The sequence below is a fragment of the Leptinotarsa decemlineata genome, unplaced genomic scaffold (genome assembly GCF_025532065.1).
Source record: "Leptinotarsa decemlineata unplaced genomic scaffold, Ldec_3_MD MMD2_P_RNA_scaffold_9, whole genome shotgun sequence".
Lineage (NCBI taxonomy): Eukaryota > Metazoa > Arthropoda > Insecta > Coleoptera > Chrysomelidae > Leptinotarsa > Leptinotarsa decemlineata.
In genome coordinates, this window is record NW_027412536.1 from 14,845,891 (window position 1) to 14,989,160 (window position 143,270).

Here is a 143,270-nt window from a genome sequence, read left to right on the forward strand (position 1 = left end):
TTTCATTCGTTTTATTAATATATACGGAAATTACAGACGATCATACGTTTTCGATTGTTTTAGAACATATATTGCAAACTTTCAATTTTTTTTTATTTCTCTCTCCTTCAATTATTGCTTTCGTTCATCAATATTTCCTCCACGTCCAAGAGATCAAAGTTCGTTAACTCAAAAAAAAAATTATGTCAAATAAGACTTTTGAAAAATAAAATGTAAATTACAGAGAGATATATAACAATATACCTATAGCTTTCAGTGTGAAATTTCTTGATGGATCAGCATTTATTTCACTTATTTATTAACATTATTGATGCTCATATACAGTGTGACCCATTTTTACTGGAAACACCCCCCTAAAATTTGAAGTTGTGAATCGATGTTAATAATATTTTTTTGAAATGTCAAGTACTAAAAGGTCTACCTTGGAACAAAATTTGAAATGTTTGTTAAAGTTTCAGGGCATAGTACGATATTTTTTCTTAGTCGAAAATCGGGACTTTTCATTAGCGATTTTTTTATTGAAAAAATCACTACGCCACTGTATTCAGACTGCCTCTAAATAGGTGTGACCAAAATTTCATGAAAAAATATTCATTATTAAAAAAGTTATGACAACTCAAAAATTCGAAAACTCACACAGCGAACAGTCACAATATATCATTTTTTTATGATTTCAACAATAAAGTGCCGCCAGATAAAAAAAAACAAATAGCGTAAATATTTTTAATGAAAATAACGGAATTAAATTCACACAATTCAACTAACAATGAAGCAATAAATTTCAATAAACGTAATCAATAACTAATTATTGAAATGTTTCGATTCAGTGCAACAATTAATTCTAACTCATATTCTAGTAGCCTCTACTAATCCACCACGTATTTCGATATATGTGTCGTAGCGCTTACGAATGTTTCTGATTACGTTCCTTAGTTCTTGAGGGCTAATATCTGCACATACCTGTCGAATTCTTGCACAAAGTTCATTTCTATCTCTTGAGCGGTTTTTGTAAACCTTTCGTGTGAGAAGTACCCAGAGAAAAAAGTCCAAAACTGTGAGGTCTGGAGATCTGGGTGGTCACTCTATAAACGGACTACCACGGTCTATCCATCGGTTTGGAAAATGTTCGTTAAGCCATTGCCTCACAGCTCTGGCATAATGAACTGAACACCCATCTAACTGGACAATTAAATTTGATCGTTCATTGATTGGCAGCTCGTGAATAGCATCCCAAAACTCTGTGTTTAAAAATTCTAGAAACCTCTGCGCATTAATGTTTTCCTCAAAAAAAAAGGACCAATAATTCGTTTGTTCAATATCCCACACCAAACGTTGATTTTTTGGGAATACTGGCTTTTACAGTTTATTACCCAGTTAGGATTATCCGCTGCCCAATAGCGAGAATTATGTGAAGACTCTACTCCATTTGTAGTGAAAGTGGCTTCGTCGGTATATAAAATATTTTTTAGGGAATTTCTATATTGTTTAAATATTCCCCTTGGGCCCATAAACAATATTCCAGGCGTCTTGCCTTCTTGAAGTGTGTGTAAAAATTTTGGCTTGAAAGGTTTAATATTCTTCGCCTTGAGACATCTCCGAATAGATTCTCGTGGAATATTCAAATCTAAAGTGGCATTCCTTATACTGGCATTAGGATTATTTCCGAAATAATCTAAAATGATCTGATCATTCCTGTCATTCCTGTTTCGTCTTTGTACAGGATTACTTTTTAACATCATTTCTGATACTGCACCAATTTCATTGAATATTTTATTTATGTTTCCTACTTATTCATCAAACTCAAACACCTGTTCATGCAGCTGCAGTTTCGTAAGAAGGTATCATCTTTCCCTCCAACCGATTTCCTGGAGTCTTTGAAGTCCACTAGATACTCGTTAGGACAACAAAAGGATTGTTCCGAATTCTTGGAGTTCTTGTTGAATACTCTTCGTGAGCAAAACAATAGCAAAATCAATACTCCTGACCGCTCTGGACTGAATGATTCCGTACAGCCCATCTCGTCTTGTGTTTGTAAATCTTTTGCTGGAAAAATCCTCACTTGTTTACTTTGTGGTAAATGTTCAAGAAGTACCGAAAACTTATGTGAATTTCTAGAACTTCATCTAGCTTTTCCTAATATGACTAATAACCAGTCAGTGCAAAGCTTATTGTTAAATCATCTGAAAATGGAATTTTTAACAGGTGATGATCGATTGTATTGTCAAACATGCGCCAAACTAACTGGCTGTTATAAGGAAACAAGTATATCTGAGGCACCAGTCAATCTAATAATAACACTGATGATTTTCAAACAAGACTCAACCTCTAACAGAAGCAAGAAACTCTTTGGAAGGTTCGAAATAGATGAACATTTCAACCTAGCAGACCACTATTATAATATTCATACAGTCATTGTTCACTGTGGTTCTGGCGTTGAATTTGGTCATTATTACGCCTTGGTCAAAGAAGAAACGGACTGGTTTAAGTTAGACGATAGTCGTGTCACAAAGTGTTCTGGCGATGCATTGAATTTATTGGAGCCTCTGGAGACACCCTACATTTTTTTTATAAGAGAGAGGACATTGTTAGATCAAGATCTTCAAATGATGTGGTGCTGCAGGTTTTTCCGGGTTTTCCTGCAGCTGAAAAAGCAAATGCGCCACTGTTATTGTTGTTTTTATTTTATTTTTATCATTGTTTCAATAAAATTTAACAATTTTATTTATTTTATTTACCGTACCGCAGCTAATAATAATTAAATACTCTACAAACCTCTCTAGCACTTCTAACGGCATCTCCCGAAAGGCGTACAATTTCAATTTTCTCTCTTACGCTCAATCTTGCAGCCATGACACAAAATAATTCGAATAACTGTAAGGTGAATATTGTTGACAATAGTACACTTAAATCTTTCACAAGTGTCAAACTGTAATATCATTTCTATGATATTACTAAGATTTAAATTGAAATATTAGGTCTTAGTTTTAGTTAATTTGCGTGAAAACTTGAATGTAATTCCGTTATTTTCATTAAAAATATTTACGCTATTTGTTTTTTTTTCATCTGGCGGCACTTTATTGTTGAAATCATAAAAAAATATTCTCATGGCTATATTTGTTGATATAGGGTGTTTTTTGTAACTGTTAGCTGTGTGAGTTTTCGAATTTTTGAGTTGTCATAACTTTGTTGATAATGAATATTTTTCCATGAAATTTTGGTCACACCTGTTTAGAGGCACTCTGAATCCAGTGGCACAGTGATTTTTTCAATAAAAAAATCGCTAATAAAAAAATCCCGATTTTCGACTAAGAAAAAATATCGTAGTATGCCCTGAAACTTTAATAAACATTTCAAATTTTGTCCCAAGGTAGACCTTGTAGTACTTGACATTTCAAAAAGAAAATTATTAAAATCGGTTTACAACTTCAAATTTTAGGGGAGTGTTTCCATTAAAAATGGGTCACACTGTATAAAAATAATTCCAGGAACATAAAAATTAACAATGATCAGATGTGACCTTCATTTCGAAATGAGAAATATGGGAATCACAAACGCCGTGCTGCTCATAAAGTTTGAATACTCGAATTTTTTAGCAGTAAAAACTGTGAAGTTTCACTGATTCTGCAGTGATTACTCTTGGGATTCGTACATGCATAATCTGTGGTACTGTGACAAGGCACCGTAAAATAAACACAGAACATCAAACTACGAAATTACTGAAGTGTCAATTAAGCAAATAAATGTTTTTGTAAAATTTGATTGATTCTAAGAAATAAATGAAAAAAGAAAATTGTTGATGATTTGTTCAAACTATGTCGGATCTCGTAGCGAAATGCGTTTTGAGAGTGGAAGTCAACGAAGTGACTGATGGATCAGGTAGGATTGATTGAAATAATTTCAAAACACTTCTAAATCTCATTTTCAAGAACCCAAGGGTGCTGAAGCTTTACTAAATACAGATTCCAAACAAAAAAATAGGGGTCAAAGACAACTTCGAGATATAAGTGTAGAAACATTCCCCAGCTCCTTAGAGAGCCCCAAAGATGATTGGGGAATTCTTCCTAAGTACTCCCGGGAAGTTACACCTATTGGGGAAGTGGAAGATGCAATTGAAGGAAAGGTTGAAATAGGTTTTTTCAGTGGCAATCCATTTGTGGAAATTACCAAAGGCATACTGCATCTTTACAAGGAAGAGTAGGTATTATAATTGTAGTAAACTTGTATACTGACATTCACATATGTTTTTTGTAGTGTGTTAAGTAGCAGGAAAGAAGCACTTACCTTATGCTTATTAGGAGTTCCAACAACAATGACATGTCATGACTTGTTGGCATTTACAGCTCCGTGTCATTGTGATATTAGCCACATAAGGGTGTTGCGAGACTCTATGCCAAATCAGTATATGGCACTGTTGACGTAAGTAATTGATAAGTTGATTTTAGATACAGGTTACACATTTAAAAATAATGGTTGCCTGCACTGCTATCACCAGTTTGAAAGATTTACACTATTAGCTGCTCAATATTCACTGAAAATCATTACAGAATTCAGAGATACTGAATTCATTGGGAGAAAGAAAGAAAAGGAAAATTACTACAATAAAAATTCTTCATAAAGATATCTGGGGCATACACAGACGTTTTTTTCAGATATAAACTGGAAGAAAAAACCCTTTTAAAACAACTACTTCCACATTAACATTGAATTACACAAATATAACTTTTACCTATTCAATTTGTACTACCGATAAACATTTGTTATGGAATTGAAACAGATATCATTCATAGGCATGTTATACAATGTGATATATATTTTTTTAATGATGGAGAAGTAGAAAGTAATAAATATATTTCTAAAAAATTTAATCTAAAAATATTCCCTTTTCTATTCAACTGAATAACTGTGACACTGCCTTTCTCCAAAGGTGTCACACAAAATAGGAAGATTACCGAGGTGAAAAAACGTCCATCCACTCCAAATGACAAAATTCCTCTTGAAAATCAAGGGGTGTACAGCATTGCATGTGGGGACTGTAACCAACACACTAAAATATGGAAGACCAGAAAAATCAGCAGTCCCCCATCATATTTTGCAACAAAACCATTCCATAGACTTTAGTTCATTTAGATTAGTTAAACAAGTTAACAAAAACAGATATCATATGAGAGTGTAGAAATAAGTAAACATAATAATATTATGAATAACGATGGTGGACCAATACCTAATAGTATACTATGTAGCTTGTTGAAATGATATTTAATTTATCAGATTTACCTGACTATTAGATAAAATAACATTGTAAGATTAAATGAAACAAATAAGACACAGGTACCTAACAGAGGTATCTATGGTATAAATAAGGACAACATTGTATCTATATTTAGTTTAATCTTCGTCTTAAAGATGATCACTTGGTGATCGAAACACGTGTCGAGGTGTTGAAAATAACAGTTTGGTTTTGCGATAAAACTCCATTAATATTCATTACTACACCAAAGGTTCCGAACAGTGCATCAACTGTTAAATAAGATGTTCAGAATACAATCCACCAGTCTTTTGACAATAAGCAAGTCTACGGACACATCCCTCTTGCACATTATGAGAAACTTATGGAATAATTCTGCTAATTTCGACCCTGATTTGATTTTCCAACTTCTCTGAATTTTACATAGCGTTTCGATTTCAAATAACTACACAGGAAAAAGTGTAATGGCTTCAGATCTGGAGATCTTGGGGGCCAAACAATTGTGTGCCTATCAATCTACTTTCTAGAAAAACAGTTATTTAGAAACTCGAAAATATCATGTGCATAGTATAGGGATACACCATCATGTTGCATCCATATTCCTACTTTCATATGGTAAGTTTGGATTGTTGGTGGTTGGAAATATATTGGCATGCGGCTTGCAAGGCATTCGCAAGCCTTTCTCATTGTTGTAACATTGTACAAATTTGCTCGGGGTAGTCTGGGCTTGCGCTCCTCTCATCATACCTTGAAAGTCAGAAGAGTATCTATATGGACCAATGGTTCCTTTCCGGGTTTGAATAGTTCGTATATCTCATACTTGACTTTTTATACAGTTTTTTCTGTATAATGTATGAAAAACAATCACAAATACTGCGTTAAAAAGTATATATTCTGAGTGAAGAAGGTTTTGAAAGTAAAGTAGGGCTACTTCAAGTGAGACCTTATGGAAATTTTCATTTCTATTGGACAAGGAGATAAAACCAGAACTTAGCAAGAGGCACGTGACTTGCTTAATGCGAAGTATCCACATAGACATATCACTCGTTCAACAATTGGTAAGATTGAAAAAAAAAATAGAAAAGTTGGTCATGTCAAGCATATTCTGGATGATGAACGTCGTAAAAAAGAAAATAATATTAAAAACTATTTAAACAATAGAAAACAGAAAGTCCCTTTTAAAGATGCACTATCAAATGAAAAAGACATTGATGTAGGTGTTCCCCAAGGTAGCGTTCTGGGCCCACTTCTTTTTGTTTTATATTTGAACGATATTGAACTTTTTGTTGAAGCTGAATTCATAAACCTATTTGCTGATGATACGTTGCTTATATGTAGTGATATGAATTTAGATAGAGCTATTCACAAAATGGACAGGATTTTAGGAACGGTAAATGAGTATTTATGCACTAACAAATTAAAGTTAAACTAAACAAAAGCAATGATATTCACCATGAAATATAAATACAGTTCTCTAGATATGAATGGTATAAACTTCAATATCAATAACAAAAAAATTGAAGTTGTGTCATCAGTCAAATACCTTGGTTCTCCATTGGATAATTTTTTAAATTTTGACAATCACTTTGAATATATTCATAAGAGAATATCGAAAAAACTATATTTTTTCAGTAGAATAGCACAAAATTTGTCAATGCAGTCCAAAGTAACAGTTAACAATACCATTATTCAACCACACTTTGATTATTGTGCGTCATTATTATTTTTATTTAACCTCAATAAATTAAATATGCTACATAAACTACAAATTCGAGTGATGAGAGTAATCTTGAAAACAAATCGCCGTACTCCCATAAAAACTATGCTTGATTGTTTGAATTGGTTATCAGTTGAAAGTAGACTACTATTTTATAATGACTCTATACTAAAACCAATGATGATTGAGAGTAGAAGTAAGCCCAGTTGACTGCAAATCGGGGGCGTGCTTATTAATTTTTGAGAGGGTTGAGAATGAAAGAAAAATTCTTAGTACAATTAGTTAAAATATTCATACGCATTTTTTATTTATTTCATTAAAACTTTGCAATATCGTAATTTACCTAATCGTTGTAGTCATTAGGTGGGCCTTATGAAAACGGAGTAATAATCGTGGTAGTTATAGTAGGCACCAAATAAATTAACAATATTAATAAAAAGCACAATATATATATATATATATATATATATATATATATATATATATATATATATATATATATATATATATATATAAACAGAGATATAAATATTAACGAGTGTGTATGATATAAATCAAAAGGGAAAATTCGTGACAGAACACTCGAAAAATAGGGGCAAACTGCGGACACGTGTTTCTGGCTATTGGCCTCATCAGCGCGGTGCAGCCAATTTCAAAGATGGACAACAACTGGTTACCAAAAATGAAAAACTTCACATATGCACGGTGTCACCAACAGGAGCTAACCGCACATTTGTGGTTTCAATTAGAAGACCTAGAATTCCCAGGCATCATCTAACATCACCACGTAGGCAGCTATAGCTACCTGCGTGACTTCCGGGTCCAGGATATAAATACAGAGATATAAATATTAACGAGTGTGTATGATATAAATCAAAAGGGGAAAATTCGTGGACAGAACACTCGAAAAATAGGGGCAAACCGCGGACACGTGTTTCTGGCTATTGGCCTCATCAGCGCGGTGCAGCCAATTGCAAAGATGGACAACAACTGGTTACCAAAAATGAAAAACTTCACATATATATATATATATATATATATATATATATATATATATATATATATATATATATATATATATATATATATATAATATATATATATATATATATATATATATATATATATATATAACTTTTTTTCACTATTGGGTTGCAGCAATTGATAAGTGAACTCTTTATAACTATTCTCAAGCTTTCGAGTAACTTAAACTCATCGTCAGGGGTACTAGAAAATACAAATTACAAATTTTTGATAATAGAATATAATATAAATGTAAATGTACAAATTTTCGTCTAATCTTCAACCTCAGATTCGTCACTGTTGCTACCGCTATCATCAAAGTGAATTATGATTGGTTCAATATTGTGTTCAATACGGTTGTCTACGTCCCACATTTTTTGCTCTTCTTTTAAAACATGCTGCATGCATTTCTTCCAGTCTTCTGCAGAAACAGTTCGAATAGCTTCTTGTAGGTGATGTTGCACGTCCACTAATTTAAATGTTCTGTTTTCTCGTGCCACATATCCTTTTACTTGCGCCCAGATTAATTCTATTGGGTTTGATAGTCGCCTGTTTTCTTAGATTTAAATATTAATTCACCATTTGGTAAAAATCCACTGTCGCTTCCTATATGCATAACTATCAGACGACTACCTTTTCCAGATGGCTGTTTTAACCCAACTGACAAACCTTCATTAAAGGCTTGTCGTGCACTTGTTATATTACCATCCTGCCATACTTTTTTGACCGTATGTCCTTGGTTAACCCATGTCTCGTCCATGAAGTACAATTTTTTTTTGAATTTCCGAAATTCGTCAATTTTTCTCAGATAGTTTCTTCTCCATGCTATTATTTCTTGACGTTCAATGAGAATGCTTTTCCTGTCAACTTTTCCGTACGTAAATTTCATTTCGTGTACAAGTTTCCTAAAAGTTTCTTTATCCATTTTTGGGAACAATTCATGATCGCTAAGTGCCTCCAGAACTGTTTGTAGTGTGGGCAGCTCATTTCTGAAAAAGAAACTGTGAATAGTTCTGCGTATACTGGTTTTGGCTTCTTCATCAACTGTGATTTTTTTTCGTCCGCTACTAGTTTTTGGCGTTTGTACGTCCCCATGAATTTCTGCTTCTCTTAGTATTTTGTAAATCAATGATTTTGGTACACACCGTATAATCAGAGCACATATCAACTAATTTATCTTTTGTAATTGTGGAACTTAATGATGTAGAAATACCCGGTTGGTTATTCGGAGGTACACACGTACAATTACAGCACATATGCACAAAGTCATCTTTTGGTGGCTGATGATCTCTTTCAAGACAGTGAAATACTCGCAGTACAATTTGTTTTTCTCTTACTGACCGAGACTCCGACCGTTTTACCTTTTTCGACGTGGAAGGCCCGACCATGTCTCCCATTTTTTGAGTAGTTTGAGAACGGTGTAGAAATATAATTATGTAACGCTTAAACAGTTATTAGCACTATTATTTTCACCAATTGTTATCACAACACGTCGATTGCTGACTAACTTAACTGTAAAACGTACAATTCACGCTGTATAATTCACAAACCAATGATACGCTCATGGCTGCAAGTACATTAGTGAGGACTGCAACGATGAGATGGAAGTTACGGTAAAGTGACAAAGACAGAAATATCCTTGCGTACAGCGTTGCCACTAGTTGTAATAAATATCTAACACTATACAGAAAATAATGAATTTTAACTGATCAGTAATCAGGAAATGTATAAGTATTACTTATTACAAGCTCATTACTGATTTTTGTCATAAATAATACCTTTTAATCGTACTAGTATTGTGTATTATCAATAATTTGCCACAACCTACAACTCTACTGCTTACTATATTTTGATTCTGCTATAAACTGGTAACGTAAAATTTAGATATGACAACGCGCTTTACTCTCAATCATTATTGGTTTTACTATAGTATACAAAATTGTAAATGGAATAGCACCAGAATATTTTAAAGACTAAATCAAATTCAATAAAAACATTCATAATTATAATACAAGAAATTTCAATAGTATACATATAAACAGACCGGCATTCGGAAGTACCATGAATTCGTTATTTTCTAAAGGCTTCCACGAGTTCAATGAATTTTTTAAGGGCTTCAATGAATTACCGGAAGAAATAAAAAAATATTCATTTTAAACGATTTCAAAAGAGTACTTAAAGAATGTTCAACATATGATACTGAAATCTTTATATGTAATGTTCATTATCTGGATACATGCTAGTTTAAATCTCAAATTGTTTAAATTTAAAATTTGTTGCATACATTTTTTTTATATTGCATTGTGCTAGTGTATTACATTCATAGATATGTATATTAGGTTTTCTGTTTCAATAAAGATTATTATTATTGATGTTTTAGTGTAGAGGATAATCACCACATTAATTAATGACAATTTGTATCAGATAATGGCATATCTGTATTACCTATTCTGAAACTAGATGAGTATCATCTGTACAAAGTACAACTGAATGAAGATGATTTTAATCGCCGTATGGCATTCTGCCAAATGAAATTGGTAGAATTACCCCAGTAGTTATTCGCAATGTGCAAGAGGAATGTATCCGTAAATTTGCTTATTGTCATGAGACTGGTGGATAACAGTTTGAACATCTCATTCAACTGTTGTATTTTATTGGATATAAAGTTATTCTCCCACTGAAATAAAATAAATTTTTGGTTACCCAGTACAAAGTCATCAAATTAATGATCATCACTGAATGCAGTATTGAAAGACCTTTCTGATGAAGTATCACAAGACTTATATTTAGATTTAAAAAATCACCAATGACGTTACTATGCCAAAACCAGTGACATAATATCTTAGAATATACACTTAAAAATCGGCATTCAAAAATAAAAATCGACCTATTTCATAATTTTTATCAAAAGTACAATGCTTTGCAATTAACGATTTTGTTGCATAATTCAGCCACTCACTTATGTGCAAAATGCCATCTTAAATTTTGCCTAAATTGTAATACATAAAACCTTTCGTTTGTGATTACACCTATATGAAATATTTCAGATTCAGGAACCATGATGCTGCAATGGAGTTTTATTTAACTTTTAACGGAGCACCTTTCAGTAGTCTTGAACCAGACAGTATATGTCGAATAGTATGGGTGTCCAATGTTGAATGGGCCCATGATGGTTTGCCACCACCAGGCCACACAGAATTGCCAATTTGTCCAGTTTGTCTTGGTAAACATGTAGTTTATTAGCTATTTTTCTTTCCTAAGTCTGTAATATGTGGACTGTTCAAAAAATAAAGTGAATGTTCAAATTTCGCGGGCTACGTACATTCGATTAGCGTTTTTTCAATTGTTTTATGTTGGTACATTCTTCTCGAACATATGATCACAGATTCAGCTGTTTAGCAGGTTTAGTTCATTGATGAGAGGCATAAAAGTTAGAAGTGTTTTGTGTGTTTGTGGATTTTCTGATATCTAAAAAATGGATCAAAGAATTTGCATCATTTTGTGTAAAAAATGAAATCAATTGATCAAAAACACTTGGAATGTTGACAGTGGCATACGGTGATTGTACTCAGAGTTATAAAAATGTATACAAGTAGTACAAGCTTTTCCCAGAAGATCGAGAAGATGTAAATGACGACACTCGTATCCATTTTTCTCTATATTTTGAATTGTATAGTCTATAAGTATGTTTATCTCAGTGCTTTTACTCATTTTCATGTGCTTGAACAGGGCCGTAGCGAAAAGAAATACCGGGGGGGGGAATCCAAATTTTCCCAACTCCACCAGCAAAATTTCCCAACTTTCGAAAAAATGAAAGCCGAGGGATTAGTTACTACTATAATATATTAATTTTCTTATTTAGCTATCCAAAGATTGGCTGAATGCTTATGCCCGTTAGGGTATGCACAAACAAAAATAAATTTTGTTAATTATAAAAATAATAATGGGAATGTTTCTTCTTTGGACCAAGGTCCTTGGTCTTCCACCAAATCCACCATGCATAGAAATATTCAATACACATGAAAGGAAACAACACTTAAATAATATTGTGCTTATTGTTTTCTACTATTATTTTTTCTATCTTCACGGCCCGAAATTTCCCAACTTTTCCAAGTCGAAAAAACAGCGAAAAGTTGGGAATTTTGTAGAATTGTCACTTCAAAATTTGTGGACTCTTCAGGACTGTTCTCTTACTTGGGAGAAGTTAAACTTTTTTGAAGTTTTCAAACTCAGAATTTCAAAGTAGGTATGGTATCTCCAAGTTATGCATGTTGAGAAATCAAAACCTTCTCCCTTATTTTTTCAATTTTCATTAGTTTTTTTAATATTTTTTTCTATCTTCACGGCCCAAAATTTCCCAACTTTCTCCCAAGTCGAAAAAGCAGGGGGGGAGGCTCCCCCCATTCCTCCCCATGGCGACGGCCCTGTGCTTGAATTCACTTTGAGTCGCAATGTGAATTAGTTTATACCAGATGATATAAAATAGCACTTGACTTTTATTGCTCCCCATATAGACCTTTTCATCATAAGACGAGCGCAAGCTTTGCCGTCATATTGAAATGGCGGTAATTCAAAACATTCATACTGATTTAATCAACAATGGCTGGGCAAAGAATATTATCTCTACAAACAATAAATGATTGCAAAAAAACCATTGATGGTGCTTCACTTGTTTATAATTCAGTTGAGGCTCATAATTGTGAACAATTAAAAAGGTGGTTAAAAAGTCATGGGCGTCCGCAAAAAGGAAAAAAAGTGAACTGATTGAGAGGTTAGGTATCAGCATTTGTTTACTACCTAAAAACATATAAAAAAATAGTATTTACGGTTTTATTCTTATGAATAATGCAAATTTATTTGATGTAATTGAAAATATATTTCAGTTGACAAGAGTATTACTTATGGAACTAATAAATAAATCAAGCCATTAATATTTTGAGGCTGTACAAATGACATTATTAATTAGACAAATATGTAAAAACTGAATTGAATATGTTTAGTCATTTTTATTAGTGGGAAATATTTAATACAACATAATATATATGAAATTTACAGTAAAAAATGCAATAAGGAATAATGTACGTATGTTGAAATTCCTGATAGCTTAAAGGATCAGGGTTTTGTTCAGTTGGACCACTTTCTCCAAAGAAATGTAGTGAGCAAATATATACATATAAGTATCTTTGGTAACATAATCAATAGATTTAACTTCGGTCACTCCTGCCACATTTTTTCATCCATAATTCACATTTCGCACATGCTTTAATATGTAATTTGCTTGATGATTTGATTATTTTTTTTGCGATGTTCAAGACAAGGCTTTGGAAAATTTAATAGTATGTGTTGGTATTGAATGATTTGTATCGTGTATCACTTTTACATACTCCATAACAACACCGTTTTGTTGTTCCTTTTCGTACAAATAACATAATTATAATGGAGTATAAACATTTTTTTCTGATTATTTTGACTTACTACTTTATTTTTTTCTCTTTTTTGCAATTAATAAACGTCAATTTATATTTTAATTTTCAAAACATGAGTTGCGGGCTCTTTAACATGGTTGTTTACAAAAAACAGTACGAAAAAGATGGCTGATACTGACGCATGCGCACAAAAAATTGTGATGAAAAGGCCTATAGGCAACTTTTGTCTAATTTAAACAAACTTGTCTTATGATAGAGCAATAGAGGAATAGTGTATATAGTCATTTACTTTGTGAGTAGATGAAAATCTGAGATTCAGTATAAATATAATTGATGGAATTTGAATGGTATAGATATGGTTCCCAAAGTGTTCAGATAAGTTGTTTAAAAGAAAATATAAAAATAAAATAAAAAAAATTAAAATCAGTTCAAAATATATTTTAATAAATGTATTTTTATTAGTGATATTTTCTTTATATATTTGTTCAAGTTATAGTCTATTTCAAAAGAGTGTAGAGTAATAAAATCTCATTAAGTATTCAAAAGCGCTACAGGGTGATCCGTCAATAAATTCTGTCACTTCCCTAGTCCGCATTGCAAAATTATGTCGTTTCATAAAGAGCAGGTAGGTATCACCCTGTTTTAAGGGATTTGTCCATTGTTATCGACGGATAAATACTGAGCCAGAGGCGCGCTAGTGGGATAATTGCCAAAAGAATATGCATTCATAAAAATTATATTAAAGGAAATAAAAATTTAATACAGCAGAACAGTGTTATTAAAAAAATATAAAATGTAACAATAAAATATATACGAACTGAAATCGGGAAATACTCACAAACACACACGAACGAACTTTACGTATTGAAACACTTGTGGGAACTTTAAATCAATTTATTCACAAAAACGACAAGAACTTTACTGGATACGTTATTACAATTTGACACTTGAACAATACTAAAACTGTGAACTTCCCTTAACGTTTAACAACACTCTATTTATACCCTAATTGAATGTTCTAGAGATTACTAGGTACAATTTTCGAGAACCTTCCGAGAAAATAATTATTCAGACTACCCTTAATTCTAAACCCTAACCTAAGCAAAAGTGTCACTGTCACTGATACACTGGTCTCTGTCCAGATTGCTTATCCCGCTACAGTATATTTACAATTCAATTAAATTATTCTACATCAGTATAGTCTTCATCCGAAGAACTGTCATCATATCCTTTAACTTGTGCCCATATAAGTTCTATAGGATTTAATTCGCAATGATATGGCGGTAGGCGCAGCACAGTTACTTTATACTTTTCTGCTACATCTTCTACGGCATATTTCATGAAGCGAGATTTATGTTGTTTTACTATGGCTAGTAGTTCCTTCTTTACTGAATTCGTCTCAAACTGAATACCTTTATTTGACAGCCAGTTAATAATTTATTGCTTTCTCCAAGCTGAAGTTGGTACCTTCTCTAAGCGCCTTGAATGGTAGCTTGCATTATCCATAACCACGACCGAATCAGCTGAAAGAAATTTTAACATTTCCCCGAAGTAGTCTTCGAAGACATCCGAATTCATGTCCTCATGATAATCTCCCGTCCGGCACGACTCAAAGCTTAACAAACCTTCTTTTAAAAATCCGTCTTCGCTTCCAATGTGAGCAATTATAAGCCTCTTCCCTTTTCCCGAAGGCACTTTAATACCCGTCGAAAGGCCTTCTATGAAAGCTTGGCGAGAACTTGTTATATTTTTATCTTGCCACATTTTTTTGACTATATAACCTTCGTTTATCCACGTCTCATCAAGATAAAAAATTTTCTTTTGCTCTCTGCGGTACTGCTTTATAGTTGTCAAATATTTTCGTCTCCAGCAAACAATTTCATCACTTTCCAGTAATAGTGCCTTTCGATTGTGCTTTTTCCAGGCAAAATTCATACTTTTTAAAGTTTTCCATAAAAGTTTTCTGGATATCAAAGGAATATCGTTATCTTGGCTTATCTCGATAAATATTTTTTCAAGAGTGGGTATTTCCTTTTTAAAATAAAACGAATGAACTTTTCTTCGAATGTCACATTTGGTGTCTTCATCTAAGATTTTTATTGGTCTTCCTGATTTTCTCTTGCATGGACTTACCTGGCCTGATATCTTTCTTTCTCGCAATAATTTAAAAATCGTGGACTGTCCAATTCCAGTCATTCGGGCACATCGCTCAACACTTTCTTGCACAGACAAACTAGGGTGATCGTGTTTTATGCAATCATATACATTTAAAATTATAACTTTTTCGCAAACAGATAGCGGAGAATTTTTTACACTTCTTTTCTTTGGAGTAAATGTCCCCATTTTATAACTTTTTCACTATTTCTATATCACAATATCACTGTACGTTTAATTGGTGTAGTAACAATTACTATTATAACTCGAATGTTTAAGACACCATTACAATATATTTAAACCTTTTTTCTTAATTACCTGGGTTTAATAGGTATTGCATGATTGGTGGGCAGGGTCAAAAAGGGATTATTATAATGACATGGCACCTCGGAACTAAGTGTTAACCCTTTTTTGAGAAATCATGCTCAAGTATATGAACCCAAATTGCATATTAAATAAGTTTACAAGAACCACTAAAATTAATCTTAATCTTTTTTAAGAAATTTTACTTACCTAAATACATGTAGGTACTTAGTTTTAGACCAAATTACTTCCCAAAAATGGCCTTTTATTATTATCTATGTCTGTAATTTTTAATTTACTTTAATTATTAAGTTTAATAATCCTAAGATTTGCCTACGCCCATGGACGACAACGAAATTCAGGCAAATTTTATGACACTTCATGATTTATTACTCTACACTCTTTTGAAATAGACTATAAATACTGAAAATATTGAAAAGTTCAGTATGGAAAAGTCAGATTACATATTTTTTGAAAATAACATTATTATTGAAATGTAATAAAAATCAAAAAAGTTGAATCTGGAAAGAGAGAAAAGTGAAATATGTATTTTTTTCTTCTCTTCAATAAAATCAATCAATCATTTCAGTATCAAACTACTTTCACTTGACTTTTTTCTTTTCTAGAATTCAAATTTTGAAATTTTCAAACAAATGAAACTGAACTCTTCAATATTCACCATAAGAAAGGATTTTCTAGGTTATTGTGAAGTTATTGGGATTCAACTAATTTGATGAAATGTTGTCTCATTTATTAGAGTGTTTTTAAACAAATGAAATGATTGGAAAAACATGTTTCAGAACGAATGGATGAATCAGTTGATGGTGTATTGACTATTCTTTGTAATCATGCGTTTCATGCCAGCTGCTTGGAAAAATGGGGCGATTTGACTTGCCCCGTCTGCCGATGTGTTCAAAGCCCAGAACAGGCTGCAACCTCTGAATGTGAACAATGCGGATCTACAGCTCCCTCACCTGATTCTCTTTGGATTTGTCTCATTTGTGGGCATGTTGGTTGTGGAAGGTAATACATTATTTTTTCAATAGTCAACATGACCTTGTCGTATTTTTCAAAATTTCAATATACTCGTAATAATGGTTTTATTGCAGATATCAAGGTGGCCATGCCGCTTCACATTATAGGGAATCTGGGCATTGCTATGCTCTTCAATTGGGCTCTCATAGAGTTTGGGATTATAAAGGTACTTTTTCTTTGATTGGTTTGAGTAATATGATAAATATATCCGTATTAATCCGTACACTAATATAATTACTCAAAAATACAATATAATTTTTCTCTATTAGAACTATTAATGGCAAGTTTGACACCTCATAAACATGTTAGGCAGCCAGCTATCACAATCCAAATGTGAAAACTCCTGTAAAACTTGTAAAGTCCAAAGTGGAGTTTTTTCCCAACACCAAATCGTTATTTTTAACACCTCGATACGTGTTTCGATCACCAAGTGATCATCTTCAAAGAGGAAAATTGAACTAGTAACTAACACGAAGCTAACTCTATGCTATAGATATCCCATACAGGTAAACCATCCAGGTATACCCACCTAAAATAATTTTTACAATTTTGCCTGATCTATTATTTTACAATATATGTTTAACTGTTATAGCTGTATATAAAACAATTTTCAACTATATAAAAAATTTATTTTTTATATTTTATTTTTGCAAAGTGTCCTTATGTAGTAATCAGTAAACCCAGTAACATTATTTTAACAAGATGTATAGTATGTTCTTTGGTATAGGTCCGTCGTCGTTATTCATAATATTATTGTGTTTACTTATTTCTACACTCTCATAGGCATCTAGTTGCCTGTTGTTGTTAACTTGTCTAACTAATCTTAATGAACAGAAGTGTATGGAGTGGTTTTGTTGCAAAATATGCAAAATATGATGGGCGACTGCTGATTTTTCAGGTCTTCCATATTTTAAGTGTGCTATGTGTTCCTTATATCTTACTTTAATAGATCTTTTTGTCTGTCCATAATATTTTGCATCGCAGTCCTTACATTCAATTTCGTAAATTCCAGACTTTTCCGAATTCTCGACTTTGTCTTTTGGACTTCCCAAAAGGCTCTATAGTGTATGACTTGTTTTGAAAACCACCTTCATACCTAGTTCCTTGAAAATCTTTCCAAAGTTCTTCGTATATTGGTGGTATGGAACTGAGATGTATTTATCTTGGTTTTTGTCCTTTCTGAAAGTCGAGATTTCGTTCATTCTTAACCTAAACTTCTTCCTTATTATGTCATCTACAATACCCCCTGAGAAACCGTTAGTGGCTGCTATTCCTGTCTTTCTTTTGTGAACCTATCATGTGTTAGAGGGAAAGTCAAAAGACGATGCACCAAAAAATTCAACCCAGCACGTTTGTGCTGTCCACAGTGATGTGAACTGTCAGGAATATACCTGTACGTGCTTGTTTCTTTTCTAAATATATCGTATTCTAACCCTCCATCTTTGCTCCTCATTACCAAAACGTCAAGAAATGGTAGTTGTCCCTTACTTTCTAACTCGTACGTGAATTTTATTGATTTTTATTTGATTGATTTGGTTTGATTGATTTTTTATTAAAAAAAAAGTTAACTAGTTTAGTAATTCCATAATTTTTCTGAAGAAAGGTTGGTCGGGTAGTTTAGGTCCAAAGTGAGTGGGTCTATTCGACCCTTCACCGCAACCCGCAAGGGTTGCATCGATGTACGCCATTGAGGTGTTTCATATAAGTAAAATTTTATCCTTTTCATTTACTATTGGGTTGTTTCGAAAGTTTTTCCGTTTTTATGAATCTACTGTTAAATTTTAGTGAATACTCATTTGATTTAATCGAAATAAGCGCCATTTGAGTCAGTGCACTTTTGCCAACACAACATAAAAATTTGTACTCGATGAATGCCGTTTTTGCCTGATCCTGATTGGCGAATGTCCTACCAGTGAGAAAGTTATCGAAGTGCTTGAAAAAATGATACTCTGTTGGCGAGAGGCCTGAGGCAGAACTTCGACGCTCAATTCAATTAATTTTTGGACGCTGATTTGTGAAACCAGCAGATGGGCGTTATCGTGGAGTAGGATCGGACCTCTTCTGCCCACCATTATAGTAGTAGTAGAAGTACTTTATTTATTTAGGTTACCTCAATGTACAAACGTTCTTTAAAATATAATACATAATGTAAGTGTAAGTACAAAGTAATAATACAAAATATATAGTTACTTTAAAAAATCAATATGATAACATCAATGATTTATGAAAGTTGAATAAATGAACATGAGAAGTAGAAATGGAAAAAATAATAAGGATGTCACAAAAAATAAATAAATAGATAAAACTTTAATGAGTATAGATACAGATGCACTCATACACATATATTAAAATTTATTATGTTTTTGATATGCTGCAATAATGCTTGTTTGAAAGTGTGAATATTTTTGTTGTTTCTCAAAAAAAAACAGTTTATTAAATTCCCCCAGTCCTCTCAAAAACAGTGTCTGCTGCTGCTGATGCAATTTTCGGTACATTCGGATGTTTGGCCTGGTTGCAGAAAGTTATAGTGACCATGGTCTTTTTTTGGTGGGTTTTCGCCTTTGGGAAGTGCTTGGGTGTCCTCGGTGTCCAGCCACTGTCTTGAACGTCTCCTGTTGTCATAGAGGATCCACTTTTCATCACACGTGATGATCCGATCCAATATAATATAATCCAATGTAATATAAGAAATAAGTTTGTAAACACATTCAGTTCATTATTGCCATGGTAAACATTTTAGATATTTACTGGAATAAACTGGAGTGAGTTATAAATACTTTTTTTCTTAAAATCATGATATTTATTGTTTGGCAGATTATTAAAACAAATTAAAAATTGTTGAGTACTTAGGAATAGCTGAACCAATTTTCAAAAATATAACAGTGAAGCATAGAGAAATCAATTACCGATCACCACAAGACACCGTTGTTGTTTGAAATAATATGCTAGGGGCGACCTCTCCACTACAAGTGAAGCAAACACTATTGTCTTTCATCAAAAAGTAGTAAAAATAATGTCATTTTCTATAAATTTTGACCAACTTTGATTTCTTGTCCCGTTCTAAAGTTGAAGGGGACTGTTTACGATGCATCTTGAACGAATAAACTGAACAAGCCATACATATCACTGTAAAGAATTAAACAAGTATTTCACCTTATGGAATCGCTTCCATATCGCCTTTTTAGGTTAATTCACAGTGGATGAAGAACAGGAATATTATAAGGGAAAGCGCTGCTAGAAATATTCACTGTTTTTCTACTTCGTAACTGGTGTTTGACTCTTTTGAAATAGTTCTAAACGTTTGGAGATTATAACCAAAGAAGACCACGGCAAAACCTGGAAACCAACCAAAACACGACAGTTCTAAACTAATATCAAATGGATGTATATATACGGATCAAGATTTTTAAAATTTGTGTCCATATTGTTGGTCTATTATTTCAAAATTGCAACTTCAGAATTATTCAAGAGATATGTGAGCTGAAAAATTGCGGGGTTCTTACTTTTATAACTTGTAATCCCAAGCATTTCCTCATATTTAACCCTTAACTGGTAACGTGCCATCTGTGAGACTGCAGCCATTTTTATTTTCGAGGTATTTCTAAAATGGTCTCGCTCTTCTGCGAATCACGCCACCTAATCTATTAGCTATTGGTGCCCCATCTATCATTCAACTGGGAGTAAATTTGGGTAAACGACGTCTGAGAAATATTTAGTATTCAGTTGAGCACAGTCCGTGAGACGGCACGTTTCAGTAAGCATTTCTCGCGACTCAAAGTAATGGCGGGTCCGTCAAAACGGGTACGTTATGAGGATGAAGATTATGATGACACTCTTTTGTGTTGGTATAACGAGACAAATAGTGACTGCCGTGAAATAGATAATGTTTCGGAGGATGAATTTGAAATTTCCGATCATGGCAGTCACAGTGAGTTATCTCAAGGTAGTGATAGTGATGAAAACGCGGAGGAAGAAGAAAATCAAGAAACAACAGGGGGAAAGAATTATTTGTATGGAAAAAATCGCTACAGGTGGTGCACAAATATCTGTGTGTGGAGTGTGTGAAGCCAGTAGGCCTGCAGTGTTCCAAGCCGAAATGCAACAATTGTTCAAACAAGCCTAAAATTCATGACTTGTTTTTTCTTTATAGATACTGCGTTTTGTTCATTGTCAATCATACTATGCATGAAATTAATTTCTTTTGAATGATTTTTAACTTTTTTGTGGATCTTTCCAAAATCACTACCAATTTCCGTTATAGTTGAAAAAGATTATTGGGAAATTATTTTTGATCAAGTTTTTGTTCGTTATTTTATGCAAAAATATTTCAAAAGAATATGTACCTAAGTGTTCATAATATATATTTTGAAAAAAATATTGGAGATTTTTTTTTGCTTCCAAAAAGTGCCAGTCTCACAGGCTGCACGTTACCAGTTGTGTTTCAGAATTTCACGTTACCAGTTAAGGGTTAAAAATGACTTTAATCTTGCTTATGAATTAAGGAAATAGAAATAAATACTGATAATATTAGAGAAAATGGCATTTTGGAACGGTAAATGACATAATTGAGGTAGTAACTTAAATAAAAACATTACTAGGCTATGTGATTATGTTTTCCATAGTTCTTGAGAATATATTTCCAGTTCATATTAACAATTATTAAGTTAAATGTCTTTTTTGCAGGCGATAATTTTGTCCACAGACTTCTGCAAAACAAGGCTGATGGTAAACTTGTGGCATCAGAAGGTCCACCCTCTGAATCGGAATGCGCCCAAGAGAAAGTAGATTCTGTTCAACTAGAGTTCACTTACCTCTTGACATCTCAATTAGAAGAACAGCGTCTTTATTTTGAGGACAAATTATTGAAGTAAGCTTTTTATATTTTTGGATGTCTTCAGACTAATTCAAATACTATTATTACTACAACATTAGGGAAAAATGAAATGATACCGATATCATATATTCAAGATTAAGAACTGTGAAATGCATTATATTTGTTTGAACATCATCCAATACCTTGTACGGGTGTTGTTTTTTACTGACACAACTGTTGTTTACTTGAGAACTTATTTTATAAATTTACATATAATTTAATGAACAAATTCAATCAGTAGTCAAATTGAAAATAGTTCTTTAAAATGTTTGACAAAACTGAATATAACTATCGATGACTTCATTTTCACTCCTTCAAAATATACATCTATTGAATGTTTAAAATGATTTTCAGTTTAGAAAGCCAAATGTTGGAGGAAACCAAACACCTGAGGGATAATGTATACAGCATATCTGAAGAAAATAAACAGCTAAGATCAAAGCTAGTTGCTATTACAAAAGAAAAACAGGCATTGGAGAAGAAAGTAGAGCAGCAGCAAACAAAGTTGAAATTTAGAAATTTACAGTAGGACTCTTGATTTAATGAATTATTTTTCAGACTGACTACAACTCTAAATGATCTAAATGAAGAAAGGCAGTTGGGCAAAGCCCTGAGAAACAATCAACAACAATGGCAATCTAAAATAACTAAATTGGAAGAAAAATATAATGAGTTGAAAGCACACAAGGAGGGAGAAATTAGAGAACTGAAAGAGCAAGTTAGAGATCTGATGTTTTTCATTGATGCTCAAAGGGTGAATATATTTGGTCACTAATTAGTTTTCACAATTTTTATAATTATTTGGAAGATTTGCCTTAGTTTAATGAAAATATATTTGTTATCTAAGGGAAGTAATGGAGTATATAGAAATGTAATTTCTGAAAATTTTGTGAAATGGTTTTATATAAAAATTGAAACTTTTACAAAATATATTTGAAAAATTGCCAACAGGATATATTTAACTTTCTGTTCCAGGTAATTGAGAAATCCGATGAAAGAGAAGATATAGCTGGTGGTACTGTAACTATTGGTGAAGCTCCCCAAACTTCTAAACGCAAAAAAGGAAAAAAGAAATTATAATTATGCTATTAATTTTAACCATTTAGTTTATATTTTCTACTAAAATAAAGGATTTTATCTGTGTCTGTATTATTTCACATTTGTAAATAATATTAACAATGATTATATTTTTAATTCAAATAGATATATTTGAACAATGTTGATTCATGAATCCAATAATTTTGAAGTATAAATGTAGTAATAAAGGAATTTAAATGAAAATAAAGAATCAGTTGAGTTGAAGTGAAGAATAACATTACTTTCAAATGAAATGAGATATCAATTCAAAATATTCACACAGGAAATGATTAGTATGAGTAAGTCTAGAGTGTATAGGGATGAAGTATGCGGATTTTAATCAAGTATCGGCCAGAGTTCTATTCAAGAATTCATTGTCCAATGATACTGAATCATGAAATATAAACAAAAAGTGATAAATGTGAGCCCTTGTTGGATTTATCAGTTATCGAAAGGAAGATTACTGTACTTTTCGAGTTTCCAGTATATGGTGAAGAAATTGAATATATCAGAATCATACATACCATCGCCAGGGGACACGATACTGCCTGCATCATCAAATAATAATGTTGAATTGGATAGCAATATGTTTTGGCACAATTACATTACTGGTAAAACAAAAGCAGTTTCTCATAAACTTGAAATGAGATTTCAAACTAGAAAGTTGAATAGACCTCGTTCAACACTTTGTGAAGTTTTCTTCTTCTCCTGAAGACGCCAACTTGATTGGTTAAACGTGCGTCGAGAAGAGTATCGCATTTCTGGTGATTGGGAAAAGTGTTGTTTTCGCAGTGTGTGCCTGAAAGGAACTTTTGTATGTGAATGATCCATTCATCTTTGTGAAGGTTATTTTGAATTTGATCACTTAAGGGGTACCCAATTATCGAAATTGTGGCGAAAATTTATCCACTGCTGTCTTACAGGAAAATCTGTGAAAACTCAAACAGGGGCTCCATTCATGTCCTGGTATCTTTGTATATAGACTAACCCTGATATTATTAAAACATTACATACTAATAATACATACTATACTATAAATAAAATAAACTGTAAAACACTTATTAACGACGAAATGTTTACCATAGAAACATTAGGGGAAAATTCATAAAATGTTTTAATTTTAAAATTCAGTAACGTCAAAATTGCTGTCACTATGTCACTGATGCCAACCTTGTTTGCAAGCACACTTTCCATTCCAAAGTCGATTCTATTTGGGAACTGTAATGTACTATTTTACAAAGAAAAACTATAGGTTATAACATTGTGAGTATACAGACAATTATGCATTACAATAGTATAGGAACCCCCTCTAAATAGTAACCCTGGGGACGCCTTAGTCCATTTACTTATCATTTTTGTTATTTAAAAAGAAATGAAATGCTGCGAAGTCCATAAGAAAACACGTGTCGTTCAAAACTAGTGAAATCGAATAATAAGGAATAGTACAATTCGAATGTTATTTCATTTTAGAAATACTTATTTTTCAATATTTCATTTACGTACACTATTTGTAATTAGTATTAGAAATTAGCATACAACGAGGAATTTCATATACAATATAACTATGCAAAAAACGGGAAATTCACAAAAAAACGACGAAATGTCATGCTTTTAGAAATCTTTGTTTTTTCTTAAGTTTTGTACTGCCACCCTGCGTCTATGTTCCTCTAGATCTATTTATTGGTAAGGCGAGTTCTTGAATCCACTATAAAAATTTCAATTGATTGCTTTAAGTATAGAAACGCCCCAATGTTTCGAATGGACCAATAAATGAATCTGTCAGATCTACCGATGAATTAGATTGAGAGCTAGCCTAATGGAGAACTCTCAAAAAACAAGTGTCAAATATGTAAAATATGTCATTTTTTACGAAAGATGAAATTGATAAACAATAATTTAAATATTTAAAACCCAGTAATATCCACCAATGTCAGGATATAAACGAGTCAGTTTTTATGAACTTTGCAGATTGTGCGCCTCTAACATCCAGAAAGAAAAAACACATATTTTCCAGGAGGAAGGAAAAAAAATTCAACTACAGAATAAAATTCAAGTTTGCCTGGCTATTACTGTATCTCAATTCGTTGTGTTGATTTCACGAATAACACTAAATAGTTATATTTTAGGTCAACGAAAATGATTTTTTACCAAAAGTTGTGTGTTCAAAGTGTCTGCGAACTTTGGAAACATGCTTTGATTTTCGTCAAGAATGCGTTAGATCAGAATCAATGCTTTCTGCATATTTCAAGAATTTCAGATACACAGATGATTTCAAGAGATCTGGAAAAGTTTATATAAAAGATATTAAACCACCCCCTCCTGTGGTAATTCAACAGAATCCTGAAATATCAACTTCTGCAAATATAGCAAATACAGTGCCAGTTTCTACTGCTACGAGTGGATCTCAGAATATTATCAGTGTAAATAAGAACCAACAAAATGTTGAACAAGTACCATTTTATACCTTACAGCTTCCTACTATAGTATCTAATCCCAATGTTAATAGAAATCAAAAAGAGTTGATTGACAATAAGACAACACAATTGTCGCAGAATCAGTTTGCATACAACTTAAATTTAATCAATACAGCTAATATAAAAACAAATTTATCTGCACCAAAAAGTGAAATTCTCAGTAACGTTGTTGTGAATTCGAATGGAGAAGTTATAAATATAGCTCACATGGGTGATTTCGAAACTATTCTGAATCAAGGCAGTATTATCAAACCAAAACACAAACCTAATAGGAACTGCAGAGATATACATTCTCTTCACGATAATGTTGTACATATAGATTTGACTGAAGATAATTCTCCTATGTATGAATTAGATGATAATGACCCTAAGTGTAATAAACTTCCACATATAAAAAGTACTCAGACTCAAAACAAATATTCATATTCGGTAAAAGTTGATGATAAGAATCATAATCAAACAGTTATATTTCCCATATCAGAATATAATCAAAGTTTCAATAACTTCACTTCTCCTAATACTATATACACACAATCGAATTTGAATTTAGTAAACTCGACCAACCCCATAGCTGGAACTACCAATGTTATTTGTAATACCTCAACAAATCTGGAAAATACCACATTAAATATGAATGTTTTGAATCCGAATATTCAAGATATCAACCAAGCTGCTTATACCAATGTTATTTCAACTATATCTTCTTCGAATACTAACAGTGAACAAGAAAATTCCAAGGTTGTTGTTCAAGTACCATTGGAAGACAGTAGTAATGTAAATAGTTCACCTAATCTATCGACAACAAGTAATTCAAGTTCGTTGCCCCCTAAAATTCACTCGTGCGAAGTTTGTTCACGGGCTTTCAAAAGAAAGGAGCACTTATATCAACATGTAAAACTGCACACTGGCTTTCGTCCGTATGTCTGTGAACATTGCAATAAAGCCTTTATGAGAAAGGAACATCTAATTCGTCATAGCACGCTACATTCAGGTCAGAAGAACTATACTTGTAATGTTTGTGATAAGAGTTTTTCTAGGAATGATAATCTTCTGAAACACAAAAAAACACATGAAAAACAAGCAAGTTATACTTGTGACATATGTCAGAAACAATTTGTTATGAAACATTATTATAATGCTCATAAATTGACTCATGGGGATAAGTGCTATGTTTCTGCTGTGTGGGGAATGCTTAAAACTTAGTAGAATTGGGTTTAAAGTATGCTGTACCAGATAGCAAATAGAAAGATTTTGACTTATTTGTAATTTTTGTTGAAATAGTTTTCTATCTGGTTGAACATAAGTTTCAAAACATTTATTTATATATTTATTTCATTAGTACAAAGTATTTATTATTTTATTTGAATTTAAAATATGTGCTGAAAAAGTTAGTGATGTATGACTAGTGTAGAAGGCCTTTTGTGTGTTCTACATTGTCAAACACATGTTTTTTAGTATATTATATATCTGTACTACAATTTTCACGGTACGTCTAGACTTTTTCATTGTATGAATAGCTTTAAGTGGTATACCAGAAAAAGCCCAACTAGATCTTCAATTGTTTTACCTTTCAAGTATTGAATTTTAATTATTCAAACCATAAATAATTAAGTAAAAGACACAGTTGTGTAATCTATTTTTCTAATATCAAGCTTCCTCCATTGAATCATTTATTTATTTTCTGGTATACTCTTGGAAAAATTGTTAAAATCTCACACAAATATAAATAGGGTACATTCATTGCTTCAGACAAGAAAATTGTGTAGTCTTTTTTCTTTGGAATTGTGATTTATAATGTACCCACTATTGCATGAATTACATTTTTTGAATATTGTTTTTGAATAGATGTTTTTATTTAAGTGAAACTACTGTTATGGCAACATTATTTTTATGCTTTTTTACTTTTGAGTGAAAACGTATATAAATTATAGATGTCCTATTTTACCAAAAATCTGTATTATGATTATCTAGTCTGAGAAAAATTCTCTTCCAAGTTGTATTTATTTTTAAAATAAAATTGTATTAAATTGTTTTTTCAATTCTATCCCATCAAATACACAGTGCATTCCATTTAAAACGAGCCACCCTGAATAACTTTTGGTACAATGATTTTCAGGAAAAATAAAAAAACACGTCAACAATAGTATACAGGGGGACACAGTTTGACATATTCATATTTGATGTTACTTCCCCTATCACATCCCCGCATGTCACCAATTTTTTAAATGGATCACCCTATTTTGTTTCGCATTAACAGATGCTCCACGATGAGCAAATTTCAACAAAGTGTAAAACATATGGTCTGAAGCTCATGGTTCGGCAGCTACAAATTATCTGAATTGAAAACGAGCCACCCTGAATTACTTTAGGGACAATAATTGTCAGGAAAAATAAAAAAACAGGTTTCGAGGTATTACCTCATCAGTGCATACCTCGAAACAGATCTGTAGGTGATATACTCGACTGATTTCAGCATGGTGCTGGATGAACAAGAAACATCTGCGAAACTAGCCTCTGTGAGGTATCTTGCATAAATGTCTGTTCAATATAATTTCATATCCAGCGTGGTATTAGCCGGGGAAGTAGTTGTTTTTTGCAGGCATTCACCAAAACCTACCGTGTAGGTACGTTGGGAAAGATGAATGTTTCGAAATTCCATTTCGAAATATTTATTTTGTTATACGTATGTATTTCTCCTCGATATAGATTTCAGACTCATTTGATTTCTGTTGAGTATCGGTACATGGGATGTTTCTTTCCCGCTTGGAGCTTTGTTCACGAGAAGGAGCTGTTACTAGTTAACAAAAGGTTTCATACATGCAGTCGAGCCGCGTTGAAATTAATCACCGGAGCGATTTTCTTAGGCGTTTGACAGAGTCTGGCATGACGGCAAAATGATCAACTTTGGCTACACGAAACCAATGGTAAGATTAAGCGAGTCTTTTTAAGCTGACAGGCGATGCCGCTGCAGAGTAGGACAAGAACTTTCAACGATGCGATTACTGGAAGCAGGGATCCCACAAGGTGCAGTCCTTTCGCCACACCTCTTCTCGGTATACACAGCAGACGTGTCCAAGCCGGAGAACAACTTCAACAAGTTAGCGCTCTACGCGAACGACACAGATCTACTGGCGAGATCAACAAGCCTAGCTCTCGTCATTAGATACTTGCAGCAACAGGCAGATAAATTAGAGGAATGGGCCAACCTGTGGAAGATCATGACAAGAGTCAGGCAATACTTTTCACCCGGAGGAGGGTACACCCGGAAAGAAATGACATCTTCAACGGACAAGAGATTCCGTGTACCAACGAAGCTAGATACTTGGGGGTCAACCTAGACAAAGGAAGCTGCTGATGATAAAGACTGTAATACTATCGGTAATCCTGTATGCCTCCACTGCCTGGGGCTAGTGCGCAGCGACATACAGAAGACAGATCCAGTCGTTTATGAACGCGTGCGTAAGGACCGCCGTAAACGCTCCAAGATATGTACCGAATAGGTAAATATCCGGGATCTAGACCTGAATATATACTACGTGGAGGCATACATGAGGAAACACCCAGAGTATGTTCGACAGAATTCGAGCGCACGACAACCCAGCGCTAAGCGACCTACATAACGTACTAAACAGGGATGACCCCAGATTTCGAGAGAGGGATAAACACAGGAGGCCAATGAAACATAACCAAAGACCACCCTCGAGAGTCGCCGCCTGGCGGCTCCGGTAAGTATAGAAATTTCTCAACCAGACTTTAAATTAATGTCATTTTCAGATTCACTGAGAACCATCATCACTTGCTCGCGATTAAAAAGACACTCGTCTCCGGTTAGTTTTTGGGGACCCCATGCAATACTTAATTTAGGAAAGTCATGATAAAACAATTCAACAGATCAGAAAGTTAAAGCACCTATAGAGGCTGACTTTCGACCAAAGAAGGTCAGTTTTTGGGGACCCCATGCAATAATTAATTTAGGAAAGTCATGATAAAACAATTCAACAGATCAGAAAGTAAAAGCACCTAGAGGCTGACTTTCGACCAAAGAAGGTTAGATGTCATCAGTAAGTTGAGGCCCGTTCCGGAGGAGCGGGGGTTGAAAGACGAGATGAGATGTTCTGCACATATTAACCGTGTGGGGAAGATTTCAACTCAGGGCACTCAACCTGGGAGGGGGCATAAGGGTTGAAATTAATCGAGTCCCAAGCACACTGCTGTTTGGTTTCGGATCTCTCCTTGATAATAATGTTTTTAGCATTTCTTGCATCTCATTTTCACCTCTAAAATTTTTAACTTTTCTGACAATGAATGTTTGTTCCTACCCAATTGGTACCTTCAATTCTGTTGCATTGTCTTGCTTTGTATATCCTATTATCATGTACTTCGTCTTTTCCTGGTTGATTTCCATTCTAAATACCTTCGCTTTTTCAGTTATTTTCCTTACGATTCGTGTCAGTTCTTTTTTTAGTTTTTGCTAATATTGTAACGTAATCAACAAATGCAATGAATTGATGCTCATTTTTTTAAATTGTTTCTTCCATCCTCATCTGGCTCCTAAACATTTTCTCTAGAATCAAAATGCGGGATCCCCTAACTGAGTTCCTTTGTTATTTAAAAATCAACTGATCTTGATTCTTCCATCTTATTTCTTGAAGGTCATTCCACTAATAAACTTGTCAGCTTTCAGATACTTTCAGTACTTTCATCGTCTGCTGATCCATTTGCTGTATATCAATTATGTCATATATGCTTGCTTGATATCCACACAAAGCGTTTAAAGTGCGCACTTACATTCATAAAAGGTTGAATATTACTGGAGTTTTTTCCCAACACCAAATTGTTATTTTTAACACCTCGACACCTGTTTCGATCACCAAGTGATCATCTTCAAAGAGGAAGATTAACATTTCTCTTTGAAGAGGAAGATTAATCTTCCTCTTTGAAGATGATCACTTGGTGATCGAAACACGTGTCGAGGTGTTAAAAATAACGATTTGGGTGTTGGGAAAAAACTCCAGTAATATTCATTACTACACCAAAGGTTCCAAACAGTGCATCATAAGTTCATAAAAGGTTGCTTGAATTTCTTTCAATGAAAATATCTGCTATATCGCTGATCGGTTTCGCTCTAAACCTGCTCCGTATTCTCCGGTTGTATTTTTCTTATACTTGCAAAGGGTGCTTCGTAAGCATTGTATCAGTACTTTGAAGCATGTTTCTAACAATGCAATGCCTCTATAATTTTCACAGACTTTTGTTTGTCTCATTTTTTATGGGAGATATTGTCGCCATTTTCAAGTCTTCCGGAATATATTTCTCAGCTGCACTCTTCCACTTTCCATAATAATTTTATGTACCTACATTTTTTTCCTTGTCCATGAATATTTTCATTGCCTCAGTCCTGGTATTATATCTGAACATTTTTGCATCCTCATGAGTTGATTTTCATGTTATTCCATTTCTTCTCTGTTATATTTACTATCAATGTTCCTCTTTTGCGATTCTTTTTATCTCTCTGTATCTTCCCTACCATTTTGTTCATATCATCATTGTTTGGTTGATCTGTTTCAATAAATTTTCATTTTCCATTTTTTTCCCTTTATCTATTCTATTATTCAGCTCTACCAAACTTCAATTTCTAACCTTGTCGCTCCTTTAATTTTCTCTGCCAGTTACACATAGTTTTCTGAAATGTATCTTCTACTCTGTTTCCTCCACTACGCTCAACTTCTGTCTCAGGCTCATGTTTTCATTTTTCAGCTTTTCATTCTCTCATTTCTTTTCTATATTGTCTTTGTTCATCTGTCATTTTTTGAAGGTAGGTAGGTATGATGTTATTTTGCTCCAATATTTTATATTAGATTATCTAACAATAATTTAAAAAATTATTCGTATTTTTATTCAAAACTGGAATGATTTACAATACTACTTGCCATTTCCCTACATGAATTCCAGCTCGTCACAAATTACCCCTTTCAGCCTCGGAGGGCAAGGAGAAGGGGTTTAAGTTGCCAAGTCATAATTTGAAATTCACTTCAAGGGGTCATTGTAGAACATGCAACACCCCACACCATCGATTGTCACGAATTTCTCTACCGTAACCGCAGCCGTCTGTTTATTCTTGCTTGACCACTGTGATTGAATAGATCAGCGCGTGAAAAGTATTATAAGTGTAATTTAGGAAAAAAAGCGTGCGAGTGTAAATATTTACTTAATATATATTTACGAATGGACAATACAAATGCATGATAATTTTTTGGAAGTGGTTTTAATTGGCCGGTGTCGTGTTTTTGAAGTTATTGAAAAGTGAGAGCAATACAAAAATACTTTTTCCGCTGTTGTTGGAGAGTAATGTAAGTTCTTTCAATTCAAACGGATATATATATATATATAGGAATGTTTTGTCTTTATCAATTTCTACCACACTATTTTTCTATATAAGCAAATATACAGCGTATTGCGAAAGTAACGCATATAATTCATAATTCCGAAACCTGAGACAGGTCGATTGTATTTTCCAACAATATAATCGTACTTATTATTTGAACCTTCTTCTCACTAATCCCCAAACATCCAATTTTTTTTATTCAAATGGAAATCAAATTTTTTGTTAGGCTCATTTGAACATCATGGATATCTCTATAAAAATGAAGAATAATTAAAATATCATAATGATGTATATGTCACCAATACTGTTTTTCATATCATTTAACATTTTGTAGTACCAATATACCAATACTTGCGTGAAGTTAGCGTCGGACGCCAGCGTCCAAATCTAGCGCCCGCCCCCCACTCCTGAGTCCGATTTACACCACACAACTAGTAGAATGTTGATTCATAAAGATCGCTTATTTGGCAACCAATAATTTAACATGATTATTTCCTCTTAGAATCGACTTCAAACTTGAAAATATCATTATACTGCATGCAGCTTTCATAATCTGTATTATAATGACGAGGAAACATTGACGTGAATGTGATAGATATAAAACACTTTTGGGTCACAACTGGTGGAATTTATGACCAAGTGAAAAATTCATCAGAAGAATGATTCATTGAATGGGTAATTTTCAGAAAAAGTGTCATAGAAAAATGAACTCCCATCACTTGAGTGAAATAGTTCGCTTTCCAAACTGTGAATTGTCATCAATTATGTCCGAGTGATAACTGTTATCAGAGAAATGATATACTGAACACTGAATTTTCAGTCCTTCAAAATAGTGGGGTCATAAAAAAAATACCCCTTCCACATTAGATGTTTAATTTTTGCCTTCTTAAACTGGCTTGTGTCCCCGAATACGACTCAATGAAAAAATGTTAATGAAGAGATGGCATACTGGACTCTGAATTTCCAGCCCTCCAAAATACCGGGAACCAACAAAAAAAAACACCCCTTCCACATTAGATGTTTATTTTTCCCTCTTAAACTGGCTCGTGTCCCCGAACTAACTGGAAAATGTTAATGAAGAGATGACGTACTGAACTCAGAATTTTCAGCCGTCCAAAATACCGGGAACATAAAAAAAATCACCCCTTCCACCTTAGACGTTTAATTTTTTTCTTCTCAAACTGGCTTGTGTCCCCGAATACGACTACCTGGAAAATGTTGATAAAGATATGATATACTGAACTATGAATTTCCAGCCGTCCAAAATACCGGGAACATACAAAAAAACCACCCCTTCCACTTTAGATGTTTAATTTTTTCCTTCTCAAACTGTCTTGGGTCCCCGAATACAACTACCTGGAAAATGTTGATGAAGATATGATATACTGAACTCTGAATTTTCAGCCCTCCAAAATACCGGGAACATACAAAAAAACCACCCCTTCCACATAAGATGTTTAATTTTTTCCTTCTCAAACTGGCTTTTGTCCCCGAATACGACTAACTGAAAAATGTTGATGAAGATATGATATACTGAACTCTGAATTTTCAGCCCTCCAAAATACCGGGAACATACAAAAAAACCACCCTTTCCACATAAGATGTTTAATTTTTTCCTTCCCAAACTGGCTTGTGTCCCCGAATACGACTACCTGGAAAATGTTGATGAAGATATGATATACTGAACTATGAATTTTTAGCCCACCAAAATACCGGGAACATACAAAAAAAACCACCCCTTCAACATTAGACGTTTAATTTTTTCCTTCTCAAACTGGCTTGTGTCCCCGAATACGACTACCTGGAAAATGTTGATAAAGATATGATATACTGAACTATGAATTTACAGCCGTCCAAAATACCGGGAACATACAAAAAAAACACCCCTTCCACATAAGATGTTTAATTTTTTCCTTCTCAAACTGACTTTTGTCCCCGAATACGACTAACTGAAAAATGTTGATGAAGATATGATATACTGAACTATGAATTTCCAGCCGTCCAAAATACCGGAACATACAAAAAAACCACCCCTTCCACTTTAGATGTTTAATTTTTTCCTTCCCAAACTGTTTTGTGTCCCCGAATACGACTACCTGGAAAATGTTGATGAAGATATGATATACTGAACTATGAATTTACAGCCGTCCAAAATACCGGGAACATAGAAAAAAACCACCCCTTCCATATAAGATCTTTAATTTTTTCCTTCTCAAACTGGCTTGTGTCCCCAAATACGACCAACTGAAAAATGTTGATGAAAATATAATATACTGAACTCTGAATTTTCAGCCCTCCAAAATACCGGGAACATACAAAAAATTACCCCTTCCATATAAGATGTTTAATTTTTTCCTTCTCAAACTGGCTTTTGTCCCCGAATACGAATAACTGGAAAATGTTGATGAAGATATGATATACTGAACTTTGAATTTTCAGCCCACCAAAATACCGGGAATATACAAAAAAAAACCACCCCTTCAACATTAGACGTTTAATTTTTTCCTTCTCAAACTGGCTTGTGTCCCCGAATACGACTACCTGGAAAATGTTGATAAAGATATGAGATACTGAACTATGTATTTACAGCCGTCCGAAATACCGGGAACATACAAAAAAAACACCCCTTCAACATTAGACGTTTAATTTTTTCCTTCTCAAACTGGCTTGTGTCCCCGAATACGACTACCTGGAAAATATTGATGAAGATATGATATACTGAACTATGAATTTACAGCCGTCCAAAATACCGGGAACATACAAAAAACTACCCCTTCCACTTTAGATGTTTAATTTTTTCCTACCCAAACTGTCTTGTGTCCCCGAATACGACTACCTGGAAAATGTTGATGAAGATATGATATACTGAACTATGAATTTTCAGCCGTCCAAAATACCGGGAACATACAAAAAAACTACCCCTTCCACTTTAGATGTTTAATTTTTTCCTTCTCAAACTGGCTTGTGTCCCCGAATACGACTACCTGAAAAATGTTGATGAAGATATGATATACTGAACTATGAATTTACAGCCGTCCAAAATACCGGGAACATACAAAAAAACTACCCCTTCCACTTTAGATGTTTAATTTTTTCCTTCCCGAACTGTCTTGTGTCCCCGAATACGACTACCTGGAAAATGTTGATGAAGATATGATATACTGAACTATGAATTTACAGCCGTCCAAAATACCGGGAACATACAAAAAAACTACCCCTTCCACTTTAGATGTTTAATTTTTTCCTTCTCAAACTGTCTTGTGTCCCCGAATACGACTACCTGGAAAATGTTGATAAAGATATGATATACTGAACTATGAATTAACAGCCGTCCAAAATACCGGGAACATACAAAAAAACCACCCCTTCAACATTAGACGTTTAATTTTTTCCTTCTCAAACTGGCTTGTGTCCCCGAATACGACTAACTGGAAAATGTTGATGAAGATATGATATACTGAACTATGAATTTACAGCCGTCCAAAATACCGGGAACATACAAAAAACTACCCCTTCCACTTTAGATGTTTAATTTTTTCCTACCCAAACTGTCTTGTGTCCCCGAATACGACTACCTGGAAAATGTTGATGAAGATATGATATACTGAACTATGAATTTTCAGCCGTTCAAAATACCGGGAACATACAAAAAAACTACCCCTTCCACTTTAGATGTTTAATTTTTTCCTTCTCAAACTGGCTTGTGTCCCCGAATACGACTACCTGAAAAATGTTGATGAAGATATGATATACTGAACTATGAATTTACAGCCGTCCAAAATACCGGGAACATACAAAAAAACTACCCCTTCCACTTTAGATGTTTAATTTTTTCCTTCCCGAACTGTCTTGTGTCCCCGAATACGACTACCTGGAAAATGTTGATGAAGATATGATATACTGAACTATGAATTTACAGCCGTCCAAAATACCGGGAACATACAAAAAAACTACCCCTTCCACTTTAGATGTTTAATTTTTTCCTTCTCAAACTGTCTTGTGTCCCCGAATACGACTACCTGGAAAATGTTGATAAAGATATGATATACTGAACTATGAATTAACAGCCGTCCAAAATACCGGGAACATACAAAAAAACCACCCCTTCAACATTAGACGTTTAATTTTTTCCTTCTCAAACTGGCTTGTGTCCCCGAATACGACTAACTGGAAAATGTTGATGAAAATATGATAAGATACAGTTTTGAACAGAGATTGCGCAGATTATAGTGATTGTATAGTTTATTTCTGAGTTAAATCTATTCACTCCACTCCTCTTCAATTCACATTTCATCATTCTTTTCTGCAGACATACATAAAGGACAACATTCATCAAACTCATAGTATAATCGGAAACATTTCGGTTCTAAAACCCTATTACACGTTTTGCATTGAAAGCATTTTTCTGTTTCATCCACGTATCGACCACATATCAAACAATACGGAATCATTTTTTCTGATTTCGTCAATAGGTATTTTTTAAGTTCTAAACGGTAATGATCGGGGTCAAAACTTCTTTCTAACTCAATCTTATTGAGAATACAATTGATGAAGTGCAAAATAAATATTCCACAATTGTAAGAGTCGGATTGTTTGGGATGACTTTCGTTTTTTATTTCGAATTCAGTCAAGTTGTAAGGATTTATTACATGACCATTTAACATGGTAATGAATTTCCTGAATTTCTCGAACATATTGTACTGATCTGTTTTCGTTGCTCCGTTTGGATCGATGTAAGAGAATGTATTATCTGTGAAATTGACGACCATAAGCGTAAAGTGTCTGTTATGCAAGATAGGTATCAGATTAATTTTTCCATGAAGGTCTTTGAAAATATCATCTCCGAAAAACTCTGTATCTAGTGAGTTGAGTTTGAAAAACATTAGTTCTGTTTTATATATGTTCCATATTTTTACATTATGATTTTGGGAATCAGCTTGCAAAAGATCAGCGATTATGAAGAAGACAGTGTTGGAAATATACGAAAATTTGTCCAAAGTAGAATAATCTTCAATTGTTAAATCATAAGTACACTTATACCGCGCAACAACATAATTGCCCAAATAAATATTAGACCTGTAATAGTCAATTTTTTTCATGAGATCATTTGATTTGATATCCTGATGCTCTAATTTAAAATACGACTTCACATTGAAATTACTGGTGCAAATAGGGCAATAATATATAACCCCTGGAGTATCTAAAGGCTCACTGAAAGTGAATTGACTTGTATCGCACTTCAAATGAATCCATCTTCTACAAAGATCACAGTTTACCCAATTCATATTTTCTGCACCTTCGAATTTACCACATATTGGGCACAAGTTAGAAACATTCGATGAAAATTGTAATAGTAAGAGTTGTAAATCGTTACAATATTTCTTTATATCAAAAGGTTCAGAGAGTAGCTGGCTACTAAAAATTCTAGAAGTGAGTATATCCAAAGTGTATAAAGGTAGAATATTTGCTTCAAAAGTCATTTGTACCGACTGACACTTTGAACTGATGATCTTCCAATCTTTCTCTTCGATTTTTTTATATGTAGCTCTTTTCTCGTTGTAGAGTTGCAAGAATCTGATGAAGTTTTTGAGGAACTCCTCATTTTCTATGTTTGTATTACCATATGGATTGAATATTTCCAAAGATTTATCAACAAAATTTATTTTGACTAAAAGCCACTTCTCTTCGTGTAGGTGAAAAGGAATTAATGTAGTTTTTTTAAAGGGGGATATTTTACCGAAAACGAGTCTTTTTTCTAAATCGAAAAAAGTATTTGTAGCTATCCATAGCTTTGGGACATGCTATTGGCATTCAATTTGTTGAAATCCTAAGAAGTTACAAATTTATCACCTGTAACATAATCATAATGACCGATATAATATAACCAGTTTCGGAATTTTTTATAATACGTAACATCGTTCACCAGGCCGTTTTCCAAAATATTCAATATGATTTTTTGTTCTTTCGAAGAATTCAGCAAAACCGATTCTACAGATTTATACTTAGGCAAATCTTTCAGATATTTTCCGGAGAAATATGTAAATTTTGATTTACGCTTTCTATTTCATTTTTCTTCAGCTTTTGTAACACTTTCATCTGAATTCTCATCTGATAAATATAATTCCTTCGGAACTGTAGATAAGCTATGCTTTGATATGCCTAAATCAATTTCATTATAAATTTTCATTACGTGTCCTCTAACTTTTCTTATGAATGTTGTCGGTTTTAGATCCCTTGATCCATTCAGAATGTCGGTTTTGAGAAAACCAAACCATCTCTCAATCAGAGCATTACTCAGTCTACTTTTTGTGATGACTACCGACCACAGTGGAAACAATCCCATATATATTTCCAACACAGCTTCTATTAAAGAAGGAAAGAAAAACTCGTTTCTCTCACCTCCTTTCTTTTCTAATACTTTATTATGTTTATATATATATCTGAAAAAAACTTATAAAACGGAGAATTGGTACGCAAACTTCTTCTCTTCAAAATATTATCGTGATCATCGCCTATTTCTGAAATCACTTGCTTCTCTGTAAAACTCGAAAGATTCAATTTCAACAGAGCGTTTTCAACACTATCATTTCGGAATTCCGAAGTAAGAATTATTGTTACATTTTTGAACCAATCTGCAGCCTCTTCTAAATTATTTAAATTGAAAGCTACTGCAAATATTGTTTTAATGCATCTTTTTATTTTTTTGTCTTCAACAGTTTTGGTGTGGTCTTCAATTAACTGAACCAAATTTTTCATGAAATGACCACAACATAAAAATAAAACAATTTTTTTCTTTGGAATATTTGACTTTTTTTTTGCAAATGTTCAAAACAATATTGCAAATATTTTTCAAGATCTATATTATTAAATGCCTTAGATGCTACGTTCAAACTTGCAAAACTAAAGTCACTCACGAAAATTTTAAATACAGGCCACGACTTCTGTTCTTCGCAAAATTTTTTAAATTTATAAAATAAATCAAATATAGCCAGAGTGTCGTGTTCACACGAAATCATCTCCATTAAGGGCAAAGTCTTCTTTCGGGTAAAGTAAGAACACCAGCGTAATAAAGAATTCTCTTTTCGTCTTTTCCTGTATTACAAACAACTGCGCCTGTAGCATCAAAATGCAAAACTTTAACCGAAGAAGTTTTCGCAACTTCTAACTGTTCGGTACTGAATATTTTCACATTTAGTGGCGAACAAACTTGTCGTATAAATGTAGGGTGATCTTTTTTGTACAAAAACATGTCGACCATGGAGTCTTCATGTCGTTTCAAAGCATTTTTTGCCTGGCTGCGGAGTTTTCTTAGCATCTCTTCCGATTTTATATCTTGTAAGTGGCCTCTCTTGATAGCAGCTTTATCCGCTTTTAAAATGCTTTTTTTTCTATATTCCGAAGGTTTCATATTTTTCAACACATTTTTTTTATGTCTCTTTCCATACCTCTCACTTGGTCGGTTATTTTGTAAAGATGACAGTAATCGCGAGACGTGGAATAAACCCGCACCATTTTGCCATATCGTGAATCAATGGAAATATAGATTTTGAAGTTTTTACATTTTCTATAATTATTTCGGCAATAGGCTAGGAGTATTATGTTGTTTTTTAAATATTTTAGTCTGTAGAATGCAACTGAACAACTATTATTTACGAACTTTTTTATATTATTTCGAAAGAAAAATGGATAATATTTATTTGACAACTTCTCGTCAACAGTTATTGTATTCCACTCTTTTTCACTAATGTGAAATTTGCCTTCTAGAAATGTACATTTTGAATAATCCGTTCTTTTAATTTTCAGATGTTGGGAAGGATCAATATTTTTGCTTCTAATTGGAAGTACTTGGCGTTTAGATAATGCTTCATGGAATATTGTAGCATTAGGAATTGAAATTGATGAATCTGTTATACTGTTATTTATAACCGACTTTGACGAGTCAGAGAAGATGACGTCTGAATCGATTAAAGAGCTTCCATATATACATTCATCTTTTTTTTTCGTGAAACCATTCAACATCAACTCTTCATTTCCTTGACTCTGCATCATATTCTTGGAATGAATATCTTTATTGGCAATATCTAAAAAGTCGGAGTCTGCACTCATGGCGGATGAATTGAATTCGTCAACCTTAATTTTAGCATCATCTTTTTTTTTGAAACTCTCTGGCAATGTGTTGAATATTTCGCATATTCCCCTCTCAAGTTACTTAATAGTTTTGCATCGGAAAGAGCACTAACTTTGGAGTTTGAGAAATTTCCGGAATAAATGGTGACAAGTTCATCATCAGATTTATTTAAGAATGTTTCTTGTTCGTCGTGGAGAAAAACTTTAACCAACTCAGATTCTTTCTGTAGGTTGAATTCATATATCGGGTTGTCGTATAAGTGACAAGAATTCAAACCTTCCTTAAACTGATTTTCACTTTCAATCAACTGAGCAGAATATTCTTTAAGCGATTTGCTTTTATTTGCTTCGATACCATCCACATCCAAAGAAGATTTTTTTATGTTTGTTTTTTTTTCGAACATTGTTTTTATATTACCAGAATTTCGTTGAATCGTCTGATATATCCATCTCTTTTTATTTTTCTGTTGATGAGTTGATGTTTATTGTGAACATGCGCAACTAAATGCTCATAAAATACATCATTGTAATCAATTACGACTAGTTCATCGTAAGTAATATTACTAGCAAAATATTTTATTCGATTAACAAGATTTTCGATTTTGTCTCCCATGTTCCTCTTAATCGTATATATATTCGTAACGTAATGAAATAATTTCCCCCAAGAAAATAAAACTAAATCTCGACGGTTTTACACCACAAAATAATAAAATAAAAGAAATAATAATTGGAAATAACTAATGAAATCAATCAACTCAACATTAATTTAAAACGACAAAGGGATATTTTCACAACCAATGCGTAAAATAAATAAAATCAATTCACTACTACTCCTAAATATTTCAACTTTGGTCGCCGCCAAATAGGTACTAGTCAAGAGCATAAAAGCAAATCATGCAGCAGAACTGTCATTGCGCGTTAAAACAATATTTACTAAGGTGCGTTCGGTCGAAGTGAGATTACATTGAAATATATATAACTCAGTAATTACGCTACATATCAAAATGTTTTTTTGTTGAAATGTAGAAAATTGTATTGCCTTTCAATTATGTCTCTTGAGTTTTTCTCACAATATTACGATTCTCATGTAAATGACAAAATAAAAAAATATTCTTGATAATTTTACTGTTGAACGATTCCAAATAGTAACATTTTTTATAATGTAGGCAAAAAATATGTGTGAAAAATATTTTCATTCTTTTCAAATCATGACTTCACCAGAATTTTTCAGAGTTTTTAGTTTACAGAGAAAAAAATATTCTGCTGACGTAAGATTTTTTTCTATGACACCATCATTTTGGAGAACTGAAAATTCGGAGGTCAGTATATCATCTCTTCATTAACATTTTCCAGTTAGTCGTATTCGGGGACACAAGCCAGTTTGAGAAGGAAAAAATTAAACATCTAAAGTGGAAGGGGTGGTTTTTTTGTATGTTCCCGGTATTTTGGACGGCTGGAAATTCATAGTTCAGTATATCATATCTTCATCAACATTTTCCAGGTAGTCGTATTCGGGGACACAAAACAGTTTAGGAAGGAAAAAATTAAACATCTAAAGTGGAAGGGGTGGTTTTTTGTATGTTCCCGGTATTTTGGACGGCTGGAAATTCATAGTTCAGTATATCATATCTTCATCAACATTTTCCAGGTAGTCGCATTCGGGGACACAAGCCAGTTTGAGAAGGAAAAAATTAAACATCTAAAGTGGAAGGGGTGGTTTTTTTGTATGTTCCCGGTATTTTGGTGGGCTGAAAATTCAGAGTTCAGTATATCATATCTTCATCAACATTTTCCAGTTAGTCGTATTCGGGTACACAAGCCAGTTTGAGAAGGAAAAAATTAAACGTCTAATGTTGAAGGGGTGGTTTTTTGTATGTTCCCGGTATTTTGGACGGCTGTAAATTCATAGTTCAGTATATCATATCTTCATCAACATTTTCCAGGTAGTCGTATTCGGGGACACAAAACAGTTTGGTAAGGAAAAAATTAAACATCTTATGTGGAAAGGGTGTTTTTTTTATATGTTCCCGGTATTTTGGAGGGCTGAAAATTCAGAGTTCAGTATATCATATCTTCATCAACATTTTTCAGTTAGTCGTATTCGGGGACAAAAGCCAGTTTGAGAAGGAAAAAATTAAACATCTTATGTGGAAGGGGTGGTTTTTTTGTATGTTCCCGATATTATGGACGGCTGTAAATTCATAGTTCGGTATATCATATCTTTATCAACATTTTTCAGTTAGTCGTATTCGGGGACAAAAGCCAGTTTGAGAAGGAAAAAATTAAACATCTTATGTGGAAGGGGTGGTTTTTTTGTATGTTCCCGATATTATGGACGACTGTAAATTCATAGTTCGGTATATCATATCTTTATCAACATTTTCCAGGTAGTCGTATTCGGGGACACAAGACAGTTTGAGAAGGAAAAAATTAAACATCTAAAGTGGAAGGGGTGGTTTTTTTGTATATTCCCGGTATTTTGGACGGCTGGAAATTCATAGTTCAGTATATCATATCTTCATCAATATTTTCCAGGTAGTCGTATTCGGGGACACAAGCCAGTTTGAGAAGAAAAAAATTAAACGTCTAAGGTGGAAGGGGTGATTTTTTTTATGTTCCCGGTATTTTGGACGGCTGAAAATTCTGAGTTCAGTACGTCATCTCTTCATTAACATTTTCCAGTTAGTTCGGGGACACGAGCCAGTTTAAGAGGGAAAAATAAACATCTAATGTGGAAGGGGTGTTTTTTTTTGTTGGTTCCCGGTATTTTGGAGGGCTGGAAATTCAGAGTCCAGTATGCCATCTCTTCATTAACATTTTTCATTGAGTCGTATTCGGGGACACAAGCCAGTTTAAGAAGGAAAAAATTAAACATCTAATGTGGAAGGGGTATTTTTTTTATGACCCCACTATTTTGAAGGACTGAAAATTCAGTGTTCAGTATATAATTTCTCTGATAACAGTTTTCACTCGGACATAATTGATGACAATTCACAGTTTGGAAAGCGAACTATTCCACTCAAGTGATGGGAGTTCATTTTTCTATGACACTTTTTCTGAAAATTACCCATTCAATGAATCATTCTTCTGATGAATTTTTCACTTGGTCATAAATTCCACCAGTTGTGACCCAAAAGTGTTTTATATCTATCACATTCACGTCAATGTTTCCTCGTCATTATAATACAGATTATGAAAGCTGCATGCAGTATAATGATATTTTCAAGTTTGAAGTCGATTCTAAGAGGAAATAATCATGTTAAAAATATTGGTTGCCAAATAAGCGATCTTTATGAATCAACATTCTACTAGTTGTGTGGTGTAAATCGGACTCAGGAGTGGGGGGCGGGCGCTAGATTTGGACGCTGGCGTCCGACGCTAACTTCACGCAAGTTATACCAATTGGCATCAGTTTAAACTGTAAATTTTGTGATCAAAGGAAATAAGCTATTTCGAAGAAAAATGCCTTTAAGCGCTCTTGACTTGTGGAGTAAGCTGGTGAATGCGTGACCAGAGGGTTACGAAAAGTGTGATCTGGCGAGGCGAACGGGAGTTGAGAGGGAGTTGTAAGTTAGTGAAGATATAAAGAGAGAGAGAGCAACAACCAACCTAGCTAATGCCGCACAGAGAGTTGAAGTGAAACCTTCAGACAGTTGTGCAACGTCTTCGATTTGAAAGATGACAAGCAGAAATTAATTTCATTTGGTCGATACGACCAACCGATAGACCGGTTTCGGGGTACTCGCCCCATCATCAGTACCGGGCATGGTATCTTCAGAACGATGTGAACCGTCTGAGTATCACGACCAAACCTGCACGTCGTCTTGAGATAGGATAAAAATCATAAGAAATAAAAATGAATTCAAAAAGCAAATTGAAAACTGGTTGAGAAACTGTAATGATGATATATCACGTGAAACCATCAACTAGTAAAATTAGAACACCACTATACTTGCCTCTTAACTCGCCAATTATTTTCAAAACTGACAACTTGAAATTTTCAGCACAATGTTATTTGTCTATTTTCTTTTTTTTCTTTCTCTATTCAACTGTCTATGGATGAGTTGATTCAATATTACACTTTGTTTTATGTTTACATCACCAAGAATGAATTGAATTAATTTTGTATATTCAATTCCATTCAATTCAATAGGTTGGCTATACCACACACAAGATACTCTTTTGATGTTTCTTCCGTGGTACCTTGTTTATTTTTTTTCTCAGTAATGTATATATCAGTAATAGGTTACTTGAAATTATCAAAGCGCCTGACGTTCGCTTTTCTCAGGTCGAGTGGGCTGAAGTCGGAAACTGAGGGGTTCATCATGGCTTGCCAGGATGGTGTCTTCAACACCTTAGTCTACCGCAGTCGCGTGATGGGTATAGAGGTTCCTGACACAAGGTGCAGGGCCTGCCGCGAGGCGCCCGAGACCCTAATGCACTTGCTATCAGCATGTCCAGCATATGCGGTCTCGGCCTATATCCATCGACATAACGCGGCCCTAAGAGTGCTATATTACCATCTACGGCACTCTTACGGTATTGACGAGACACCGGTGTTGCCCTACGCTCCGGGGGATATTGAATCCGTTGTGGGGAACGAGAAGTGCCGAATTTATTGGAACTATTCGTTCCCCACCTCTTCGAACTCCGCAGACTCTATCCAGATCACTCTGTCAAGATGGTTGTTCTGATTATTGGAGTCCTTGGTGGAATGATGTCTTCTCTACTCTCGAATCTCAAAATCATACCGGCTTGCCGCACTAAGGCAGAAATCTTAGCCGCACAGATGCAGAAGGCTATCATTCTTGGCTCACTGCGTTTGCTCAGGGCACATGATTCTCGGACCCAATGATCACTTACCCCACGGTGTGGGGAGTGGTCATTGGTTGATTATGCTGGCGCGCCCTCCCGAATGTATCGGGGCTTCGGGGGATAGGGCCTGACCAGCGCACACTACGGTGAATAAAATAAACTTTATTATTATTATTATTATTATTATTATTATTATTATTATTATTATTATTATTATTATTATTTTTTTTTTTTTCACCGTAGTGTGCGCTGGTCAGGCCCTATCCCCGAAGCCCCGATACATTCGGGAGGGCGCGCCAGCATAATCAACCAATGACCACTCCCCACACCGTGGGGTAAGTGATCATTGGGTCCGAGAATCATGTGCCCTGAGCAAACGCAGTGAGCCAAGAATGACAGCCTTCTGCATCTGTGCGGCTAAGATTTCTGCCTTAGTGCGGCAAGCCGGTATGATTTTGAGATTCGAGAGTAGAGAAGACATCATTCCACCAAGGACTCCAATAATCAGAACGACCATCTTGACAGAGTGATCTGGATAGAGTCTGCGGAGTTCGAAGAGAAAATCTCGATATTTTATCCGTTTTTCCTCCTCTTTTCTGACGATATTCGTCTCGCCAGGAGCTGAAAACTCCACGACAAATATCGTTTTGGTCTGGTGGTCGAGAAGGACTACATCAGGCTTATTAGCTTGTATGAGCCTGAGGGTGGGGAACGAATAGTTCCAATAAATTCGGCACTTCTCGTTCCCCACAACGGATTCAATATCCCCCGGAGCGTAGGGCAACATCGGTGTCTCGTCAATACCGTAAGAGTGCCGTAGATGGTAATATAGCACTCTTAGGGCCGCGTTATGTCGATGGATATAGGCCGAGACCGCATATGCTGGACATGCTGATAGCAAGTGCATTAGGGTCTCGGGCGCCTCGCGGCAGGCCCTGCATCTTGTGTCAGGAACCTCTATACCCATCACGCGACTGCGGTAGACTAAGGTGTTGAAGACACCATCCTGGCAAGCCATGATGAACCCCTCAGTTTCCGACTTCAGCCCACTCGACCTGAGAAAAGCGAACGTCAGGCGCTTTGATAAGCCAAGGTCTTCAATGTTATTGAAGAAGACCCATGCATCGGCTTATCCCTGTGTCTCCGCAGAAGTAAAGTGATCTCTGCGGCTTTTATCTGAGCTTTTTGCTGAACGGGTTCCAACTCGGTGACAGAGTTGTAGTCACCTCGTTCAGAGTCGAAAACTATACCGAGTTCATCAGTTGCTCGAGCAGCTGCCCTAAGGAGAAATGCTCCAATTCCTGCTCTCTCATGGTCACGAACCATGCAGAGAAGGGGATCCGAACTCCTGACGACTTTACAGGCTGTATCCAGTACCATTCTGTCATGTAGACACTCCAAACTCAAAAGTCCACGACCTCCCTGTTGTCGGGGGAAGTACAACCGTGGAACGGACGATTTGGGATGCAAACTCCTATAGAGATGCATCATTTTTCGGGTCCTTACGTCGAGTTGATACAGCTCCTCCCGAGTCCACTTCACTACTCCAAAGGAGTAGAGTAAGATTGGAACGGCAAGCATATTTGTTGCAGCTACTTTGTTCTTCCCCGACAGTTCCGATGACCAGATCTGTCGAAGTTTGTGCTGATACTTGCCGCGGAGAGAGTTTTTCACTGCAGTTACCTCTTGTGAGTGGCGTTGTTCCACCCCGAGGTAAGTATACGTCTCTCCGGCATCCAGATGGTGTAGGATGCTTCCATCTACGAGCTGCACATCCTCTCCGTAGTCCCCGTAGTCCTCTTTTGAGATGAACCATTGCACATTTGTCTATCCCGAATTTCATACCGATAGCATGCGTGTACTCTTCCACCGTCCTCAAGGACTGATAGAGATCCTTCTCTCCAGAGGCATAAAGTTTAAGATCATCCATATAAAACAGATGGGTGACCTTGTGCCTCCGGTTTCCGGGGGTGCCACAGTTATACCCTCGAGTTTTTCTGAGCGCAACGGATAATGGCAATAGTGAGATGCAGAATAGAAGGGGGCTGAGGGAATCACCCTGAAATACACCCCTTCTGAAAGTGACCCACCCTGTTTGAACTCTTGCTTGACCAGATGTTATGGTGAAGCGAGTTCGCCAAAGTGGTGTCAGTTGTTCAATGCATCTCACTATGTTGTCGGGTACCGCAAGGCATCTGAGCAAATGCAAGATGAGCTCATGCGAAATTGTATCAAATGCCTTACGGTAATCGATCCAGGCCATAGAGAGGTTACGCTTATATTGTATCGAGTCCTGCGTTACACATCTATCGATGAGCAGGTTCTCTTTACATCCAGCGACTCCTCTCTTCGACCCTCTCTGCTCATATATCCGTTCGAACACTCGGTCAACTGCGGTGAGTATTCGTGTGTATAAGATGCTTGTAAACAACTTATAACACGAATTCAAGCATGTTATCGGTCTGTAATTCTTAGGAATCGACAAATCTCCGCTTTTGGGGATAAGAACGGTCCGCCCCTCGACAAACCAATCCGGAATCGGCTGCTCTCCATCGAGCCATGAGTTGAAAACTCTGGCCAGATGGTGGTGGGTACTTGGTAGTTTTTTCCACCAATAAGTGTTCAGCCCATCTGGGCCTGGAGCAGCAAAGTTCTTGGAACCAACGAGGGCCCTTCGAACGTCATCCGGGGTTATCGGGTTGCGCAGTTCATTGGGCTCAGGCTGTCGAAGCTCTCTGTTGAAAGCTTCGAACTGCGCTAGGGCTGGAGTGTCTAAGTTGAGTGGCTGCGGGTGTTCATAGATATCCTTCCAGAAGGATTCCACCTGATCAGCGGTCGGCGGATTATCCACAACACGTGGAGGCTCTTGGAATAAGCGAGAAGGTTTCTCGCGGAACCTAAGGTTTTCCGCGATACTTCTCGCTCGCCTCACTAGTGACTTCTTAGCAGCCACTAGCATTCGTATCCTATCAAGGCAGTGCTGTTTGGTGGTCAGCAGCACGCCTTGGCTCAAAAGTGTGATGGATACGTCGTAGATTGGCGGCTGTTCGCCGCACTGCGGGCGTGAAAGGCCTGTTGGCTGCCCTGTAATCCATCACACATTGGATACGAGACGCGTGTTGTCTCGCCGACGTGATTTTAGCCTCCATCTTGTGTACACGCCGTTCAATCTTCCGAACCGCAAGGCCGGGATTTCGTCCTTCCGATTCGGAAAGCGATTGGACGACGTTATACACGGCGGTGTTGATTTGCCAGATGTCAGCCTCTTCTGTTAGAACACTATGAACCTCCGCATCCAAACGAGCCAGTTCTTGTGGCTTCAGGGGCTTAATCCTGTGGAGCGCCCTGCGTGTTCTGATTGTCGACTCCATTGGTGGTATGGTGCTGGTCTCCTCTCCAGCCGTGCCAACGGGTGGTAGAACTGCCACTTCCACCACTTCGTTAGCAGGCTGGAAAGGAGCTATATAGCCCTGCCGCCGAAGATAGGATACGTAATCCCTAAGGTTTTGGGCGGAAAAGGCGGCATGCTCCGGATGTGTTTCACACCACAGAGCATGCAATCTCGCCATGTACCCTCTTCGCGCGGGCTCACTACTCTCGTAGCAATGCATAAGGCTATCTCTTAGTTCATGCGTCCACTCAAAACGTCCGTTTTCATTGCCAGGGTTGTCATCAGTAGGCAAATCATCGTTTTGGGCCCCACCACCTTGCCTCTGAGCCCTCCGAGCGGGTCGATTGTGGGGGCCCCTTCCTTGATTATTGGGAACCAAGTGTTGGGTCCACCGGGTGGTTAGCCCTGTGGACCCACGGCCGGCACCGGAGGAAGAATAGAGTTCTCCTTCCCGGGTGCGCCTGGGCTGCCGGTCCGGTTTTGCACCAGTTGCTCGGGTAAGTGGTGTCGCAACTCACCAAAGGCCAAGGGTGTTAGTGGCCATCCCTGCTTATGGGATCCAAATCGCTATTTTTAAATAGCGATTTGGTGTTGGGAAAAAACTCCAGTAATATTCATTACTACACCAAAGGTTCCAAACAGTGCATCATAAGGAAAGTGAAAACCTGAAAACACCTTGAAATTGAAAGGAAACACTTTAAAAACACATTAAAAATATTACCAAAAAGCACTGCTATAATAGAATTCTGCCTGTTTTATACACAAATACCAAATATTATCAAGAAACACTAAAACGATTTACCGAAATATTTTTCAGTCCCGGTCCGTCACGGCATCCCGTCTGAATAATTAAATAAAAAACAAACGCAGTCGTACACTAACGGAGACCAACTGGGGGCTAGCCTCCTCTAACGCTATAATTTCTGTAACAAAAATTACAAATCGAGACGTATGTCGCTGGTTGGATCGGTCTGGTGGAGCCTGTGTTTATTAAAGTGGTCGGAGGCTTGGCTCCCTTGCAACGTATGGCATTTATTATTTCGGGTTGATGATTTATTAGGTGCGTTTGAGTTTTGTTGATGCAGGATACAGTGTGGTACGTACTACGTAGTGAGTGATAGTGTTTTTTCGGGCATATTATGTATTTATAATAAAAATTAATGGTAAAGTAATGATACCCAAGCATTTTTAGAGAAAAATAATCATAACTATTTGTCAATATCTCTTAATTTATTCCGATGAATAGCCTCAAATTTTATGGGGAGGCCAAGCGTCCCTTGCCTCCTCTGACGAGCCGCCGCTGAATGTGATATAAGTTATTCGTCCGTTTGGAGAATTCTTCACAAATATAATTATCGATCATTCAAGTACCAACTACAACAACATCTTTACGATAACGATCACAACGAAGATTGACATATTGCAACTGGTTTTTGACTAAATACAGAGAAGATGTACGTTTTCCATTTAGGATTATTTATTCAGATGAAACCCGATTCACCAACTTGGGTATGTTCAATAAGAAAAATAGAAGGTACTGGTCTCAAAACAAATTTACATCTGATATAAGAAGGAAATTTTCAAGAGCGATTTGGTTTCAATTGCTCGATGGGTATTATCGGAGAAAAACTATTGGGGGCAATAATTTTCGACGGACAACAGTAGATATCTACAGTTCCTTAAAAATCGAATTAATGATTTCATAGAAGATTTATCAGTGGCTAACCAAGTTGATATCTATTTTCAACAAGATGGAGCGCCACCTCACAATTCTCAAGTCGTAAGAGAACATCTGAATGACACCTTCCCAGAAAAGTGGATTGGCACTTATGGACCTATTCAGTGGCCTGCGACGTACATTCTTGAGTTGTCATATTTTTACATGAATGTATTATTTCTTTTTCTATATCACCAGATTTTACTCCGGTATTTTTTTTTTTCTGGAGAACAATTAAAAATCAGGTTCACAATACAACATCGGCTACTCGTGAAGAACTAGAACTAGAGCATAAAGTAAGGGTGGCATTCCAGAACATCACTGAGGAACAGCTAATCAATGTGATGCGCGCAACAATTGAAAAAGTTGAACTTTGCTGTGATCAAGGAGAAGGCCATTTTGAAAATTCATAACCCGTGTTAGGAATCACACGTTAAAAGGCAAGACCTCGTTAGTCCTTAACTCGCACAAGTTTCTCAACTTTTGAGAGTTGTCGTTTGTCGTTCGTATGGGGGCGACAGCTGATTAACGGAAAAAACAGATTTTGAACAGATTTTTTCAATGGACTAATTTGTGACTTTCTTGCAAATATTCAGAAAAATAGAGAAAATAAAGTGAAAGTGTGTGGCATCAAATTATTCATAAGAAAATGATCTTTCACAAAAAGCCGACTAGTTAACTGAAAAAATTCATATTTGCGACTGTGAAATAATTCTTAAAACGACTGTGAAGTGATAAGCCTCAAAGTGGTAGTTGATCAAGAATGAAGCGATTTACACGGTCCATGACATTTTAGATCAAAAAATAAAAATTGGAATAAAAATTATTTTATTTATCAAATATTGACAAGTGATGTATTGTTGGAATTAGAATGTCATTCTCCATCGAAATAAGTAAAAATATATAGGATGTCTCATTTAAAAATCGAAAGTAGGGGTCATTTCCGGTCAAACCGGAAGTACGGCGAAGCAAGTAAATATACCAAAAAATGTAAATGGAACTATAATACACAACCCCTAAATTTTGTTTTTCTATCTCCAATGATAAAAAAGTTATAGGGGTGAGCCACCGTAGAGAATCATCCGGTATGATTATTGAAATATCATAGAATAAAATGTTACTCAATTTTACAATATTTTCTAAATTCATTTTCTTTTAGTATTACTCACATAAATGTTTTTGAAAGGAATAATACGGAATAATTGATTTTAATGATTATTTCTGAATACGTTCATTTCAAAGATATACTCCAGAAGAAAAAAAAAATTATATTGCATTCACGTTTATTGTCATTTCATTAATTTTTCATTCAGTGACTAACTATAAACATGAAAATTGTACAACTGACTGGTATTTCCGGTAAATTATTCAACCATGATGGTAACTGAATAAATATCAAAGGATGGAATAATTATAAAATACCATAACATCCAGTTGAAAAAGTTCCACTTTTAACTCGAGCTCAATCGGGAAAATTCTAAAAGGAGTTCCGCAAAGCTCAACCATTAAACCATGTGTTTCTACTTACAAAATCTGAATAACAACTCACAGTAAATTCTTGTTGATATATTTTTTTTTTTAATATACTTTATTGTCTGAAGAATAAATTCTTATTGACAAAGCCTTGTGCGAAATATAAATAACATATACATGAAATCACAAAAGTAAAATCACTAAAAGTAGGTTATAACATGAACTGAAAAGAGACATGTAAATAATAACAAACGTTCAGGATGTAAGAACATGGTCAACAAAATGTAAATAAATCAATTTAAACTAAATTGAATGAAATGAAATCAATAAAATACCGTAGATATTACAGTTAGTCTTCTCAATTAAAATTATCATCATAGAATTCTGCTAAGCTATAATAAGGTCTCCCAGAGAGCAAGTCTTTCAACTCTTTCTTAAGAGCTCTAAGGTCATTTATGGTTCTTATAGCTTGAGGAAGGTGATTGAACATTTTAAGACCGTTGTAAATAATGGAATCTTTAACTAGCGACGAAGAAGGCAGCGGTAATTTAAAGCTGAATCTTTGCCTGGTTTGATACATTGGCGCGTCCAAGTTGTTAAACAATACCCTATTTTTGAAGACAAGGCAGATTGTCTCGTATATAAATAGGGAGACCACAGTTAGGATTTTGTTAGAGGCAAAAAGAGGTCGACAAGAGTCCCTAGGCTTGGCTTTGCATATGCATCGTATTGCACGTTTTTGTATTAGTAATACTGATTGAAGGCATGCGGTAGAACACACACCCCAAAAGCAAATACCATAACGGAGGTGTGGTTCAAAAAGGGAATGATAAACCATTCTAGCTTCTGCAGATCCGAGCTCAAATGCAGTTACTCGTATGGCATAACATCAAGAGGAGAGCTTCGATTTCAAAGTATCTACATGATTGTTGAATTTTAAACTATTGTCAATGAACAAGCCAAGGAATTTAGAAGCTGGTACGTTATCTATTTGAATATTATTTAGATGTACGGCTGGAATCTGGCAACGATAGGACACTACTTTTGTTTTTGATAAATTCAAGCTCAAGAGATTTGAGTCAAACCAGTCCTTCACTATCGTGATGTCATTCTCAATAACTTCATACAACGTATGGTTGTTAGGAGCATGCCATAAAATTGTAGTATCATCAGCAAATAAAGTGAATTTTCCTTGGATGTTTATAGACGAGAGGTCATTAATGTAAATTAAAAATAAAAGTGGGCCCAGTACCGAACCTTGTGGGACGCCGCAAGTAATTTTACCTTCATTTGAGTATGAAGTGGTTTTGACCATCTGGGTGCGATCTGCTAAGTATGACTCAAACCATTTAAGACTTATTCCAGTTATACCGTATCTACTGAGTTTCCGCAAAAGAATTTTATGATTCACACAATCAAATGCTTTGGCTATATCACAGAAGACGGCAGCTACTATTTCTTTGTCATTTATGTTGGAATAAACATTGTAAAGAAATGAAAATATGGCATCGGAAGTGTATTTTTGCTTTTGGAAACCAAACTGGCAATCACTTATTATTTTGTTTCCATTCAGAAAGCACAGGAGTCTTGTTTTTCTTGTTATTCTAGAACCCCTTGAAGTTAAACAAAAGGTGTGTTTTATACCTATTGAGAATTTGAATAAAATTATGGAAAATCAATATTGTGGTTATATTTTCTCAATGCTGGACGTGAGTCATTGCCATTCTCGCGTGTTGTAAAACGAAGGACCCTAGATTTAACCTTGGATACATATTAAGATACTCTTTTTATACTGTGACTGCCGCACGGGATTTTTACGAATATGGTCATTAGTTATTCGGTCTTTTCAAGCACTTATTTGCATATATTTTTCTTATTCTAGATGGATGTTTTATTCCTCAATTCAAAAAGTCTCAGTGAATGTATCATCAATTTTACAAAATCTTTGAAAATTTGGCTAATATATGATGAAATTGGCCGGTACTTGATGAAAATCCATAACGCAATCAAGTTTCACTGGACAGTTTACAAAACAGCAAAATGTGTTCCTCAAGCGTTTTTCTACTCACTAAAGTCCATCCATTAATTGTTTTATATAATAACAATTTGAATCATATGCCCTTTCACTTACTTTATAAATAATATTTACCCTAGTTTAGATGAAAACTGATTGTAAATTTCAGGCATCAAAAAAAAATTACCAACTTATTAAATGGACAGATATCTTAACAGAATAATTCCACGTGACATTCAGAACGGTACATGCAAGATTATGTGAAACTGGGAGTTTTGATAAAAATGCAGGTGTGTGGAAGACCTGAAACTGTAACAACGCTTGAACTAGAAGAAGCTATGACTGACTATTTGATGCGCTGCAGCTGGAAGTCAGTTCAAAAACCATGTGGACAGTTCTAAAAAGAAACCTGCTATACCTATATCACATTCAGCGGGTCCAAGCTTTCTGCCTCGGGATTTTAACCCAAGATAAATGTTTTGCAGGTGGTTCATTCAAACGATGGCACACAATAATAATTTTTTACCAAAAATTTTATATACGGACGAAGCAAATTTTTCACGAGATTCTATTATGAACTTTCACAATGACCATTTTTGGGCCGACGAAAATACCCACGTTATTGGAGCAACAGCAACAGCAACAAATTTCGCGGGTATAAATGGCCCATTTTGTCTACCAACAAGATCAACGGGTGAATACTGCACGAACTTTTTGCGAGATCATTCAACAATTTTGTTAGAAGGAGTGCCGGTACTTGTAAGAGACAACATGTAGCTTATGCACGACGGGGCTCCAGCTCATTTTAGTGTTCTTGCTCGTCAGCATTTAGACATTACCTTCTCTAATCGCTGGATAGGATGTGCAGGACCTCAAAATTGGTCTGCTCGCAATTCTGATACGTATCCTCTAGATTTCTATTTATGGGGTCATCTGAAGGATCTTGTTTATAAAACTCCTGTACTAGATGTTGTATTTTTGAACGTGTCGACTGCAAATCGACTGCATTTGTGTATCAGAAGCTAGATATTTTGCTCATTCACTTTCAAGTCGAAATTGTTTATTATTTACTTTTGGTTTTTATTTCATGTTGTCCACGGATAATTTTTAGAAGTGATTTTTTTTCTCGAAAACGAAGCTTGTTATGAAGTTAACACAAGCAACGAAAAAGTTATATTTTCAGTACCTTAATCTAAAAAAAAATTAAAATTTACAAAAAAGTTGGTGGCGTTCTTTTTTTTCTCAATATTGTTGGCTGTCACTGAGACGCCACTGGACCTACTAATTTTAATCTCGTTCGGGCTAAACAAGCGCCTTATCACTTCAAACAACTGTAGCAAATTTCAGCCAAATCGGCGTAAGGATATTCATGATATTTTATAAATACCGTTTTTTTTAAATTTCAACAATACAAATCTGATTTTCTGTTTAAAATCTGTTTTTCCGTTATCCAGCTTCTATTCATGCTTCAGAAGGTTTCTGATTTCGAAATATATAAAACAAAACAAACATTTGAAAAAAAGCATCAAAATGAAAGTTATTTCTGAGGACTTCTGAAGATTATTGTTTCACAAATTTCTTGACGCATGCTTGCAGTATAAATATATTTTTGCCGAAACGGAATCTTGTATAAATGTTGAAATTTTCTAAGGTTTTTGTTAACGAACTTGAATATCTGTCAACAAATGAGATGCGAAATAAAAGTGTATAGTATAAATTGTGATCATAAATTATCTGTTGACTATGTAGAAATTTAATCTTATACAGCGTGACTCACGATCGATGGTAGGTTAGACGTTTCTGGAAAACGCAAAGCATGATTTTTCTGAAAATTTCACCTCTCACACTTACTCTGGTATTTTAATACTTTTTTGTTAATAATTTTCTATACCTATCTCTATCTGTTTTCGAGATAAAAAATAAATTGTGCTAAATATGGTCCAAAACATAGCCTTAATTGAAATTAAGTACATCAGTACTCTCAATTCATAAAAAATTGATATTTTGATGATAGTTTGGACAAACTCGAAATATTCAAATAACACCAAGAAATCGACTCCATATCATACAGGGCGTGCTAAAATTACTATTATTTCCATTGTGCATAAAAGTAGTCGAAAGTAAATTTTTTCAAATAAAACCCCTGTATATTACTCGATAAATTGAAAGATGGTGAAAAATGCTTCAAGATGATATACATGTCCCTATACCTAAATTGTCAAGTTTTCTTAATAAAGATTTAAAGATTTGGGTGTATCACATTCTTCAGTACAACGAATTTTGAAAAATCACGGAATGCATCCGTATAAATTTACCAAAGTTCGAGCTCTAAAAGCAGAAGACTTCAAACGTAGAATGCATTTTTGTGAATCCCTTTTGATTCATACACAGGAAGATCGGGAATTTTTCTCAAAAATAATTTGGAGCGACGAATCAAAATTTACGAGGGATGGTATTTTCAATAGAAGAAATAAACATTTTTGGGCTGATCATAATCCTCATGTTACAAAAGGAATGGGTTTTCAAGAAAAATTTGACCTGAATGTTTTCTGTATTCAGAAGAACAATAAAATTAGTTTTTTTATTTATGAAGACACACTGAATGCAGAGAGATATCTACAAATATTAAGGACGACTGTAATCGATTTTCTTGAAAATTTGCCTTTAGAGGAATATAGGAATTTGTGGTTTCAACTGGACGGAGCGCCAGCTCATTCCACCCAGGAAGTTTCCAGGAAACTTGACGAACTCTTCGACGATCGTTGGTTTAGGCGTTTAGGGCCGTGGGATTGGCCACCGAAATCACCCGATCTCACGCCACTTGCCTTTTTTTTATGGGGTGTTTTAAAAGAAAGGGTATACAGTACTCCAGTGCCTACCAAACAAGAATTGCGACGGCGAATAGTGCGGAGTATTGAAGATCTGGATCCCCAGGAAATTGAAAAAGCAACCACAAGTCGCGTACAAAAAAACATTTTGAAGTGTTTAGAATGTAATGGACAACATTTTCAGCATTTATTGTGAAAATGTGATATTTTGTTTACAATTTTGTTATTTTGAATCATCCTATTCTGTTATTGTCTGTACTTTCACAAAATCTTACTTTTTACCCAGAAATGACTGATTTTTGGTACAGTTGTTCCCTGGAAACTTTGAGCCATAGTTAAGGAAATTATTTTGTGACCTTACAAACTTCCTCTCGTTCATTGGTGTTAATTCAGGATACATTTGGTTGAATTTTTTACACGTTCTGACAATGATTTGATCACTTTGTTCATGTGTATAATAAATAATTTCATAAGAACTTCGTTTGAATAATCGATATTTGCATTCATTTTGGAAGATGATTCGAAATATACAGGGTAATATACAGGGGGTTTCATTTGAAAAAATGAACTTTTGACTACTTTTATGCACAATGGAAATAATGGTAATTTTAGCACGCCCTGTATGATATGGAGTCGATTTCTTGGTGTTACTTGAATATTTGGAGTTTGTCTAAACTGTCATCAAAATATCAACTTTTCATGAATTGAGAGTACTGACGTACTTAATTTCAATTAAGGCTATGTTTTGGACCATATTTAGCACAATTTATTTTTTATCTCGAAAACAGATAGAGATAGGTATAGGAAATTATTAACACAAAAGTATTAAAATACCAGAGCGATTCCAAAAATGTATTAATATACGGGGTATTCCATTTAAAAAGATAAAGTTGCTAGGACTTTTTGATGGAAGTGGTAATGCCGCAATGTTGAAAATATTTTAGATCGATAGAACAGGTAAGGAAATGTGAGAGGTGAAATTTTCAGAAAAATCATGCTTTGCGTTTTCCAGAAACGTCTAACCTACCGTCGACCGTGAGTCACGCTGTATACCCGAAATGAAACCATAGTTCATGTCGTTTGATAAAAATAACAAAAAAGGAAATATGACATAAGGTGAAAAAAGAAGGCAAGAAAACAACAAATGATGCTAGTAAATAAAGAACGAAATACATATGTTTCTAAAGAATAAATAAAAGAAGGCAAGGAAATGAAAATTCAATTTAAATTTCTGTCACACATTCATTTGGTCCTTCAGAGTCATCTTCGATAACATTTTTAGTCTCATGAATTAAGCTTTTTTGGTGAAGGTGTCGGGACATATCTATAACAAATCCCATGAAAAACGATTGTCAAATATTCTGATTTTGCATTTCCGAGTAATGAAAAATCATTAATTTGTCTGGTCAAACAAACACAGTAGGCACCTGTGACATATTTCTGTTTTCATTGACAATAGAATATCTAATTAACAACAAGTTAATATTGTCTATTCGTTCGTTTGTTGTATTCAAAAAATAATGTTCTTTTGTTCGAGAGACCACAACGGAAACTGCGAAAGCGATGATTTCCTGGTGGTAGCCTCGGCGGAACGATGTTAGCTAACACCGATGAAAATATTAAAATATTAGTTTATGGAGAACGGATTGAAACTTACCTTATGAAAAATTGCATTGGCGAGAAAGTTGTGTACGAATTAAAAATTTGGTATGTATGAGTGAATTATAAAATATTTATATAGCTTCATTGATGTTGACACGACTGTCTCAAGGATACAATAGTGAGATATACAGTGTGAGATATACATTTTTGAATGATGATGGTAGATGGACATTTTAACGAAATATCAACATTGAAAGTTGGTTGATTATTGATTATTATATACATCATACAGTGTGCGAAATTTGAAAATTCCCACCAAGAATTTCTTGCAAAATACTAGGTTTCAAAAGTTTTGTCCGTTTTGAATTCATGGGTTTTTGTAGTTTCATATCTCAATAAATATTCATTTTACTGTGTCGTAATATATACTGATCGATAAAGAATTTTATAAACTATACAGTTATGCTGTTCATTTTTATTAACTATACAGTTATGCTGTTCATTTTTATTATTACACGCTTTATATTAGTTTCACCTGTACCTATGTATGTATGTTTGTTTGTAACTCTTCTTTCCCGTTTGAATGCTCGGGATCTGTATTTGACAGAATTATCGACATTATTGCTTCATATATTCGCGGGCAGATGGCGCTATACGTAACCTCCTTGATATAATTCGAACTCACTTTACATGTATTTCTTCATTTGAAAAAAGTATTCCTTTATTAACACGCGCGCTTGCTGCCTTCCTTAGGCTTGGTATCTGATTTTTAGGCTCCCTCTCCGGAATCGGAAAATATCAATGGTCATTTTTCTAAACAATATACGGCTGATTGTTCCCAAAGTTTAGATAAAATAAATATAGTTTAAAAATACTAAAAAACACGCTTTCATAGCATACAAAACTAAAAAATAAATATCGTTTGAAAAACTAAAAAACACGATTTTAAAGAACACCGAACTAAAAAGTTGAAAATATTTTTTTTAAATAAACTAAATACTAGTAGGAATTATTGTGAATAAAGCGTGGTCGCTTTATGCCATATTTTTTGTATATCAAGCGTCCGTCTTTTTTTTCACAATAATACTAGTATTTTTCGTTCGTTATTGTTTTAAGCTTATTTGAAAAATATATCTTCAACTTTTTCTTTAAAAGCGTGTTTTTTAGTTTTTCAAAGTATATTAATTTTCCATACGAATTCAAATTGAAACAGTCCGAAAAATCAACCAGGAATTTGACAATGATAGTGGTAATGAACGCACTGTTCGAAGTTGGTTTGAGACATTTCGTTCCGGAGATTTTAGCCTCGAAGATGAGACCCAAAGTGGTCGACCTACAGTCACCCAGGACGAGGATTTGAGGACCCTGGTGGAGACTGACCCAACACAAACGGTGCGTCTAATTTTTTGATGGTTTGAAACGTATTGGAGAGGTTAAAAATCTCGAAAAGTCGATTGAAACAATCGACAGAAATTGTCTCGTTTCGAGGTCTTTTCTTCTTTACTTTTGCGCAACCAATTGGTTTGTCACGTGTTATGAAAAGTGAATCCTCTACGACAACAGGTGACGTTAAGGACAGTGGTTGGATATCGATGAGCTACTCAGGCACTTGCCAAAAGCAAAAACCCACCAAAAAAATACTATGGTTAATGTATGTTGGTCAGCGGCAGGTGTGGTTCACTATAACTTTCTGCAACAGGACCAAATCATCACAGCAGATTCCTATTGTGTCCGATCTTGCTCCACGGCAACGCCCGTCCGTACGTTTCATAAATCATTGCCCGAAAATTGAACGAATTAAGCGTCAAAGGTCTGCCTCACCTTCCATACTCCTCAGATCGCTTGCCTACCGACTACCATCTTTTCACTTTCTCACCGGTAGAACCATCGCCAATTAAGACCAGTCAAAAACAACTTTCGTCGACTTCATCGAATCCCGAGCACACGATTTTTATGCTGACTCAATTAACGACTTGTGTTACATTGTTGAAAGTGCACTGATTCAAATGGCGCTAATTTCGATTAAATTCAATAAGTATTAACTGAGATATTATAGCTCATAGTAAACTCAGAAAAAAGGCAAAAACTTTTGAAACAACCTAATATGTCACGACATAGCAAACCCACTTCGAGAGACTGTCGAAGAACGAATACAAAATAGGAACCTCAATAGTCGTACTCCCTCAATCCCATCAATAATCACTTCGAACTCCCCGTGTGTGGACCAACACTGAATTTTTTTTTGAGGACAAAACACAAGCACGGTGCTTTGTTGCCATTCTATACAGAATTCTTCGATTCATTCAGTACAAATGAGTGTATTCAGCTTCCCAAATTTATTCATTAAGGATATATTTCTTATAATAATAATAATAATAATAATAATAGCCTTTATTGTCCAACAGTTTCCTATTTACAGGACAATATTAAAGAATAACAAAACATAAAATGGTGTATATGAGTAAATTAATAATAATATTTAGTAGATTAAACAATAATTAAAATAACATCAAAAATTAACGAAATACCGATATAACAAAGCTGTTTAATTTTTCATCACCGAGATGAGTTCCTTGATGGAACACGAATGAATGTCAATTCGATTGCTAATTTTATTGAATTCGCTACACATTATATAAAGTGGAGATTTCAATTGCATATTTGTTCTTATTCTTGGAAGTTTGAAAGTTGCATGATTTCGAGAAAAATATGAAGGAACATTGATATTATTCAGACTGAGCAGACTGGGAGAGTCAATAAGGCCATTCAAGATTTTGTACAAAAATATAAAAAATGCACAATTTCTTCTGCACTCTAAGCTGTCAATATTGACCCTCATGCATAATTCCTCCTTCTTATGTTTTAATTGTGTAGCATTCCGATGAATAATGTCTGTTTCATTTCCATAACGAATGTTTCGAGGACAAACTGAACAGAAAATAGTAATTTTAGTATAATTCAACGTTCATTTGAAAGTTTATTTTGAACTCAATTGATTTTTTCTTCTCTACGGAAGTTTTCTACATTTTTTATGTGAAGATGAATAAGAAGTAACCCAAAAAGTTTTTTCACCGTAAACTAATATCTCCAATTTCCTTCTCTATATTATACTCGTTGCCAAATTCGTATTCCATATTCCCATCTAAATCTATACAATTCAGTTTTTTCTTTAAAAGTCCTGTTTTATTTTGAAAATTTATTAATTTGATTTTCACGAACCTGACCTCTTGTACCTATTGTCTGTAATTTTTAGATATATCATGCATGTTATAACATGTATTCAGTATTTCTTTGTATAATCCTTATTCACTTCAAGTCATTCGCGACTATTCACATTTTGCGATACATCTCTAGAATTATGATTTCACGTGATTATAAATGATTGCACTAGCTTTGTAATGCAGGTTTTTAACGACAATCATAATGTTTTACAGTATGAACTGTAATTTATATCTGATTTTGCTGCTTTGCGGGTTGATAGAGATCATGTATTTTAAATTTGAACTAGACGGAAAAGGTGGCAATTTCAATGCAATGTTGTGAACCTCTTTTGTTGGTTTCGAGAAAAAATTATGAAACATGTGCTTCAAATGTCACCTATACGAGTATAAGCCAATATGCATTCCTCCCAGATTTTCAAAATTATTCGAACTAGCAATGTCAGTGAGAATTATAAAGTTTATGGATCAATGTAACTTATTTAGTAGGCTTCAACATGGATTCACACAAAATATAACGAACATGATGGAAGAAAAATTGATATCTCTCGGGATGTTTTTAGATTTATCCAAAGCATATGACTGCTTGGATCATCAGCTAATGTTAATGAAATTAGAGATATGGAAAAAGAGGTTCAGCGCTGAAGTGGGTTGAATCCTACCTATCAGATCGCCTTCAATCTGTAGAAATAAACCGAAATGGAAGAATCTATAAATCCGAAACCCTTCCCACAGACGTGGGAATTCCGCAGGGGAGCATTGCCGGCCCTCTTTTGTTCGTCATTTATTTGAACGACTTATGTAATCTAAACCTAAACCAACGTCAGTTCAAAACTATCTTCGCAGATGTCACAAGTCTATTATCAGGTGGTGAAACCTTCCCAGAGATGATGATGAATAGTACAGATCTATGCAACAAAACTAAGGACTGGTTCAATAAAAGTCAACTTGTACTAAATGAATCGAAGACACATATGATTTTGTTTAGAACAAACCAAGACAACATCGATTATCCAGTTAGGGTGGACCTTCAAAACTCTTCTTTTGAACTGTCCCACAACACCAAATTTTTAGGAATCCACATAAACGAGAACATGAATTGGACTCTCATATTGATAACCTCGCAAACAAACTAAGTGGAATATCGTACGGAATTAGAGTTACATTAAAATATCTGCACAACGAGGCTATAAAAACAATATACACGGCTTACTTCGAATCGGTTGCTCGATACGGAATTATTTTTTTGGGGTAGCAATCGAAATATCGAAAAAATCTTCATAGTTCAAAAAAGAATAATAAGAGGAATCAACAACTTGAATTATAACCAAACTTGCAGAACAGTATTCAAATCCACCAATATAATGACAATCTACGCGATTTATATCTATGAATGCCTAATGTTCATTTATAAAAATTCACACCTCTTCACTGAAAATATACCTGCTCATAAGTATCCCACTAGAATAAATGAATATATGTATATATATATATATATATATATATATATATATATATATATATATATATATATATATATATATATATATATATATATATATATATCCCCTTCATAGACTAACAGTAACTGAAAAAAGCGCCCACTATAAATGTCAATCAAGCTCTTCAACCATCTTCCTAACAGATTAAAACTAACTATGAAAATTGGAGTTCTCAAAAGAGAACTAAAAAAACTTCTCATAGACTTAGAGCCCTATGATTTGAACGCATATCTCACTGGAACATTCATTTAAAAATATTTATAACAAAATAATCTGTACCTTCTTGTTGACGCCATTTCATTCTATGTTACCGACCTTTTGCAATAAAAGTTTGTAATCTACTCTGAAATAAAGCTGTTTATTATTATTAAGCTTTGGGTTATAAAGCTGATTTTTTTTCAAATTGACAGTTCAGACATTGAATCTACCAAACAAGAATGAGAAATATGTGTTTAAAAAATATGTTTTTTCCGTTACCTACCAATCGCATCACTACGAATGACAACCCTCAGCAGCCGAAACTTGTGTGAGCTAAGGACTAACGAGGTCTTACCTTTTAACGTGTGATTCCTAACAACGGATTGGACGATAGCAAGTGAAAATCGAGCTTGAACCATCGACTCGCACATCGGCTGATTGACTGAGTGAACAAAGCACCCACATCGAACTGCCCGGCTTCCGACAGATCATATAGAGTAAAAGCTAAAATGAAAGTATTAAATCAGGTAGTATTCTTCAGAAGTGATGTGATACTTTAGGTATACTTATTAATGCATATTTTCCAAAACCACTTCCAAATACACTTCCATCCAGAAGTGATGTGATACTTTAGGTCAGTGGTCGCCAACCTGTCGATCGCGAGCTACCGGTAGCTCGCGGAGGCAATTCTGGTAGCTCTCACAACGATTTTAATTTAAAAAATACAAACTGCAAAAATCAGAGAAGCTTCCGAAAAATCCACAAAAAATCTAATTGTAGTAAAAATGCAGAGCAAATTTTCATTGTACAAAAAAGAGCCTCAAGAAGTATGCTGAAACTGAACCCAAGAGAATCATATAGAGGCAAATTCAGTAGTCTTAAAATACTTACACTTATAGGAGTCTATATACAGGAACTCTTTTTCCTTTTCAGAAACTAACATCTTTTTGAAAATAGTCTACCACAAAATGTATATAACACTAGACATTTTGACTATGTATACCCAAAACATAGACTAACTTTTACAGAAAGGAGCCCGTTCTATCAAAGCATGAAAATGCTCAAAAAACTCCCCACCAGCATCAAACAAATGAATAAACTTGGTGGTTTCAAAAAGGGAATTCATAAGATTCTACTGAATATAGAAAGAACCCTATGCTATTGCTGAATACCTCAGCTTACTGTCTGACATAATTTATCTTGCTGGTGACGTTATTTCTGTTTTTGTATCTTTTTACGATTATTCTTCAGAAAAAACGATATTTATTATTATTATTATTATTTTCCAAAACCACTTCCATCCAGAAGTGAAGTGATTCTTTAGGTATACTTAATAATGGATAAATGCATATTTTCCAAAGCCTGTCTAATCTCTCTTAATGACAAAATTATCTATGTATATAGCATTAGTATTTTACTGACATTATCACTAGTACAGGTAGGTATTTGAGCAAATTTGTCGAATTTGTTAATTGCATTCACCTATCAATTAAATTTCCACTGAAATGGAGGAAAATTATTCAATACAATTTCTAAAAGTGACTATTACTAAAATCAATAATACACGTGATCTTGCAATTTTCCATAAACCATCTTATAAGGACAGTGTCATACATGATTCTTCGACACATTCATATCAACATAAAGTAGCAGCGTTCAATAGTATGCTTCACAGGCTATTAAATATGCCAGTGTCAGAAAGTAATTTTCCGAAATAACTGGATTTTATCAACAACGGCTACAAGGAAAATATTATTGACTCCATTCTTTTCAAAAAACCGCGAAAACAAGGCATTCGGCAGGTATATCCCACATCAAGAAACAATAATTACGTCATGGGACATTGACATACTTTCGTGAATTCACCAATAACATCACCTATTTTTTTGAAAAACACAGACTTGGACGTGGCTCACCGGACAAATAATAATTCAATTAGGTTCATTAAAAACAATAACGACAAAACTCAATTGTCGGATAGATATAAGTTGACTTGTGGTTCTTGCTCAAAACTTTATATTGACCAAACTTCGATGCTCTGGCTTTTCGGATCATTAATGTGTTTGGCTGTCCAGCTTTCTGAAAAAACATTCCCTGCAAGTGGCCGTCGATGAATATCTCTCGAATACTTTCACCATCAACGCTGGTGAAACCCTCTTTTTATTGTGAATCAACAACCTATTGAAAAAAAACAAGAATCCAATATATTGCTTTGCTGACGACAGCACACTTGTCTGATAATTCCAGGATTCTAGGACATCGGCTACATAGGCACATTTTCACTGGCAGTAGAAGGTTACATATCTCAATGAGGATCTAGAAGTGATTTCGAATTGGGGTGAAAGTAACCAGGTTCAATTCAATGCCACAAAAATCCGGGCATCGGTTTTCTCTAAGAAGATAAATGTCTCCGAACCGGATATAACAATGTCAGGTCAGACAATTCCGCTTTCTGCTTCGATAAGTTTATTGGGGGTTGAAATGGACACCAATATGTCTTGGCACAATCATGTCGCTGGAATTGCAAAAGCTGCTTCTCAGAGCTTGGAACTATGTTCCGAACCAGAAAACTATACACACCTCAGCAACTTTGGATACTTTATAAAACTCAGATCAGATCTTCTTCGGAGTATCGTTCTCATGTATGGAGCTCTGCCTCCAAATATACCCTGAAGTTGCAGGATTCCATCCAGAAAAGAGCCATCTGGCTGACTGGAGACACGAACGTCACGTGCAACCTCGATAGCCTGGAACATCGAAAAAAGGTTGAAAATTTGTCTCTCTTCTATAGATACTTTCACGGGAGGTGTTCAAGTGAGTTGGCACATTTGATTCCACCAAGAGCGGTACATATCAGAAATACGCGACGGACTGTGGCTGCTCATCGTTTTGAGGTTCAACTCAGTACACTTCAAACTTCACTTTTCATCTGGAGAATTGACTGCCGTGTTGGTCGGTGGTTCAAGCCTTAGTCTGAACGATCGATCTTCACTTGCTATCGTCCAACCCGTGTTATGAATCACACGTTAAAAGGTAAGACCTCGTTAATCCTTAGCTCGCACAAGTTCTTTTCTCAAAGAAAAATATCCTATTTATCAGTATCTTGATTATCTTATATATGTTCTTGTAGCTCCTTAGGTAGAAATCCAGGCGGCGTTATTCTATCAAATTGTTTTCTCGTAGATGCCTGAAACGTATTTTCATCTGAGTAGCTAGCCATAGTACTTATTAAATGGATGCACGCATGGATCTGCGAATCATTTCTTCTTCATGTATTCAATTATTTGTGAATAACAAGATCAGTCTTGATGGTATTCTGATTCTGGAAAAAAATACTATTATTATTATTTTTGTCGAAGTTCAGATAGAGTCAAGGAGGACTACATTAGGCTTATTAGCTTGTATGTATCTGAAGATGGGAAATGAATAGTTCCAGAAAATTCTGCACTTTTCATTCCCCACAACGGATTCATTATCACCCGTAGCGTAGGGCTACACCAGTGTCTCGTCAATACCGTAGACCTGCCGTAGGTGGTTAGGGACGCGTTATGTCGATGGATATAGATTGAGACCACTGATGCTGACATGCCCCTCAGATACAGCTTCAGCCTACGACCTGAGAAAAGAAAAGATCAGGTGATTTGATGAGCCGAGGTCTTCAATGTTGTTAAAGAAGACCCCAGACTCACAACTTATCGTTGTGTTGCTATAAGCATGAAGAAATGTTCGTGGCTTTTATGTGGTTCTTTTGCTGAATGGGTTCCAACTCGGTGACCGAGTTGTGATCTACATGTTCAGTGTCGAAAACTAAATACATCAAATAAATGCTTCAACTCGTGCTTTCTCGTAGTCGCAGACCAAGCAGAGAAGAAAATTCGAATTCCTGATAACTTCCCAGACTCAGATTCATCACTATTCTGTCATGTAGACCCTACTATCTCAAAATTCATGACCTTTCTCTTGTCTGTGATCTGTGAAGGTGGAACATACGATTTGGGTTGCAAACTCCTATGGAGGAGCATCATCTTTCGGATCTTCATGTCTTCACTGCTGTTAACTCTTGTAAGCGGCGTGGTTTCGCCCCGAGATAAGTGTACGTTTCTCCGACATCCAGATGGTACAGAATGTTTCTGTCTACGAGCTGCACATCCCCTGTCTATGAGCTGCATCGTCCTCTTTTGAGATGGAGCGTTGTACATTTGTCTATCCTGAATTTTTGTCGATAACATGTGTGTTATCTTCTACAACGGAGGTTTTTTTCTCCAACGGCATACATTTAAAGATCATTGTTGTGAATGAGTAGTATTTGATTTGATTTATGTATTAACAACGCTTTATAATGAATATGTGAGTTCTCCTTGTGATATTTTTAATTGACATCTATTTGACAACTTGATAATAATTTAGACTAATGATATCACGGGTGTCCCAAATATATAAATGTATGTAATTCACAACAATCATTCATATAAAAAAATGGTGATATAATGCCTCCGCTTTCCGAGAGTGCCACAGTTATATATCTAGAAACGATGGGACTGAGGTTATCGCCTGAAATACACCCTATCAGAAGGTGACCCACTCTGTTTCAACTGTTCACCATTTTGTCAACTCTCCAAATCTCTTGCGATATTCTAAAGTTCATAGAGTTGTCATGAAAAATTCAATAATTTTTTCATAAGAATCAACACTAGTCAATTTTGTTTAGACATGGCATTAAGATTTTTCAATTTTGTTTAGACAGGACAATAAGATCGTTCATATCTCACTTTTTGTCACTGTAACTATCACATCTAGATGTCAATTTCTCATTTTTCTACGGAATATTTTTATATAACCTTCATTTTCATTTGGAGAAGGGTTCAATTCATTCTGTCACAGTTAACAGTAAACTTTTAAAGATCTGTAGATCTTTATGCTCTTTTTGAGGTGTTTCTATCTGATAAGACTATATCATTGTTGTCCTCATTTTAACTATTGCAATTCTCACCCCAAATTTTAGATAATGCATGAAATATAATAGTTGTTGAATCTTCACCTAAAGGCAAGTCTAGTGATCACTCGTTTGCAATGAGAAGTGAACAAGTAATTTTCAAAATTGGGTAATGAATGTGTAATCAAGTTCATAATTATACCAAATATCGATCCGAGACCTACTTGGTTTTAAGAAATAACAAATTTCTCGTATTCTCAACATACAATTTGTCTTGCAAGATCTGGGTCAAAGATATTCAAAAAAGTCTTCAAAGAATGTACTTTAGCTGAAGGATTTCGATGGGAAGTGCGATAGTTTGGCTTCCGAGTATTTTATAGGTAACTCGTGACCAGACCATGCTTACGACTATAACGAACCCCGACGGGTTTAATCGCCGAATCAAGAGCACGAATTAAGAGCTGATATATTCGTGTGCGATTCGTAATTTATTTTTATAATTGAAGATACTAGCGTCGTTACATTACATCAAGAGTCAGACACACCTTATCAGCATCTTTAACTTAGTGCACGCAATATTAATGCTGACTATATTCAAATGAAAATTCCACACCTGTAATTTTGAACCAATCAAAATACGTTATTTTAACAAATCGCCATGGCAAAGGAGGTATTTTAGTGGAAATTTTTTTCTCGTGGGGTACCCAACAGCGAATGATATGTGAATGAAACGAATGCTAGACAAATACTACTTAATTTTACTTCATCTAGAATATTTAAAGTACATTCATTTCAAATGAATATACCGGGTGATCCTCTACATCTTCCCCTTTTTCAAAATTATACACCAATAATAATTTACAACAAATTAACATATACTATTAAGAAAGTAAAACTAAACCAAATTATTTTACTTTTGCCTAACACAAAATACTAAAACACCCTCCTTTATTTACATTTTTGAATTCATCATGGGGTTATATCTATGAACTGGTTTTATTATTCTTCCGCTTCTACCCTGATTTTCTACAAATATAACATCATCTTTGCTACCTTCCAAAACTTCCGGTTCTTCAACTACAGAATTATCATTTGTTTTTTTCTGCTGGAATGATAGCTAGAAACCTCCTGTTTCTTTCTATAACTGATCCATTATCCAACCTAACTATATATGACCTATCTCTAACCTTATCTATAACTTCTCCCGGTTGCCATCTAGAATTAGTACCTTAAACCGTTTTGTATCCTGTTTTTAACTCTGGTAAACTTTTTTGGGTTGTTTTATTATAATAGTACCTTTGTACTTCCTGACGGTTATTTAATTTTTTTCTATTTTGTTCTATGTTTTTTAAACTTGGAATTATTCCTCTTAATGTAGACTAATGTAGCGGATCACCTGGTATATTTATTTGAAATGAATGTACTTTAAATGTTCTAGAGGAAGTAAAATGAAGTAGTATTTGCCTAGCATTCGTTTCATTGACAACAAAAAGGTATAAATCCATTGTTTCGTTTCTATAGGTACATTTAAACTTAATTTTTCCTATTGCAGGTATTATTTCCTTTGTTAATGTGCTTAATTTGACAAAAGTTTTTTCTAAATTTTCAAAAGGAATTCTATTATTTATAAGGGTTTCCATGGAAATTACATTGACCATTGCACCTGTGTATAGGTAATTTAAATTTTAAAGAGCAATTGTTAATATTCATCTCTATCATCCATTCTTGCTCACCTGTAGATTGGACATAACCAAGAAAATAATATTCCTCACCATATTCATCGTTGTTGCTGAGTTCTTGATTTTGTGCTTGAGTCAGAGAATGAATACTTTGTTACTTTTTCCTACACATCTTGGCGTAATGTCCCCGAACTTTACACACATTACACAATACACTGAATGCTGGACAGTTGAGTTTTTCGTGAGTTGATCCACATCGTCCACAATTCTGAGTCCATCGCTGAAATTGATTGGGATTCCTATTGTTTTATATAGTAGGATGGTCACACTTCCCATTTGACTTTTTTTGTGTTGAACAATATGCAAATTGGCTGTGGTTTCACTTGTGATTTCTTCTCTTTGTTGTTGGAATTTTCGATTGCTTTAGCTTTATTGACAGCTTCTAGTAACGTTTTGCAATCGCCTTCTAACAAACGTTGACCCGCCTCTTTTTGGCTAGTCCACAAATGAAGGTACTTTTCACTATTCCATCCATTAGGTCACCCAACTCACATGAATATGCTTTATTTTTTAAATCTGTAATGAAGTTATCGATGGTTTCTCCTTCATACTGCTTTCGTATAAAAAATTTGTGTCTCTCAAAATCAAGATTTTTGAAAGGAATAAAATGATCTTCGAATTTCTTTAATAAAACATCCAACTTTTCATCCTCATATGGACCAAATTTGAATGTTGTATAAATACGATATGCCTCTTCTCCTATATAATGGAGTAGTTGTGCACATTTTGTAGAATCATATTTCTTAGAATATTCCATTGCTATTAAATAATTCGTAAAGCTTTTTTTTCCATAAAATCCAATTATCCTTCATATTTCCTTAGGATTTAAGAGGTGGAACTCCGTTTCCAGCCATCTTATGAATAATTACTTTTTTGTCTCGTTTTTTACAACTATCCTACCGACTGCGCCATGCGAATGAAACGAATGCTAGTCAAATACTACTTTATTTTATGGAAAGTCATTCATTTAATCATAAAGCTAAGATGTTTTCTATATTCTTCGGACACCTCCTCTCTTCTTAATGGCGAAAACGCAGGACTTCGATATTGAAACTTCGACGCAATGTAAATTTGTTATATTTGGCTTGCTAGGTTTCCATTAGTTGAAAAATGAAATAACATAAAATAGAGGAGTTTTTAGTTTTTTATTTTATATGCATGGTTACAAGTGATAATAAATCTAGTTATTTATTTTTCTTATTAGTCAGTGGGCTATGCTTGAAGACAGGCAGTAAACAAATCTAAGTCTCGGATATACACACAGTAGGTTGAATGGACTGACACCTATAAGAAAATAACTACTTCACTGGCTAATACCACAAACGGCGTTGGATTATATCCGACAGGCGTCAGTGCAGGAATCTTCACAGAAAATTTCCTGCATATCCAAGACGGGCTTGAACATTTAAAGTTCATTTCTTTAGACTAGTAATTTATATTATTTTGACTATTGTAATTATTATTTATATGGAAAACGCAATTATTATAAACTGTAGCAGGTTGATTGGAAGTAGTTTCTTGTTCTTGATTCAGAGATTCTTGAATCGTTTTTGCCGAAATTGAAACATAGGGGAGAGGAGGGTAATTGTACGCATTTAAGCAATATATGTCATAAATCAAATGTTTTTATCGGTAAAAACTGTAGATTTGCCATAGTAGCTCATTCATATGTTCCCTTTAACATAGCCATCTCAAATTTTCTACGAAATAAAAGGGGTTGGTATAAAACATATAAACCCAAGTTTTGTGGTTTGCGTACCATTACCCTTCACGGCGGTTAATGATACGCATTTTGTCGGGCAACGATACGCAAATAAAAACTGTTTGAAAAACTCGTGTTTATTGAAAATTGTTAGAAAACTTCATAAATTTAAAAAAGTAAACTTATTCGTAATTAAAACTTAATAAAAACGAAAACTTAAAACATATTTTAGATATTTAACAAAAACATCAAACTTATTTCAGAAACTAAATTAAAATTTGCCAACAAGGTCCCTTTTTGCAAAGGATATTTTACTGCAAAAGTCGCATTCATAGTCAGTGGCAAAGTCCTGCACACATCTCCACCAAATTTCCCCATCTTTTCCGAAATCTTCACTAACAAGCATAGATTCTTCTCGTTTGAATCCACATACACGTCATCCAGTTCATCATCATCAACAATATTTTTCTTGTCAATTTCGTTGTCCTCGGAAGTATCAGAATCTAGTTGCATATTTCTTAAAATGTTTTTTTTGCGTAATGGCACTTTTGCTTTGATATTTTTACCCTTTCCTTCTCGAGCAAAATTCATTTTATTTCTTCTTTGTTGCTCCTCCTCGAGAATTAATTTCATTGGTGTAGCTGTTAATATTTCTGACTTTCCCTTGGTACATTTTCTAGTTTTTCCTTTTCCAGAATATGACGGTAATGGTGAAAGTTCTGAAATGCCGACTTCGTCTTTTGCTAAAGCACTTATCTCTTTTGAATTCCGTTTAGGGCAGGATTGAGGTATAATTGGAACGTTGGAAGTTGGGCCGGGATGAGGCTGATTTGTGGAGTCCAAATCATCAGATACAGGTGGCAAATATTGACTAGCAGCTTCAAAATCCTCTTTGGTGAATTTATTTGGATTGAATGGGTGGATTCCAGATGAGTTGAAACCTGATATAGCTTTTTCCATTGTCGCAATTTTAACGTAGGCATTTTTAAATATTTCTGCGAAATCTGGAAAAGTTATTAAATATCGCACTCCTTATTGAAAGCGCATTTGAATGGTCCGAAAAACGAAGTATCGAGAGGTTGTAAGCGGTGGGATGTATGTTGCGGTATTGACATATCAATTCCATTATCTTGGCAATAGTTATAAATGGTTGTCAAGCACCAGGAGAACACCGTTTGCTCTACTTGAATTTACATGCAATTTAAAATGCTGTAACCACTGAAGAAAACATTTTTCGTCGCTCCAGCCATTATCGGTAACTGCATAAATTCCCTCTAGTGGTCCATTTTTCGTCAAAGTAACAAAGATGCCAAATTGGAAAAAAAAATTTTAACGGATTCTTCATTAAAAACAGTAATTCTATTGATAATTGTTCCTTCAGGTTTTCTTAGGCTAATTTGTGGGTTTCTCTCAAGAAATAGTCGCAGCCTATCCTTGCCTGCTTCTTGGCGAGTTTTATTAAAATAGTGTGTATGCCATTGGCTTCTGCATATTGAAACGCGAGTTTTCGTAACTCTACCGGAGTCAATCCATGAAACAATTTAGCTAGTTCGAGAACGTGAATTGCCATTTGAGTTTCAACCTCAGCTGAGAAGATATTGGGTCTTCATAGTTTTGGACCAGATCTGTTATTGTTCTTTCTGCGCACTCTCAGTATTGCCTCGTGAATGTTGAATGATCTGGAAACCTCTCGAAGTTTTCTACTAGAATCTATTGCCTAAAGAGCTTTCTGTAAAGTCTCCTCGGTCCAACCAGCGATATTTGTTTTTCTCACGTACTTGTTAGGCATCTGAAACAACAATATGGGCAGCTGAAACACATGTACTGATGGTTTCGGTATTATGCGGGTAATGGTACGCCAATGAGGGTAATCATACGCAATCGCGTATCATTACCCGATTTACGCCATTTGTCTTATGAGCTATTTGAACAAATTATTGGTCGATATGGCCACGAAATATATACAGTAGGGGCCAGTTCATTCATGAAAAAAAAATAGAGCAACTTTGAAATAAAAATGTAGGTAATACTCACCTTTACTTGAATCACGCACAAATGCTATAACAAAAATGCTGAAAACTAAAAATGGTCTATATCTAACGAACAAAAGCGTAGAACTGAAATTTACCGCAACAGAGTTGTTGAAATACGTGTGTGCCACGAGTCTATCCAATTAGCACCGACATTCAACGAACGCTTGGTCATACAGGGCCATGCGTACTATTGCCCGCTGCGTGTGATTCCCCGCCTCTCCCCTACCTCATTGCGTCAATTATTTTCTGATGATGGCCCGAGTCTATTTGCAGATATGGTTTCATTGAGTGGCTGCTACCATGACCGGTTATTTTAATCAATTGCTGTTCTCCAATTCCCGTTTTGGCTAAAGTTGAAACAGCAGTGCTCCTTACCGAATGATTTGTTATTTTGATCTTTTTAACATCAAAAATAAACGGTTTGTTTTGATTTCCCTCGTCTGCGACGTTTTAAAAATATTCATGAGCTCGAAAACATTTCAGGAAATAATTTGACACAGTAGGTTGAATGGACTGACGCCTATCAAAAAACAACTACTCCACTGGCTAATACCACGAACGGCGTTGGATTATATCCGGCAAGCGTCAGTGCAGGAATCTTCACAGAAAATTTCCTGCTTATGCAATTGACAATACAACTGAAAGAGTAGACCCTCAATTTTGGAACGGGCACACTTGCAGACCGGTATCGGGCTCCTTAGCCACTCGTCAGTGCAAGCCAGTGGAGTAGTTTTTTGATAGGCGTCAGTAGTTGAAATGGATCCTCGCAATGGAAAATTGGTGCAAAGTCTACAACCGTAAAGAAGGAAGAAAACATTCAATAGATACGTACAATAATCAGAAAACCCCATTCACAGGGACCAGTTCTGTGGACAATGGAGGAGAAAAGAGAAAGCCAGAAGAAATAATATACAGTGTGTAACAACGAAAACTCAGCAGAGCCGTTTTTGAATATAAAAAGTAAGATTTTCAAAAAAAGCTCGGACACGTCGATTTCTAATTGAAGGGGGACACATTTCAGACTAATCAGATTTTTTGTAGTACGCACCCCCTCGGAGGGGTGCGTCCTGTGCCTGTGCATGGAAACAATAAGGGCGTTAATGGTATCCATTGGGATGTTTTTCCATTCTTCTTGCTCTTTTAACGAAATCCCACATGTTCTCAATGGGATTCATGTCTGGTGAATTTGCCTTCCCAAAACATTACTGATCCTCCTTGGTATGGAACGACTTCTCTAGCAAAATAATTGTGGCCCTGCTATACCCATTCCCTTTGAAAGCGTTCTTCCAAAGTTTCAATTTCTCAGGGAAACTCTCGGGCACTCTCAGGTTAACCAGTGGTTGGGTATATTACTTGGGTTCCCCTTTTCAGCGTAGGAGGATGCTTGAATTTTTATACGAAACAGTTTGCCAACAATGTATTGACGGGTTACCCAAGGTGGTTTCATCTGGTTGTTCATGGAAAACACCATTAAATTGGAAATACGTTGATGTCAAACAATGAATGAACAGGACAGTAATGTCTGCTAGAAAAACTTTGCCAATCAGCTGAATAGTATTTTCAATTGGGATCATTATGTATAAGGAGACCACGTCCCTGGACCTAACCTCATATTCGTAATCTTTTCAATGAAATGTTCCAAGCTTTTAATAAATGAGTCTGTTTGGCATATGGACGTATGTAATGGTTTGAACAGCTATATCCTTCGGTCAAACTGTCGCATTTACGATAGGTCTTAGTCACCTATTCTCTGTATATATTTTTGGTAAGAAATATAGAACAGGTGAAAGGGCTTCAAATTTTTCTATGGAACCTCTTTCCATTATCTCCGACCATGAAGGTTTACATCCATGATAAAATATATGATGCAAGCGGCCGATACTTGATGAAAATCCATAACTAACGTATTCTAAAAACACTTTATTGTGTGATTTTCACTAGACAGTTTTACAAAAACGCAACACGTGTTTCGCTACAGAATAAAATGTTTTTAGAATACGTTATTCATTATAAAGTCTTTCAGCTAAACGACTAGCTTAGACCGTACCTGGAACTTTCCTCACCAAATAGACGACCTCTTGAACCCCGAGGTGGAGATATACTGTCGGATGACTACAGACTGACCTGGAATCAAAATTTAAAAATAACATGCTAGAGTCGAGATTTACATTAAAATTATCCCTTCGATTAATACACATCCGCGTCTTCCAGGCGGAGCTGTATGCACAAGAAATATTAATTTGAGCTTTCGAAAAATTGCTGAATCAGTTGTGTCATCTGAACTTGTATGGGATTAGAGTGAAGAAATTGCTGGTGGATGAGAATAGATTGACTCTAAACTGAATCAGAGAATATATTCAAGTAAACTCTATTGAGAGATTTTCACTGAACAGTTAACAAACCTGCAACACACGTGTTACGCTATAGAATAGCTTTGACGTGAATAGCACTATGACGTGATTGATGACATTTTAATGACTGATGATGCCCTCAAGATGACATTGAAAAATTTCTATGATGCGTAGGTGTGAATTACGTCATAGAAACATCCTCCCCCACCCCTTCTGTCCTTGCCTATGCTATGTGCAAGACCATATGATCTTGAACTTGTGGGGTGAACTTCAGATTCGAGCCTGTGTCCGATACGTGAACTTGAGGTTTGACCTTGAAGGATGTCACTGAGCATGCAATATGACCTTGAACGTGGAGTTTGACTTTGAGAAGGGGAAAGATTGTGATGTGCTTCTCATTCACATGTGGCCTTAAGCATGACTTTGAACGTGCGGCGCAAAGATCAATCTTAATGATTCATCTTGAACGATCATGACGTCACATGGCGTGCCATTGTGACGCGTTTCCCCAACTACTCGTGACGTTGTCGTATGATCTCAAGTGTGGCCTTGTGAAGTTTAACCTTGAATATTGACCTTGAACTGCGTATCGACAGTAGAGCAGAATCATTACCTCTATTATCACGACATAATTCAACATCCTCCCACACCTGTACGATTTTGAAGTTAGTGTACCCCACCACTACTCGTAACGTCACATGGCCTTGAGCCGAGTTCCTTTATTTCTCATGCTTGAAGTTCAATTAACCTCCCCATCTATCAGAGGTAGCATCATTGACGACAACAGTATGTCATTTCTCCACCTACAACATGATTCAACATTCTCCCCAAACACACACCAACACGAGTTTGGTACCTTGATCGCCCCCAGATTGAAAAGACTTTCCCGTCAATCGATCATAAGAAAGAAAGGTACGCGACTCTAGGTCATGTGGCGTTATGGGTATTGTTGGTGCGTCATACACGGTGCTGGTGCTGGTTTGGGGATATGTTAAATTATGTCGTAGGCGAAGGAATAGGATTGTTGCCCCAGTAGCAATCATGATACGCCATTCAAGGTCAAATTTCGCAAGGTCATGCCATGTGACGTCATGATCGTCAACCAAGTTCGGACTTCACAAGGCCATATTCAATGTCATGTAAAGACGTCACGAATAGTCTGAGAAATGCGCCACAAGGACACGCCATGATCATTCAAGTTCGATCAAGAGATAAAACTTTACACCGCACGTTCAAGATCATGCTTAAGACTATGTGACGTACGACACAAGATTATAGGCGTCAAGAGTGATGAAGGGTGTGATGAGCACTTCATCAAGTACACCAATTATGTCTTGCTTTGCTTCACTATACTCCTCCTAATATTTTTTCAACTTCAAATGTACATGTCATCAAATTGCAGCACTTTCCAAACACGATCTCACTGCCTTGCATTCAAGGCCATTCAGCTCTAGACAATTGGATTTCACCATTATAATATCACAATGATATCGAAATTTGACCTTGAACACAGTTAAAGGTCGTATGACTTCATTTAAGGTCAAAAAGAGCGTGGAAAGGTGTGTCGTCACATGTAAACCCCCCCGCCAACCTCAACTTGATATGCTAACACAGGGTGATGAGGGCAGGCAATGGTCGTCCGAACTTCACGGAGTGCAGATCTGTGCACTTTTTACTTCGAGAGGTAGCGTATGATGACGCACTCGCTCTACTATCGCAGCATAGAAAGAGGCATCCGGCATAGAGACAAGCAGACATTAATCGGCGAACCTTCGTAGAGTGCACATGTTTCTCTCCATTCGCAGAGGCGAAAGTGATGGTTTTATTTGCTGCTGCTGCTGTGACTTGCTCCAACACATCTCAACTTGATGAGCTCATTAGCTGGTGGAACTTCGTGGTATACAGACATGCACTCTGTACAAACTTGTACAGAGTACACATGAAGGACGACTTCAAACTCTGCTTTACCTTGTATACAACCTAGCCCCCTAATATCAAAGTCCAATTTCATGTTCAGGGTGAAACTTCACGTTCACGCATGATCAAGGACGTCCTTCAAGGCCAAAATTTAAGGTCGCATACTGGAGAGAAGCTACAATTTCAAGGTCAACCCTCTATGTTCAAGTTCATATAGTCCTGCACATAACTCAAGGTTGTGAGACATCAGTCAAGGTCAAAAGTGGTGTGGGGAACATTTTTTCATGACGTTATCCACACCTATTCACCAGACACATTTTTCAAGGTCATCTTGATGAAATTAGTCATTAAAATTCCATTAAATACGTCATAGTGGTCAGGGGAGGCCGAGGAACGGCTGTAATCACCTACTTATGAACTTGCCTGAGAAAGCTATTGTATAACGAAACTCATGTTACGGTTTTGTTTACTGTTTAATAAAATTGAAATTGATTTTCAATAAATATCGGTAATTTCACCATATAAATTAAAGAATACGTAGGAATAATAAGTTACTGTTTCAAATACAGATTATAACTCCAAATATGGGTCTTCAGCTAATTTTGGAACCGAAAAAATATAGTACTGAGAAATTATTTATGAGAATTCACACGGAAACTCATTATCCAGCCCCCCCCCCTCAAGTTACTGACGAATTACTTCAACGGAGAAATGGTCGGCTCAGACCTGTATGAAATAAGGGTATATAAGCGTTCATTAACAAACAATGTGACAAAAAAACATGGATAACATTCAACGGACAAGAAGCTAAAACGTCACAAAACAAAATCCTGAGTTCGACTTTGCGGTGATCCATTACTTTCACATAATCATTCAGTTGATTAATTAATAGTGTCCATTATTTCCTTGAATAAGAATGACGTATAACTCAGAGTAGCCCTTCTATTCAAACTTGTCATTTTCTATTCTCTTATTACCGATTTATTATTCATTTTTATCGACATCCTAGCCGGATTGATATAACGTCCCCATTACATACGATGAAATATGACAAGATAAATATTACAGGAAACTAAACTCAATGTGTATACAGATGGGTGTTAAGATTTTCACTTTTCAATAAGAAATTTCTTATTATAGGTGAGTTAATACTTATACATACATACAATATAAGGATACATCGGTCTCAAAGTATACTCCAAGCATACCCCGAGGAGTTCAATTTATTATTGCCAAAATGATCTAATGTAAGCCTCAAAAGTAGTAAAAGATGCTTAGTTATGAACAACTTGATAATTTCAAATAATGCTCCAACTTTCTGAGAAGTGGTTCATATTTTGGTAGCTAAAACTATAGTGATGGTCGATTAAGATACTGAAGCTTTTCAAATAAAAAAATAAATAAAAATATGTTCATTTACAGCTTTCTTCATCATTTTCGATACCACTGATACTGATACTGAAGATCGTTATACCCTTTTTGGTACAGGTAACCAAAAAAGAGCCTACTAGTCTACAACACACTGATGCAACTTCCGGAATGGAAACATTGAATTACACGAAAGAAAAAAATCTTTCGAAACAAATACTTTTATATGAACACTGAATTATACAGAAGATAATTTTCTCTACTCAGTTTGTATTCCAAACATTCGTTATGGAATAAAATCAGACATCATTCACAGGAGTTCTACTTTAAATGAATGGTAACAAATTGCACTTACATGGAACACTGTCATCCTCACTGGTAGACACCGATGTTTCGTCGTAAGACACTTGCCTCAGGGCATATATACACATCCATGTAAAGAGTTACTTATTTTCAAATTGATTACTTCCTTTCTTGGAAGATTCCCACATTTTTTGTATCAATATGGAGTAGTAGAAAGCCAAAAACATTCTTTCCCAAAAATGAATCACTCCTAAAAATATAACCCCTTCAATACAAATAAATTTTTTTCAATAATGAAAACGACAGTTGGTCGTAGTATTCATCTAATCACAAACTACTTGTTTCGAGACTCTTGGAGCTCTTCATCTCCTACATAGGCATGATTCACAATTTTGGTAATCAATGATGTCCCGACCCTTATGGCCTTCTAATGATTTCTTATAAACAACTTGCTTTTCTATTTTATGTTTCAGAAAAAATGTGGTGGACTGTATTACCTATTCTACTTCTGCCATTAGCGTCTCATGCACGAATGGATTGCTCCAGAATAGAGTACGATAAATGTGTAAGAATAGCAGATCCGTTGGTTAAAGAAGCTCATTTGGTTTTTCCTGACAATTTGAACGATATTGATCAAGTTTGTACTACTTGGAATCAATTCGTAGACTGCTTGAAAATATACACCGATGAATGTTTTACGGATCAACAGAGGAAACAGTTCAACAGAGCTGTCGAAAGCCCTATTGAAAGTGTTCATGAAATGTGTATGCAACCTAGTTACCAAAAAGGTATCTTATTCTTCAATTCATTAAAACATATTATTACATATTAAAAAAAATCATTGAAATTTAATGCAGCTTGTGGGAGTTCATTTGCATTTTCTTTTTTGGATTCATAAATGGTGTAGGTAACTAAATTTTCTGATATTTCAGAATACCTGCAGTATGCTCCATGTATAAAAAATACAATCATTCAGAAAATCCACTGTGGACAACAATACAATTTGCTGGTAGAACAAGTCGATCAAGGAGAAATAATTTCAAAATCTACGCTTTGTTGGTGAGTTTAATTATGTCTGTACATTCGAAGATTTCATGTCGTTCATATTATCTACAAAATTCCACTTTGGGCAAATCAGTTCAAAACATATTTCTTATTAGTTTCCAATCAGTCATTTTTCTATATTTTAGCGGAACAACTTTAAACAATGAAATTTTCCAAATAACTGAAATTAATTGAAGAAAACGCTTTAGCGAAACGTGCGTTGTAAAACATTATACTTGTTCTGGTGTGGGAAAAGAGTTTTCTCTAGATTCATTCATTTAGATTCATGAAAAACAGAGGTTGCATCTACGCAACCAACTGATCTTTTCCTTTCCCACATATTTATTGTATCAAAACCTTCAATACAAATAAAAATTTTTCAATAATGAAAACGACAGTTGGTCGTAGTATTCACCTAATCACAAACTACTTGTTTCGAGACTCTTGGAGCTCTTCATCTCCTACATAGGCATGATTCACCTATCACCTATCAAAATGACTGGAATTAATTTTGAATATTCTCTCGTTTTAATATTCAGTCCGGAAAAAAATAACCTCAAAAACTAATCGAATCAAATGACAAGGGGTGTTGTATTAGAATATTGGTAACATATTCAACGAACCTATATTTTATGAATATTTTTACGTCATGTAGGAATCGTTTACATGTACATACTTCAAATTGTATGAGAAGCACCTGTAACTGTCCTAGCATCGACAAACTATCAAAAATCTTATTCTAGATCAGCATATGAGATGTAGTGAACACATTGAAAATGTTATTGAAAGCCTGTGGCCATTATAAAATTATTATATTTTAACGTAAGAAACACTGTTGACGGTATCTAAGCACTGGTAGAATCAGTCATATATCTGTTCAAGAAATAAGGTGAATTTCAATTTTTTTTTGATATTTATTTATTCATCAATTTCTATTTTGTTCCCTTGAAAGTAGTCCGTCTCAGATATAATAATAGACCAGGGTCGATAATTTTTGAAAAAAAAACAGTGGGATGAAACCCATTAGAAAAAAAGAGAAATATTATAAAAATGGAAGGAAAAATAAATTACGGGCGATCTGAGTTCGGGAAGTGGGAGGGGGTGAGTTTTAGGGTAAAAAATGGTTTATCTCGATATCCGGCAAAACTACGAGTCCTATGAAAAAAAATTGAGTGGCAAAGTTGTAGGTAATAGAAAGATCTACAACTTTTGTTTTTTCACACAACCTCAACATTTATGTGAAAAATTCAAATAACCAAGTTAAAAAAAATTTACCAAATTCCGTGAAAACTAACTGTTTTATGTCCCAAATACACTATAATTTATTTGATTCAAAATATTTATTTTTTCACCTTATTTTGACTTACTATCAAAAAAGCACCCTAATTTTCAATCGAAAATTCTCGCTTCAAAATATCAATTTTTTTCAAAAAGTCGGTGTGCTTTTTATTCGTTGAAATCTTTACTTTCTGATGGTGTGGAAAAATATACATTAGCAGAGTAAATAATCTCAGAAAATGCAAAAAATTGGGAAAAAACTCGAATTCGATTTTTTTTAAATCATTATGTACAATTTCATCAAAAAAATGTGATTGCTGCAATTTTATTCAGTTAAAAAGTTTATTTATTGAATTCTAATTATAGTCTATTTCAAAAGAGTGTAGAGTAATAAAATCTCATTAAGTATTCAAAAGCGCTACAGGGTGATCCGTCAATAAATTCTGTCACTTCCCTAGTCCGCATTGCAAAATTATGTCGTTTCATAAAGAGCAGGTAGGTATCACCCTGTTTTAAGGGATTTGTCCATTGTTATCGACGGATAAATACTGAGCCAGAGGCGCGCTAGTGGGATAATTGCCAAAAGAATATGCATTCATAAAAATTATATTAAAGGAAATAAAAATTTAATACAGCAGAACAGTGTTATTAAAAAAATATAAAATGTAACAATAAAATATATACGAACCGAAATCGGGAAATACTCACAAACACACACGAACGAACTTTACGTATTGAAACACTTGTGGGGACTTTAAATCAATTTATTCACAAAAACGACAAGAACTTTACTGGATACGTTATTACAATTTGACACTTGAACAATACTAAAACTGTTAACTTCCCTTAACGTTTAACAACACTCTATTTATACCCTAATTGAATGTTCTAGAGATTACTAGGTACAATTTTCGAGAACCTTCCGAGAAAATAATTATTCAGACTACCCTTAATTCTAAACCCTAACCTAAGCAAAAGTGTCACTGTCACTGATACACTGGTCTCTTTCCAGATTGCTTATCCCGCTACAGTATATTTACAATTCAATTAAATTATTCTACATCAGTATAGTCTTCATCCGAAGAACTGTCATCATCCCCTGGTGTTATAATTATAGGGTCAACCACCTGATCGACCAAGTTGTCCAGTTCCCACATTTTATCTTCCTCTTTTAAAACATGCTGGATTGCTTTTTGCCAGTTTTCTGATGTGATTTCCATAATGGCTTGATCAAACAATACCTTGACATCTTTCATTTTAAATGTGGTATTGTGCCTTGCAACATATCCTTTAACTTGTGCCCATATAAGTTCTATAGGATTTAATTCGCAATGATATGGCGGTAGGCGCAGCACAGTTACTTTATACTTTTCTGCTACATCTTCTACGGCATATTTTATGAAGCGAGATTTATGTTGTTTTACTATGGCTAGTAGTTCCTTCTTTACTGAATTCGTCTCAAACTGAATACCTCTTTTTGACAGCCAGTTAATAATTTCTTGCTTTCTCCAAGCTGAAGTTGGTACCTTCTCTAAGCGCCTTGGATGGTAGCTTGCATTATCCATAACCACGACCGAATCAGCTGAAAGAAATTTTAACATTTCCCCGAAGTAGTCTTCGAAGACATCCGAATTCATGTCCTCATGATAATCTCCCGTCCGGCACGACTCAAAGCTTAACAAACCTTCTTTTAAAAATCCGTCTTCGCTTCCAATGTGAGCAATTATAAGCCTCTTCCCTTTTCCCGAAGGCACTTTAATACCCGTCGAAAGGCCTTCTATGAAAGCTTGGCGAGAACTTGTTATATTTTTATCTTGCCACATTTTTTTGACTATATAACCTTCGTTTATCCACGTCTCATCAAGATAAAAAATTTTCTTTTGCTCTCTGCGGTACTGCTTTATAGTTGTCAAATATTTTCGTCTCCAGCAAACAATTTCATCACTTTCCAGTAATAGTGCCTTTCGATTGTGCTTTTCCCAGGCAAAATTCATACTTTTTAAAGTTTTCCATAAAAGTTTTCTGGATGTCAAAGGAATATCGTTATCTTGGCTTATCTCGATAAATATTTTTTCAAGAGTGGGTATTTCCTTTTTAAAATAAAACGAATGAACTTTTCTTCGAATGTCACATTTGGTGTCTTCATCTAAGATTTTTATTGGTCTTTCTGATTTTCTCTTGCATGGACTTACCTGGCCTGATATCTTTCTTTCTCGCAATAATTTAAAAATCGTGGACTGTCCAATTCCAGTCATTCGGGCACATCGCTCAACACTTTCTTGCACAGACAAACTAGGGTGATCGTGTTTTATGCAATCATATACATTTAAAATTATAACTTTTTCGCAAACAGATAGCGGAGAATTTTTTACACTTCTTTTCTTTGGAGTAAATGTCCCCATTTTATAACTTTTTCACTATTTCTATATCACAATATCACTGTACGTTTAATTGGTGTAGTAACAATTACTATTATAACTCGAATGTTTAAGACACCATTACAATATATTTAAACCCTTTTTCTTAATTACCTGGGTTTAATAGGTATTGCATGATTGGTGGGCAGGGTCAAAAAGGGATTATTATAATGACATGGCACCTCGGAACTAAGTGTTAACCCTTTTTTGAGAAATCATGCTCAAGTATATGAACCCAAATTGCATATTAAATAAGTTTACAAGAACCACTAAAATTAATCTTAATCTTTTTTTAAGAAATTTTACTTACCTAAATACATGTAGGTACTTAGTTTTAGACCAAATTACTTCCCAAAAATGGCCTTTTATTATTATCTATGTCTGTAATTTTTAATTTACTTTAATTATTAAGTTTAATAATCCTAAGATTTGCCTACGCCCATGGACGACAACGAAATTCAGGCAAATTTTATGACACTTCATGATTTATTACTCTACACTCTTTTGAAATAGAACTATAGTTTCATGTCATAGAAAATCTCATAGAATATAAATACATAAATAAAATAAATACATGTAAATCGTACTATTGAATTTAGATACTTCATTCTGATTACGGTATTGATTATAATATTTTTTAAAACGTTAATCTTGTTATTTATAAATACCATATCTTGAATTCTTATCACTTATCCATTAGTTTTTGTCTTTTTGATGGAATTTCTTCATCGTTAGATTCGACAAACCTTTCCAATTCTAGTTGATCTTTGAAATCTTCAAGACCATCACCTTCTTCGTCTACAATATTATTTTCAGTCTGTATTGGTTCTTCATCCACAATTTCATCTGAATCATTAACTTAGTCGTAGGTTTTTTCTTTCATATTAGAGCAATTTTCAGAACCATGACAATTTGAACATAAAATTGTGCATTTTAAACCATGTTTTCGACAGGCACATTTTAAACTGTTACATCCAGTTTCACAGCTGCAGCAATTAGTTTTAAATAATACTTGAAAAATTCATTTATTTTCTGTAAATTTGGGCATAATGCCACGTTGATGTTGCTTTCAACCCCAATCTGTTGCTGTCAGTTCGTTACCCAACCAAGTTTGAAGCTGATAATATGCCCTGTAACAATTTTGTTCTGATGCTCCTTCTGTGGGTGGGAGGTTTGCCAAAATGAAAGATGATTTGATGTTTGCCAATTGATATTTTTGAAATCTCAATTGATTCAGTGTTGTTTTATAAATAGATTTGATCAATTGTAATCCATTTTTTTATATCTTCTTTACTTGCCAAATTTGACAAACTTTTAGTGTCTAATAATGAATTTACGACACTTTTTCTCCTTTTCCGGTCAATCCAGATGTTGTATCGCAACAAGAAAAACAATGCAGAAATGCAACAATATTTTTGAAGGATTCATGTTTGAAACTATCAGACGTGAAAAATAGATCATTTACATTAACAGAACCTGGTTTGAGAAAGTAAATCATTCATGATTATTTGAATTTAATTGATTCAAAAGGAACAAAAGATCAATATCTTGACCCGCAACAATGACAGTTTTATTAGTATCTTCTTTCTATCGAGGTTTAATTATGTCAGTATCAGCACCTTCTTCTACTTGTTTACAGGAAATTCCTTGTGACTGTGATCTTTTCATTAAAGTTTTTATTATTTTGTCCTTGTATTTCTCGTTAAATAAAAATTTTAGTTTGCAAAAATGGTATTTTTGTATGATTTTGATAATCAAACTCTGGAATATTGTCTGATCCTCCTAACTTCTTTCCCACTTCTCTATGAAATACCTTTTAATGGGCTAAAATTTTCCGTAGGTCATACATTATTTCAAATCAGCAATAAATAGGCATCTACAAATATTATTTAAAGAAGATTCTACAACCTTCTTAAAATATTGTAGATGTCTTATTAAATAGCAACTTCATTAACTTATTTGTCTGTTAATTATAGTAGTATCATTCGACTTGAAATTTTTATCAATGTTACATGCAATCTTACGTTTTTTGAGTAATTAAAGTGTAACATACTTTTCAAATTCGCACACCGACTTTTTGAAAAAAGCTGATATTTTGATGCGAGAATTTTTGATTGAAAATTAGGGAGCTTTTTTGATATTAAGTCAAAATAAAGTGAAAAAATTAATATTTTAAACCAAATAAATTACGGTGTATTTGGAGCATAAAAAAGTGAGTTTTCACTTAATTTCGTAATTTTTTTTTAAGATAAAAATAAAAAACCAAAAACTTTGTTATTTGAATTTTTCACATAAATTTTGACGTTATGTAAAGAAATTATAAATACAAAAGATGTAGATCTTTCTATTACTTTCAACTTTGCCATTCAACTTTTTTCCATAGGACTTGTAGTTTTGCCGGAAATCGAGATAAACCATTTTTTACCCTTAAAAACTCACCGCCTCTCATTTCCCGAACTCATATCGCCCGTAATTTGTTTTCCTTTCATTTTTATCATATTCCTCTCCTTTTCCAATGGGTTTCATCCTACTATCATTTGTTTTCACTTTTTACCTATTTTGAAGGCTTCAGCCCTGGTCTATAAATACATCACTGCTAGCGTTTTTTCCAATCGAAGCGGAAGCGGAGTCGAAGCGGAATGGTTTTTATCTCCTGAATCGTCACATAAAACCTTCCTTCCATGGGTATCTTCAACCTTATAAAGGGGAAGAAGTCGCAGGGGGGCAAATCTGGTGAATACGGTGGATGAGGCATGATTGTGGTGTTGTTTTTTGCTAAAAAATTATGAACAATGACGTGTGAGGAAGTGCATTATTGTAATGAAAAAGCCATGATTTGTTTTTTCACAATACCAGACGTTTCCTTCGTATTGCTTCTCGCAAGCGGTGCATGAGTTCAAGATAATAATTCTTATTGGCAGTACGGCCATATGGCAAGAACTCCTGATGCAGTACGTTGTTATTCACATCTTCTCGACCTTCAGTGAAAAGTTTGTACCACTGAAAACATTTTTCTGACTGCGTACAATCACAGTATACGACTGTCAACATTTCAAGTGTTTTTGAGCACTTAATTTCATTTTCACACAAAATTTATTGCAAATTCTTTGAACCATTTTTTTTTCGACTGGTATGCCTTTCACCAACAAAAGAAACACGCTAAACAGCTGAAACTGTGAACAATGCTAATCGAATGTACGTTGCCCGCGAAATTTGAACATTCGCCTTATTTCTTGAACAGCCGGCGTATTGCAAAACAATTCAAACATATATTTTAACGCATCATAATAAAGGCTTGAGAAAGCAATACTATAATATAAATATTATTTATGTAATTTCAGTATCAGAAGTAGTATAGCTTGTTTAGTTTCGAACACATTGTTTTATAGAATGAACTCACAGTAACATAATCGAATTTTTTTTTTCTTTTTCAGTTCACATGACAGGTTCAAACAATGTGTTCAACGTGAAACGAGAAGGTTATGTGACAGGGGAGTTTCGAATGGGCCGGCTAGTAGGTTTGCCATTCAAATAATCGATAAAGCTTTACGATTTCTCCAAGACCAGTGCCTTAATTACATGTGAGTTGGATTTTTTTTTCAATAGAATTCTAGAACAGGAATAACAATTCCTTCATTTATTTTGCGTGGATGTGAAAATGCACTGCATGAAAATTCCTGAAGCGGTCTGAGAACGGTGTCTGAGTGATTCACGTTGGGTTTCAAAACTTGTAGATTGATTTCATTTGGAGAAACGGTCTCAGGAAGTTTATTCCACAAGGATGCTGATCTCCAAATTAGAGAAATTCTGGAAAGAGTACTTCAAGGTATAATGAGTTGAACCTCAAAATGATTTGCTGCTGTAACTCAGCCTGTAGCGCAACGTATGCCTCTCTTGGAGGAATCAAGATACCAATTCTGAATGAAATACAATGGTTTTCAAAGTACACCTGATGGCTGAATGTGAGTCATTCGAGATGTGCAAGTCATTTAATTGTTTCGGTGTAAACCTACAGCTTTCTGATTAAAATTTTTCGAAACGGCATCTTTCAAATCCAGCAAGGTGATTGTGTCATGACATATTGTCACACGTGTTAGTTTCTGTTATCGCAAGTTAAATTTTAATTTGTCTTGGATTGCTCTCTAAACTAATCTGGAACCTAACCGAAGCAACCCATAACATATAGAATATTTGCACTTTCTCGTAATTCTTCGAAATGATCTTGATCAACTGACTCTCATTCGCGTCTATAGCATTCTATACTAAAACCAATAATGATTGAGAGTAGAAGTAAGCCCAGTTGACGGCAAATCGGGGGCGTGCTTATTAATTTTTGAGAGGGTTAAGAATGAAAGAAAAATTCTTAGTACAATTAGTTAAAATATTCATACACATTTTTTATTTATTTCATTAAAACTTTGCAATATCGTAATTTACCTAATCGTTGTAGTCATTAGGTGGGCCTTATGAAAACGGAGTAATAATCGTGGTAATTATAGTAGGTACCAAATAAATTAACAATATTAATAAAAAACACAATATATATATATATATATATATATACATATATATATATATATATATATATATATATATATAATATATATATATATATATATATATAACTTTTTTTCACTATTGGGTTGCAGCAATTGATAAGTGAACTCTTTATAACTATTCTCAAGATTTCGAGTAACTTAAACTCATCGTCAGGGGTACTAGAAAATACAAATTACAAATTTTTGATAATAGAATATAATATAAATGTAAATGTACAAATTTTCGTCTAATCTTCAACCTCAGATTCGTCACTGTTGCTACCGCTATCATCAAAGTGAATTATGATTGGTTTAATATTGTGTTCAATACGGTTGTCTACGTCCCACATTTTTTGCTCCTCTTTTAAAACATGCTGCATGCATTTCTTCCAGTCTTCTGCAGAAACAGTTCTAATAGCTTCTTGTAGGTGATGTTGCACGTCCACTAATTTAAATGTTCTGTTTTCTCGTGCTACATATCCTTTTACTTGCGCCCAGATTAATTCTATTGGGTTTAATTCGCAGTGGTATGGTGGTAACCTTAAAACTGTAATTCCACGACTTAACGCCATTTCATCCACTGCGAATTTTTTATATTTGTCTGTGTGTAATTTTGTTAGCTGAAGTAGTTCTGCCTTTAAACTATCTTTGTTATATTGGATGTTCTTATTAATTAACCATTCTTGAATTGCTGCTTTTTTCCATGATTGTTTCGGTAATGGTTCTAAATGTCGACTATGGTATGGGGCATTGTCCATGACGATGACAGACCCAGGTTCCACAAGTTGTGTTTTTCAAACACCTCCGCATTCATCTCTTCATGATAGTCGCCTGTTTTCTTAGATTTAAATATTAATTCACCATTTGGTAAAAATCCACTGTCGCTTCCTGTAACTATCCTATAACTTCCATAACTAGCAGACGACTACCTTTTCCAGATGGCTGTTTTTAACCCAACTGACAAACCTTCAATAAAGGCTTGTCGTGCACTTGTTATATTACCATCCTGTCATACTTTTTTGACCGTATGTCCTTGGTTAACCCATGTCTCGTCCATGAAGTACAATTTTTTTTTGAGCTTCCAAAATTCGTCAATTTTTCTCAGATAGTTTCTTCTCCATGCTATTATTTCTTGACGTTCAATGAGAATGCTTTTCCTGTCAACTTTTCCGTACGTAAATTTCATTTCGTGTACAAGTTTCCTAAAAGTTTCTTTACCCATTTTTGGGACCAATTCATGATCGCTAAGTGCCTCCAGAACTGTTTGTAGTGTGGACAGCTCATTTCTGAAAAAGAAACTGTGAATAGTTCTGCGTATACTGGCTTTGGCTTCTTCATCAACTGTGATTTTTTTTCGTCCGCTACTAGTTTTTGGCTTTTTTACGTCCCCATGAATTTCTGCTTCTCTTAGTATTTTGTAAATCGATGATTTTGGTACACCGGTATAATCAGAGCACATATCAACTAATTTATCTTTTGTAATTGTGGAAGTTAATGATGTAGAAATGCCCGGTTGGTTATTCGGAGGTACACACGTACAATTACAGCACATATGCATCTTTTGGTGGCTGATGATCTCTTTCAAGACAGTGAAATACTCGCAGTACAATTTGTTTTTCTCTTACTGACCGAGACTCCGACCGTTTTACCTTTTTCGACGTGGAAGGCCCGACCATGTCTCCCATTTTTTGAGTAGTTTGAGAACGGTGTAGAAATATAATTATGTAACGCTTAAACACTTATTAGCACTATTATTTTCACCAATTGTTATCACAACACGTCGATTGCTGACTAACTTAACTGTAAAACGTACAATTCACGCTGTATAATTCACAAACCAATGATACGCTCATGGCTGCAAGTACATTAGTGAGGACTGCAACGATGAGATGGAAGTTACGGTAAAGTGACAAAGACAGAAATATCGTTGCGTACAGCGTTGCCACTAGTTGTAATAAATATCTAACACTATACAGAAAATTATGAATTTTAACTGATCAGTAATCAGGAAATGTATAAGTATTACTCATTACAAGCTCATTACTGATTTTTGTCATAAATAATACCTTTTAATCGTACTAGTATTGTGTATTATCTATAATTTGCCACAACCTTTCTACAAGAACGACAATTGGTTTCCTCCTTGAACTTAGTTTGATGAGGTAGACCACAACTGTTTTTCTGTCTAACAGCTTATTCATCTAATTGCTGGTAATTCAACTGCTTGCAGCAACTATACCTTACTCAAAATTTCATCATCGATCGAAATAGTTCTGAAAGTACTCCATGTCTGGTAACCTTGCCGAACACCTCTGGCATCGTAACAACCTCTTGATTTGGAATAAGGACAATTTCTGGCCAATCTGAGAAAAAGTCCAATAAAAACATCAAACATTTTATTCCTTGGTGACGAACTGTGACTCTTCCGTGACAATTTTTTTGAATAGCATAGGTCGTTTACACCTTTCCTCATGATCATGGCCTCAGTTGACCCTTCTGTTCCCCTTCTTTGTAGTTATTTCAGTACATTTGATTTGTGTTGTGGGTAAGATCAATTGAAGTACTACCGTTTTCTTATTTGGGCCCTCTCACTTGCGATACAATGATATATGGTGGATTGATAGAAAATCTCACTGAGCCAAGTGAGCCTTAGTCATTGCACCATGCATGGAGACTTGCTGCCAAAAACGAGTACGGTTTTTCTTCTACATTTTTTTATCTCAGCCGTTGTACTTATGCTTTTCACCAAATGTCAGTTGTGAGATTTTTTAATTGTCATTTCTTTGCATGTTTGTAAAATATACCATTCAGCTACAATTCTTGGACTCTTGTCAGCACATTTGATTGTTCAATATTTTAAAATGATACTATCATTATGTTCGGCAGAAAACTAATTTGTTTCCATATATTTTATTTCAGTCCAAACTCTGGAGATTGTTCCATCAATCCCACAAATTTCCATGCAGACAGATCAGATCCTCATATTGTTTCTACGTCGTCTAGCGAAATCTACCGCTGGAATACTGATCAGGAATTATTGCCTAAAATAGAACCGTCCTCCAGACCTCCTTTTAAAACGCCAACACCATTTACTTGGGGATCGTCAAGCTCATCGACCGGTAGAAGTATCTCTCCTGGAGAATTTCCAACACAAATGTTGGGTTCAAGAACAAGACCGGCTTCGTATGGAAGATCCAATAGCTGGACTGAAGGTGTCAGTAATCAAAATACAGTAGGAAATACTGTTCAAATGTACCCAGAACGGTCCACCACTAGATCTACAAAACCTGAGTGGACTACTATGTCATCTTGGAGTAATAGAGAAGAAATTTCAACTCATCCAAGTATGTTACCGAATATCCCAAGAATATTCAACGAAAGTCATTTTTTGTGATGGAAAATCAGTTTTTCATCGACCTTTTTTTGGGTATTTTTTACCTTCTACTATCTGTAAAATATGAAAATATAATGGAGAACTTCATACTAGTGTAGAAAGGGCATACTTTTTAGCTTACCCCGATAAGTTACTGCGTAAAATCAAAGTATTTTTCACACAGAAAAAAATTTTACTCATCAGTATTTAACAATTTTGCTTATCAAAAAATTGCTAAGAAATAATACAATACTCATCTTAACGTTTCGGAGGCCATAATCTGCCTCCGTCTTCAGAAATGGACAAAAAATTCAAAGATATTTGCAGTTATCCCTTTGCTGATTATTTCTCAACTTCTTCCACAAATGTCAAAGGCGTTTTGAAATTTGAAAATTATGTCAGTGTTGTTGATTGACAACTGAAACATTCGATGTAATACAAGGTGCTCTCCAATGCCAGTCTGTTGTAATTTCGCCACTATCAAAATTTTCCTTCAAGTTGGGTAGCCAAGTACGATTTATTTCTAAGGAGCTGTTCGAAATACAATTCTCTCCAGATATGAGAATATACGCAATTCTTTTAGCTTACGTCTCTTAGAGTGAGGCTGATTGGTTGGTAATCATTTTTGTCTTGTTCCATTCAACTCGATGTTCACCGTCTGATTTTAAAATGTATTCTGACAATTTAGATCCTGTCAATTGTCTATTTTTTATGTAATCTCGATGTTCATTCTCAAACAGTTTCAATGATCTCGAAGTTTCACCAATATATCTTTTACCACAAGATCAAGGTATCTTAAAAATGCAATTTTTGTGTTTTCTTCAGTATTGCTGTGCTTTGTATGTTTTGAAAGTAGTTCTAAATTAAACCTATTTCCAATTCCAATTTTTTTTCTGATAGTCCTGGAATGTAAGGTATAACGTAAGTTGTAAAAGGTATCGGTGAATTTCACTAGTTCGGACTTCCATTGTCCACTATATATAAAATGATTTGAAATCCCTGAAACATCTAAAAAAGAAGAATTAAAAATGAATAGCTGAAAATAACAATTATATTAAGCAAAATAAACGTGAAATGAAATAAAAGTGAAATAAAATACAAGTAAAAATAGAACAATTGAATAAATAAACAAATAAAGAAATGAAAAAAGAAAATAAAAATACAAAGAGATTCCAAGTCACGTTAGTTCACGACGTTTCGATTGTTGGTATCTACATTCGTCTTCGGGGGATGACTGGACTGATTCCTCCGAGAGATGACTATTTATAGGTCGTTCGAGTACTTTCACTTATCCGCTTCACTGGTTCCGTGGGAGATGACCGTTTGGCGGGAGTTGGCCATTTTTCGCTTGATGATGAGTTTCCATATGTTGCGTATTTCTACGCTGGCTTGGCTGAATACGTTGTTGGACAACATGTATGCGGCTTCCTTGAATTTTCTCCTAAACCAATGTTCCTTTCTGTGCAAGATCTCAGCTTGGGACCACTCGATGTTGTGTTGATGGGTCCAAACATGGTTTGCTATTCCTGATTTGCTGGTTTCCCCTCGCTGTGTGTGTTTCTTGTGCTCGGCAATACGAACATTCAATGGCCTCTTAGTTTCACCAATATAGGATTTTCCGCACTCACAGGGTATCCGGCAAATGCAAATCTTGGAATCGCAGTCCGCGTTTGGTGGCCTGTTTTTCGTGAGGCTGCTACGGATAGTGTTACCGGATCTAAAGCAGGTTCTGATGTTGTACTTGGAACCAATTCTTCCTATCCTCTCCGATGATCCTCTGATGTAGGGAAGTGCAAGCACTGGTTGTGATGGCTTCTCTTCTTTGCGAGGCTCCTGCTGTCTTTTAGCCAAAGTCTTTTCTACTATCGCTTTGGAGTAGCCATTCCGTTGAAGATCATTTTTGATGATGTCTAGTTCCTTCTCGAGGCCTTCCTTCGTATTACAGAGCCCAAAAGCACAGTCTAATAGAGTCTCCCGCCAAACGGTCATCTCCCACGGAACCAGTGAAGCGGAAAAGGGAAAGCGGGGATAAGTGAAAGTACTTGAACGACCTATAAATAGTCATCTCTCGGAGGAATCAGTCCAGTCATCACCCGAAGACGATTGTAGATACTAACAATCGAAACGTCGTGAACTAACGTGACTTGGAATCTCTCCACTTTTTATTTTTATTTTCTTTTTTCATTTCTTTATTTTTTTATTTATTCAATTGTTCTATTTTTACTTGTATTTTATTTCACTATTTTTCATTTCAGGTTTATTTTGCTTTATATATGTTATTTTCAGCTATTCAGTTTTAATTCTTCTTTTTTAGTTGTTTCAGGGATTTCAAATCATTTTATATAGTAGACAATGGAAGTCCGAACTAGTGAAATTCATCATGAAACATTGTCAATCACCTTCAAACAAACGTATCAGTGAACGTTGAGTTGGTAACTGTTGAGTTGGAAGTTGTTGAATTTATGAAACTGTTTGTATGGTTGTTTGGTTTTTAATTGACTCTTTATTTTCTATTGCATTTATCGTTGAATTTATGAACAAATCTGGATAAGCGTTATCTTCAGAACATATTTAATTAATGCTATTTCTTTATTGAAATTTTCATTGCATATCGTTTTTGCTCTGTCGTAAAGACAATTCATTATATTATATTCAATCTTGTTCAATCTCTATTGTGACCTTTATTGTCGGTTTCCGCTCGTTGATATAACTCAAGAAAGTATTCAGATAATCATGGTTTCTATTGCAATCAGCAAAGATATCGTCAACATATCTCCGCCAATATTTCGGACCGTTCTGGTAAGTCTGAACAAAAAAGATTCTACACTTGTAAAAAGTTCTCCATTATAATTTTTCTATTTTTCAGATTGTGGAAGGTATAAATACCTAAAAAAAAGTCGATAAAAAATCCCAAAAATATTTCTGTAGGGTCGCAGCTCTTGTCCAATTTTAATTTAACAATGTGTCAATATCAGATTAATTCATGGCACTTCACAAAACTGCAACACGTTTAAATTGGAAGAGGTGTATTTGAAAGAAGTTGTTGCAAAGTACTTTTTTTCGTGTAATTCAATGTTCATATGCAAGTAGGTAGTTGTCTGGAGAGGGCTGTTTTCTAGTTTGTATCTGAAAGTTACTTCTATGCATGATCTGCACATCTTTGTAAAAGTTAATTTTGATAGTAATTGTTTTCTTAATTCCTTTGGAAGTTTAATAAATTTTTTGTAAAGATGGAGAAGTAAAAAGTCAAAAACCGTCCTTTTGCACAACATGTTTCATTACAGGATGGCATTTTCTGGCATGTCATTAAACACGCCTAATTTACATAATGTATTGCGGTTTTGTAAACTAAAAATGTCAAGTATTTTCTCAGAGCTCAAAGTGAATTGTTATGGAATATAATGGGCAAAATTAAGGAATAACAAACAAAATCTTATTTTGTATGAGGTATCTCGTCTCCCATTTGAAATGGTTATTCTTTTGAATACTTTTCACTTATATGATATAATGAATAATTTATTGTTACAAGGTTCAAGAATACAATGAATCATTTGATTACAAATTGCCGAGGAGAGCAATTTATGTAAGAAATATGTGATGTCGATGAGAACAATGGCGGCAGCCCGGCACCAAGCATCTCCTTAAAACTGATTATTGCTGCATGTTAACATAGCTTTCTTTTTCATTAGTTCATTAGTTGAATGTGAGAGATCTCTTCTTATGGAAAAGCTGGTGCCATACAGTAACTCTTAGGGTTTTCAAAATACAGTGTGATCTGAAGGATTTCTATGTCAATTTCTTTTTCTCTGAGAAATTATCTTTGACGCTCGGCCTTTTTTCTGGGATAAACTGGAAAGTCTTTCTAGTGATTTAAACGGTCTTGGTGGATGAAACAGAGTATAAATCAAATCTGCAATTGATATATTGTTTCGAATCCTTCTTTTTATTTACAGAAAATGAATAGAATTACTAAATCCATGATGAGAGTAACGATGAAATAGGTAAACCAAGAAGTATATTTAATCATATTCGGTTGGTTTACGAAATCATGTAATGTTAAGTGATATTCACATCTCCGACGGATTATAATATAGCAAGACCTTTATGAATTCAATATGAATTGCTAATATCACACAGGAACCGCTCTTAGAGCGCCTTGAGGATTTTCCTATAATGCTTGTATTTTTTTCTTGAAAAAAAAACTGGGGACAAGATAAGCTTTCGGAATCGATTTCGATTTTCGAAACGTTGTCGGTGGATTATGATTCAGGATCTTAAAAGGAATTAACATTTAGATCAAATAACTATTTCAAAATTATAGAGCCAAAATACCACATATGATTGAAAAAATAAATGAAAATTATACCATTGTATTATTTTCTTGTTTCATTTTAGGTGTGATTGAAACAACAAAAAACACAGCCAGAGTATATTCATCCCCATGGAATCCCACAGAGACAACATCTGAAACGTGGTATCCTGCTGCAGGAAATCAACTGAATAATGAAGTTGATGAACCCAACCAGCTAGGTTTGAGAAAATTTAGAAATTCAGCAGAGGTTTTGGAAGGGTTAACAATTATTTCAGTAATTTTATTATCTAATTTGATTAGAATATTTTAGTACAAAAATAGCATCAAAATTAATAAGAAAAGGTGATTGCCGCGCAGTTTATAAGTTGTATGTTTCTATTATGAAATGTTCTTAATCATTATGTAAACATCCTAAAATATCTCCAATCTCTACTACCTCCACCGATTGAATAACAATCACATTAAAAAATTTAGCATATATCAGAAATTTACGCTTTCATTTAACTAACTATATGATTATAACAATCAGATTTGAACTTGGAATAATCATAATAATGGAATAATCATTATATATGATATGTTGTGTGCGGCGATTGGAGGATTTGATTAATCTGGAAATTATTTCTGTTTCTTATCCATTACAAATACATTTCAGCACTAGTCAGTTGAATGAATTACATTCATAGTCATAGTTCAAATAAGTGTATTTATTAGAAATAATATGTAAAAATGCTTTTATTAAATGATATTTCAGAAATGCTTTTATTTTTAGTTCATAATGCATCGTTATTGTTTTCGGGAAAGAAAGTGTTTGCCCGTCTACTTCTTCATTTTGATAAAAAAAAATGTAGGATTCTTCCAAAGAGAGGAAGAAACCAATCAATTTCAAAAATTAAATCTATACCTGCAAAGAAGTAACTTTCAGTTAATTTCTGAAATTGATTGAAGTAGAAGACTTTCTTTCCCAAAAATCATTTTCTCCTAAAAATATACCCTTTCAATTTAATCATTTTTATGATTATTAATTAGAATTGGAACAATCTGTATATTCCAAAATATTTGAAATAAGTTATAAAGTAAACCATTTAACTTTCATCTGACACATTTTATCATACTTCTCATTATAGGCGAGATATTTATAGTACTTCCCCACACTAATGGGTCACCCTGTATATCATTGACGTTCTGAAAGAAATTGAAACATTTGAGCGTTTGATAGTGTAAACGATACTTCATTGTACATAGTCTCGAAGTGAATATATTATGGAGAGAAAAAATGATGATGGAATATGACACGAAAGTTAATTGAAGCAACGGATGTCGTTGGGAAGAAATTCAGTTATATCAAGATTAGGTGTTCGCCTAGGTGATCGATCAGCAGTCGAGAGAATCTAGGAACCAATAATAACACTTTTGAATATAATATCGGCCAATACTGGAGGAGTATCTCAAATAAATCAGGTGGTGCAGAAAACAAAGAGTGCTACACCATTCACCGCGAAAACTAGAATTAAAAGGGAGTTGAAACCTACATTAGAAAATCTAAAGCAGTTGATAATGGCGACAAGGTGCAAAAGCACATAAAAAAGTTACTACTATCAGAAAATATAACTCATACGATACAGTCTTTGAAGTACACTAGAACTCTAAAACAGGAAATTTAGAAATAGGTGTGGCTGATGTGGAGTTCATCAATTAGAAACTTGTGTTCAAGAAAAATCAAAGCACTCCAAAACTATAGGTGTAAATCAATATTCATGAAAGTTCCAACAGGAAATATTCCCGCTTCGGATATGACTGCTTATGGTGATATACTCAGATTAACAAAGGCGGCTTATAAATACAAAGAGAGAAAACACGGTCTACTGTCGAATAATTGGATAAAATATTGGGAAGTCATCCAACCACTATTATCCAATGTAAATCTACTGCAAAATCTCACTGGAGAAGGTGCCGGCGTGATCAAAATACTCACTCAACAAAATATATCAGAAATGAGAAATGAGCATATGGAGTATGTTTATTGGCATAAACTGAAAGAATTGGTTGATCGCCTTCTATTACTTTGGAGTTCAGGAATGGCTGGACATACCGGGAAATATTGGCCAAGGTTCAGCAAAGAAATCTATGGCCTTGTCATAATTTAATTCGTGTGCAATTCGATTTTCTATCGCTAAGATTGCAAGACTCGATAAGCGTTACTGGCTTATAGAAGATGACAAATAAACTTCTGGACGCGTTGGATAGGCCACCCAAAAGGCGACTATTACCTACCCCACAATTTCTGCTGTCAGCAATGAAATGACGAAAAACGATTACTCCACAAGTTCTGCTGTAAGCAATGAAATGATGGGAACCAATGAAAATTCATCAGTAATGTCACGAAAGTTTTCATTGTCAGGGTAGGGTACTCTAGCGAGTTAAGCGTCAACTTCTACCCAGCCTTCGAATTGGATACCGGTAGTAAGTATGGACTAGGATAACATGGTTTCTACTTCTACAACTTCATATTTAATGTAGATGCGAAGAATAACATTATCGGCTATTCGAATACAATTAACTCACCACCCACAATTATAAAAAATCACCTAGGGCATATGAGATTGATGAAATCAATTTGAATAAATTCAAAAATGTATCAAATCTAAAGAACTGCAACAAGAAAATGGAGTTGAAGAGAATATCGAGTATTTCTCCTATATGCAAATAAAATTCTGATATACGAAATGCACTCGAAATGCTACATTAATATTAAACATCATTGCTGAGTAGATGAGCTATAGGGATCCTGGGACGGAAGTGGCTTATCAGTGTTTGTTCATGTATGTTATGGCTCAATTAGCGGTGGCTTTATCGCTGTTTGAGAGATAACGATTCGAGTGTGCTTATGAGAACAATAATATTGGGTATAAAGGGTGTCTTTTCAAAACACATCAATCAAATGTTGTACAAGGTGTGTAGCTTCAAAGAATAAAGCATGGCTGCCATCGCGGTATACATGTTGTGTGCAGCGTTATAAAAAACATGGCGGCCAACGTTAAAGAAAAAACATGGCTGCCAGCGTAAAATAAAAGAAACATGGCTACTATGGAGCTATACATGGTGTGTTTGCAGCGTTGAAGAAAAGTTTCCATCGCGGTATACATGTGTGCAGCGTTGAAGAAAAAACATGGCTGCAAAGATAATATCTTTAATACATGTCGCCTTAAAAAAGGCCAAAATGGACTGAAGTACTGGGCTGTGAAATTTTATAATAAACTTCACGAGGAAACAAAAAAATTAACTACTAGCGAATTCAAACGTAAAATAAAAGAGTTTTTAGTATCTAAAGCTTACTACAGTATAGATGAATTTTTACAGGATGACCTTAGTATATAAATACACAAGACGAATCATGATAATATTTTTATATTGTATTCACCTTTAAATGTAGTTTCGTGAAATAATTTAAGATTGTTTTAGTGTGTAATTTTAATATAACGTTAATAAGCTTATTTTATGTTGTATCTTTGTTTGACTTGTGTGAATACTGTAAGTATATTAACACCAATAAAGTATCTATCTATCTATCTCTATCTACAGGAAAAAACATAGCTGCAATGGAGGTATACAAGGTGTGTTTGCAGCGTTGAAGAAAAGTTGCCATGGAGGTATACAGGGTGTGTAGCGTTAAAAAACATAGCTGCCAACGTTAAACAAAAGAACATGGCTGCAATTGCAGTATACATGGCTGCTAATGTAACGTAACGATGATGGTGACCAATATATGAATTAACAAAGTTTCGGATCTATACGATTCATCGAAAAATAAACACTTCCGGTTCATAAAAATTGAGATAGAAGAAAGCTAATGGTGAAATTGAATTGCCCATATGGTGGAGAGTCCGAATCTGCAATAAAATGACCATTTCCGGTCGTCCGATTTCAATAATTTTGACATCAAAATTTATTAACAAAGAAAAACAGAGAACTGCCAGAAGGGTACTAAGTTGTATCTTCGCTAATAATAGTCATATCGTCACGTACAGCACATGAAAGGAGGAGGGTTGTGGAATTCATAAAGAGAACGTCAAATGTCAAAAGGGTACTAGTTCATGCATAGTTTGTCGATAGGTTACTGATCAATTTTCGTTTTGAAATACAGACTATCATCCTATTGAATTTTCAGAATATATAGATCTATTATGCAGTTATGGAAAAAACCACAGACAACAAATTCATTATCTTCGTTAATACTAGTCAGTTGACAGTATTTGTGAAAATATTATAGATAACTATCATGTGTGAATTAGGTATATAATAACGGTATGTACGTTTCAGAGCACTTCGTGTCATGAAGTTGTGTTTTATAATACAGAGCGCCTTAGATTGGGAAAATGTTTGTTGATAATATATACAGAGGGGCTAATTCGTTTGTTTGTTCGACCGTTCGTTCGTTTGCCCCTTCGTTAGTTCGTGAGGAACGTATACAAGGCGTATCAAAATATTTCGTCAAAAATGCAACATTTCTTATTTCTGTCACATCTTCACAGGTAGTGAAATACGGGAATAATTTGACTATCCACAATATCATTTTGAAACAATAGTGATTTCTAAAGTCATTGTTCATTTTTATAAAAGGTATATAATGATGTGAGCCGATTTAATTTAACAGTTCATCTGAAAACTCCAACCTAAATGTCAACAAATGAGTTGAGCAAAATGTAAAATTGAAAAAAGGTTGACGAGAATGTAAAATTATGACATTGGAAAATATTGCAAAAAATAACATTATATAGGAACTGAATTATAAAAATGAATGAATTTCACGAAAAATTATACAAAGTTACTACTGTTAGTCGAACATTCTTGGCGATAATACCTGATAACGGTCATCTCTAAATTAGTAGAGATGATTCATTATTTCGTATAATGACACGATGAGTTTGTCGATTTGAATTTTGTTAATAATAGGAAGGATAGAAGGCATATTAATTCTAGGGTTATGACGTGTTGCTTTTTTTTAAGTGAAAAGATTCTCTCTTTCAGGTGTTTTACTTATCTCAACCACATAAAGATTTATGGAGTGAATAATTTTCATTAGACCGCACAATTTTCAGTTTGTTTTAATGGTCTAACAGCAGAAAGATTGCTTTCCAAAGATTGCGTCAAATGACTTTTTTATTGGGATTAGAATAGGTTGATTTATTCGAAATATGGCACACAGGTTTGTACTTTTTGGTGAGATCAACAGTAATGACCTGGTGTTCTTTGGAACGTTTCATTTATTTACTTGAAATTTCGATTGGAGGTGCAGGGTTGAGAATATTTTATTTTATTGAGCATCGTAGTTGAGACATATGCCCTTCACCTTGCAAACAACTTTAAAACCTTGTTCTTTAGTACTCCAGAGCCTGAAACTGTAATTTTTGGGGCCTTCGGATACAAATTCGCTTATATGTGGGTCAGTGCCGTAACCTGCTAATTAATCGATCGGTCATTAGACTCGTAGATCACAGAATCTGTAGGTTTGTTCTGGTTCTACGAAATTCAGATTCTAGGACGTCAGGATCATGCGCAGTTGATATAGAGCGTTCTGGTTTATTGAGAATAATTTCGGACTGATGAATCCTCTATTCTGGTTTCGACTGCGAAATGATCCTAAACTGTTTTGATCCGTCCCGAATCGGTCTTGCTCTCGAGACTGAACTGTTCAGAACTGTTCCCGTTGCTCATGCGCATTAATGTGGAAATTTGTTTGGGCTATTTGCTAGGATGTTTTTTTATTTATTTGATTTGAATAATTGATGATGGAGGGTAGATAACATCTGAACTGACTATAAGGATACGCTTCATAACAAAATGGACATGATCAATAGTATTTTATCGTCTTCATCTCTTCATATATACGATAGGTAGCACAGTGCTCTCCTCAAAAACGTTCTGGTTTGAACAAGTGTCCGAGACTATTTCGGACTGTTTGAGATTTTCTGTTTGTACGTATCATGTCTTGCGCAGTTTCCAAACAGTTTTGGATGTTACAACCAGAACAAACCTTATATCGTTACACAGGACTCTGTCATCAAGCCTCTCTAAAGAACTGTAAAGTTTAAGACAGGCCAGTGTTGTGACGTATGCAGTAATAACCACATTGACAGTTGAAAGACAATCAAAACTTTCAGTTCTGAATTCCCAGTTGGTAACACGGAATTGATGATACGAGAAGGATCACTCATCATTTTGAAGAATTCAGCCGGTTGTTTGACAATAGATGTTTTAGGCTGGTTCTCACGTTCACCAAACTTGCCCCAAAACAAATTCAACTTGAGCTTAGCCAACGATCTCAAACCAGGGTTATCAGTAATTTTGGAAAATTTCAAAAAAACACCCTCGCGCTGCAAAAACCCCTCAATGTATTGTTGTTTCTCCTCATCGGTTTTGCAATGTTGTAGCCAATTTGATGATTCTTGTTTGAGCTTGATGAATTTGTTTAACATAGAATGAAAGGACCGGCTGTGTTTTCATCAAACTGTATCATAAGAATAAATCTCCATGGTTTCGGGAATACTATACCCCAAATCAACGGCTTTAACAATCTCCTTAATCACCCTGGTCCCATTTAATGCCCGTTCTTCATCAGAATGTTGGCACTTATGAGAGCTGCGTTTTCACCACATGTAGGACAAAGAACAAACATCAGTTTATTGTTCATTTTTTGTGGAAGAACAGGATGAAAGAGACTTTGAGAAAAAAGTATCGTACACTTTATGAGCCCTGAGATGGAGGATATAGAAACATCGCAATATTCTGCACCAACCAGTAGTTTGCGGTGACCAATAGGAAATTTGCCATATTTACACACCCAGGGGTACAAAGAACAAACATCTACGTATTTGATTTGTTCACCCTCTTTGACCTTGTAATGTTTGACAATATTTCTCTTACGGCCACCATAGAAAGCATCTCATGGGACAAGTAGCACATTTTTCAAGAGAGGATGATTTTCGAAGAATTTTCGAATCTCCCCAGAAAGTTCCCGGCGAAAATCCCATTCCCACTTTTCGATGACCTCATAACCCAAGGATTTGATCTTTATGCAATGGTCATATCATAGCGATAAGCAATTGTTTCGGAAGGACAATTTTGAAGAGGAGTATCTCCCTGATGGTCGAAACACCTTGGACATCCGTGATAAAAACAACCCTGAAACTCGAAAACCTGATTGGTTTCAGAACACCAACCATCAACTTTGAAATTGGCAAACGAGTGCCTCAGAAGAACAACATGCTTATTGAATTTTTAAATATCGCTGTTTTTTCTCCCAAAGCAACCATTGGGTGGCTACCACAGATTGATTATTATGACGTCTATAACCATCCTTAGGAATAATGCCAATGGCTTCCGTGAATGAACATACATTAGTTTCAGTTATGAAATGAAATTTCAAACAAGCTTTGGTCAGGATATCAACATCCGAAATACAATAATAAATGCTTTCTTGAGAAATATCGAAAATCAGCGACTCTTTCGGAATGCAAGTGCATGAGGGAAGAACGGGCCATATGCTGTAAGTTGTAAGGTGGTGCGCGTGAAAATCTTGGAAAAGTGAAAGCAATAATGCAAGTGGTTTGGAGAGATTTACCCAAAGGTTCTTTCATGCTTTTTCTAGATTCAGATAATAATTACGATTGGGATCGAACGCCGTACAAAAAAATGGACAAGTAAAAAGAAGAAAAATTGTCATTTTCCGAAAAATTACCTCTATATGATGAAATATTTTTGTGAAATGAGTTTCCTTTATCAAAAACGTTTATTTATTTGCCAATGACGAACAAATTAGTTGTGTGTAAACGTATGGGAATAAATGACCTTGAATTTTTAGGGTAGGAGTTTGATCCTACGTTTATCGTCACACCTTTGTATATAAGGTTAGTCTATATACAAAGGTCACACTATTCCATAAATATATACTATATGTCAAAATTAACAATCCTTATTGATATAAAAAACATATTTCATAGTAGCCGTACAGATTTTTCAACACTTTTTTACCTTTGCCGAAAATGAAAATTTTGCCTATTTTCCTGTGGATTTTTTTTGTATGGCTCTCACTAAGGAAACATTCTAATCGTATTTAGAATCTAAATATGAAAACAGAACAAGAACTCTTGGGAAAATACTTTCTCATTTTTGTTATTAATTCTTCAAATATTTCAACGTGACCACTTACCATCGATGGCATAAGGCATAAGTCGATCTTCAGTACTATGGAAATAATACATTTTTAAGAACCATTAAATCGGCCCTTGAAAATTCAGCATGGCCTTGTGATCTCATAAATAGATATTACGTATCGTTAGTATAATCTACTATGGTTTAATCGAACTCGAGTTTCGGTCGAATGTTTATCTGAAGTGCTACCACAGAACTAGTTATAGTTCTGTGAGTGCTACTATTTACTATAAATAGCACTGAACGCAAATCCAGTTTCACTTTTCAGTTCTGTGTCAAATTATTTACGAACTTAGTTCTTTGACAAAAAAATATGACATCGCAAAAATTATTATAGGTTATTCATTGTTAGTTTGTTAAACAGTGGCTAAAGCTAAAACTATTATTTGAAATGTCGTCTACTCTAGAAGATAAAGCTATCTGGGAAGATGGGGAAGAATCATTGGGGGAGGAAGTTCTGAGGATGTCGACTGATGAAATAGTCAGCCGGACGCGTTTACTCGATAATGAAATCAAAATAATGAAGAGCGAAGTAATGAGAATAAACCATGAACTCCAAGCCCAAAACGAAAAAATCAAAGAAAACACTGAAAAGATAAAGGTAAATAAAACGCTACCTTACTTGGTATCTAATGTTATAGAACTGCTAGATGTGGATCCTCAAGAGGAAGAAGAAGACGGGGCAGTTGTAGACTTGGATTCTCAAAGAAAGGGAAAATGTGCCGTTGTAAAAACATCTACTCGTCAAACATATTTTCTACCAGTAATCGGGCTCGTTGATGAAGAAAAGCTCAAACCTGGAGATTTAGTGGGTGTGAACAAAGATTCTTATCTTATCCTAGAAACATTACCAGCGGAGTATGATGCAAGAGTAAAAGCTATGGAAGTTGATGAAAGACCAACTGAACAATACTCAGACATTGGTGGGCTGGACAAACAAATCCAGGAACTTATTGAAGCAGTCGTATTGCCAATGACCCACAAGGATAAATTTGTTAATCTTGGGATTCATCCACCTAAAGGTTAGTATTATTTACTTTCTTTGTCTATTGCTTATTTTGTGTACAAGTGTAAGACCTCTCTAGGAATGTATAGTGTCAAGGTAGATTCATACATCACTCTTAAGTCGTAAGTCGCAGGTAGTGAATAATAAGTTGTTAGAGATGAATCATTGTTTTTTCATGTCAGCATTCATACAGGAATTCTATGTTTTCAGTACTAACAAATATAAAACATTCTAGGTTCCATTCATGAACTTATTCCTAGAGTATTATGACATATGTATGATGATCAAGGTTATGACTTAAAAGCCCTAATGACTTGAAACCACCTCTATGTATCTAATATCACTCTACTGTGGAATTTTTATGAAAAAGTTTACAAAACTTCAGCATATGTTTCAGTATACGTTTTCAATATGAACATAATAAAACACGTGTTACGATTTTGTAAAAATATCTCACTATTTATGTTATTGAATGAGTTAAATATTATTGAGTGTGTTTATGATGGATTTTCTTAAGTATCAATCTATCTGGGCAATTCATTCCGTCACAAAATATTTACTTAGTTCATATTCACACCAAAAAATCAAGAAAACATATTCTTATAAGGTACTAGTACTATATTGCTGTATCGCTGCTGTTCCAATGTTTTGACAGAATCAGAATCAACAAACTTAGGCGTGTGCAGCGTTATAGAACAGTGCTTTCAAAAAATTGTTCTACAGCGCCATCTAGTGGCGAGTTACAGAAAAATTGATAGCCTAAAATCCTTCTCTATCAAAAATTACCTATGCATGTCAAGTTTCATCACGATCGGTTGAGCGATGTAGAAGTTTATCACTTACCAACCAACAAACATCCATTTTTATATATTAGATAAATAAAAAATGTAATGATTTGTTTCCCCTATTATTTAAAAGTCTATATTGTGCGTAGAAGTGTCAAGAGTTTTAGTGAAAATTAAAATACATTTGATTGACTTTTGAACAATTTTGTGACTCAAAAATACTGATTTTTTTTTTCTAACCAATGTTTTTTTATATAGTCCACATTTATAAATTATATAGCAATTGTTAACTAATTTAGAATGAATTTAACGATCAAATATAAGGAATTCGACACATAAAATGAACAAACAGTGGAAATCAACAAATCAGTTTTTTGCCTCTCCTGTAAAATCTGCCAAATATCAGTAACAAGTTATAATGATATAATTGTATAATAATAATGCAACCAATATTAATTGATTTTTTTTAACATAACTTCATCTTCCTTTTTGAAGATGATTACTTGGTGATCGAGGTGTTAAAAATAACGATTTGGTGTTGGGAAAAAACTCCAGTAATATTCATTACTACACCAAAGGTTCCAAACAGTGCATCATAAGTAACTTCATCTGAAGAAGATATTTCAGTGTTTATGAGATAAATCTGTGACAATAATATTCAAATTATGTGAGAAACTTATGGTATAGGATAAAGAAAATAACTGTTGTCTAATTTCTACCAAGTTTTTTCTTTGTTACAAACGGTTTCAGTTTATTAAACCATTCTCAAGTAAATTCTCGAGTTTAATTAACCGAAACCAGTTGTAATAAATAAAAATCTTGGTTGAAATTAGATAAAAGTTATTTTCTTCATACTCTTTTATTATGAATTTCTACAAAATAGATAGGTCATAAATCAAACAAGGAACTTGAGGGATGGTCAAACCTAATTCCCATTTTGTATTGGCGTAAAATGTTTAATACTCCTATTGATGAAAAAATGAAATAGTATTTCATGTTTATCATTGAACTTTCAAAATTGTTATTCATTTATCAACAAAGTTTGTAAATTTCAGGAGTCTTGTTATATGGACCCCCAGGAACTGGAAAAACTTTGTTGGCTAGAGCATGTGCTGCTCAGACAAAATCAACATTTTTGAAACTAGCTGGACCTCAATTAGTTCAGATGTTCATAGGAGATGGTGCTAAACTTGTAAGAGATGCTTTTGCGTTAGCCAAGGAAAAGGCACCAGCTATAATTTTCATCGATGAATTGGATGCTATTGGTACGAAACGTTTTGATTCTGAGAAGGCTGGTGATCGTGAAGTACAACGTACAATGTTGGAGCTTTTGAATCAGTTGGATGGTTTTAGTTCAACAGCTGATATAAAAGTAATTGCAGCTACCAATCGAGTTGATATCTTAGATCCTGCTTTACTTCGATCAGGTCGGTTAGATCGTAAAATAGAATTTCCTCATCCAAATGAAGAAGCTAGAGCAAGAATAATGCAAATTCACTCAAGAAAAATGACTGTTAACCCAGATGTAAACTTTGAAGAATTGGCTAGATCCACTGATGACTTCAACGGTGCTCAGTGTAAAGCAGTTTGTGTTGAAGCAGGTATGATAGCTTTGAGAAGAAATGCCACTGCTGTTACCCATGAAGATTATATGGATGCTATTATGGAAGTTCAAGCCAAGAAAAAAGCGAATCTTAATTATTATGCTTAATTTCCAGCATACAGAAAATAAATTATGTGTTTGATAAAATTGATATCTTCATTTTCAAATACCAACATATATTTTATTGCAATGAATTCAATTTTTAATGACATCATAACATTGCATTTGCAAAAGATAAAAGTTTTACAAACAATATATATGCATATGCCTTGTGACAAAAAATAAAAATGATACACATCATATGAATACTTTCATTTAAATTAATTAAAACATAGATAAATTATCATTTGATGAAAAACTGTTTAAATTATCTAGACAATATTTTTTACTCATTATTTCACTAATTTCATCAAGTAAGTGTGAAAGTATGTTTTAATTTTCTTTTCATTTCCATCCTATTAATAATTTATACATCAATGACTTACCTGCGGTGGTGCCAGACACTGAGGTGATCCTCTTTGCTGATGATACAACATTGATTGAAACAAATCTCTCCATAACTAATTTAAAGGAAAAAATCATAGAGGCACAGTTGAAGGTTGATGATTGGTTCAACTGTAACAGGCTTCGCTTAAATGACTCTAAAAGTAACTATATTGTTTTCTCTCTTAGAAATCATCACATGGAGTTGAAGTCAAATGTGATATTTCTAGGAGTAATGCTTGACTCATCTTTAACATGGAAATCTCACGTTGATTATTTAGCGAAAAAACTATGCAAGGTAACTTATCTCCTAAAAAATTTGGCCAAAATTGTTAGCAATGAAGTGCTATTAAAGGCTTACTATGCTTTATTTCAGTCACTAGTTCTGTATGCATTTCTTTGTTGGGGTCACTCGGCACATACTGAAAGAATTTTTGGCATCCAGAGACGAGCTATTCGATATATGTTCTCTCTTACTTATAGGGAGGATATTAGAGAAAAAATTATAAAATTTGGTATCTTAACTATACTGTCACTATACATTTATGAATGCATTAAGTTTATAAAAATCAATATAAAAACTTATGACTATGTATCCACTACTCATTTACATAATACCCGACAAAAAAATAATTTAGTTCTACAGTATCATAGGTTGTCTAAAATCAGAAATTATAAAAATTATTATGGTCCAATATTCTTCAACAAAATTCCTGAAGCTCTATGCTGTACCCCTACTAAAAGTTTCCTACAAATAATAAAAAAAAATACTTATCAAAAAAGCGTATTATAGCATTGAAGAATTCCTGTCTGATGATGTGGTCTCTTCTTTGCCGATGTTGCAGTGAAACACAGGTAGAGCACAAATATTTTATAACTATCTTTAAGTTTAAACCTTTCATATTATGTAGATGTGATTATAACCATGACTTACCTATTTTACTAGGATATTCCCCCCTGACTTGTGTAGACATGAAGAGTGTAAAGCATCAATAAAATTTCTTTCTTTCTATAGGATTTCAGTAAGTTGGGTATTTTTAGTGGCGAAAACACGAGATGGATCTATATTTTTTTTGTTACTTCAATGAATGGATGTTAGGTTAGGTTAAGTCCAAAGCGAGTGGGTCTATTCGACCCCCATCCGCAACCCGGAAGGGTTTATTGTGGCTCACACAAGTGAATGTTCGGGTCGTTTAAGCGACCCAATTTCAGCAGTCGGCTCTCTAGAGAGAATTTTGTGAATTCTTGTGCCGCGAGGTAAATCAGAGATACTCTTACAGAATCTCCACCACGACTCTCATTTTGCCACTCTAATTTTCTTGTTGTATGTCGTTAGAGTAGTTTTATAAGGCTCCCAGTTACCTGACTCTGTAGCTCGATTGAATAATCGTCGAACTTCTTTCCTTTGTTTTTCCAGGCTTTTGTTCCACCAAGAAGAGTTATGGTTATCTCTTTTAATCCTCAGTGGACAGTTCTCATGATAGGATGAGATCACTGCTTCGCGAAATTGCTCCGCTACTGTATACATATCATTACTACTGTAGGTATATCCTTCTGTGGGAATTCTATATTTATTTGGAAATTGACTCGTACAATTTGTATCATTGAACAATGTATTTTTGCCAATAAATATTATTTGCCAATTTACTGTGAATAGTAATGAATCCGTCCTCGAAGTACGATTGGAGGGTGTTTTTATACCTACTCCAATCAGTACATTTTGAGTCACGATATTACACTACTGGTCTTAGACCTGTTTCAATATTGAAAATAATATATCTATGGTCTGAACAGGAAGATTCAGTAGATGCAGTCCAATGTTGTATCTTGTTGCTCAGAGAATGTGAGCTGATGGTTAAGTCTAATACTTCTTGCCTATTACTAGTGACAAAAGTTGGTTCCGAGCCCTCATTAATTACTGACGGCCCTTCCCCTAGTATATAATCAAAGAGTAACTCACCTCTATGGTTTATATTCGTGCTGCCCCAGCTGTATGGAGTGAATTGGCGTCACATCCCATTATGATTTGAAATTTGTTCCATTTGCTGTAGTCGATAAGTCGTCTAACACTAGAGGAGGTACGGTATCAGAATCTCCCGGCTAACACCACGCTAACCCACAGGCATTCCAGCAGCAGGAAATTATTGGAGTAGATCACACACAGACCGATACCGAGGTATTATCTCTAATTGGTGCAGGAAAGATTCGACCCAGACAGCAAACTGCCTGGAACTCGATTAATTTAAACGCGGTTCCGATGCATATGAAACCTTTGTCTAAGAGAAAGATTGTTAACTAATAACAGCTCAGCTCTATCTCGTAAACAAGGCCCCAAGCGGGGAAGATACATCTCATGTACCAACACCCTAACAGAGATCAAAACGTGTTAGAAGACTTTATCGAGGAGACATACATAATAATAATAATAATATTTATTCGTTCATAACGATCATAACATGATGACATAGAACAAGTCAATAATAAAAATAAAAAATAAATATGATAGATAAAATAAAATAAAATCTAAATACATAGATAGAAAACCCCGTTGATTGAAACAGTCGATTATATGATTGAAACCGTAGGTACATCAAAATTAAATATAATTATGAACTGAGCCACATTTGGTAATTGTGTTGGCATTCTAATCAACCCATGAAGTCATTAACCAATTATACATTACATAGGATCTTTCAAATACTCATCAACAGAGTAATAGGCTTTGTCAATTAAAAGTTGTTTCACATACTGTTTGAATTCTCTCAGCGACATTTCTCTAACATGAGGTGACAATTTATTAAATAATTTGATACCCATATAAAAAGGACTTGATTCGGTCCTGGCCAGTCTGTGAATTGGTATTTCCAATAAAGTTGAATTTCTTGTACTGTATTTGTTTCTATTCAATGGAGCAAACAATTGTCTGTCTGATTTTACAAAAATCAGTATCTGGTAAATATAAATGCAAGATAAGGTGAAAATTTTAGGATTTTGAATAGTTCTTTACAGCTCGTGCGTCTACTTACTCTTTGAATATTTCTGACAGCTCTCTTTTGTAAAATAAACACCCTTTGCGCTTCACTAGATAAACCTCAAGCTGATATGCTATATGAGATTAAAGAGTGAACATGTGCATGATAAAACATAAGTAATACAGATTTGTCCACAATTTTATTAAGTTGATACAGGCAATAGCACATTGGTGATATTTTTTTGCACATTTCATGAATGTGATGATTCCACTTACAATCTTCTGAGAGGTTAAGTCCCAAGAATTTAACTGATGTTACTTGTTTTAACGAACCATTTGATGCTTTTAAAAGTAAGCTGTGATCATACCCTTTTGGTGCATAACTAAATCTTACAAAAGAGGATTTTTTATCATTGCAAACTAATTTATTTTTGGAGAACCAATCCTGTGCTTTCAATATTTCTATATGAGCAGAGTCAACTGTAGCGGAGACGTTTGGTCCATTTACCAGTAAGGTTGTATCATCTGCATACATTACAACATCACCTGCAAAATCATTGACATATATTATATAAAGCAATGGTCCCAGAATAGAACCTTGTGGCACTCCCATGGTATAATTACGGTGAATAGACTTATAAGACATATAAGAAAATAAATATTTCGAAACTGATGATGAATTTCCTGCACTGATTAGAGGTAATACCTTGAAACCGGTCTGTAGGTGATCTTGAATAATTCCAACATGGTCCCGCTGTTGGATGAGCGAGAAACATCTGCGAGATTAACCTCTGTGAGGTATTTTGCATAAATGTCTGTCGGATATAATTCAGTAGTCGGGGAGGTAGTTTGTTTACTGGCAGGCATTGACCAGAACCTACTATTTAGGAAGTTGGGAGGAAGTTGTCTAATAACTGAATATTATTCTGATTAATAAGTTGATTCAAATAAGAATATATTTAATATATTATTTTCATCACCATTTTTATAATATAGAATAACTTTATTTTCAACTTTTCAGGAAATATACAAAACAAAAATTCACAAAAAACTATATATCAATTATGTTTATAGTTAATGTACAAAATTCATCTGTGTATGGACGAAGAACAGTTTTTTTGTGAATATTTGAGATAAATGTTACTATTTACCTGATACTATCTGCAAGCACCAACTCAGATAACCCCACAAAATCAGCATGGCAGGTCATATCGGAACTCTCAAACAAAGTAAAGGTTCACAATAACATATCAATAAGGAATGAAAACGCCGAATGGATTGAAGATAGATCCAACTTTAGTTGTGAATAGCTTCAATAATTTTTTCAGAAATGCCCCATTAAATATTATTAAAAAAACGCAGAATTCCACAAACTTGTTCAATCCACTAGAAAAATATACTCATTCAAATAAGTTCTCACTGCTACCTTATAATCAAGATGAATTATACAAGCTATTATGGTCAAAATTAAAAAACACCTACTGCATCTGGATATGATGAAGTTCCAGGGTTTCTATTGAGAAAAATTTTAGGCTCTAAATATTTCATACTGTACAGGAATTTTTCCGAATCTTCTTAAAACGGGAAAAGTCATTCCCATATATAAAAAAGGCGATCCAAATATGACAAATTTTCGACCAATCACAGTGCCATCTGTTTTCTCTAAAATCTTTGAATATGCATATTTGAATAGACTGAACGTTTATTTGAATGAGAACAACATTATATCCAAAAACCAATATGGTTTTCAGAATTCAAAGTCAAAAACCGATGCGATTCATTCTTTATATTCTAACGTCTTGAATTCAATTAGCAGGGGCGAGTGCCCTATCGGGGTCTTCTGTGAACTCAGTAAGGCATTCGACTGTGTTGATCACGAAAATCTTTACATAAAACTCCATAATATTGGCATACAAGGAAATGCACTTGACTGGCTGAAAACGTTTGTGTCAACACGGAAGCAATATGTCAGTATCATCAATGATAATAATAATGTGAGAAAGTTATATACATCCAATAATGTGGATATTAATGTAGGTGTCCCACAGGGATCAGTGTTGGGCCCTATACTTTTTTTATTATATGTAAATAATATGGAATCCATATCCACATATGCTCATTTTACACTATATGCAGATGACACATCACTGGTTATATCAGATAAAATAGATCAAAATCTACAAATCAAAGGTAACTTAATCCTGCAGAAATTAAACACCTGGTTCAAGGAAAATTCCCTACATTTGATTAATCAAAAAACACGTTTGATAAGATTTCATGCTAGACAAAAAGAAATAGCCAGATTCAACTTGCAAATTGAAGATGATGAAAATTCTCCGTGCTCTACGGTGAAATTTTTAGGTGTACACTTGGATGAATTTCTCAGCTGGAAAACTCATTGTGGAATAGTTATATCAAAATTGAACTCCATGAATTATCTTCTGAGAAACCTTCGTAATATTTTAGACCAGAAACAGTTGATTATGCTGTATCATGCTCAAGTTGAATCGCGTCTTCGGTATGGTATTACTTTCTGGGGAGCTTCCTCTTCATGTAAAGATGTTTTTGTCGCCCAGAAAAAGATTATAAGATGTATAGCAGGAGTCTCAAGAAATACAAGCTGTAAAAGCATTTTTTTAAATTTTGAAATACTAACATTGCCATGCCTGTATATATTCGAATTATGTGTTTTTATATATGATAACCGTAACCATAAGAAATGAAAATGTGCATTCTATTGATACCAGGTACGAGACAGACTCTCATATGCCATATTGTAAAAATGCACTGACTTACAATTCCCCCAATGTAATAGGGCTCAGATTATTTAATCTGTTACCACTTGAACTGAAAAACTCTAGTACTATCCACAGCTTCAAAATTACACTTAAGTCTTTTCTACTAGAGAAAACCTATTACTCCCTTCAGGAAATGATTGAATAATAATATGAAAATTTCAATGAATGCATTACTCTTAGTAAATTGTCTTATTTTTAGTTATACTTTTAAGGTTTTTTCTGATTAATCCTACACAATTTACTTTTTTGATTGTCTTACAGGATAATAAAAATTATTATTATTATTATTCATTTCATAGTATAATTTCTTTATGGTTTCTATGATATTGTCATGAATCTTTTTCGTTTATTTATAAACATTTCTAAGTTAAACATTCATACAAGAAAGGACATGCAAATTTCTCAGTTCCGAGCTAAAAAAACTAATTTTTTTGGTAACTAGTTATTGCCCGAGGCTTCGCCCGCGTAGAATTTGATTTGTCACATTAAGTTTCGTGATAGACCATTTCAAATAAATAGTTACAATATTTTTTTATTAACCCAAAACTTCAGGTTTCTTACTTCAAAACTGTCGAAATTCAATACAATCTTTAAACTCCTATTTTTTCCCCTTGGGGCTGGAAATTCCTGATTCCCTTTTTTATGCTTATTTACGCTATACAAAAAAACTACCTGCATATTTCTAGGTTCAGTCGCTTCGGCTTTGCATTAATATAAAACTGTCAGTCAATCAATAGGTACCCACTTATACAATATTGAATAGCATCAGCAAAAATAAAACTGAAAGTATTGGAATGAAATACTTTGGTAACCCTGTTAATCCTATTCCTACTAATATTATAAATGCATAAAGTTTGTGAGGATCGATGAATGTAATAAATTTATTAACGTTTTTTACTTTTTCATGCCTAAACAGCTCAACGGATTCAAATGTAAGTTGGTAGATAGATAGATCATGACCAGAAATGACACATAGGGTAGGTCCCCACGGTAATTTCGGTAAAACAGTAGGGAACAGCTAATATTGTATAAGTGGGTACCTATTGATTGACCGACACTGTTATATTAACGTACAGCCGAAGCTACTAAATATAGAATCTTGAAATATGCAGGTAGGTGCTTTGTATAGCGTAAATAAGCATCAAGAAAGGGAATCAGCAATTTCCACCCCCAAGGGGAAAAAATAGGGGTTCAACGATTGTATTGAATTTCGTCAGTTTTGAAGTTGGAAACCTGAAGTTTTGGGTTGATAAAAAAATATTGTAACTATTTGTTTAAACTGGTCTGTCATGAAACTTATTTTTACTTTAAAAATACAGTAACTAAAAAAATATGCCAACTGCACTAAGTAATGAATAGCTTCGAAAATTAACTGGTTAAATTCATGGAATCCTTTGAAAAACAAAGATTTCATTGTACTTTCACGATTTGTTCTAGGGATGTATAAATTATTCCGATATCTGGTGAATTTCAGTGTTAAGTTTATAAGCCCGTCACAACAATAAGTTGGTGACATGGATAAAAAGCAGCAAAAATTATATTCTCAGACCTGATTATTTTATCGCAAATTCAGATCTGTCACAGTGCCTCCAGATAGGCACTTCATCAAGCTGCTTTTAATAAAAATTCAATTATATTTTAAATGTCACGTCGAATTTATTACTCAGGTAAAAGTAACAAAGATCGTTGAAGTATTTGTCAAGCAGAGTATCAAATCAATGCATCATAACACATACGGTTTCATTTTCTGCAACTTTACTATCTGATGTGATGATGCAATGTGAATACCCCTACTGTCAATATTGCATTGCATAATGCAGGTACTAATGAATGAACCTCATTCACTGTTTTTTGTGGCATTCCTCCATTCTTATTAAATTAAAAATGAATGTACTGACTGCCAAAACCATATGACAGAAAACATGTAATTTGTGTAGTATACTTAATGCATGAAAAATGTATTGACCTTCAATACAATTTTCCACATTAAGAAACTAATGACAATTAATATCACATCTGTTCTGAAAATTCTCATCTTGCGAAAACTACATCAAAATTTACTTAAGAATAGGTGACACGAAATGTTTCTTCACACTTTACCTGAACTGCACCTTTACAGGAAGGGGGCGCAGCCAGATCTCTCACCACCTGAAAAATATGTAGGGCCGCCACTGCATGTTTCTCTATGAATCTAACCACTTGTGATTTTTTCAAAACACAGGACTTATGGCTGTGTATTAGGGCTTGTAAGTGAAGTTGACGGGGTCCTATTCTAGCATCAGCTCTTTTTAATAAATATAAATATGTACATGTTTCAGAATTTCCTTGAAACTTATTAATCGTCGAAAAATGACCAAATGGATTTAGGATGTTGAAATATTGTAAACCGATAATTTTGTTTATAAATATAATGATATTAATATCGACAATAATATATTGACTTTCAAAAGTACATTTTTAATTTTATTTTATTCTGTTTGACTGATTACAGAATTAGACCAACAAAACATGTTAATTTTTTATTGACAGAAAGTGACACATAACAATTCCAAATAAATACTTCATAATTCAATTCGGCGAGATCCACTATAGAATAAAATAATCAATAAATTAACAGCTGTGTGATGGAATCCACAATGCATTCAAATATCACTTTATTGTGAGATTTCCACTAGACAGTTTACAAAACCGCAAACAATCGCAACACGTGTTTCGCTATACAATAGCTTTTCAAACACTATAAAACACTTGAGAAAGCCATTGTATAGTGAAACACATGTTGCGGTTTTGTAAACTGTCTAGTGAAAATTTCACAAAGTGTTATTTGAATATGAAGCTTGTAAGTGAAATATATACATTCCATTAAGTGTGAAAGGCCCGGTTTTGCCGGGTATGCCTACAGACACGTACGCTCTATCAAAATGTGTAATGACAGATATGTTCAAAGGATTTCTGCTCATTTCATTATATTCAGAAAAGGGCATGGAAGGTTTGGACAAAGAAATTTTTTGAGAAAATAAAATACTTTTCCAAATATTATTGTGTGAAATATTTTGTTTGAAGCAGTTTTATTGAACTTCTGCACAGGATAATGCTTACTAAAAATTCAAATATGTCTTCGTCCGAACCTTACAATGCCTATGTAGCTTACAATAAGACACTCAGTTTTCAAAAAAAATAAATTATAAGATCATATTTTGCAAAATTAAATTTATACAAACGCCACTAGTTAGGCAAATTAGTCACATCAGATCATCGCTAGTTGACTGAATTCAGGCGCGATAGAATAATCAGAGATAGTTTGTGGTAGTAGCCACGCCCCACGCCAGCGGCGCGCGAATACATATTTTAACATTTCTTCAATATAATGTAAATGGAATATTCAGAAATTATTGGAAATGAATATTTAGGACTGGATATGTCACAGGAAGTAGTCCAAATTATAATTACGGGTTAGAGCGCATAACGTATATTTAGACAAGCTTTTATTTATACGCTTGTAGGATTAGGTTCACTTGCAGGTAACAAACTAACCAACAATGTTAGAAATCTTGCAAGTTGAATTTGACCCAGTTCTAATCATCCGATTTATTTGAAATTTTGCAAGTGTACATAATCCCGGTGACAATGCATTATGAAATTTTTGTTAACAGAAAAACAAAATGGAGGTTTCATATGGCGAACGAGTTTTGTGATTATAGTCCAATTCGAAAAAAAATTTGGGGTTTTTTGGGTCGGAGATTATGATTCTCATGTCAAAATTGGGAAATTCAACGTGATGGCTCCAGAATGGTGGACGAGTTTTGTGATTATCGCCCGATTTATTCAAAATTGGAATCTGGGGGTTTTCAAGGTAGGCGATTATGATATTTTGAAAAAAAAATGAAGATGGAGGTCGAAATAAACGGAAAAAAATGTTATTTGTAGTTGTCAATAACAAGAGAACTAAAAAGTTAAAAATAAAAATTATAAAAAAAAACATTTTCAAACAAAAGCTTTTATACAAACACATTTATTGTTTGATCTAGGTTATTCTGTGAGTTTTTCATTTTAAACTATATACTCAATTTTTTGTTTAGAATCTAGGAGCAAGGGGTCTGAGAGTCTCGTATTCACTTGCCTTGCATCAAACCGCTGCGCTATCGAGACTGACAGTAAGAGATTGCGAAATTATTGACATATCGTATTGCTGTAGGTCTAGTGACTTCACCTTCCACTGATTTCTATCATTTTGCAAAATACTGGGTGTTCTATAAATGAACGGTAAAATTTATACTTATATAATAGAATATAAGTAGTTTAGGTTGTCAATGTCAATAAGTTATTTCAATGATGAGGTTCCTTACCACACTTTTACTTTAGGGAGGAAAAGTACGACTTTGCTTCCTACAATGAGGTCAGGAAATGTATACTTTCGATAGAGGTAGGAGGAAAACATATTCATTGTCTATTTCTCAGTAAATTTTCTTCCTAATAAAAGTGTGTGTATTACTTGAAACCCAAAGTAAACTGTGTGCAAATACACAAAGAAACAAAAATGCAAAATATTTCTCTTTGTCACAACTTGGGGAGTGTAATAAAGTTTCAATAAAAAAGTTATATCATCAAAACAATTTATTTGCAGTAAAACAATCAATTAAGAAATTATTGAACTTCTAATCTCTGAGTGGCATATTTCTAATTTTTCTAGGATCAACCAGTTCCTTTATTAAATGGTTGTCGAAGAAATTTTGTAAGGGTCCCTGCATTTTACTTTTCCAAAAATTTTCGTCCCTTTCAATTTCCGTAATTTTGATTCCCTTGAAAGACCAAACTCCGAAAATACACTTTTTATATCCAGTTACATGCAACTGGCCTTGTATTTGATAATACCATTTGTGACTCGTATTGACAGCTCCAGTTTTCTTTCTCCAAAACGTTATTTTTCCATTTTCGATTCTTTCTTGCGAAGTAATCGATTTCGCCGAATCACACACGATTACAACGTATTTTACGTACCACCACTGTCGAGTTGCTTCTGTGCCAATATTGTCTTTATGAGCATATGTTGGCTGCCTGCAAGCTCCACCTTTTCCCTTCCTCCCGCCTGACCCTTACACCCCTCAGAAACTGTTCATAAAGGGCCAGACAGTGTTAAACAGAGTGAATACAGTAGTTATGTGGCAATATTATCAATAATCAGTCAAATTCTCAGCAATGATTTAAAATATCTTTAGAAGAGCCATTTTTAATAAGGACATCAAACTGTTTGGCAAATAACAATTCTAATTGATGATTTTAAATAAAATTATCTATTGAAATATATAGTTGTAACAAAAACAAAAAATGATATTTACAAATGTTTCATCACCAATGATGCCTACTAAACAACCTGTGGCCGCCTGAAGTAAACGATTCCTGCTAAAACTGCTGTCAGTGTTGTGATCAAATATAAATCCCAGTTGGATCCGAGGGATTGGTTAATGTAGACTAGATGATGAAGTGGGCTCTGTAACAAAAACTATTAAAACAATTGGCAAAATTTGTTCGATGTTTTTTCAATCAGATTTTTTTTTTGTTTAAATACAACAGTTATCTCAACTCATCCAAATTAATTGAATATTATCCAGCATAACAAATTTATTTATTATAAGGTAAATTATAATACTCGTGGCAGTATCTCATCACAGAAGAAAGTTATGAGAAGCAACAACTCAATTTCTCACCCCATTCTGCTCACCAGTTACCTTTCATAACATTTTTAGTAAAGGGATGTACATGATCTCTGATTCGAATCAATTTTGAGAGATTGAAATAATTTTACAAAATATCACATATTTTTTTCATCCTTACCTCTTGAAGGGTTCCCAGGCTGAACATGATATTCAGTTTGAGTAAAGCTAATGATACAGGTACCTTGGCATCACTACTGGTTTCAGCAGCTCTGTCATAGCACCTTTTTGCTAGATGCATATCTCTCTCCATTCCCAAACCTTGTTCGTGCATATATCCTAAGTTAAACAAGGCCTGAGCATTATGCTGCTGATCGGAAGCTGTTCTGTAATGTGTTGCTGCCGTTTCATAATCTACAGGTGTTCCTAACCCATAATAGTAGTAGTCACCCAGTTTCACCTATTAGAATGAATACATCTAACTTCAGAAAAAAATCACACTTGTAATACTTGTCAGACTGGTCAAATAAAATACATCAACCATTTTAATTATTTTATGAATGGAAGTTTTCAGGAAACTGTTCAAATCAATGAACACATATTCAATATAGCCCTAATAGATTTACCCCTTTTTTTATACAGCTAATACTTGGAAAACCATGTATTTTGAATTCCGCACCACTTATTTCGTGACCGACCTGACATCACAGTTGACAAACTTTGATAAACTGATGAGGTAAAACAAAGGTTTTCATTTTTTTTTTCAATAAAGGACGAGGACTTAAGTTTCGCGCGGCACCTCAGTATAGAAGTAATATAATTGAAACACCTGAAAAATAATTTATTCACCTTCCACCTAAGAGAAATAAAAAGTGGCTTTAGATAGTTGGGATTGATTTGACAATGTGCCTACCTAATCTTAGGTATCAGCAAAGATTATGTTTATTATTCCCAGTAACATTACATGTTTATCTACTTTTTGATTTTTGTTAATTTTTTTATATCAATCGTCATAGTTTTCAAAAATGTGTGGTTCAATTTTGAGGTTGGAGAGAAACAATGAGGGTAATAATGACTCATTTTATTTTAATAGTGTGAGTAGTGTTTCAGGTGATATAGTTTAGTATTCCTTTGCCTTAGACGGAGGTTTCTCTATTACTATTTATTGTGAAGAAGTGAATTACTGTAAAACAATCAATTTTAATGAAGAACACCTTCAAATAATACTTGTCATTGGATGTTTGTCATGTGACTTAATCACTTTTAAATTATTAAATAAATTCCTCAAAAATTAAAGAAAAAGGTTGTATTCTTTAGAACTTTTATCATATAAACTACAGATTTGTGTCAAAATCATATTTTCATTGGAATATAGGCAACTCACTATTAACTTGTGATTCACACCTTTGGTGTAGTAATGAATATTTAACTGTTAAATTTTTCTTAATCACTAGGTGATCGAAATATGTGTCAAGGTGTTAAAAATAACGGTTTGGTATTGGGAAAAAATCCAGTAATATTCAACTCACTATTACTCAACATTGGTAATTTTCAAATATAATTTCATGTATTTCCGAATATATCTTTCTACCTGTTTCTCATTTACTTGTGCATAAGGATTATTTTTAACAAAAAGGTATATTCAGTGATTGAATTGGAATGAACCTTAACAAAATTGTACAGAGAGCCTATCATTTAATTTTTTGAACATGAATCCTATGTAGCTTGATGTATAGCTTCATATACCTTATTAAGAGAAATTAATGGTTTTTTTTCAACAGACAATTTCAATATAAGGTCATTGTTAAATATCTGTACTGTCTATTCTACTGATGAATTTGAATTAACCAATAATACAAAAGAATTGCACCAAAAAAGTTCATTTCACTTTGTTGAGAAAAAACTAACCTGTGCCGGTGAATATCCTTGACTGGCTGCCCTGCCCCAATACAACAGTGCTCTTACCATAGACTCATGAGTTGAAAACATAGGTACCTCACCTCTGTCTAACAAAAATGCTGCGTTACTTTGTGCAACTTCAAATCCCAGTTCTGACAAGAGGGCATATTGAACGAATGACTCATCGTAACGTCCATTTTGATAATCAGAATGAGCCTAAAAATAAATATATAATAAAAAATAAGGAATATATGATGTAAAAAATTTCTCAGTTGTGTATCTGTTATAAACGTGGCTATTTTTGAGAAAATCATTTTGTTTTTTTTCCACAAGATTTTTGAATACGAAATTTCTTAAGCCTGTACCCTGTGTCCATCTACGATAACAACAAGGCTTAAGAAGTTTGCATCTTTTTGAAACCATTCATAGACCAAATGTGATGCTTCTGATCAACTTCCTTTGTGATATAAGAATGCCTTTGCGTCTCATTGTGACTAGCAATCAGTACCCATTAATTGCCGTGGAAAAGTTTGGAAAATTTGTTAGAAAGGGTTGTATATGAACAATTGATCCAGTATGTAGATGATAATGATATTTTGTCAGAATATCAGTCAGGCTTCACAGTTGTGAAACTGCTGTGCAAAACATCTTATTCAACTGGAAAATATGGATAGACAAAAACAAATCAATTGGAGCCGTTCTTAGATTTGTGACATGCCTTCGAGACAGTCAATAGAAAGAGATTAGGTACTTTTAAAACTACAATACTATGGAATAACCATCACAGTAATGAAATGGTTCAGATACTATTTGAGTGATAGAAAACAATTAACAAAAGTCAATAATATCACCTCCTCCGAAATTAATAATGATAATTGAGTGCCACAGGTTAGTACACTTGGGCCCTTACTCTTCCTTCTGTATATAAATGAGTGCAAAATTAGTTTGTTTGCAGATGACACCTTAATATACTACTGTTCTTATAACGTTAATGAGCTGGTAGATACTTTAAATAGTGAGCTCTGCATAGTTAGTTGATGGTGTAATCTCAACCCTCTTAAACTGAATGGTGAAAAGACGAAATTTTTCTTACTGAGTAATAAAACAGGTTATGACGATATCAAAAATAGAGGAATTAGTATAAATATTGCTAATGAGGATATCGAAAGTGTAACAGTGGTGAAGTATTCGGGAGTATTGATTAACCAAGGACTAACATTCAAAGAACATGTATTGAAAGTGATAATAAATATCACCAATAAGATACATTTTCTGGTGAGAGTATCGCCTAGCCTATCTAGATAGTCAAAAATTATATTTATAATACATTAGTTTTACCACAACTTTCTGTTCTTCAATACTATTTACGGCTAATAAAAACGAATTGGATCGACTTCAAAGGCAACAAAATCATAATGGGTGTACCAAGAGACACGCCAATAGTCAACATGTCGAGAGAATTGAAATGGATGTGTACTATCAAACAATGGTACTGATATATAAGATGCATCACCATCTATCTCCAAACTACTTGAGTAGAAAAATAACATACAATGAAAATTATCATAATTATAATACCAGAATCAACCAAAATATTCATGTGGGAACCAAAAATAAGAGGTGTACTGAAAAATCCATTTATCATGCTGACTTTCAATAATTTAGATTGTGGTATCAAAGATTGTAATTCGAAAAGTCAATTCAAGAGAATGTTGAAAATGCACATAAAGGGCGAGAGATTTTGATTTGATTTTATTCTATTGTTATTTATTGAGTTCAATAACTTCATTACTATTCCAAGGTTTTTAAAGTATTGTATTTGTTGCTTTGTAACTGTATCAATACTTTTGTCTTATCTTTGTTGCCCACCTATGCATAGATATTTCATATGAGTGGTTGAAGTTTATTATTTGTGATTGTAACCAGTCATATATATGTATATATTTGTAATTCATTGTTTGAATATTTTGACATTTGCCTAATGACAGTTAGGATCAAACATATTGTATATTAGCTTTTGCTAAATAAAGGAATTAATAATAACCCTTTTAGTAAACCTCCTGACATATTCAAAACCGAAGCACAATTAGGAAAATTACTGAACATGAAGTTGTTTCATTTAGTTATGACTAGATACGAATCAGAAAGTTCAAATTGTGATTTGAAAAACATTATTACTGCAGAACCTCACTAATCCGACACTATTAAAAACCAGAGAGTGCTGGATTATTGGAATGTTCCGATTACAGGATTATAGATAAAAAATCATAATAAATAAAATAGTGTTTCCGTTTACTTGAAATTTTCAACTGTACACTATTCTCACTTTTAAACAACAGGTAAATACGTACGCACTTGCACGTGATAAATTTTGAGATTAGACTGCTAGATGACGACGCGGCGACGGAACGAGGGAGGCGTAACGGAACGAGGGAAGCGTAACGGAACGAGGGAAGCGTAACGGCACGAGGGAAGCGTAACGGCACGAGGGAGGCGTAACGGCACGAGGGAGGCGTAACAGGGCGAGGGAGGCGTAACAGGGCGAGGGAGGCGTAACAGGGCGAGGGAGGCGTAACAGGGCGAGGGAGGCGTAACGAACCGAGCGAGGCGCGGGTGAGTGTGCCGGTTTATTGAAGTGCCAGTTTAGTGAGATTCTACTGTGTATCTTTTTTTTATTCATTCATTCAGGATAGTATATTGTACATAGAATATTTACAAAAGTTCGCTAGATAATATTGTTGATCTTCGTTGTAAAATGTTTTCAAATATCCACAGTTCAGTGTATCTGACCCGAACTTAGCTGTACTCTATACTTCATGTGTGTGTTTTGACATAGTCCTTCAAGGATGGTATCACATGCTGAAGTGTCATTCCGACTGTACATCCGTTCATCTTTGACATTATCACGACGTTTCGGCAATATCCCACTTGCCATATTCATGTGCATTGCTTGGTAACTGAACTTGAAACTGACTTCATCCTTGTTGATGCTTGTCTATTTATACATTGCTGTTGGCTGTAGTTGAGGCATGAAAACTCCAGATCGGTCGACTGTGTGCTTGTTTGGAAGAAAGCATTTTGGTTGATTGGTGTGGTAATTGGGTGGTGCGATGTGTCACCCTATAGGGCCATATACAAACACCACCTTGATACAGGTCATAATATCGACTTCAAAAGCTGCAAACAGATCACCAGAACACATCACCAAAAAACCAGCAGCTTGGAAAACCATCATATTCAAAACCAAGGCTAGTGCACCACTAACACCAAACACACAACCCAGAACAATAATCAATGTGCCTTCTGTCCAGCGTGACCCTACCGCCATACCCGCCAAACATGCACACAGTCGATCAATCATAATTTTTCGGGGCACAACTACAGCCTACAGCAACGTGAGCACATGAATATGGAAAGTGGGATCTTGCCGAAACGTCGTGATAATGTCAAACACGATTGGATGTACACTCTGGATGACACTTCAGTGTGTGTGTGTGTGTATGTGTGTGATACATATGTTTGTAGAACTATTTTTGAAATTAATGATTATAAACCTGCATTAAAATTTCTCCCCATCTTCCTCTTTCAGCAACAGTTTTGAAAAGGCCTACAGCAGTCGGACATGATCTCAACATTCCTGTACCTTGGGCATGCATTTGTCCTAAATTATAGTAGCCCAATACGTGTCCTGATTGAGAAGCCAAGCTGAAATATTTGTTTGCCATTTTGTAATCTTTTTTCACACCCAAACCACCTGAAATAAAGTTATGTATAGTGGATAATTTGAATTAGCCATTGAATCATTAGATACTTATTGAGTATGATAATTGAAAAGTATCATATATTTGTGAACAAAGTAACAAATAGTTGATAACACTGTTTTCCTAAAAATCAAAATGAACATTTGTAAATGAGAATAATATCGGTGTTGGTTGTATAAAAAAATAACAATCAACTTTATTGAAATATTTTTATGAACTTACATTTCTAAAATGTGTGAAAAATCAATTTTTTACGACATTATTACTTACTAAAGTACATGTTTCCAAGTTGCAACTGTCCGTCCACCCAACCTTGGTCTGCAGCTTGCATAAAGTATTGATGAGCCTTCGAATAATCTTTCTCCACTCCTTTACCATAAAGATACATTAACCCCAAACCACTCAAGCCAACGGGATTATTCAAATCCGATGCTTTTTTAAAGTACTTGAAAGCAGTATCATTATTTGCTTGGATTTCATCACTTCCATCCAAATAAATCTAATAACATAACATACCATAAGAGAAATCTTCAGATATGTAGATTAACAACAAACCTTTCCAAGGTATGCCATCGCCATTGCGTTACCAGAATTAGCAGCTTGTGTAAAATAATCCAATGCCTTTTGATAATCTAAATCCACACCTCGACCACCTTGATAGTGAAGTTGTCCCAATCCTACCTGAAAGTATATTTGAATTAGTATACCAGGTGAGTCAATAATGTGTTTGACTTCAATAGTGGAAAAGTTAATGGATATGCAGAATTTAAAAGGTGCACTGTCAAATAAGCACTTGAGGTATTCGTCTCCAAACACAGATTAGAGGGGACGATTTCATCAAAAACTAATGGCTAGGTCAAAGCGTGGGAGGAAGTAATACTCTGCGAACCTCCCATTATCCTCATATTGCATTTGAAGTTTTTCGTAGCACGACGACAAAAAGTCCAACATGGAACACTATGTAACCTTCCACGTCGCATTGGCTACAACTGTTGTTGGAGGTACAACGATTTCTTGGTCAAGATTGTGCAGAAAGAATTCGTGCTAAGGCCCCAGGAAACGCGAGTTTCTCAATTGTTGATCTACGGGCACAGCGATACGATCAGACCTAAATAACGCCTCCCCCCCTTATCTCACCATCTGGGTTCGTACAAAATTTCTCGATCAAGTTTTTTACAGTTTTTTGTAAATTAATTATTATCATGGATATTTTCACTGTTTCTGATAAAATACTAACTATTCTCGATATTTTGGTAATGGAGTAGTTAACAAACTTAAAATAAAAAATTATTAATCAAAATGATTGTTAAAGTTATTAATATTGTAAATATTTTTCTTTCCATTTCTTTGGTTAAAGTTATTCAGGTTATTCTAATGACGCTTATTTTACGAAAAAAAAACACAATACTGAGGAGAATTCAACTAAACTAACAAATATAATGTAAACTGTAATGCACGATATGGTTGCTGATATTTATGAAGTTATAATTGGAATACAAAATTTGGTAATGAAAAAAAAAAATTGAATTAATTACACTAACAGTTATTGATGGTTATACAGTGTGTTCGATTTCAAACCACAACACCCTGTTATTTTAGAACCCATGAACCAATTTTGAAAAATGACAATTTCAAAATGTGGTACTCGACGAGCTCTATCCAAGTATGTTGGTAGATATGAATATTTCTCATTTTCAAGGTTCACTATGACCTGCAAAATGGGTCGAAATTTTGAAAAGGTCCATTGGGCATTTTTTTATTGGAAAAGTAGATACCCCATTCGATTTGGGCATATTTCGAACATCTAGATTCCAAATTTCAGCCCAATATCTCATACAGGGTGTTAATTATATGATGACAAATTTCCAAATCCATGATTTTTTTGACTGACCCTGTATGAAGTCTATTAACTTTACAGAAAAGATGAAATGACCATTCAATGAAATAATACTTCGCATACTCAGCTACAAAGTTATATAGGTTGTAATCGTTTAATTAAAATCAACAAATCAAAAGTTGAAAACGTGTTTTTAAATTTATAAAAATTACCAACAACAGAAATGAATTGAATTATAAATGGAACACTTTTTAAGATATTGGAGTTTTCAATATATCCTCTTTGAAGCTCTATACATTTTTCATAACGTCTTCTCAAATTCTGGCGAGTCTTCCTCAATTGGACTAGTGTTCTTTCACCACACTTTTGCCTTATCCTCTCCTTCAATTCGTTCAAATTTCATGGTCTATTTCTATAAACACTTTCTTTCAAATATCTCCACAGAAAAAAATCTAATTGAGTTAGGTCTGGTGATCGAGGGGGACAACAAATAAAAGGGCTGTTCCTTCCTTGAAATTTTTCATCAAGATATTGCCGCACAGAAATCACATTGTGAATGGAGCACCGTCTAGCTAAAATATAACATTTCTGCGTTCTTCAATGCTTCGTTCTTCCATGAAATCCAAGAATTTCGATGTCAAAAAATTATAAAATCCTCCACCGTTTAGTGTGTTCTACAAAAACACTGGAGCTATTACACGGTTTTTGATAATTCCTACCCAGACATTGATTTTTTGTGAATATTGTCTTTTTGCATTTATCATTCAGTGTTGATTCTCCCATGTACAGTACTTGGAATTCTGAGTGGACACTGTAAATGTAGCCTCATCGGTGAAAAGAATATTGCCAGAAAGTTATTATTATTCAAATATTCGCTGCGAAATAAACAGAATTCCAACCTTCGTTCCTCATCGCCTCTTTCTAACGTGTGCATGATTTTCGTTTTGAAGCAAATAACTTTTTTTTAATCAAACATGCACGTATTTTAGAAATACTAACGTGTAAATCTCGTGAAATCTGTCGCAAGCTATTTTTCAGGTTTTCTTAAACGTACTCTAAAATTTGTCAGTTTATCTTTATATTCCCCCTTCGTCTTGGTACATGTGTTTCATTTACTCTCCCGGTTCCATTGAATAACGTATTGATCCTGGAGACGGTTGTATGGTGAATTGGTTCACGATCTGGATGTCTTGTGTTGAATTCGTCCGCGGCCTTCCGAAAAACCCTTTTATAACTCTCTTCACCAAATACTCATGGAAAATTTTTGAGGATACCTAACTGTCAAAATTTAACACCGAAAAAAAGAAACAACTTAATTTCAAAGCCTACTATCAAAATCAGTGCCTGGCTTATTGATCCAATCATATGAATATGCCATATGAAATAAAGCATAAAAAGGGGTATTTTTACAATCGTTGATTGACTATTTATCATACCAAAAAACGATATGAATAAAACATTTTCAACTTTTGATTTTTGCTTGAACTAGGGGCACATATCTGTACCTGTCAAGATGATAAAACTTCGTATTTAAATATTTCATGTGTTTCTCATTTCAATGGCTACTTCCCCTTTCCTTTGAAGTATACAGTTTGTTATACAGGGTCAGTCAAAAAATCATGAATTTGGTAATTTGTCATTATATAACGATCGTATGAGATATTGGGCTGAAACTTGGTATATAGGGGTTTGAAATATGCCCGAATCGAATGGGCTATCCACTTTTCCGATAAAAAATGCCTAATGGACCTTCTCAAAATTTCGACCCATTAGCAGGTCATAGTAGGCCTTGAAAATAAGAAAAATCCATATATATCAACAAACAACTTTGAATAGAGCTTGTCAAGTACCATATTTTTAAATTAAAATTTAATGCCCCACTCTAGTGATATTTTTTGTTATCTAACATAGTCAGCGCAATTCTTTTACATATACTATGAAGTGATTTCGTGTTTATTTGGTATCATCACAAAATAGTGGCTTCTTTATGATATAAACTAACTTGAATTTCATCATTTTTATTGATAAAATAATTCAGATGATAGCTGGTGGTTAGAAAATATTTTACCTGAGCTTGAACATCTCCTTTATCTGCTAGTAACTGATAGTACTCAATAAGATCATTATCAAGAATCCCTGAAGCATAACCATTCTCAAGTTCGTCTAAAAGGCGTATTCTATGTATTGCTGAACCACCTCCAAAAGAAACACCTTGACTTACTGTAAAAAATGTGTTGAAAATTTAATTTCAGGCTCTAATGAGTTCTATACTATACAGTTTTTATACTAATGACACCAGAAAAAGAATGTCAAGCTGCAATCACCTTTATCAGCAACCCTACGGTAGAAATCTAGAGCTCTTTCACAACTGATTGCAATTGATATTCCAGACCAATATCTATACGCTAGAGCCATTTGAGACCAAGAGTTACCACCAATTGCTCCGAAAGTGTAATGAATCAGAGCTTTTGCTTGACTAACATTAAATGCCAATCCCGAACCATACAGGAATCCTATAATGAAACAAATTATAGTTAGTTTTGTGAGAATGTCATCATATGAAATAAAATAAGGATGAATTAGCATTTCCAAATTTTTCATTGTCACAAATAGAGTACAAATTTGAATTTTTTTATCATTTCCTTAAAATAATGATATTATTCAAACACTGTCGGTGGTAGTTTTGAGATATAATGTAAATTCGAGGTCATAATAATAAAACACTTAAGGCTTGATCTTATTTTTGTTCGACCTATATGGATAATGAAACAAATCCAAAGTTTGAAGATTTACATGTTTGCGATATAATAATAATACTTTTAATCTACTTCACAAAGTATAATGGTAGACAAGTATCCTAAAAGTGTACTGTAAGATAACAAATAAACAGATCCTTCCATCCCTAAGTTTTTTCATGATATTGAGGCTCTTGGGAGTGAAGCATGTAAAAAGTTTTAGTTGACATATGATTGTTAATGATGTTTCTTCAATCTATTGATGTTCATCTGAAATTAAATTATGAAAATACAACAAACACCTTACTACAAAAAATTAGCGGAATTTTCTAATAATCTGCCGAAGAGTCTGTTTTGAATACTAGAAACAGAAGCAATATAAAAGTTAAAAAATATAAAAAATAGTACACATAATTCTTTATTTTATAAAGGAGTAGATTGTTTTAATGACCTCCCACAAGAAATTAAAGATAGTGGTTCGATAAATATATTCAAAAGACGATTGAAGGATTTCTTAATGAACATATAGTATATTCCTATGCATGACTTTCTTATGTAACTTTTTATTTATACATATGTATTTTTAATCAGAATGTTTGTATTTTTTCATGCTGATATTATTTTATTCATAATGTGAAAATGTATTTACCATTGTAAATGAATTAGTTTCTCAACTACATAAAGAGATATATATTCACATTATTTTATTTATCTTTTTCACTGAGATAAACAAAACTCTTGACTAATGGGCCTATCATATTTTTCATGACTTGAGAAACACATGCCTAAATACTGGCATCTGAAGAGTTCATTCGCTGAAAAAAAAAAGAGGTACTAACCAGACGAGGTAGATAGATACATGGATGGTATTTTTGTCTTTTTATGTTGTTTTTACAACATGAGATATACCAAATACGTGCAAACAAATTAACAATAGTCAATTCACATTGAAAAGTTGAAAGAGGTTATTGAAATGAATACATATTTAAAAGCGATATACATAAAACATACATACTTCATATATAATAAGAAAACTAGCCTCACCTTTGTATATAATTGTCTACGGTATAAAACTCCCCTCCAATATTTGTTCAATACTTAATACTTTAGAGATATTCTTATTAAATATTTTCAAGTAACAAGTTGAATAAGTATGTCCCAGCATATAAAGGTGATCTTTTGTGTTGTGATCTAAGTATGTGATGCAAGTGAAAGTCATTGTGCTGTTTAGTTTTCCATCATTAGGAAAAGTCAGTAATTTATATCAATGAATAGATGTGAACCTTTAAATATTGTTATTAGTAAATGTGTTTGTACATGATTCTCTATAATTCAAATCGAATATCTTTCTGATTAACTTTTTTGTATTATAAGAACTTGGATGTTTCTATGGATCCCTTCATATACAATGATGTTGCAGCTGATGCATAACATAAATCAATGAAGGGATATGGAATTTGGCTCGAGTGCGTGGAAAGTATAATATAATTTGTTTAGTTTTTGGTGAGCAGCATTATGTAGATGTTGAATGAGAGTTTCAAAATAAAGTATGTATCGTATTATGCCTGCGGGAACTTGTAAACTCCATTTTCCAAGTATTGTTTAAAAGGTTCATAACTGGTGTCGAATCATGATTATGACATCGAAACCAAAGCCCAATTGTCCCAATGGAGGAGCCCAGGAGAGCCAAAACCAAAAAAGCACGCCAAGTTCGATCAAATTTTAAGATTTTGCTCACTGTTTTCTTCGATTAACTTGGCGTAGTGCATCAAGAGTTCCTGCGACATGGCAAGTTATGTGCCGCTTGCGAGAAGCAATATGAAGAAATTGTGTTGTATTGTGGAAAAACAATTCATGGCTTTTGCATCACGATAATGCACCTGCTCACTCTTCATTGCTTGTTCGTAATTTTTTAGCCAGAAACAACACCATAATCATGTCTCAGACACCGTATTTACCAGATTTGGCTCCCTGCAACTGTTTCCTATTCCCAAGATTGAAGAGACCCATGAAAGTACGATGTTTTGCAACGATTTAGGAGATAAAAACCGAATCACTGAAATGACTACTTTGAAGAAGACAAAATAGAAATTAATGGATAAATAAACGGTTTTTGAGAAAAATTAAAATTCACCTTATTTTTTTAACAGATCTCTTACTTTCAAGCAACTCCTGCAGGGTGACATATTTCATTCACAAACTGACAGCATCATACCAATTTAATTATTATTATAATTACTAGATAGGTTAGTTTCGTATTTTCGCATTTATGACGATGTATCTCTGTAGTTGTTCGTAAAATATTTTTTTGCTGCGAACTGGTTAATTTTGGGAAAAAAACCCAAGAGACATTTTTTGCTTAGAATGAAACAGGCTATTGGAAATAAATTTTTAAATGGTAAACAAATAATAAGACAAAAAGTTACATTGGAAATAAATTTTAGGGGTTGCGTTTTCCACCCCTTACAACCATGGGGTAAACCAAATAAATTACTTGCTAGGTGTCTTTTTGAAAGTACAAAACGTCAGGTTAATTTCAATATTGTAACTTTTTCAGTGCTTGTGAAAAAAATTGTTATACAAATTTTATGTACCCCCTTTGAGGGGCTGTATCTTAACAAGGGATGTTCCAATGAAGTTTCTTTATATGAAAGATCCTATCTTCTTTTCGATAAGGAATCACCTGCTTAAATGTTTTACACTTATTTAGTTACACCCTGTATATATCTGTATCAATTTCAACTTGTTGAAGGAAAAAAGAAAGTTCAATCACTTCATCTCCATGGCCTTTGATTATCATTATTCATTACATTTAGTCAGTAGGAATACTTGAAGACTGGCTATAAATCAAATTATCTAAAGGAACAATTCGTTCAGGCCAGTCTCAACTCTCCACACTGTAGGGTAATAGACTGACACTTACAACTACTCCCCTGGCTAATACCACGAAGAGCGTTGGATTATATCTGACAGGTGTCGGTGCAGAATCATTCACTGAAGTTATTCCTTCATATGCTATTGGCGATACAACTGCCGTAATAAATTTTCAATTATTGGAACACACTTGCAGACCAGTTTGCAGGAATAACTTCAGTGAAGAATCCTGCACTGACACCTGTCGGATATAATCCAACGCCCTTCGTGGTATTAGCCAGGGGAGTAGTTGTTTTCTGATAAGTGTCAGTCCATTAACCTACAATGTAGGGAGTTGAGACTGGCCTGAACAAATTGTTCCTTTCGATGATATCATTATTCAACAACATTTTGAGGGGTTTCATTTTCCACCCCTTACAACCATGGGGTAAACCAAATAAATTACTTGCTAAGTGTCTTTTTGGTAGTACAAAACGTCAGGTTAATGTCAATATTGTAACTTTTTCAGTGCTTGTGAAAAAAATTGTTATACAAATTTTATGTACCCCCTTTAAGGGGCTGTATCTTAACAAGGGATGCTCTAATGAAGTTTCTTTATATGAAAGATCCTATCTTTTTTTCGATGAGGAATCACCTCCCTAAATATTTTACACTTATTCAGTTACACCCTGTATATATCTGCCGTTGTCACATATCCTTATATTCTTTTTACTTTCAGTGTAACCAAAATTCATCTATTAAACAACTAACAATTCACAAACTACAAGTAGTCAACATAAATGCATAAAAACATTTGAAACTTTTATTCAAAAATTGTTATATTATTGACTTGCTACTGCTGTTAGTCGTTCATTGAATATATATCGAGAGAATGTATACTTTTGAAAATGTTCTTCAGAAAAAAAATTATTCAAAAAATGGAAAACAACATTCAGATACAGGAATTCAGATAGGAGGAAAAAAAAAAAATATATATATATATATATATATATATATATATATATATATATATATATATATATATATACATATATATGTGGGACGAGATCCACAAATACTTTTTTGCGATCCATAAATTTTATATACAAAAAATGTGCATTATGTGATTGGATAGGTATATGAAATAAAGTAGTAATTTGTGAAATACAGGAAAGATTCATTCATTTTGCAAAAGTTAACTAATGATAGAAAAAAACTAACCTGAAAATGAATCTGTTAGTTCACCATGATGTTTTATGAACATCTCAGTATTCAGATATTGAATTGAATACTGAATACTCATTTAAAATTTCAAGAGTACATATTGTTTTTACTTCTATATTATGATTCATAATAAATATTGTAATTGTTTTTTCAACATTACTAACCCAAACCAGTATGGCCATCAGCATTTCCCAATTCGGCCAACTCAACAAACATATCCCTGGCAACATATATATCCTGCTTCAAAGGATTGCCAAATAATTTTGCCCAAGCAACTAGTGCCTTTGCTGCTACACTGCCTTTATTCGATGCTTCCATCAAGAGCTGATAGGCCTGTTGCCTATCTGGCTTAGTTCTGTTAAGCATAGAGGTCGCAGTTTCATAAATTGTTTTGGCTTCAATTTCTTCTTCAGTAAGTTCTGGTGGATGCAAAGCTCCTTCTGGTAAAGGGGGTACCTTTTCTGGTACACCTACCATATTCTCTTGTAAGCTATTAACCAAGTCAAAGTGCTGGACCATTTTTTGAATAACTTTGGCTTTGTCCAAAATGAATAAGTCGACCACTTCTGATATTTCATTCTCCGATAGTGTAACTGAAATTAGAAAGGTGTTTGTAAAACTGGTATACCAGGGTTATTGGTTGACTGAGGTTTAAAATTTCAGACTAAACTAAAAAAGGGAAAATCAATTTACAAATGAAGAGAAGGATACAAGCTTTCTCTATGATAAGAAATGTATGGAAAAGTATTTTGTGAAGATAATTGTTCAGAAAATATCCTGTTTTCAACTTTCTTCTTCTCATTTACTATATAAAAAAATAAGAAAACTTAAAAAATGGGTAAGAAAAAAAAATTACAAATTAATATGAACTCAAGGAAATATCTGTATCATTCATAAGAAATGTCGAGTTTAAAGTAGTATGAATAATTTCTGTCACGCAAATAAAAGATAAATTCAATTTGTAATGAATAAAATGTGTTTTCGGCTACCGCTGTTGAGAAGTCAAGTATATGATTGAACTTAATCATAACATCGATGCTATAAAAATTGTATTAGTATGAAAGTTTAATTTATAAAATGATCCCAGCATATCCAGTTGCATTTTCTTGTATTTGTATTATATCACATATAAGGATTCTTTCCTTCTGTGAATTTCATATTTATTCGTCAACTCATCTTGACTTGACTGACTGAATTTCATATTCTTAGGAAAAGTTCAGTAGCGGCGTTAGGGTAGGGCGCGGTTGAGCGACCGTCCAGGGCGCCGGCTGTAAAGGGGCGCCACAGGCACTCTTATTTCCTCTCGCTCATTGAGCGAGGCCTGCTTACTCGTAAATTCCCTAAGTTTAGCGAAAAAATCGTTATGTTGGCAACACTAGAATGGAACTTTAGCTATTGAAACTCAGAAAACTGATGTTCAAGTCTCTCATGAGGCTACTACTCTAGCCGAACAGCTAAAAGATTTCATCTTCATAGTGTCGTTGATCGTTGGTATGACATACTTTTTCAAATTAATATCGTTAGTAAATCTCTGCAATCAAAAGACACAGATCTCGGTAAATGCGCAGAACTGTTGAAAAAATGCTGCACTTTCTTGGAAGAATATAGAAATACAGGCTTCAAAAGCGCCATTTTAACGGCGAAGGAATTGGCTGAAGAACTGGAAATTGAATCTGTGTTTAGAGCCTCGACAAGAATTCAATATGTTAAGCTTCAAGCTGGTGAAACTGCCCGCGATGAACCTATAGCTTCTTCGGAAAAAAAATTTGATATTGAATTTTTCAATTGTCTTTTGTACACTACATTAATTTCAGTCAATAAAATATTTGAACAGTTAAATGAGTACTCGGAATATTGGTCTTTTTTGTACAATATAAAACATATTCCGGAAAAACCTGACCTTGTCAAACTCTGTGGTGATCTCCAAATGAAATTAACTGTAGACTCTAAATCAGATATAGATGGGTGTATGTTGTGTGATGAGTCTGAATTCTTTTTTGCCTGATCAGAATGTGGCTACCCCTGTTTTTGTTTTGAATTTTATCAAAGATCGCAACTTACAAGAACTGTATCAAAATGTATGGATAGCAATGCGCATATTATTAACTATACCTATAACGGCTGCTAGTGGGGAGAGGAGTTTTTTCTAAGCTTAAGCTGATAAAAACCTATCTGTGATCGATAATATCGCAATCCTGATGGACAAGCTTGGCAACTTTGTCAATCAAGAATGAAATTGCTGAAAACCTTGATTTTGATAAAATAATAAGAGTTCCCTGACAGAAAGGCTAGAAAAGTCAAATTTTATTAGTTTTTTTTTAATAAATGGTTATTTCTTTTAATAAATGGTTATTTCTTTTAATAAATGGTAAATTTAATTATATCTTTTTCCTTTTTTCATATGGGTTTGAATTGCAGGGGGCGCTGTATAAATCTCGCCCAGGGTGCTGGTAGTACTAAAACCAGCACTGGATTAGTTAATAACACTAGTGAGAACAACTTCTGATATAAAAATGTCCAAGAAGTAGTCCATGAACTTTAAGGTAAATAAAAAAATTATATGTTTTACAGTTTGTCGAAATTAAATATGAAATACTTTCTGACAATTTGATTTTGGTGAAGCTGATGTGCTTATTCAAGAGTACCAAATTATTTTCATTTATTTTCGTGATTTTTTTCAAGAACTTTATTTAGATAATGCAATCATGGTTACAATAAACATTTTAAATAGTATTTGAAATAGCAGCACTTTCCAAAAAAATTATCCAAAGCAACACCAACATGCTGGTCGGAAAACTAGCTAAAAACAATGGTACAATAAAATAATATTATCAAGATTCACTTGAGAATCCGTATTCACAATACAAATGTCTAGTTTTTTTTGAGTAAACGAATTAATATCTCAAGAAGGGGTAATTTTTTTATAGGGTGTATTACATAAACTTGCAATAGAATAATGCCAGGTATTCAAAAATGTGAAAATATACAAAGCGTTACATTTGGATTGAGGAAATTGGTACCGACTTTCGGTAACACTGGAAAAATGCCATTATTTTCATTCGATAAAGCATATTAAAAAAATCTATATTTGCTAATTTTCAGGATAAGAATCCTACTATTTCCAAAAAAACAGCTAACTGACAATAATTGCGCTGTATCCTTATATGTTTAATATAATATAATGAAGAGATGATAAATTTTCATGTCAGTGAATTCAATTCAAAAATGAATATTTGGAGTATAATATTCATTTAGACTTCACTGCAATCATGTAATTAGATGATACTAGAGCTCAAAAGCCTATTAGTAGGACAATACGAGACCAATGACCACAGATGAGACCCACATCTGATGGTAATATTGCTGTTATTGGATCATGGTTGCAATGCTATACTATCATGGTTGTTTCATACAATTTGTAAAGACTCATCTTAAATATGAACCTATCAAACATGGATTCATGCACCATTCTCAAGTCAAAAGTTGTCCATGACAAATTGTGAGTAATGAATCATAAGCAATTGAGTAAGTGATTTTGAGTAGTAACATTCAAGCATGAGCGTGAATATGCTATAAATATGTATTCATATCTAATAATAAAAATGAAAAACATTTATTCATGACTTACAACTGAGGAGTCAATATTGGTACATGAATCCACCTTAAGTCATTGGTAGGCCTTAAAATTACCTTTTTCTGTTTCACTATTCATATCTGTTTCTGTCTCCATAGATTCTGGTGCAGCAGTATGATCAAAAGGGACAACAATTTCTTCATCTTTGGTGTCTCCGTCTTTTCTACTTTTCTTGTTATTGCTTCTTCCCTCATCTGTAGGGCCTTGTAAATTTTCATCTGAGAATTCACAACAAATAAGCAGTAGGCTTATTATAACACACAATTTAAAGGACATTTTAAACATTGTAATGAACTTTATTATAATTACTCAAATTTCAAGCTCATTTATTAGAAATCAGTGTACTATTTGGAAAGAAAAAAGCTTTCGTATATCTCATACTTTCATCCTATCAAAACAAAAATCTATGACAATATGACAATCAGCAATCCCTCTTAACCACGTCAATCGGCAAATTTTCAAAATGTCAATGCCAAAAACATATGTTTATTGACACTGAACTTAACCACAGTAGAATAACTTAACCATTTCATGATTCCCTGCCTCGAGTTACATCGTGACAGTTACAACCTGCTCCCGTGTTAGTTAGGCAGGGACAAATTCTTGATAGCTGTGTGGTTATATGTTAATCTATTTTCATCAATTTTTCGTAATGAAAAAATTAAATATCAAATAGAACCTATACCTCTTGCAGAAAGGTCGCCTAATCATTTCTCATGTTACTTTTTTAGACTTGCTTACAAACAATCTACAATTATCTGTTTCTGTCTGTTTAAAATCTGTTTTTCCGTTAACCAGCTGTCGCACCCCTACGAACGACAACCCTCAGAAGTTGAAATTTGTACGAGCTAAGGATTAACGAGGTCTTACCTTTTAACGTGTGATTCCTAACAATTATTCATTAAATATTTGTTCATTGTAAACAAACAAAGAACTTTACAGTGATGACCCTTCATTATCTATACTAATATTATAAATCTATACTTCTATACTACTATTATAAATGTGAAAGTTTGTAAAGATGTATGTATGTTTGTGGCTCTTTCACGCCTAAACGACTGAACGGATTTAGATGAAACTTTACATAAATACAGCTTACATATCAGAATAACATATAGGCTGCAATTTACAAAGGTTTTGTGTGATTTTGGTCATAATATAATAATAAATATTTATATATATATATATATATATATATATATATATATATATATATATATATATGCCATTATTTGTAAGCCGTAAGATTGTTTATCTTGAATAATTCTAAATAAAAGTCTGCGATAGCATATATTTACTTCTTATGTGTTAGCCACTATATATATATATATATATATATATATATATATATATATATGCGCGGGGTAGAGGGGCGGTCTAAGCAATTAAGCGTCATCGCCGAGAACGCGATGCGAACGCGGGTAGACGCGTGAGGGCAGACGTCATTGACGGTTGTGTCAGTTTTGCGAAATTTCTTTATTGGTAACATAATTCGATTCTCGAAGCTATTCATGATTTAGTGCAGTTGGCATATTTTTTTAGTTACTGTATTTTCAAAGTAAAAATATAAATTACTATCTGTTGCCTGTGGCTTCGCTCGCGTAGAATTTGGTTCGTCACATTAAGGTTCGTGACATACCTTTTTGAACAAATAGTTACAATATTTTTTTATTAACCCAAAACTTCAGATTCCCAACTTTAAAACTGATGAATTTTAATACAATCTTTGAAACCCTATTTCCCCCTGGGGGTTAAAATGCGTGATTCCCTTTCTTGATGCTTATTTATATGCTATACAAAGAACCTATACCTGAATATTTCAAGATTCTAGGTTCAGTAGCTTCGTTTGTACGTTATTAAATACAAGAATGTCAGTCAATCAATAGGTACCCACTTATTACAATACTAGCTGTTTCCTGCTGTTTTACCTGGGTTACCGTGGGAACCTACCCTATATATTATTCCAGGTCATGATCTATCTATATACCAAATACCAACTTGCATTTTAATTCGTTGAGCTGTTTAGGCGTGAAAAATTAAAAAACCTAAATACATACATTACATTCATCCATCCTCACAAACATTATGCATTTATAAAATTAGTAGTAGGATTAGTTGGGGATTACCAATGATTTCATTTAATTTCTTTCAGTTTTTTTTTACTGATACTATTCAACATTGCATAAGTGGGTACATATTGATGACTGACTCTCTTATATTAAGGTACAGCCGAAACTACTGAACCTAGAATCTTGAAAGATGCAGGTAGGTTCTTTGCAAAGCGTAAATAAGCATTAAGAAAGGGAATTAGGAATTTCCACCCCAAGGAGGAAAAAGGGGTTTAAAGATTGTATTAAATTTCGTCAGTTTTGAAGTTGGAAACCTAAAGTTTTGGGTTAATAAAAAAATATTGTAACATTTGTTTAAAATGGTCTGTCACGAAACTTAAGGTTACAAACCAAATTCTACCAGGGTGAAGGGCAGGTAACAACTAGTTATTTAACTGAAATGATAATTAACAGCAGCCAACTATTCGCGTGAAAATGTGCCATTCTGGTATTAACGCCATCCTAGAACGTTGAGTGCGATGGTTACGCGTTCCGTTGGAAAAAAATTGTAACAGGTTATGTTAAAAACAGTGATATTTGACAGCATTTGATCCGCACATAAAGAGCAGCATTTCGCGCTGATCAGCTCGCACACCAGCTGAATTATTTTCAAACCTGATAGGTGACGTATCAAAACTGACGTGTAATCTTCCCTCGTTTGATCTGATATGACATCTGACAGTTTTAAGACGTTATTTCTGGTACATCTAAACTAAACCGATAATACCTACCTAAACTGTCAGTTGGTAATTTTTCAAAATGTAACAAAAGCAAAAGAAGTAAAATGGTAACTTCCAACTGTCCAGAGGCGAAACGAGTTTTCAAATTCTCCGATTGATATATGATGGATTCATCTATTTGTAGATTCGTTGGTCAACAGAAAAACCAATTTTAATCCATAAACTATCAATTGGAATAATTGACTGGATGTCCAATTATATTTCAATTTCTCACAATTATTGGTGACAAGATGATTTTACAATACCTATAATTATAATAATTGTGTTTAAAATGTGTTTTTTCGTTAACCAACTATCGATTCAAAATGAACAACTCTCCGAAGCCAAAACTTGCGTTAACTGAGGATTAATGATGTGTTACTTTTTGAAGTGCATCTCCTAGCATGGGTTGATCGATAAGTAGAGAACATTCATCGTCCGTCAGTTGTGAAGGATATTATAAGATAAACACTCTCATATTCCCTCACTTTTTTTTGTAAGACATTTGATTGGGAAAAATTCCAATCGAAATTGGTATTTCAATTCATAAAAGCCTTATAAGATGTTTTTAATTGAATTTACCCCCCAGGAATTTCACGTGTGTCACCTTTAACTGACGGCATTAGGCTGAAACTCATTTTCCACTTCGGTACTATAAATATCATTCCTTTTTAAGAGGTATCAAATGATCTCCTAAAAATGAAGCGTGAGTATTAGTATTATTTTCAGTACAAGTTGTCTTGTTATTGAACAATCATTAAGAATCGCTCCGAATATTTTACAACACTTTCCTCCTTATGTATCTAGAGTAAGTTTATACAGCACTCTCCCCTGCATTAATATTTTAACCACCTCTATGTGGTAAATAAATTTGGAAGGCCTCAATAAGAGATAAAAAGCTATTTTTCATTTTGTAAATATAACCCCTTATGTATATATTCAATTTTCAAAATCTGCTTAGAATTCCTTAAATACTTTGCTTCCAGATTTAACTGCCTTCAAAATATAGAAGGCGAATATTGTTCTCAAAATAAATAAGTTACAAAAATATTTTATTAATTTTTTTATAAAAACATTCTATTTAACCCTAACAATTTAATTGAGTATTCGAAATATACCCTTCTATTTATTCACTTTTCTCTTGTACTGTGTTCCAATGTTCTATTGTTTGGCATTCAGTGGCGTCGATTTTTGACTTCAGATATAACCAAAAAATAAATCTGGAGGTGTGAGATCCGGAGATCTTGGTCACAGTTTTGGTGGCTATAATGTACTTCCTGTGTAACCTAGAGTAAAGTTTACTTAATTTCCTGGAGACGCCAACTTGGTTGATGAAACTCGCATCGAGAAAAGTGTTGCAGGTCTGGTGTTTGCGAAAAGCGCTTGTTTTGGATTTATTCTGCGTCACAGGTTCCAGTTCCACACGTCTTATCAAGGTTGTAGACTTTGGTTAGGAAATGAATCGTTAAGAAATGAACACATCATGTCATTTTCGAACAGTCCTTTTCCAACACACAGTTATTCCAAATCGGTGTTCATGGTAACGCCTTATACATATTTTTATTTTCAGTTTTTTTATTGAAGCAAGTAACCACAATATTAGTATTGTTTATTGGTTTACTACTAGGCCATTTCTTCTTAAGTTCTTATCATTTTTATGTTGAATTATTGTCGTTGATCTATCAGTTCTATCAGTTTTCTTTGGAAGTTTTCATCTCAACTTGTTTTTGCATAGAATGAACACTTGCTTATGTACTTTTTTGTCAAGATTTGGAACAGCAATAATCAAGAGGCCATCGTATGAGTTATTGAAGTTATTAATTTGATTATTTTCCGGTAAGGATAATGTTAGGAACAGATTTTTCAGTAAGGGTAATAATTTCCTCTTGGTCATGTAGTCTTTCAGTCATTTCTTAGGAACAGATTTTCGATAATTTCAATTGCAAGTATTCACTTGCAGTTATTCAACAGAGATTGAAGAATTAATTTTATTCTCAGAGACACTCTCGGGCATAACATTGAGAATGAGATCAATTATTTCATTTTTCCCAAGTTTGTCGCGATTTACAATCTTCTCGCACGAAACCATACTAAACACTACATAACACTTTTTACCTTTGATATTGGTGAATTGAATGTTTTATCGATCCCATACGCCTTAACTTAGTTAGGTTTTTCTCTCAAGAAAACAGTTGAGTCAGCAATAATAATAATCTTTATTCAGCAACAGGCATATACAAATCAGTAAAAATATATATAAAATCAGTAGAAATATATACATCAGAAATGATATTTGTGCATGTTGAAAATGCGAAGTTCATCGTGAGCATAGATATGCTCACAGGTTTTCTTCCACTCAAACTATAGGTAGTTCTAACTAATAAATTGAACAATCAAGTTCTTTGTGAGAAATGTTTGAGAAAAAACAGAAAGGCAATACATATTCATATAATTCATTACAATAAGAGACGAAAATCGATTATAATAAAGACAGGGGTTTCAACCAATGGAGAATTTGAAAGCCTCTCAAATAGTTTTCAGAAGGTACAAATTTTTGATTTTTTTTCCCCTAAAACTCTCGGGAATATCGAGAAAACTTGAATTTTATGATATTACATAAACATTAACGATCAAAAATTGCTATAAAAAATACAGACCTGCATTTAAGATTCCAAAGTAGAGGATGTCCAAAATCAGATGACATCAAGTCGATTTCATTCAATAGTACCCGAATATAGGCAACTTTGCCACAATTTACCTACTTTCTATCTCTTATAGTTTACGAGATCCCCAAACATAAGCTTCGAATTTTTATAGCTCTTTATATCTGACAGAACGATTTTGTTGAATCAAGGCTGTTGTCTCCAACATGCCATATCTCAAATGAGACTCTATCAAGGTATGATAAACGGCTTTTGCAGCTGAGAACCCAAGTTAATTACTAGACATCAGCAAAGAAGCCTGTTCATTTTTCATGTTCAATATGTATATGATTTCAAATTTTAACTTATGGTCTACACATGGTAGGCTCAAGGTCTCTGCCCACTATACCGTACCAACCATGGCCATGCTAGGACCGTATCAGAA

The 143,270-nt window shown here is 34.3% G+C and overlaps 6 protein-coding genes and 1 long non-coding RNA gene across 10 annotated transcripts; 4 read left to right on the top strand and 3 right to left on the bottom strand.

The window, feature by feature from the left end:
• Positions 1 to 3,704: 3,704 nt before the first annotated feature.
• LOC111502453 (BRCA1-associated protein) lies at positions 3,705 to 22,919 on the top strand. The gene is made up of 10 exons (XM_023156537.2): positions 3,705 to 3,876; positions 3,927 to 4,194; positions 4,252 to 4,416; positions 11,033 to 11,208; positions 16,669 to 16,891; positions 16,978 to 17,069; positions 21,587 to 21,770; positions 22,131 to 22,280; positions 22,335 to 22,530; positions 22,752 to 22,919. Exons 1-10 carry the CDS (start codon positions 3,813 to 3,815, stop codon positions 22,854 to 22,856), a joined length of 1,623 nt encoding a protein of 540 aa, XP_023012305.2. The 5' UTR covers positions 3,705 to 3,812; the 3' UTR covers positions 22,857 to 22,919.
• On the bottom strand, positions 19,198 to 23,927 carry LOC141480549 (uncharacterized). Its single transcript, XR_012464418.1, has 2 exons — positions 23,378 to 23,927; positions 19,198 to 20,239 (listed from the first exon to the last, which is right to left on the bottom strand). It is a non-coding gene; the product is annotated as an uncharacterized lncRNA (long non-coding RNA).
• Positions 23,928 to 23,999: 72 nt separating this feature from the next.
• On the top strand, positions 24,000 to 27,357 carry LOC111502452 (uncharacterized). 2 transcript variants are annotated; one of them, XM_023156536.2, is made up of 3 exons: positions 24,000 to 24,116; positions 24,822 to 24,924; positions 24,980 to 27,357. In XM_023156536.2, exon 3 carries the CDS (start codon positions 25,082 to 25,084, stop codon positions 26,528 to 26,530), a length of 1,449 nt encoding a protein of 482 aa, XP_023012304.1. In that variant the 5' UTR covers positions 24,000 to 24,116; positions 24,822 to 24,924; positions 24,980 to 25,081; the 3' UTR covers positions 26,531 to 27,357. The 2 variants fall into 2 exon arrangements, with proteins under 2 accessions (XP_023012304.1, XP_023012303.1); XM_023156535.2 differs by lacking the exon at positions 24,000 to 24,116 and having other exon boundaries at positions 24,661 to 24,924.
• A 4,025-nt stretch (positions 27,358 to 31,382) lies between these two features.
• Positions 31,383 to 96,658, top strand: LOC111502454 (uncharacterized). Of its 2 annotated transcripts, none has more exons than XM_074170686.1 (6): positions 31,383 to 31,677; positions 79,417 to 79,731; positions 79,876 to 80,002; positions 87,117 to 87,263; positions 91,140 to 91,564; positions 95,989 to 96,657. In XM_074170686.1, the coding sequence occupies exons 2-6, from the start codon at positions 79,422 to 79,424 to the stop codon at positions 96,213 to 96,215; spliced, it is 1,236 nt and encodes a 411-aa protein (XP_074026787.1). In that variant the 5' UTR covers positions 31,383 to 31,677; positions 79,417 to 79,421; the 3' UTR covers positions 96,216 to 96,657. The 2 variants fall into 2 exon arrangements, with proteins under 2 accessions (XP_074026787.1, XP_074026788.1); XM_074170687.1 differs by lacking the exon at positions 31,383 to 31,677 and adding an exon at positions 57,660 to 57,784 and having other exon boundaries at positions 95,989 to 96,658.
• Positions 70,934 to 73,174, bottom strand: LOC141480634 (uncharacterized). Its single transcript, XM_074170817.1, has 2 exons — positions 73,006 to 73,174; positions 70,934 to 72,760 (listed from the first exon to the last, which is right to left on the bottom strand). Exon 2 carries the CDS (start codon positions 71,929 to 71,931, stop codon positions 71,200 to 71,202), a length of 732 nt encoding a protein of 243 aa, XP_074026918.1. The 5' UTR covers positions 71,932 to 72,760; positions 73,006 to 73,174; the 3' UTR covers positions 70,934 to 71,199.
• Positions 96,659 to 104,386: 7,728 nt separating the features above from the next.
• Positions 104,387 to 107,657, top strand: Rpt5 (26S proteasome regulatory subunit Rpt5). The gene is made up of 2 exons (XM_023156540.2): positions 104,387 to 105,138; positions 106,963 to 107,657. The coding sequence occupies exons 1-2, from the start codon at positions 104,508 to 104,510 to the stop codon at positions 107,616 to 107,618; spliced, it is 1,287 nt and encodes a 428-aa protein (XP_023012308.1). The 5' UTR covers positions 104,387 to 104,507; the 3' UTR covers positions 107,619 to 107,657.
• An 11,373-nt stretch (positions 107,658 to 119,030) lies between these two features.
• Positions 119,031 to 137,764, bottom strand: Hrd3 (HMG-coA reductase degradation 3). 2 transcript variants are annotated; one of them, XM_074170689.1, is made up of 10 exons: positions 137,413 to 137,764; positions 133,887 to 134,315; positions 129,235 to 129,423; positions 128,979 to 129,130; positions 125,629 to 125,754; positions 125,344 to 125,572; positions 124,867 to 125,066; positions 121,322 to 121,528; positions 119,595 to 119,873; positions 119,031 to 119,250 (listed from the first exon to the last, which is right to left on the bottom strand). In XM_074170689.1, the coding sequence occupies exons 1-10, from the start codon at positions 137,639 to 137,641 to the stop codon at positions 119,125 to 119,127; spliced, it is 2,166 nt and encodes a 721-aa protein (XP_074026790.1). In that variant the 5' UTR covers positions 137,642 to 137,764; the 3' UTR covers positions 119,031 to 119,124. The 2 variants fall into 2 exon arrangements, with proteins under 2 accessions (XP_074026790.1, XP_074026789.1); XM_074170688.1 differs by having other exon boundaries at positions 119,031 to 119,262.
• Positions 137,765 to 143,270: the final 5,506 nt, after the last annotated feature.

What these genes read in the sequence shown, in the direction of transcription:
- LOC111502452 (XM_023156535.2), top strand. Translation starts at nt 24,781, where the DNA reads ATGTCAGGATATAAACGAGTCAGTTTTTATGAACTTTGCAGATTGTGC. An exon ending in AAGTTTGCCTGGCTATTACT is followed by an intron (nt 24,925 to 24,979) that starts GTATCTCAATTC and finishes GTTATATTTTAG; the next exon opens with GTCAACGAAAATGATTTTTT.
- LOC111502454 (XM_074170686.1), top strand. Translation starts at nt 79,422, where the DNA reads ATGTGGTGGACTGTATTACCTATTCTACTTCTGCCATTAGCGTCTCAT. An exon ending in GCAACCTAGTTACCAAAAAG is followed by an intron (nt 79,732 to 79,875) that starts GTATCTTATTCT and finishes CTGATATTTCAG; the next exon opens with AATACCTGCAGTATGCTCCA. An exon ending in TCAAAATCTACGCTTTGTTG is followed by an intron (nt 80,003 to 87,116) that starts GTGAGTTTAATT and finishes TTTCTTTTTCAG; the next exon opens with TTCACATGACAGGTTCAAAC.
- Rpt5 (XM_023156540.2), top strand. Translation starts at nt 104,508, where the DNA reads ATGTCGTCTACTCTAGAAGATAAAGCTATCTGGGAAGATGGGGAAGAA. An exon ending in TGGGATTCATCCACCTAAAG is followed by an intron (nt 105,139 to 106,962) that starts GTTAGTATTATT and finishes TGTAAATTTCAG; the next exon opens with GAGTCTTGTTATATGGACCC.
- LOC141480634 (XM_074170817.1), bottom strand. Translation starts at nt 71,931, where the DNA reads ATGGAAAAAGCTATATCAGGTTTCAACTCATCTGGAATCCACCCATTC.
- Hrd3 (XM_074170688.1), bottom strand. Translation starts at nt 137,641, where the DNA reads ATGTTTAAAATGTCCTTTAAATTGTGTGTTATAATAAGCCTACTGCTT. An exon ending in AAGGATATTCACCGGCACAG is followed by an intron (nt 119,874 to 121,321) that starts GTTAGTTTTTTC and finishes TCATTCTAATAG; the next exon opens with GTGAAACTGGGTGACTACTA. An exon ending in GCCTGGGAACCCTTCAAGAG is followed by an intron (nt 119,263 to 119,594) that starts GTAAGGATGAAA and finishes TTGTTTTAATAG; the next exon opens with TTTTTGTTACAGAGCCCACT.
- LOC111502453 (XM_023156537.2), top strand. Translation starts at nt 3,813, where the DNA reads ATGTCGGATCTCGTAGCGAAATGCGTTTTGAGAGTGGAAGTCAACGAA. An exon ending in TTTGAGGACAAATTATTGAA is followed by an intron (nt 21,771 to 22,130) that starts GTAAGCTTTTTA and finishes AATGATTTTCAG; the next exon opens with TTTAGAAAGCCAAATGTTGG. An exon ending in GTAGAGCAGCAGCAAACAAA is followed by an intron (nt 22,281 to 22,334) that starts GTTGAAATTTAG and finishes ATTATTTTTCAG; the next exon opens with ACTGACTACAACTCTAAATG.